This window comes from Musa acuminata, unplaced genomic scaffold (genome assembly GCF_036884655.1).
Source record: "Musa acuminata AAA Group cultivar baxijiao unplaced genomic scaffold, Cavendish_Baxijiao_AAA HiC_scaffold_1138, whole genome shotgun sequence".
Classification (NCBI taxonomy): domain Eukaryota; kingdom Viridiplantae; phylum Streptophyta; class Magnoliopsida; order Zingiberales; family Musaceae; genus Musa; species Musa acuminata.
The window spans coordinates 935506-1078938 of record NW_027021350.1 but is presented as its reverse complement, the minus strand read 5'-3'; the positions used below and the strand labels follow the sequence as shown (position 1 = coordinate 1078938).

The window sequence follows — 143433 nt, the reverse complement described above, 5'->3', positions numbered from 1 at the left end:
ATATATATATATATATATATATATATATATATATATATATATATATATATATATATGCATCGGCGCATCTTTATGTTTGGTGATTTATGTATGCATCGACGCATCTTTATGTTTGGTGATCATCTATCTCATCCTCATCAGTTTCGTCGACATCTTGGCACATCTCCATGCATCGCGATAATCCGTCTCAACCTTGTGAGTCACACTGCCACCTCCACGATCCTGTTGTGTCTCCTCGTATAATTACAACATAATCATAGACATGCAGGCTTGATAATAAATGAGAAGAAATGGAGGCTCCTACGTCCTAATAATAACAATAATCACATTACATACACACACATCACATTTCACGGTCCATGATAATCTGTCCACATCTTACATCATATATATGTTGAATCTCGGATTTTGATAATGAAATCAATTGTAATTTGTTTGATCTAATCTATATATTGAGAAAAGTGTGCAGGATTAACTACGATTGCAGTAAGACATAAAGTATGTGTTGTGCTGGAGTCAAAATCGAGATCATGTTGGGAGTTCGAGAGTTCGTCGGAAATCCGGACGTTCGTCGGAAGTTTTGCGGAAACCAACCGAGAAGTCCAGGAGCTCGTCGGAACTTGCCAAGAAGATTGTCGCAAAGTCTAGGGGCTTGCCAAGAGTCCGTCGGAGCATTCCCTAGAGTTCGTCGGATGTTCGCTGGAAGTACGCCAGAAGCTCGTCGGAAGAGCAATTGACGCACCAGAATAAAAAGTGCAGTAAACATGTCTTAATTATCATAGTTAGAGTGTAAATTAAGTTAGGATTTGGAGATAATCCCACTAACTTAATTAAGGGCCAACTGAGCCCTAAGATGGGCTAGTTTGGGCCGGATTCAAGGCCTAACTAGGACCCTAAATTTCTAGCCGGTGGTGGCACCGCTAGGGCCGGTGGTGGCACTACCTAGGAGACTCGGTCTCCTAGAAATTCTGGGCGGTGGTACCGCCCCTATTAGGCGGTAGTACCGCTCAGACTAAGCAATAGTACCGCCTAGTGTCAGGTGTCAGGTGGTAGTACCGCCTAGTAATGGTTGTAGTACCGCCAGGACCCCGAAAATCCAGAATTATACATTTTTTTGCTCTATTTTTGAAGCCATTGGGGCCTATAAAAATCCTACCCTTTCCTGCATGAAAGGAAATGAAACCTATTAGCAAATCTTGAGTTCTTGAGCCTTAAAGTGTTGTAAAAGTTAGAGTTCTTCTCATTTATCTCTTAGCCTTGTAATCATCTAAGAAAGAGGAGTGAAACTTGTAAGGGTTGTCTCCTAAACCCGGCAAAAGGAGAAAAGCTATAAAAGGTGATTAGCCTTCACCTATTGAAGGAATGCATCTAGTGGATGCCAATGACCTTGTCGGAGGAGGAAGCCGAAAGTGGATGAAGGTCACGTTGATCGAACCACTCTAAAACTCGGTTTGTATTTACTTTAAGCAACTTTCTTTTATAGCAAATTGCCTCTCCTTCTTACTTTGCTTTAACTACGTCTATATATGCTTTCACATAAATATCTTTCGAGATCGACTTTAATCATACGAAGACTTTACAAATCTGACACTTTTCATTTGTGTAATTTATATTGCTGCAAATCATCTTAGTCTTCTCTTATACTTTCATGAAAGATTTCAAGTTTAAATTCCTTCCGAAACGGATTGAATTGAAACCATTCTCGTTGGAATCGGTTTCAATCGAAATAAGTTTTTTGAAATAGAGAAAGTTTTTCGTTGCACTAATTCACCCACCCCCCCCTCTTAGTGTCGCTCTTGATCCTAACAATTGGTATCAGCATAAGGTTCACTCTTGTTTGGTTTAAAACCCAAGAGAGATGACGTTTGTCGACAACCAAGGAGGTCATTCAATTATACATCCACCCATTTTTAATGAAACATATTACACATATTGGAAGACTAGAATGAGGATCTTCCCAATTTCACTGAATTTTGAGCTTTGGAACATTGTTGAAAACAGTTTTCAAAAGTCTTCTCTTCCAATGAACAATTAGAATGAGTTGGAGAAGAAGACTTTCACTTTAAATGTTAAGGCTATGAATGTCTTGTTTTGTGCATTAGATAAAAACGAGTTTAATCGAGTGTCAATTTGTGAAATGACTTTTGATATTTGGCACAAACTCATGAAGGCACTAGTAGAGTAAATGAGTCAAAAATTAATCTTTTAGTTTATTCTTATGGGTTATTTCGAATAAAACTGAGTGAGACCATTGGAGACATGTACACTCGATTTACGGATGTCGTCAATGATCTAAAAGGACTTGGTAAAGGTTTCTCATATTTTAAACTCGTTAATAAAGTTTTAAGATCTCTTCCAAAGAGTTGAGACCCTAAAGTCACGGTCATTCAAGATGCCAAAGATTTAAATAATTTTCCTCTTGAAGAACTAATTGGGTCACTAATTATCTATAAAATGACATGCAAAACTCATGAAGAGCTTGAGGACACCCTTGCAAAGAACAGGAAGGATATAGCACTGAAAACACAAGAAGACTACTTGAAAGAAAACTCAAGTGATAAGGACCTTGATGATGACTTGACACTTTTAATAAGGAAATTCAAAAAAATTATTAAAAGGAATAAATTTAAAAATGATACTAAAATTAAATTTGAACCCAAGAAAAATCAAGTAATATGCTACGAATGCAAGAAGTCGAGATACTACAAAAGTGAATGTCCCCAAGCCAAGAAGAGGACACCAAAGAAGAAGGCTCTCAAAGCAATATAGGACGACTCAAGTGCATCCGAAGAAGAGGAGCCAACCAACATCGAGCAAGTTGCTCACTATGTACTAATGGCCATTGGAGATGATGTAACAAGTTCATTAGACGTAAATTTATCATTTGATGAACTATTAAATGCTTTTCATGATTTATTTGATAAATACAAAATAATTAGTAAAAAATATAAATTGTTAAAAAAGGAGCATGATTCTCTTATTAGTGATTTCGATAAGTTAAAAATTGAGCATAATGATAGTTTAGCTCCATGTACGAAATGTCATGATTTAGAAATGTTTCAAAAGGAAAATTTGCTACTTAAAGATATCTTAAAGAAATTTGAGATTGGTAGCAAATCCTTGAACATGATTCTTGCCAACAAGGGTCATATTCATAGAAAAGACGGAATCGGATTTGTGAGTAGCTCTCACCACAATCCAACCACCTTTGTTAAAGGCCCTACCTTGCATGTTTCATCCCAAAAGAAATGTAACTTTTGTTACAAACTTGGACATATAGCTTATCATTGTCTATTTAAAAAGTGTAGTCTACACAAATTGATCTAGGTTCCTAAAGGAACCGTAGAGAACTCAATGCAAAATGATAAATCAAGTCGATCGGTTTTTAAGGCACCCAAGGTCAAATGGGTACCTAAAAACGTATACCATCACAAGCTAGGAGCAAGAGATAGTATCTTGATAGTAGATGCTCAAGGTATATGACCAGAGATCCATCTCAATTCTCTAAGCTCACTAGCCTAGATGAAGGATATGTCACCTTCGGAGACAACAACAATGGTAAAATCATTGGCAAAGGAACTATAGGTAACACATCCAACTTTTTTATTAAAGATGTATTGTTAGTTGATGGCTTAAAGCATAACCTTTTGAGTATTAGTCAATTATGTGATAAAGGATATATTGTTAGATTTGAATCTAATACTTGTATTATTGAAAAACTATACAAAAACACATCTATGATTGCACTAAAATAAAATAATGTATACACTATTGACATCAATGATCTTTGCAATGAAATATGTTTTTCGGTTTTAAATGACGATGTTGGCCTTGGCATAGGAGATTAGGTCATGCTAGCATGAAACTAATCTCTCAAATTTAATCTAAAGAACTTGTAAGAGGAATTCCTTATATCGAGTTTGTCAAAGATAATATGTGTGATGCATGTCAACTAGGAAAATAAATAAAATGTAGCTTCAAACCTACGAACCAAATAAGCACCTCTAGACCTTTGTAATTAATCCATATGGACTTGTTCGAACCAATTTCTACATCAAGCCTAGGAGGTAGCAAATACGCATTTGTCATCATGGATGATTATAGTAGATACACATGAACTTATTTTTTAACACACAAAAATGAATGCTTTAGATATTTCTCCAAGTTTTGTAAACTTATTTAAAATTAAAAGGGTTTTATAATTTTGTCAATTCGAAGTGATCATGTTGGTGAATTTCAAAACCATGATTTTCAAGAATTTTGTGAATCTAATGGATACAACCATAACTTCTCTGCTCTAAGAAATCCTCAACAAAATGGAGTAGTAGAAAGAAAGAATAGAAATTTACAAGAAATGATAAGAATCATGTTGAATGAACATAGTCTACACAAATATTTTTGGGCCGAAGCTGTAAACATGGCATGTTATGTCATGAATAGAATTCTAGTAAGACCCTTTCTCACCAAAACTCCTTATGAGTTATGGAACAACAAAAAACCTAATATTTTATATTTTAAAATTTTTGGGTGTAAATGTTTTATCTTGAATGAAAAAGATGTTTTAGGAAAATTTAATGCTAAATCCGATGAAGGAATTTTTCTTGGCTATTCTTCTATTTCTAAAGCATTTCATATCTTTAATAAAAGAACTTTGATTATAGAAGAATCCATTCATATTATTTTTAATGAGATTTCTAAAATTAAAAAAAATAATTTTGATGATGATATTAATTTTGATGATTTGAATTTAAATTAAACCCTTTCTCCATCTGACAACTTGGATACATCTACTTCCGAAACATCCTTACCCAAGGATTGGAAGTATGTAAATACTCATTCTAAGGAGTTAATCATAGGAGACATATATAAAGGGGTTCAAACACATTCTTCTCTTAAAAATTTTTGTGCCAACTCCGCTTTTCTCTCTCAAATTAAAACTAAATATATTGACAAATCCATGAAAGATGATTCATGGATTATCGTAATGCAAGATGAGTTAAATCAATTTGAAAGAAATGATGTGTGGAAGCTTGTTCCTAGACCAAATAACCATTTAGTTATTGGCACTAAATGAGTCTTTAGAAATAAGTAAGATGAATCTGATATCATGGTTAGAAACAAGGCTAGATTAATAGCCAAAGGTTTCAACCAAGAAGAATGTATCGATTATGAAGAAACCTTTGCTTCTGTGGCTCGATTAGAAGCCACAAGGATGCTCCTTGCCTATGCTAGTAGTAATAATTTTAAGTTGTTTCAAATGGATGTTAAACGTACTTTTCTTAATGACTTTATTTCCGAAGAAGTTTATGTTGAACAACCTCCCATATTTGAGAATGATAGTCTCCCTAATCATGTGTTTAAATTAACTAAAGCTCTCTATGGTTTAAAACAAGCCTCAAGGGCTTGGTATGAGAGACTTAGTTCATTTCTTATTGAAAATAATTTCTCTAAAGGCAAGGTTGATACTACATTATTTATCAAAAAATTTGAAAATAATTTTCTTATTATTCAAATTTATGTTGATGATATCATTTTCGGTTCTACGAATGAATCTCTTTGCGAATCATTTGCTAAAAGTGTGAGTCTCAAATTTGAAATGAGTTTGATGGGGGAATTAACTTTCTTTTTGGGTTTACAAATCAAACAACTAAGTAATGGTATATTTCTTAGTCAAACAAAATATGCCTTAGATTTGCTAAAAAGGTTTAATATGGATAGCTCAAAGGCTATCAACACTCCTATGAGCACCTCCACTAAGTTAGAAATTGATGAAAGTGGAGACAGCTTTGATCAAAAAGCTTATTGGGGTATGATAGGAAGTTTACTTTATCTCACCACAACTAGACCGGATATCATGTTTAGTGTAGGACTTTGTGCTAGGTTTCAATCTAATCTTAAGATATCTCATCTTAAAGTAGTTAAGAGAATATTTAGATATCTTAAAGGAATCATAAATCTAGGATTATGATATCTAAAATTTGAAAACTTTAAGCTAATTGCTTATGTTGTTACGAATTTTACTGGATATAGATTAGATAGAAAAAACACTTCAGGAACATGTCAATTTTTAGGACACATACTTGTTTCTTGGACTTCTAAGAAACAAAATTCGGTTGCACTATCTACAACCGATGAGTACATTGTAGCTAGTGCATGTTGTACACAAGTTGTGTAAATGAAAAACACTTTAGAGGATTATAAGATTCATCTTAAAAATATCTCCATAAAATGTGATAACATAAGTGTAATATGTTTAACAAAGAATCTCATTCAACACTATAGAACAAAACATATTGACATTAAGCATCACTTTATATGAGATCATATCACTAATCATAATGTATTCCTATAGTTTATTGATAAAAAAAATCAATTAGTCGATATTTTTACAAAACCTTTAAACGAAGAATAATTTGATTTTATTAGAAGAGAGTTAGAAATGTTAATATGTCCGAATGTGTGAATTTGTTAAATTTTGAACTTTCTTAATTCTTTGATTACTCAATTAAATTATGTGCTGATAATATTACATAATGATAAGGTTGTGTGCTTCAATAACATGTTTACTTTGATGTTGGAAATTTTGGGCCTTGATGCTAAAAAGTTTTTGTGATGATGAGCATGTTATCATGATGCAAATAGTGATGAAAAGCTATGACAAAATATTTTATAAACGCATGAAGTATTTATATGTTTGATTCATGGAAGTCATTGACAAATGCATATCTCGGATTTATCTCTTGTGAGTTTTTATTGAGAAATGATTTTGATGTGATGCTCCTCTCATTATGAAGATTAATTCTCAAAAAAAAATTTATCCTTCATATGATGATTCTTTTTTAATGAAGGAAGAATTTTTATGATTCTTTTTATGAGATGAACACTTGGAGGATTTGATTTCACATGAATATTTTGATCATTGTGAAAATTGAAGCATGATTTAATGAAACTCTTTTATCATTTTTAACTTCATTCACAAATTTGGTTCTTAATGGACTTCCCCTTTACATGCAAAGTTTTTATGACAAAGAGGGAGAAATAATTTTTGATGGAATCTATCACTTTAAATGTTTATAATTCTAGATTGAGAACTTTTGAATGATACCATGTATTGAATGCTTGAAATATGATTGATACGAATTTTTTTTGTGACATAAATTTATACCACACTTGCATTGTTGAATTGTTCTCCTTTTTGTTGATGACAAAGGGGGAGAAATAATACCAAAATGTGGTAAATTGATGACAAATGTATGCAATGTATTTCATCATATATACTTGAAAGGTTTGCTTGATAAACTTTTCTTCATTATGATAAGATATCTAGAGTTTAACTTGTAATTTTACAAATTGATATCTTGCCATAGAACGATGAATTGCTATGTTTGTCATCTTTCATATTTGAAATATCATACTTAAAAATGGATATCATGCCTTGACATTATTTTGAGAATGTTAGATCATGATAGGAATCATGATGTGTGTTTTTATAAATTTAAATTAACTTAACTTATCAATTTATTTCTTGAATTCAAAGGCGTTGAATTCAAGAATGTCTTTTCTCAAGTATGGCATATAGATAGGGAGAGTTAAGGTTAACTTCGTCATCAATTGATTGTCATCATCAAAAAGGGGGAGATTGTTGAATCTCGAATTTTGATGATGAAGTCAATTGTAATTTGTTTGATCTAATCTATATATTGAGAAAAGTGTACAAGATTAACTATGATTGCTGTAAGACATAAAGCAGGTGTTGTGCCAGAGTCAAGATCGAGATCACGTTGGGAGTTCGAGAGTTCGTCGAAAGTCCGGACATTCGTCGAAAGGTCTACGAGAACCAATCGAGAAGTCCAGGAGCTTACCATAGAAGCTCATTGGAACTCGCTAAGAAGATCATCGTAAAGTCCAGGAGCTTGTCAGGAGTCCATCAGAGCATTACCGAGAGTTCGTTTAATGTTCGCCGGAAGTACACCGGAAGCTCGCTAGAAGAGCAATTGACGCACCGGAATAAGAAGTGCAATAAACATGTCTTAATTATTGTAGTTAGAGTGTAAATTCAGTTAGGATTAGGAGATAATCCCACTAACTTAATTATGGGCCAATTGGGCCCTAAGATGGGCTGGTTTGGGCCGGATTCAAGGCCCAACCAGGACCCTGAATTCCTAGCCAACGGTGGCACTACTGGGGTCGGCGATGGCACCGCTTGGGAGACTCGATCTTCCAGGAATTCTGGGTGGTGGTACCACCCTTGTCAGGCGGTGGTACCGCCAGAGCTCAGTCTCCGAGCTCTATCAGGCGGTGGTACAACCTAGATTGAGCGGTAGTACCGCCCAATGTCAAGTGTCAAGCGGTAGTGCTGCCCAATAATGGTGGTGGTACCGCCAGGACCCCGGAAATCCGGGATTATACACTTTTTGACTTTATTTTTAAAGTCATTGGGGCCTATAAAAACCCCACCCTTTCCTGCAGGAAAGGGAATGAAACCTATTGGCAAATCTTGAGTTCGAGCCTTAAAGTATTGTAAAAATTAGAGTTCTCCTCCTTCATCTCTTAGTCTTATAATCATATAAGAAAGAGGAGTGAAACTTGTAAGGGTTGTCTCCTAAACCCGACAAAAGAAGAAAATATGTAAAAGGTGGTTGGCCTTCACCTATTAAAGAAAGGCCTCTAGTGGATGCCAGTGACCTCGTCGGAGGAGGAAGCCAAAAGTGGATGTAGGTCACGTTGACCGAACCACTCTAAAACTCGGTTTGCATTTACTTTGAGCAACTTTCTTTTATAGCAAACTACCTCTCCTCCTTACTTTGCTTTAACTATGTCTACGTACGCTTTCACATAAACATCTTCCGAGATCGGCTTTAATCATACGAAGACTTTACGAAATTGACGCTTTTCATTTGTGTAATCTATATTGCTGCAAATCACCTTAGTCTTCTCTTGCACTTCGATGAAAGATTTCGAGTTTAAATTCCTTCCGAAATAGATTGAATTAAAACCATTCTTGTTGGAATCAGTTTCAATCGAAATAAATTTTTTAAAATAGAGAAAGTTTTCCATGCACTAACTCACCCCCCCCCCCACCCCGTGCCGCTCTTGATCCTAACAATATATACATCATCATATAGGGCTACTAGATAATAAGAATAATAATAATAATAATAATAATAATAATAAATTACTTTACAGAATTTTTGGGGTACCCACCCTAGGGTTCCCCATGCAACCAGAAACCTTGGCCTCTAGGGTTACCCCTGCGGTCAGGAATCCCTGTCTGCTTACTTGCCTCATGAGGCCAGGAATCCCTAGCCGTAGGGTCTCCTAAGTGATTAGGAAACCCTAGTCGCTAAGCTGCATGGGACTCCTCTATCATGGCTGCTCTCGGCTTGCTGTAGGTGGCCAGGCCGAAATTCTCTTCTAGGCCTCTCGATCAAGGTTGCAAGCAACCTTTGGCTGATCAATAAGGCAACAATAGTTGCTGCCCTTTCTCCCCTTTTGGCGTCGACATTTTTTACATAAAAAGGCCTTTCTAAAACACCTCTCGAACAATGAGAAAGGGTACTATTTAGATATAAAAACTATGATAAAAATCACAGCAATCGCGTATAAAATAATTTTATACGATTTGTCAACACACGTAGTTTAAAAATCAATCGTCACACAAAACAACCTGACTCTAATACCACTATTTGGAAATATAATCAGAGCAGCACATGCACAGTAGAAGAATAGAAAAACAAAATTATAAATTTTATAGAAAAAGTATTTCGTCGTCATGTGAAGATTAGTGCTCAAAAATCACAAAACCAAAAACCATATGTATCAATTGAGATTTGCAACCTAGGAAGATTGTATATTCCTAAAAAATCCTAGATCTATAGGAGTGGATGAAATAGGTCAACTGTCCTTCTCTCTAGTAGTGATCCACAAAGTAGATATGATGAAGACGCTCCTCAAATCACTATATGATCCTCCTCTCCACGCGCACCACATGATCAAGAAGGGGCCAGCCCTTCTTCCTATCCACATGCTCCAAATTGGGAATGTCTACTGAAGGGGAGAGGAGAGGGAGGAATATAGGAGGGGCAACCAAGAGGTGACTAGCCTATGCCACCTTTTGGCCCCTTCTATTTATAAACATTCCTACCACTTAACCCTAATAGATCCTACCCTATTGGATATTGGATCTCTATCTAATTACCCAAGCCTCTTAGATTAATGGATCTATATGTAATAATCTATATTTAGTCTTATTGGGTCTCACCCAAAATATCCAATAATTCATGGCCTTACTGGATATCCAATAAGATAGGGGCTCCATCGGATATTTTATATCCGAACCTTTACTCGTCGTAATACCTATCATATGTGTGTGACCCTCTAGGCTCAATATTGAGTTAGTTGTGAGTCATATCTATCATAGCTCTTTCTGACTCGGTGAATTATTATCTCCATAATAATTCACTCGACTCATCGACTACGGACGTACTATACTACTATGCCATAATCCCTAAACGATATAAGGGGATCTAATATATTAAACACGTTTGTCCTCGGTTACCATATATTTATAGTTTTTTATCTATCTAATATCTCGAAGACCATATATTGGTCATGATGCTATCAGACATATACGGTTTTTACTCGAGTCTTTCTCTAATCGGATTCTCCCTAAGAGAACTCTTTCTCTCTCAATCCAAATGACTCTAGCTAGGGATTTGTCTAAGCAAGAATACATAGGATATTTCTCTCATGATATCGAGAGTAGATGACTCTATCGATACTTAATTACTATCGTAAGGCTGGCTATCACTCCCGATGACTAGTTGTGTTAGATCTGAAACTTCCAGACCTATAAGTCTGGTATTAAATAGTGGAGTACTTATATATGACATCCTTGATATCTTAAGTCTAAAGACTAGACACACAATCGAGACTACATAATCGTTGTCTGACAATGAGGTATCATCAACTATCTAGCTTTCTATTAGCAGATCAATCAGTGAACTTATTTTCTAATAAGTACATATATTGTATCCCTAGTGTCCCTACATAAGCAACTATGAGACCAGCCACATTCGTCAAATAAATGGGTATATAATACATTAGTCTACTCGGTTATCTCGACGTCCCTCTCGAGTAACCTATAATTGAGATTATTTAGGGTCTGTGTTTAAAGGTGAATTGGTCTTATTATCATGATCTCATCACGATTCAATTCTCATTGCATAGATCCATAGACATCATACTATATGCAATATGTAATATAAAATAAGAAAATACTAATAATAATAATAAGCAAAAAGACTGTGCAATATATCACACGTGTAATCACTCACGTGATTAGCTTGCAGGGCACCTATGACTAGCAACAACTATACCTTTGCCTTCTTGTACAGAGCCTAGTATATTTAGCTTGACTCATTTTTAGCATCAACTGACTTCATCAACTCCAAATCTGACACCTCATTATTTTTACGACAACAAAAAGGAAGTATTACATATCTACTAGCGTACGCGGATGACATTATTATTATAGGTAATAATTCTATGGAGATCATGGAATTTCTAAAGCAGTTGGCAAACTAATTCACCATCAAGGATCTAGAAATCTTAAGCTAATTTTTTAGAGTGGAAGTAACATTCACATCTTTTTGGACTTTTCCTATCACAAAAAGAAGTTCGTTCAAGATCTATTATCAAAGACAAATACGTAGAATGCAAAAGAAGTTGTCACTCCACTCTCTACTACTAAATCACTCAAATTATATGATGATAGCCCTGCTACAGATCCCACACAGTACCGATAAGTACTTGGCTCCTTACAGTAATTATCTCTCACATATTTAGACATCTCATTTGCAATCAATAAATTATTACAATTCATACATCAGTCCTCCACTATTCATTGGTCTATAATAAAACAAGTCCTGCGATATCTAAAAGAGACTCTTAATCATGGATTTATTCTTTGTAAACATTCATCACTTCATCTCCATACTTTCGTTGATGCTTATTGGGTAAGCAACTTTGATGATAGAACATTTACGTCTGCCAATATTGTCTTCTTTGGCGCAAATCCAATTAGTTAGAGTTTTAAAAAATAGAAAACAATAGCAAGGTCTACCACTGAAGCTGAATACCGAGTCATCGCCATCACTACTGCAGAACTTAACCGGGTCACCAATCTACTATAAGAACTTGACATCAACTCTAAATTCACTCCTATAATATACTGTGATAATGTCGCTGCTACTTAACTGTGTGCCAATCTAGTGTTCCACTCACGCATAAAACATATTGTCATCGACTTCTACTTCATTCAAGATCAAGTTGTCAGACATCAACTATGTGTTTCTCATGTACATACTGTTGATTAACTAGCAAACTCCCTCGTAAAGCCTCTCACTCATAAAATATTTCAATTGTATCGGTCCAAGATTTACATCCTTGATAGAAACTCAATATTACGGAGACATGATAGAAGATATAGAAGATCATGATAGACGCAATCTTAGATTTGAATAACTAATTTGATTACTTATGATAGTGAAAATCTCTTCCTTGAAACATGTATAAATACTCGTCTCTTTAATTGATTTCAACGAATAAGATTCATCTCTTTAATTGATTTAACACAAATCACATCATTTTATTATGATGGATTAGAGATAATGGCAAGGTTGATAAAGATAATATAATTCTCTAAATCTAGGTTGGTAAAGCTAGGAAGGTGCTAGCTATTGAATTTCGGATTTTGATGATGAATTTAATTGATAAAGTTATGATCTAATATGCGTTTGAGTGATGTAAAACTAACCACCATCATGGAAAGGTAAATCGATTGAAGTAGAAATAATTAGACGATGGGCCAGAGTGGATCATGTCAAAAGATTGGATGTTAGGCCAAAGGACTAGTCGACATGCCAAAAGGACTTCTTACCATGAGTTCGGGCATCGAGCCGAAGGATCAGACATTACACCAAGGAGATCGAATGTTGCGGAAGGTCAACATGCTAATTGGGTAAGAGAGGATGATACGCTGAAGGATTGGACGAAGCGCTAGATGAACTAATGTTATACCGGACAACATAGTATTCTTGTGTTTGTAATTAGTCATGTCTTGATTAAAGTAGGTTAGGTCGTAATTGAGTTATTTTTTAGTGAAACCATCCAACTTGATTAGGGCCAATTATGCCTAAATCAGGGTTGAATTTGGCCTATTAAAAGCTCAATTCAAATTTCTAAAGCTGGCCCAAGTGATGGTACTGCCAGGTCAAGTGGTGAAACCGCTTGTTGTTGAGAAATTTATGGGTGACATCACATACGCAACAAAAGAACAGAAAACAAAAATCTCCAAATTTTCCAATGATATGCTTGCTGTCGTTCAAAGATTAGTGTGCGAAATCTACAAAACCAAAAACTATGTATATGAAAAATTATGTTTTACCTAAGGAGATCGTATATCCCTAAATCCCTGCAGATCTGTATTAGAGAATGAAGGAGGTCAAGCACTCTGATCCACACAATAGAGCTGCAATGACGCTCCTCCAATCGCTGCCCAAAACTCCACACCTACTATTTGAGAAGAAGAACGGGAGAGGAGAATAAGAGGTGGCAACCAAAAATCTCTAGCCTATGGGTGTTTGGTTCCCTCCTATTTATAGAGGTCCTCTGTCAACTTAACCCTAATGGATCATGATCCTTCCCTATTAGGTATTGGATCTCCATCCAACTACTCAAGCTACTTAGATTAGTGGATTTCTATCCAATAATCTCTCATTCGCTCTTATTGGATCTCATTCATAGGATCTAATAATTTATGGGCTTATTGAATATCCAATAAGATAAGGGCTCTGACGGATATCTCATATCTGAACCTTTGCTTGTTGCAATGCCTACCATATGTGTGTGACCCTCTAGGCCCAATATCAAGCTGGCCATGAGTCATACCTGTCAGAACTCCTTTTAACTTAATAAATTATTATCTTCATAATAATTCACTCAACTCATCGATTGTGGGCATACTAGGCCACTATGTCGTAGTCCTTAGACAATACAGGAGAATCTAATCCTTTGGACCTATCTATCCTCAATTACCATGTTTCTATAGTCCCTCATCCATCTAATATCCCAGAGACTATATACCGGGCATGGTATTGTCAAACGCATACGATTTCTACTCGAGTCTCGCTCTAATCGGATTTTCCCAAAGAACTCTTTCTCTCTCAATCCTAATGACCATAGCTAGGGATTTGTTTAAGTAAGAACACATAGGATATTTCTATCATAACACTAAGAATGGATGATCCTCTATCGACACTCAATAGTCCTCATAAGGTTAGCTGCTACTCCCGATGACCAGTTGTGCTAGATCTAGAACTTCTAGGCTTATAAGTCCTGTATCAAAGAGTGTAGTACTCATACAGGACATCCTTGGTGTCTCAAGTCTAAAGACCAAGTATACCATTAGGATAACAGAATCGTTATCTGATAATGAGGTATCATTAACCATCTAGCATTCTATAAGCGGATTAATCAGTGAACTCATTCTTCAATGAGCACTTGTACTATAGCCCTAATGTCCCTACACGAGTAGCTATGAGACCAGCTACCTCCATTATATGGATGGGAATACAGCATACCAATCTGTCCGAATATGTCGATGTCCCTCTCGGGTAATCTATAACTAGGATTATTTAGAGTCTATGTTTAAAGTTGAATCGGTCTCATTATCATGATCACATCACGATCCGATTCTCATTATATAGATCCATGGATATTATAATATATATGCATATATGCAACAAACAATATAAATTGATAAAATTTTAAAATATAATAAGCATGAAGAATGTGTATCATGTCACATGTATTATCACTCACGTGATTGGCTTGTAGGGCACCTATGACCAGGACCTATGAGATAGTGTATGTCTTTGGGAAACTTGGGGGGTAATATCACTAGTGTCAAGCAATGGTACCGCCCAAATACAGTCTCCCAAACTATGTGAGGCGATACCTGATAGTGGTACCACCCAGTATCAGTTTGACAAGTGATAGTACCACCAGTTGTCGATCTAGCGAATGGTGGTATAGCCCAATAATGATGGTGGTATTGCTAGGATCCAGGAAACCTAAGAAGAGACCTTTTATGGCTTTATTTTTTAAATTATTTGGGGCCTATAAATACCCTATACTTTCCTACTTGAAAAAACAAGAAAAAAGAACAAAAACTTATATTTTAGAGCATAAAAACTCTGTTAGAAAGCTGAGTCCTTCCTTCTTGAGCTTAGAGGTTATTCTATGGAAGGTTGAGAGGTTTTTTTTATAAAATAAGGTTGTAAAGATTCTCTCCTAAGCTTATCAAAAGGAGAAAAAGTTATAAGAGAGTAGTTGGTCTTCGCCTATTAAAAGAATATCGTTAATGAACGTCGGTAGCCTCGGCGATGAGAAATCAGAAGTAGACGTAAGTTGCATCGACTGAACGGCTATAAATTTGATTTGCATTTCTATTTACGCTTTTCATTCATATTGCTTACTGATTTATCTACTCACTACTTTTATGCACGTAGCAAGTTAAATATCTTTCCGATACAGGTTTGATCAAACGATATTTTTGAATCGACATAATTTTTACGAAAGTACTAATTCACCCCTCTTTTTAGTATCAATACGATCATAACACTAACTAACTTAGTTGGTACTTAACAGTATATTATAAGATCTTGAGCTTTTAAGATGAATCTTTAAGATATTCATATGGTAAAAATCTTTAGCTCATAAATAGTTTCAACTTTATAAATGAGTCCTTAAGATATTCAATAAAAATTTATAATTTTTAACCATCTAATTTTTATTTTTTATATTTATTTTATTTTTCTCTTTATTGAATAGATGTTGAAGTGTAATAATTTAGTACATATGTAAAATATCTATAAACTAATTAAATTTATTTTATTGATAAATTAACTAAATTGGTCCTCTAATATATATTTTCATTATGCAAGAACTTGCCCGTCTTCATATAATTAAAATAAGAATTAGTCTTGATGATAGAATGTGTTTACTATATCAACCCCTCTATACCAAATGTGATATAGGATTTGAAGATTTTTTTTTTCTTAGGTAGTAGAGGAATATAAAGAGGGGATAGAAAGATTGAAAAAATAAAGAATAGCTACTATACTCAAAATTACACTTCGATGAGAGTCGTACCACATGGATAATAAAATCATATTATCCAATATATATATATATATATATATATATATATATATATATATATATATATATATATATATATATATATATATCTTCACATCACTCGGACACAAGATGAAAGAATTCAATTTACTACATTTCTACTTTTGATTGATGCATTACAAAATTCAATCTCGTTTTTATAGGTTCAAGTACAAGAATACAAAAGAAATTATAGAATAAAGAAAATTATAATTCTATCAAATCAAATATATGATATATATTTTTTTAAGAAAAAGCAATAGTTCTAACTAGGATTGAAAAAATATATTCCTCTTGATGATATTTTTTTATTGATATACTTCCATCTTAGTTGTGATAATGTTTAAGATGTTTATGAGGATTTATAATCTTCACTAATTTTATTTCTTCTATTTTTTATCTATTTTATTTTCTCTTTGTTGACTTTATATGTGATAACTTATTAAATATTTAAACTATCTTTAAACTAATTCAATTTATTTTATTAATAATCAACTAAATTGGTCCTACATTATATTTTTTATCCGAGTTCATATAATTAAAATATGGATCGACATTGATGAAAAATATATAATTAAATCAATGGCTCTCGTATAATATAGAACAAGAAAAAATTTGATGAAAATAGGTTAATAAAAAAAATGAAAATGATATCAAATATAACTATCAATTTTTTTTTGCTCTGAAAGAATACTTTTAGGATGAAAGTCTCGTATCTCCCATGTAGTCGATAAAATTATGTCACTAAAAAAATAAATGTGATCTTACATCATTCACACACAAACAAGATGAAAAGAACTTAATTTTCTTATTTATTTCTAATTGATACATTATAATATTAACCCCTTTTTACCGGCTCAAGTATAAAAATAAAAAATTATAATCCTATCAAATCAAATATATGATATCTTTTTTTTTTTTTTTTTGTAGAAGGTAATAATTTTTACTTGACTTGGAAAAATAATCTTCCACTCGTTTGTTGATATTCTTGATTAACAAACTTTAATGAATCTTTAAGATTTTCAATCAAGATTTGTAATCTTCAATAATCTGATTTCTTCCATTTTTCGATATTATCTTTCTTTTTTTTCTCTTTATTAAATAGATATCGATGTGTATCAATTTATTACAGATGCAAAATATTCTTAAATTTATTTTATTAATAAATCAAATAGATTCGTCCGGCTTCATTGTATAAGACTTCATCTCGAGTTCTTATTATTAAAATATGGATCATGATAAAATATCTTGACTAAACTAATAGATAGGAAACAACATATTTTTTATATTAAAAAAATAAAAAGAGAGAACAAAATGATAATAGTCAAAAATATAATAGAAAAAATAAAGGATAATTAACATTGTACCTCTTTTTTAAAAAAAATAAATATATACATAATTGATATATTAATAAATATGGTCTCCCACCACTTATACATAACATATGAAAAACTTAATTTTCTGATTCATTTATAATTGATGTATTATAATATTCAAACACCTTTTTATAAGCTCAAGTATAAGAATAAAAATAATAAAAAAAATATAATCCTATCAAAGATATCATCTTTTAAGAAGTAAACTTTCTCTCTTAATCAATCTTTATTAGACTGTAACCTAACAAACTATTTATTATACTGTGCTGTGCCCTAAGAAACCAATTATCATACTGTGCTTCACCCACTTCTCTTGATCTTTCCCTATGGTGAGTCCCAAATCTTCAAATGTTTTTTCATTCAACCAAGAGCTGTAGTGTCAGACCAGTCTAGCTGAGTCCAAATGCATGCACCAAACCTCCATCCCCCCTTTATAAGCCCTCCCCAGCTCCCGGCTTCTCTTCCATCCCAAGTGCTAGAAATCAGCTGCTGCGTTGAGCAAACCAGGAACGCATATCACCATGTCTCCAATCCTTTCCACCTTCCACCATCCTTCTCTTGCTGCTGCTTCTCTCATCAGTGGTGGTCTCAGTTCCATCTTCTCCTCTCCTGCTACTGGTGTCTCCGTGGTGTCGAGATGCACAGTCTACCCCGACCGCAGGTCCGACCTCGGCGACCTCCCGCTCTCGGTGTCCGACCTCCCCATGCTGTCGTGCCACTACATCCAAAAGGGCCTCTTCTTCTCCTCTCCGCCAATACCCGTTGCCTCACTCCTCTCCCTCCTCACCTCCTCCCTCTCCCGCGCCCTCTCCATCTTCCCCGCCCTCGCTGGCCGCCTCTGCACCCTCCCTGACGGTCGCATCCTCGTCTCCTGCAACGACGCCGGCGCCGAGTTCTCCCATGCCACGGCCGCTTCCCTCTCCCTCCCTGACCTCCTCCCTCCCTCCGCAGATGTGCCGCCGGCAGTCAAGTCCCTCTTCCCCCTCGACGGATCCATCAGCTTCCACGGTCACACCCGCCCGCTGGCGGCTTTCCAGCTCACCGAGCTTGCCGATGGAGCTGTCTTCCTTGGCGCGGCCGTCAACCACGCCGTCGTCGATGGGACCTCCTTCTGGAACTTCCTCAACGCATGGGCGGAGCTCTGCCGCGGCGGTGACCCCGCAAAGCCCGACTTCCACCGCAACTACTTCGGCGGGTCCAAGGCGGTGCTGTGCTTCCCGGATGGCCGTGGCCCGGAGGTGACCTTTCCAGTGAATGCACCGCTTCGAGAACGGATCTTCCACTTCAGCCGGGACGCCGTTCTCGAGCTAAAATCGAGGGCCAACCGCCGCACCAAAAACGTCGTCGCTGGAGACTCCAAGGACGCCGAGGTTTACGGCAAGCAAACCCACGACCCGAAGACGGTGGAAGTGAACGACGAGGAGGAGATTTCGTCCTTCCAGTCACTGTGCGCCCACGTCTGGCGGTCGGTGACGCGGGCGCGAACGCGGCTGCCGGCTGAGGCCATAACCACGTTCCGTATTGCGGTGAATTGCCGGCACCGGGTGGTTCCCCCAGTGGCGGCGAACTACTTCGGGAACGCGATCCAGAGCATCCCGACGAAGGCGGCGGTGGGGGAGGTGGCGGGGCGGGACCTCCGCTGGGTGGCGGCGCTGCTGCACCGCAGCGTGGCGGGGCACGGGGACGAGGCGGTTCGGTGCGGGGTGGCGGAGTGGGAGGCAGCGCCACGGTGCTTCCCGCTGGGGAACCCGGACGGCGCGGGGTTGACCATGGGGAGCTCCCCCCGGTTCCCCATGTATGAAGGAAATGACTTCGGGTGGGGTCGGCCGGCGGCGGTGCGTAGTGGCCGGGCCAACAAGTTCGACGGGAAGATGTCGGCGTTCCCGGGGCATGAGGGTGGCGGGAGCGTGGAGCTGGAGGTGTGCCTGACGCCGGAGACCATGGCGGATCTCCTCCGCGACGAGGAGTTCATGAGCTACGTATCCATGTAGAGAAGTGATGGCGGCGACCAAGCCTTACACCAACTGCCTTGTGAACTCGTTCCAGTCGTCGGATATGTTGCTCTACAGTGCACTGTGTTCGTTTCCTCGTCTCCAATGCCCAGTTGTATGTTTCAAGTTTAATGTAGATGTTTCTTTCTTTGTTCCCCTTTGTTGGTTGTTGAGATTCCAATCCTTTGGTGACTATTAAATTGGCTCCTTCTCCGAACCCAAAAAAGATGCTGAATCGAACTTGTAGCCGAATAAACTTGATTTAGGCCTGCACCGATCCCGGCGCAAATCTTGGGCCATGTGGACATTCCCTCGTCCCAAGAGATGGGTGGAGAGACATGACTTTAAAGTGCAAGATAGTAATCAAATTATTTTTAATTTTGATGTGTGAAATTAATCTACATCAATAAATACTGAACTGCCAACTATAACCTACTCTCCTCAAAATTCATCTTTAATTCTCCGGGAGAATATTACCGTAAGGCCTTCCTTTGTGTTACCCAATGTTTCAAGTTCAAACAACGCCAGTACCTCTTTAAAGTCGGAATAGCATGATTAATAAGCATGACTACCAAATGAATTCCTACATCAAAATAAATGAACACGTAGGATCTGATCAAAATTGTGCTTGTGCTTATTCGAAAAGTTGGAATCAGACAAAAGTTTTCCAGGGTCTTAATGAGTTTAATTTCCCGTTCCACTGTACTAAAAAACTATGACGCGGGTGGGTTATTTTGAATTTAGGTCGTTGGACCCCTCCCTATCCACGTCAAGGTCGACGGTTCAGATAGAGGCATAGTTTACGCGAGGGCGTGCGATTGTAATCTTTGTAACCCTCGCATCAATTAATGTGTCGCCGATCAGTAACCATCGTAAATCCTGACTCGAGTTCACTCTGTCCTCGTTTGACATCATGAAGCTTGTAATTAGAGTACTCGATCTGTTAGACTCTCAATTCTTGGATCTTGGCAAGCGATCGCTTGCAACGCAATAATTCCATATGAATATGAAATCTCATGACAAAAATCAAGAAACCGCAGAAAGAGATTGGAAAGAAATGATTAGAACCCAAGCATGAAACCAACAAAGAACGAGAAAGACGGTGACGCGACCTCAAGAACGAGAGAAATCAGCCTTGCAGTAGTAGATCATGGATCACGGATCTTGTAACAAAAGAGTTCTTGATCTGTTACACTCTCGGTTCATGGATCTGGCAAGCGATCGCAAGGCAAAATTTCCATATGAATACCAAGTCTCACGAAAAAAATTAAAGAAAAGCAAGAAGAGACCGGAAAGAAAGGATCAGAACCCAAGCGATCGGACAACAGCAACAAGAAACCCTAACAACAATAAAGGAGAAGAAAGACAAGACGAAATCCGAAAGAAAGGATCAGAGTACGCGGTGACGAACCCTCGAGAACGAGAGAAATCAGCTAAATGTCAAAGAGAGTCGAAAATTTACCCACCAGTGAAGGAGGAGAAAGAAGACGGTCGGCCGATCCTCCACCGCCCTACTTTTTGCGCCGGGAGGATTCATTCAAAGATGAGAACGGAAACCGATCGATCATTCGGCGAAGAGGAATATATATCACCCAAAGTTGTCACGTGTACGTCACGTGGGTGCTTGGCCATCAAGAATACGAATGATCGTATCGACATTTAAGCGGTGAAAGTCGTGGCTCAAATCATTCCCCAAGTTGCGTCCCGAAGCATATATTTCCTTCTGACAAAGGCTCCACCATCAGACTGTCATGTACACGCTAAACCCGGCCGGTTTTCTTCCTCCACTTTGGAGACTTCATGCCCAACCCCAACAACGTTAGGCCTGAAAGCATGCATGTCGTACGAAACATGAAGACCACGCGAGAGACCCAATCGAGTAAAAAGACCGGAGCAAGCCGGTCGTCCACGGACCGACGTCCCATGGGAAGACCACGCGAGCTTTGAAGTCGGTGCAGCCGAAGCCTACCTCAAAAGAAATGACGCGAGAGAGCTCCCGGTGGTGAAATGTTCCAACTGTGAGGTAGTATTACGTCCCTTTCTTTCACTTGCTTCCGAGATGATAAAGATTCTTCCACCATCGACCAAAGCGTGACGCCAAGCACATACCGGCCCAGTTAGTGTTCCACGACGACTTCCACTTTTACTCCATTGCTCTGCTGAGGCGCCGCGCTGCGATAAATGTCTGCGCCGTGCCGTGGCAACACCATGTCGAAGAAGTGCAACAGGAGCGCCGGCTGCGGTTTCGACGACATGAATGAGATGCCTACCATCTGTTCCACGTCCAGCGTCAGTTCTAGAGACTGCGAGGAGATCAAACATGAAGGCGGTGGCTTCTCTGCTGAACTGGCCAAGAATGTGCGATCCACAGCGCTCAAGTTCGTCCGCCTTCTCCGGAACAGAGCTTCCAAGGCCCTGCACTCCGTCTCCGGGAGAAGAAGACTGCCGCCGACCACGGTGCCTTCGAGCGTGAGTCTGCCAGGAGCCGCTGCACCCCCGGACTCTCACCTGTCCGAGGCCGTCGAAGACTGCATCAAATTCCTCCACTCCTCGTCAAGGAGATCGTGTTAGAGACTCTGCATGCAAGCATTGCACCATAGAACATTAATCCCATCTCTCTCCTCGACAAACATTACTGCAACAATAGATTTCTAGGTTTTTTCATGTTTCACCGATCTAGTCTTCCATTGTCTTCCGAGTTATGATCTCCCATTAACAATGCAGAAAGGAACTCTTTACTCCCTCTTGATATTTCCCTGTGGAAATGGAAGCATTTCAACTGTTAGAGATGAACCAAAACGATAATCTTAAGATCAAAAAGATCGAAGCATTTCGACACTAAATGGTTCAGCTGTGGCCAAGAACATTTGGCAATGTTGTCATGCTCTCTCTTACAACCATTGAATTTGCTTTTAACCACTCACGAAATTTGGAAGTTCATGCACCAGAATTGAAAGTGTAAGTGTGCCTCCAACCTACCATAGCAAAGCAGCTAGATAATAACTAGCATGGCATAACATGATGATACGAAAAACAAATATCGAAATAAGTCCATAGATTGTACTAGTAAACGTTTTGTCTCAAAGAAATCTTTAGAATCCAACCTGAATTCCATTCGTATAAAAGTGGATAACTTAAGTTGCATAACAAAGTTATGGAAGGAGAAGAACGAAGTTGTCTAACTATTAAGAAGAACAAGATATCATAGCAAGATGGTTTTTACCACTTCTGCGGTTCGAACATTAGTGATGTCACCCTGCACTTGATTAACACCATCTATCAGATCCATGGAATGTAAACCAATTGCAACAGTAAGTGGAAGATCACCACACCTAGGAGAAAAAAGTCAATGCTTTAAGACGTCAGCTACGCCAACAATACCAAAATAAATAAATAAAAATCGGAATAACACAGCCATATACAACTTGTAGATTCTATTTCCTTTTTAAATTGGTCTTATAGAAAATAGTGGGTTTTTTCGTTAGAATCCCTTCAATCAAAAATTACCCTGCATGACTTCCGTCTCAATTCAAATTATTCTATTAGTAAGTAGATGCAGAATTATAAGCTTCAACATAATCATGAACTAGAAAATAAAATGTATGCAGTAAATTCATCTCATAAAGGAATTACATATCATACATGTGACTGCAAAAGAAATCTACTTTAAAAAGATATTTAGCTTCAAACCCATATATTTTAGCAACATACACTTGAATATGAAAAGATATTTAATGCATAAGGAGACCTCTCACCTAAAATCCAATGACAACTAGGCTGGGAGATACAGATTTTGACTCGAGATCTGCAGACATAAATCTATGATATTGACAATGATCAATGATTCTATGAGACTGTCCGCTCAACAAGCAAATCAAATCAGCTAATGATTTTCCCAATAGCAAATTGGTTTTAACGCTTTGAAGTAACTTTTATTCTTAACATTACTTAATATCCATCACACATCTACTATACAGAAAAATATTATCTACATGACACTAGAAGTGGAACAGTGAGACATCAACAAACAATAGAGAGAACTTAAACAGTGATCATAATTTTCGAAGAGCATTTTTGGGACCATATGGTTCACAGATCAAAAAGAACAAACTGGTTCACACTGGTGAACTTGGCAAAAGTTCTCTGCAGCACATGTATGCCAAATGGTAAGAGAATGAATTTTTTTAAATCACCGTAATAGAGGATGCCTTGCTATTAAAGCCCGAAATAATTTATATCCATAATCCACAGATTTCCTAACTGTGGAATAAATAAAATTGTAAACAGAAACCCTTTAATGTAATGTTAAAGTTCTCGATGAGCTCTCATTAGCACACAATCAATAGATCAAAATGAGCACAAAGGAAATTGTCCCTAAAACTTTTCAAACATTCTTTTCAGGAGAAAAATGTTTTATTGTTTACAAAACAAATTGCTACAGTTAAGAAGCACAGCAATTCATGGGAAGTTTAACATTATATCCACATAAAACATTTCTTTTCAGATTAAGTATCTGCAGTTCCAACAGAGATGCCTATCTCGTCGGTCTACATCCAGATTTATCAACTAGATGGTTTGGAGAAAAAAAACAAAGGTGACGCATCTTCGCAGACATTCCCCTGAGGTAAGTCCTTGCTTATTTGAAACATCAAGTACAAAAAGAACAAGCTAAAGTATTCAGAGAGAAGGCAATCATCAATTATCAAAATGTCAATTGACCATGGATTTCTCAACAAGTGAACATGTATTTGTGCATCTCAAAAGAACATAATGGAAGTCCCATCAAACTCCTAACCATCTGAGGTCGGGTTCATAAGCAGAGAGGGACATAAAAATCAGGATTGAGACCAGACCTCACACATTACATGAACCTAATGCATGGTGAACCAAATGAGCAATATCAGATTCCAAAGATATGCATGTAATTCTTTTAAGGAATTTTTCTTTAAAAAAAATACCATATGTGTGATAAACCAAGAGTGTTCAAATGTTATGCAACAGGAGTCAGAACGACAAAGACACACACCAGTAAGCAGCTGAATGTTAAGAATGATAGCTCGAACAGATGTCACACCAGTCGAGAAATACTGTAATGTATATATTATAGTGCACTTTGCCGAGATTATCAGATGCAATGCGGTAAAAATCAGTCTCGATACACACCAACTCCAGCTGCCAGGAGCTGCACAGCGAGCAACTACATGTTTTACTCTTGTGGATGTGTCATATAAGTCGCACATTAGATGTAAAAGTTAACACTACAATCACAGTCTTTCAAGATACCTAAACGACTATATGCAAGAACATAAATAAATATTATATACTACTGCAGCCTAAAATGATGCGAGGGGGAAAAAGAAAGGATGCTGAAAATTGATCATCAGCAGCCCTGTCAAACCTAAAAGAATGTTTCTTTCATCGTCATTCAGCATCGGACAGAGCTTATGCCAAGGGATCTAACTCTATCATTCGATTCCTTCAATGGGGCTACCCACAGACACCCTTCGTATCGAGAACGAAAGCGTTAAGCGAATCGAAACACGTTAGTCCAGGAAGAAATATTAGATAAGAGGATGATAGTCACCTTCCAAAATGTCGAATTCCTCGTCGATCTGACGGAGTTCGAGAGCACTCCGTTCAGAAAGGAAACCCTACCGAGCAACGAGCAAAGAAACATCCAAATCCGATGGGAAGCGTTTGTACCCCATTTGTCCTTGAAAGCTTTTTTCCCGTGCCCTCTGCTCAATATCCGGTGGGTGGAATCCTCTCCTGGCTTCGATATCCGGTGGGGGAAGAGGATAAGGAGGAGCGCGAAAGGCCGCGGCAAGTCGGCCGATGGACGGTGAGGACGTGTCCCAATCAACGAATCGAGAGGAGAATCTCTTCGGCCCAGAACGGGTCGGGTAGACCGATATAAAGTCCGACATGCGGGTAGATCCTTTCACATCGCCTCTACACTCAAATGATCTATGCATGGAGATGAACACGTCAAAAGACATCTTCTCTTCATTGTATTACTGCTAAAGTATCACTCTTATATTATTAGACAACTTGTAAGACAGCGTTAGGGGATTCATAGTTAATGAACCATCAATGCCTCGTCTTCTCTAGTAGAGTGCGTGGTCAACACGGATGCACCTCAACGATCTCCGGTGGATCCAATAAGGCTCCCATCCTCTTAATGTTGGATCTCTCGATGTTTAACGTCCGATAGCTTAGCTGGAATCTCACACAAAAGTAACGCGTCGGTGCAGAGTTCAGCTATAGTCTCACGTCGGACATGTCTAATCCTAATTAATTGATTCGGGCCATATGTCCGGTGGCTGGGGCTCTCATCGCCTCTTCTTTGTTTTCCGTCGTGCACGTACCACCCCACCAAACCAGAAATCCATGGCGGCAGCAGCCTTCGGCGGATTCCACGTTGCGGCCCAGTGAAGAGTCGATCACGGAGGTCAAAAGCCGACGCCATTCCCCTTGCAGTCATCTTTGTCTGGTAAAGGAGAAGAGACCGAAGGACGTGGCCGTCGATGGAGGACTTAGTTTACTGGAATCTGGTCGTGTGACAGTGGGAGGACACTGAGGACTTCTCTTTGCAGATAACTCGGCCACTCTCTGCATGTGATCTGCACTCCGAAAGGGACACAGATTCTGATCTCTCGTGTTTTCTTTCTTTTGCAGAAAGCCATCTCGTCTCCTTCCTTTTATTAGTAGCTCGCCGGGTAAGACGGATTCTCCTTCATCACCCACCCAACCCACAGGTTTCCTCTTCTGTTGTCCCATGACGAGATGACGACCGAGGGATCCTGCTTCAGCAGCTTCCTCTCCCTCTTTGTTCTCCTCCTCCTCCACCTCGGCTGCTTCTTCTTCTCCTGCAGTAGCTCCGACGACCCACCTCCGCCGATTAAGAGGAGAAAGATCTCACCTTTCTTCCCTACCCTTCCTGTGCCCTCCGACCCCCGCACGAAGAAGCCCCTCTCCATCCGATCATATCTCAGCCGCCTCCTCTCCTTCCGCAAACCCAACAGCGAGAACCAAGAGCAACACCGGCGCTCTCCCATAGAGCTGATCTCCCTATCACCCGATGGTAGAGCTGACGGGCAAGCACGACTCTACGTGGCCGATCACCACTCGCTCTCCTACAAAGACGAAATCTACCCTTGTCCGGCGTGCGGCGAGGTCCTGAGCAAACCCCAGCTCCTCGACCTCCACCACGCCGCGAAGCACTCCTTTTCCGAGCTCCGCGACGCTGACTCCGGCTACAACATCGTCCGGATCATCTTCCGGTCGGGGTGGATCGGGGAGTCGTCGCTGGTCGTCCGCCGGATCCTCAAGATCCACAACACGACCCGGACCCTCGCGCGGTACGAGGAGTACCGCGACGCGGTTCGGTCGAGAGCGGCGCGGTACGAGGCGAGCAACGGCGGCCGCGGCGACGGGCGCTGCATCGCGGACGGTAACGAGCGGCTGAGATTCTACTGCACCACGATCCTCTGCTCGCGGGAGGCGGAACGGAGAGGGGGCGCGGCGCCGGCGGGCGCTTGCGGGAGCCCCTACTGCTGCGCCTGCGCGATCGTGCGGCACGGCTTCACGGGGAAGCACGCGGACCTGGACGGGATCGCGACGTACGCCACCAGCTGGGGCGCGCACGCCTCGCTGCCGGAGGACCTGGAGCGCGAGTTCGCCTTCCTGGGAGCGCGCAGGGCGATGCTGGTGTGCCGCGTGGTGGCCGGGAGGGTGGCGCACGGACACGGCGAGGCAGCGGAGGAGGAGGAGAAGGGGGCAGGGTTCGACTCGGTGGTGCCCAACGGCGTCGGCGGCGGCGCTGTCGGCGAGGACGAGCTGTTGGTGTACAGCCCGAGGGCGGTACTGCCGTGCTTCGTCGTCATATACACCGCGTGAGTGAGGACGTCTCGATTGTTCGATGGGCTCGCACGTTCCGTCTCCGCTACTGCTAATGGTGTCTCCTCTTTCCCTTCGTGTGTGTGAATAATGACTGCTTGCTACTGTACGCATACAATACAAAATTAGCATCAGCATCACGACGCCCACCCAATGGTTGGTCGCTCACTTAGCGTTAGGCACGCAACTGATGCGTAAACAGAGACACCTATAAGTGACAGCTTCTGGCGAAGAGAAAAGCCATTAAATATTGCCAGCTTCTGGTGACAGTGACTCCAAAATTAGCAGGCGCTACAACGTCTCTGTTGAACTAGATCTGGATCACAAAGTTAATTAGGTTAAGGATGCTATAAAGTGGTTTGATGTGGGTACATAATTCACACAATTAAAATATGTAGGTTGCCATCAACCAAATTGGTACTGATAATGGATTGATCGAGGAGTATAGAACCAACCGTTCTTAAGTTCATCGGGTCTTCTCTATTTTATAAGTATCTTTTAGAGTTTACGAGTTCTGAAATGATAAAATCATACGGGTACGTTTATCGTTCAAAATAAATAATTTCTCATGAGCCTACAAGTCATATCAATAATCGATCGATCAAATGATCCCTTTATCAACATATTTGACATCTCATTTAATCATTTATCTTTTACGGGTTATATAGTATTAAAATGATTGATGTCAATTTGATTTTTAGATAATCTTACCTCTACTATTTATTACAAAGAACCAATCTAAAGAAAATTTATTCTTTCGGCTAATGATGCTTATTCTTTTGGCTAACATTATTTTCTACCGATGCATTCATGGAATCTTTGTTTCCTATGGATAGGGTTTGTGAGAGGGCTACATTAAAATGAGTGTTTTATTTTTTCTTGAAATTTTTTGACGAGCAAAACATTTTTGTTGGATAATGTTCCAAAAGTGACATAAAAATAAAAGTGTAATTTATCCAAAACTCTAATAATAAAATGCTTTGATATTTATTTTCCACTAAGGATAATTTTTATTTAAAATCTCGATAATATCCTTGAATAGAATAGTTTCAACTTTACTAATCTGTGAGTCAGTTCGATCTGATCAAGATGTCTTGATCCGGGTTAGATCAATTTCTCTTTGGTAAGTAATGATGTTACAACCAATAACAAATTCTAGAAGGTAAGCAAACATCATTTCCTTTTTTTGATGAGTTCTCTTTAATAATCAAAAAGTCCTCAACAATAGATCGAAACCCTTTTGGAGGTGTCTCCTGTAACCCTCGGTGAGACTATCTCGATAATCCTCCTCGACGATGATATATTGTTGGGCATAGATCACTTATGGGCTTTTAATATACTCTCTGCGGTGCTTTCTAATTAGTTAAGTTACTAAAATTTTAAGATTTAAAATAATCTAAATTCGAAATACTTATATGAGAGAAGGTTGTGAGATCAATCATGACAAGAGTCGTGGCCAAATTTGCAATTCGTGTGCTCTCTGTCTCTCTCTCTCTCTCTCTCTCTCTCTCTCTCTCTCTCTCTCTCTTCTTTCTGGTTCGGTCGCTCGACCTTTATTTTTAGACACCACCTAATAGAAATAGAACGCAGGGGGGCCAAAGCGAGCAGTAGTCTCGGCGATCCCCCTAACCTCATCGAGCCGCTCGCGCCCCATCTCCCATCTCTCCGTCTCAGGCGCAGATACCGGCAGCAATTGACCAAGGCATCGTTCCGCTGCTTGGATCCATCGGTTGTGGCGGTGGTGGTTTGATCAGCGCTGGGTTTCTTTCGTCCTAAATCGACATGACCTTGGTTCACGCCGGCGTTGGCCCGGAGCCGGCCAATTTCTTGCTTGTGCTATGTTTCGCATTCGGGTCATTCGTCGCCCGGCTCCTGCTCGACCGCTTCGTCTACAAGGTTTGGATCTTCCGTTCTCCTTTTCTTTTATCCTTCATTCCTTTTCTTTTCCTCGTTTGGAGCATTTCGTCGATGAGTTATCGTGCATCGTGTATAAAGTGGTTGCTGAGATCTCTGCTGCATCCCATCTTTTCTCTTTTGAATATAAAATAGAATGTCAAGATTCCTATGAAAGAGAATGAACGGAAAGCTAAGTGATTTTGTGGTGCTTAGAAAAGTTTGTTCTTGTTGAAGAATTAGATAATGTCGCGAGGCAGAAGAGTAACTCAAGCCCTAAAATTCAATGTGATTCAAGGTGTTGTCTATTTGAAAAATCATAGTGGCTTTCCCATTTGTGGCTAAAGGATTGACAAATCTTGCTGTTGATGGAATTTTTCTGTTACATAGACCAAGTTAAACTTTTCTAAACACATTAATGAATGTGCTGGCATACATCTTAATAGATCAACTTTTGCATTGGCAAATCTGTCATATACCCTTGATAGTTTCTTCTTTGCACTGCATATTTGGTTGTTACTTAATCTTATATGTCGAACAAGGCTTTCTAAAATGCTACACTCATATGATTTCGATGTTCTTTGTGGAACTTATGAACTCATTTAATCCTTTTCAGCCTTTGGCTATGAAATTGTTGAGTTATAAAGCTGTTCCTATGATGAATGACGAGGCTAAATGGTCAAAAATTACAAAGTGTTCCGAGTCAATGTGGAAGCTGACATATTATGCTGCTGTTCAAATATGGGTTCTTTCAATTATTAAGCAGGAGACTTGGTCATTGGATACAAAAGAATACTTCAAAGGGTGGCCAAACCAAGAATTGAAGTGAGTCCAGAAATGATGGACATTCCTCCTTTTTATTGTAGAAAGTTTGTCTTACATGCGACATTTGGGTGCTCATGTTGATTTTAATGAGACTATACAAAACTATTGTTGCTTATGAAATGAAACAGTATTTGGTGCAGGCTGACTTAGGTTTCTTTAGTGAAAATTCTTCTATTCGCATTAATGCTTAAAAGTTGGATTTTAGTTCCTTATCCAAAATAGTTCTTTTAGACATTATCACCAAGACAAACCACAGATTAATTCGACATCTTTTTTCCTAGCTAAAATATATCAACCACATAGGACACAGTTGCCTATGTATGTACAAGATTTTCTTTTAGCTGCCTTTAACCATTTGTTGGTATCATGTTATGGAAGTTTTTTTAATCAGGTACTGGCTCATTTTAACCGTCATAAGTTTTCCATGATTACTTTCTCTTGCTGTAGTTTCTTGCTGGGCCTTCCAGAAGCTGCAAATGGATTGAATGGCAGCAAGCATTGATTCTGTAGCTCGAATTCATGCAAGTGTCATCCTAAAGAAATTGAGCCATCTGACCTCTTTTCTTCCATGAATAGTCTAGTTACGGAGTGCAGAATGAAACATGATGTGATTCTGTTTTGAAACTGGCCTTCATGATTGGTATAATTATGGAATTTAGTTATGCCAATGGGTGTTCTTCATCGTGTTAACTTGAGATGTTCATATGTACCTGAGAGATATAAGTATATAAAAAAAGTTCAGTCATGATAATTTATAAACATGGCATTCTTCATCAATATAACAAAGCATAATGATACTCAACTGCTCTGCAGCTAAATCATGTGAATCCATTGAGCAAATTAAAATAATTGTTTTACCTGTTCCACTCTTCTTTATTAAGTAACTAATAGCCATTATGATTTAATGTCTATGACTTTTAGATGTCTTAAGCATGTAGCTCACTCTGAGGTTAACATAATATCAATAGTGTAGCTCTCATATTTTCCTCATATCTTTTGTTCATACTAACTTTTTCTTTTTCCTCTTTTCCATTTTTGTTAGGTCTTCTTTGATCCTATTCTACATGTGTCAATGTGGATTTTACGTTTACAGTATTGGTGCTCTTGTTGCATGGGAAACTCGCAGAAAAGATTTTTCAATAATGATGTCTCATCACATAGTGACCTCAGTTCTGATTGGATTTTCCTACATTACGAGGTAACGTTGAAAAGTTAGTCGACCTTGTTATTCCTCTGCATCTTCTAGACTCTTTTCTTGCTTTTATTTATAGTACTTCTGATGCCAAACTTAGTGGATAAGTTATGTTTAATTTTCTTATGTAAAAGAGACTAAAGGATCTGATATTCAAAAGATCTATTACCTTGACATGTAAACTTCACCACAAGATGATTGATAATAAGGGAAACAAGGTGAGGAAAAATCTCACTTAAAGACTTGAGGTATACCAACTGCCATTAAAAAACCCTGATCATGGACTTAAAGATGTTGCATGTCAAATCTGGCTGACCTTTTTGTTTTTCTTTCTAATTTTTTGTAAAATTTTAGCTGAGCTGACTTGGGCTTTGGATCTTTGGTTAAATCATTAACTAGGCAATATTACTGGAATGCTGGTGTTTATTTTCCTAAATTGGCTTACATGTATATGTACATGATGTAACTGACCTCATGATTGGTGCCCTTGTTGTAGTGGCTCGTGGTTTTGCTATTTTATCTTTTAGTAGGTGTCATTTTGAGGGGTTCCTTCCACCCACAAATATATAAGGAAACATTGGGAAGGAGCTAAGTTATAATATCTGGTAGAAGAACTCGCCCCTTGAGGACGTCAATTTTGTGGACAAGGGCTCTGTTGTTTTCTGATTGTCCTGGAACCGGCCGATATTTCACTACACCACATTACCTTTGCATTTTAGGAGATTATTGTCATATGGTGCGTGGATTGTATATGCCAAGGAATCGTACGGCGTATAACATGAAGATAGTGAATTAGCAACGAACACAGTTCTCTGTGTAGTGGTGTGTAAATGGCACTGGCATGAAATGATGCTTATGCCACATGCTGTTCCAGCAGGTCATTGACATGACTGCAATATTAAAAAAAAGAAAGTTAATTTGTCAATAGGATTATATAAGTGAAATGGTTAAGAACAGAGGCATATTCATCATATATCTCTGGAAGGGAAATCTGAGGAAATCTTACATAATGTGATCAGTCATCTTTCATGATTTATAAATAAGTATGATGTTTAAGCATGCTTGTAAGTGTACTAGAATGTTAAAATATACGAGGCCCTTTAATTTTGTTCTGACCTGTTCTGTGGGGTCTAATTTGCACAAGTAGCTGAGTGATTCCTTTGAGGGCCATCAGTAGTAAATGTCTATAAGAGAGAAAATAATAGTGTCTGGAAAGCAAGCTAATCAACCTGTTTTACATAATTTGGCATCTTTGCTTTCTTAAGTTTATGAAGTTGACATCCTCTTCTTTCTAACTATTACAGAAAGCAAGTTTCTGGTGATTAAACCCAAGACCATTGTAGCTTTTAAGGTTTTACAGGGTTGAGAATCTACTACATACAAAACTGGAAACCTTAAATCTCCATGTATTTTATAAATTTCACTTTGTCAACCATTGCAGATGATACTCGATCCTGATCTGCTTACTTTTGTAGCCCCTTTCGTCGGCAAACTTATGTTAAAGTAATGAAAAAGATTTATAATTTTTTTTTGCCACTTTTATGTTGATTTGCTAATCCAAGACACTTTTTTCTTGATTAGCACATAATTGTAGTACTAAACTGTATCATATTGTCATGATAATCACAGTTCTTGCATCATCACCAGTTGTTTCCTGGAAAATTTACGTAGTTGAGACTGACAGTTATCTCCGTATTTAACTTTCTTTGTATATTAAACTTAAATTTTAATTTCAAATACATAAACCTGTATTAGTTATTGACGCTTATGCTGGTGTTTTCCTGTGAGGTCTTTATCAAGTGTAGAAATAGGGAAATGATGAATTTTCTTATGCAGGTTTTTCCGTATTGGGACCATGATTCTTGCCCTTCATGATACAAGTGATGTATTTCTAGAATCAGCTAAATTGTTCAAATATTCAGAAAAGGAGATGGCAGCTAGCTTGTGCTTTGGACTTTTTGCTATATCATGGTTTCTACTGCGATTAGTTTACTTCCCCTTCTGGATAATTAAGGCCTCAAGGTTTTCTGCAGCCTCAAATGCTTTCTTTAAAAAAGCGAAAAACCTTCCTTTATATTTGTGCTGATTGATAAATGGTTCCATTTTCAGCTACGAGTGCGTCGAAGCCTTGTCGTGGATGGAAAATTTCCCGACCACTTTATATTATGTGTTCAACACAATGCTTCTTACACTGCTTGTCTTCCACGCCTACTGGTGGAAACTAATATTTGCAATGATAATGAAGCAAATGAGTAATAAAGGTCAAGTGGGAGAGGACATTCGATCAGGTAATTGTTTCCAAACAATCTTTACTTGTACACTTTTGCATGTTATAGAAGTTTTCTATCAAAAATTGAAATAGACTGATCAGTTGCATATATTAATATGACTTGTCTGCTAGGAATACCTAGTAAGAGATTTTACTAAGAGATTTTCCAGGACCAGATTTTGCTATATTGATTTTGTCGTAGCATGTCTCAAACAATCATGGCACCTCAATATGTGGAGCATGCCAAAATATAATAGATCTCTATGCAAATGTGAAGAACTTCACAGAAAATTTTCCTTGTGATACTTACTATGTAGGATCTCCTCGAGTAACTTTTCTTGAAAACCAGACATTTTCCTTTTGGAGGTTTCTTATCTTCTTTAATTCATGATATAACTGCTTCAAGGTAATGTCTACTACTAGCTGATGTTCATCTAATTCAAGGACAGATTCTGAAGATGGAGAATGAACACCGCTGCTGTCCAGATATTGCAATGGGTGCAGATTTCGTTGTCCATCCTTCCATCTTTAACGTCAGGATCAAGCGCCGACAGATTCTTTCACTTGTCTACATCTTGATTTCCTGTTGTTATGACTCAAAAAAGGTCATAGCCCCAACTTTGGATGTTGAAAATAGGAGGAGGCAGAGTACAGGTTGTAATGAAGGTTTTGTTGGTTATCTTCCTAAACTTCCCTTTTATCTTTACCTTTATCTTCCTAAACTTCCCCCTTTTATCTTTACCTTTTTCTTGGAACGGACATGAAATATCATCATGTAAGATTGTTTGCCATGATTGTGACAAAAGATGGATCAAGAGAATGTTATTAGGAGATCATTCATTTGGTAATTCAATTGCATATATATATATATATATATATATATAAGGACCGCCGAATCCTATTCGGCCAAGACTGCGACGGAAGGCCTACCCGCATCGCCGTCCGATTCAAATCCAAGGGTAAAAGACAACTAAACAAGGCCGTGACGTGTCCCTCGTTCTCTTTTAAGCTTGGTGTCTTTGGTGGTATGCCTCTTGCCCTCTGTGTCGGCCCCGCTCGTCGGTAGCCCCTTCTCCATTTGTTGCCCGAGTCGACGCACCAACCGCACTCGAGAAAACCTCCCCTTTCTTTCTCTTGTCTCTGAGCAAGGGAGGAGCTCTTTGGGACTCTTTCGTCCGGGCTCCTCCGTGGGGCGGCAGGGAGATGGATTTGGTGGCTCAGGGCGGGCGGCGGGCGCGGCGGAGGCTCCTGGTGGTGGCCGTTTTCTTGCTCTACCTGGTGACCTCCGCCCACTGCCTGGACGCCGAGAGGGCGGTGTCGGGAAGGAGGAAGAAGAAGGCGAAGCACGAGATCAAGGGGCCGATCAAGACCCTGGTTGTGCTGGTGATGGAGAACCGGTCGTTCGACCACATGCTGGGTTGGCTCCGGACCAAGGGCGGCCGCCCGGACATCGACGGTCTCACCGGCCACGAGTACAACCGCCTTAACGCCTCCGACCCTTCCTCCCCGGAGGTCTTCGTCTCCGATGGCGCCGCCTACGTCGACTCTGACCCCGGTCACTCCTTCCAGGCCATCCGCGAGCAGATCTTCGGTTCCGAGGACACCGCCGCCGTGCCCGCCCCCATGAGCGGCTTCGCCCAGCAGGCTGAGAGCATGGGCGAGGGGATGGCCAGTACCGTCATGCGGGGCTTCGCCCCCGATGCCGTCCCCGTCTACTCCGCCCTCGCGGAGGAGTTCGCGGTGTTCGATCGGTGGTTCGCCTCCGTCCCGGCCTCCACCCAGCCCAACCGCTTCTACGTTCACTCCGCCACCTCCCACGGCGCCACCAGCAACGTGCGCCGGGACCTCGTTCATGGCTTTCCCCAGAAGACCATCTTCGACTCCCTCGATGAGGATGGCCTCAGCTTCGGCGTCTACTACCAGAACATCCCCGCCGTGCTCTTCTTCAAGAGCCTGCGTAAGCTCAAGCACCTCGTCAAGTTCCACAGCTACAAACTGGCCTTCAAGCTGGACGCCAAGCTGGGCCGGCTGCCCAACTACGTCGTCATCGAGCAGCACTACTTCGATGTGAAGCTCTCCCCGGCCAACGATGATCACCCCTCCCACGACATCGCCAGGGGTCAGAGGCTTGTGAAGGAGGTTTACGAGACGCTCCGGGCGAGCCCACAGTGGAATGAGACGGCCCTGCTCATCACCTACGACGAGCATGGTGGATTCTACGACCACGTGCCTACTCCGGTCACAGGGGTGCCCAACCCTGATGGCATAATCGGCCCCGACCCTTTCTACTTCAAGTTTGATAGGCTGGGGGTTCGAGTTCCCACCATCCTGATCTCCCCTTGGATCGAGAAGCGCACCGGTGAGTGTCTCTTTTGGATTTCTCCATTCTTTTTGTGACTCTTCCTAGGGTGAAACTGATACTGGCTTTCGAAATGCAGACTGCTAATTAAGATTTGTATTTGCAGTTCAATTGTTGTGATGTCTTTGCAATTTATTACTGTATAATATATTCACCATTCTTGTCTTTGCAATTATTCTCTAGGGGAGGAGAACCTTTGGTAACCATTGCATGATTTCATTTCTTTATGGCAACTACTTGTTGTGCATGTAGACCTAGTTACAAGTATAAATTCTTGCTCATGAAACTTAGCTTTATATATGGTGTGATTCGTACACAGAATCATATTATTAAGCAAGATCCATAATAGTTATAAACTTTTGTTTCCTAAAACTCTTCTAACAGGTTAACCAATTATGATATGTATAAGTTCTGAGTTTCCAATTAAAGAATCTGTGATGTGCCAAGCTTTTCTTTAGAGCCTTTTTAATGCGTACATCAACTATCTACATGTAGCGACCATGAACTACAGCTTCCTTTTCTTGCAATAAAGTCTTGATACATCTTCTTACATTATAATTTCTCTACAGCTTCACTTTTTCTCACATAATGTTGGTCAATACAAGATGCACATTAAATAATCTGTCCGAATCCCTTGATGTCTGCCTCTGATTAGCTAGTCATTAGGCTCAAAGTGTTATTGGCTATTTTATTGAGCGTCCTTTGTGTAGTTCTGATGAAGGATTGGATAGTTGATCGAATGTCTTCTTTTACTGAAATTTCCATTCTCTAATGTTCTCCAATCTCAATTTTGTTCTTATAGTTCTGTGCATAATAAGTGGTTGATTCATTTTTGGATCTCATCCATACTTACTCTAGGGAGGTTCAGCCATTTAAGGGAGGTGACATAATTTTTACTGAACATATTTTGTTGGAAACAGGATGATATTGGCCAATTTTCAGACTTAACAAGAATTATGCGAAAATGTGTGTAAATGAAGCATCATAAGTGATTTAAATAATAAGTACTTATGATGTCCGCAAGAATATATGGCTGTGGCCATAAAGAAATGAAATCATTATAACTTTTCCCATGAAAATTGGTGGATTTGAGCATAACGAAGCAGAGCTTGGAAGACCAATGAATAGTTTTCTTTACAATCCCCATCAATTTAACATACCATATGGATTGCTTAATGTTTATGGAGGAAGGTGTGAGCTTTGAGATCAATATCTGTATAGTATTTGAAAGGTGGCAGAATCCTGTAGTTGTGGAAATTTTATCCTAATGTTTTGGGGATAAAATTCTTTCAGGGAAGTGTTGCCTTTAGACACATATATCTGATAAAATAGAATGTGTAACTTTTGAGGCAGTCTTACTGCCATTCAGTTTGAGGGATAATAGAAAGCGATGGGTCAGAGGCTACATGCGATGACGGAAGATCAATATAGTGCAGTTAGAGGTGCCATTCAATTTCTTTTCATCTCTAATATTACTAATCAAGAGATCAGTGTGAGGACATTGCCTGTGGAGCTAATTTGATATTTATTTGATGTTCACAAGCAAATGGTATTGGGATTTGAGATAGTTTACGAATGTGCTTTAAGCCTTTTCTTTTCTTAACATCATGCATACCATGCTCAGAAATTTACCGGCAGAAAAGGAAACCCATGTAAATCTATTCTTACAAAGAGAGAAAAGAACAGACAAGATAGAGATGGAAGAGATTCGGAGTAGAAACTTGAAATGTGTATTCAATGCTTGATCAATAGTTCATAATGTATCTGGACCTACTTCTACCTTTGTGGAGGCAGCGGCAATTAGGTTGACCTTTGTTGTGCAACAAAGAATAGAAAAAAAGAAATTTCTTCAAGAGAATTAGGAAAAGTTTAATTTTCTGTTTTGCTGGTTGCACTTCTGAATAAGGCAGAAGTTACTATCGTGTCTATTTTGGTGGCTTGGCAATGCTCATATCACCATGGATGCTTGCCGATATTTTGCTGGCTTGACACACGCATATTGGCATGGATCCAAGCTGATCGCCACATTGTTCCAGCTCATGTTCAGGGTTTTGCCAACAAATTCTGAAGGTTTTGCATTTCTGCCATGCGCAGTACATTGAAGTGATCCATGAGCTCAGCGACAAGAAATATATGGCTGTTTTATAAATTCTTATGTTGTCATGTGGGATCTGATGTAGTTTTTTTGCATTATTTCCTTTGATCGTGCAGTGATCCATGAACCTAAAGGGCCAACTCCACATTCACAGTTTGAGCACTCTTCCATTCCAGCAACGGTAAGGAAATTATTTAACCTGAATTCGAATTTTCTCACAAAGAGAGATGCTTGGGCTGGGACGTTCGAGAGCCACTTATCCATCCGGAAGACACCACGGACTGATTGCCCAGGTATCCACTTTTATGTCTACTACATTTACAAGCACAAGCACGCATATCCATGTACGTTCCATGGAATAAGCACATGCATTAGTTCACTAGTGTTTAAGATGAGATCAATATGTTTGTTGAAAACAACCAAAAGACTAGTAATTGGAATAGTAAATGAATATCTAGGTTCTTTATTCAAGTTTGGATATAACATTTAGATTGTTATGCCAAACCAGGTGTCTCTGATTGCAGATTGAATAGTTTTTCTTTCCCTCTCAGGGCTTTAATTTTGTGAATCTATACAATTCAGCAGCAATAGTAAGATGCTCAACACAAAAAGACAAACCTCATTCCTTTCGGAGACTGACTGAATCTAGTTTGTCGGACACACCGAGAAATAAGCTTTGATTTCAGATACCTGAGATATATATAGGACGAATGTCACCATACATGAGCTCTAGACATCTTAGTCAGGCTAGGCAAGCTTGAACTGAAACCTTTTCACCTCAGCCCTGAAAATGAAAAAGTCCTTGGGTCATATCTTGATGCTTCAGTCATACACATTGGTGAACTGATTTTGTTACCGATAGCTAACCATTGACTGCTTGATCGATCAGAGAAACTCCCAAAGGTGAAGTCATTGAGGCCATTTGGACCAAGGGAAGACAAGGTGCTGTCGGAGTTTCAGGTGGAACTGATCCAACTCGCTTCTCAGCTCAATGGAGACCATGTGCTTAACACCTATCCGTACATTGGCGAGGGCATGACTGTGGGTCAAGCAAACAGGTATGCCGAGGATGCGGTCGCAAGGTTCCTGGAAGCTGGCAGGGCTGCACTGAGGGCCGGAGCAAATGAGTCCGCCATTGTCACGATGAGACCTGCTCTAACTAGCCGGATTAGTGGATGGTCTTCCGATGCCTCCACCCAAAGCATTTAGTTCGAAACACATACCTCAATACTAGTAGGCGTTTTAGAGGTTTCAAGAGGAAAGAAACAATGGAATGCTTGAACTGGTAAGGTAAAAAGGACTTCCCATGTAACTACATGATTTCCCTGCAGATGTATGTATATGATGTCCTCCTATAAACCATGAACGATTGGTGGATTCTTGTCATAAGAAGTGTGTTTCTTGGTTCCTTCCCTCCTATTGCCAACATAGATTGCCTTTTTCTTATCTATGGTATCAGAATTATTTCACGCTGTTCAAACTAACGTCAATGTTCTTAGAATTTAAACTAATAAAACATATTCAAAAATTTATTATCTCAAATTTTAGACTTTTGATGACGACGATAAATAAAATTTTATATATAATAATAAGATCACTGTTGTAGATGAGTGAATATGATATCTTATACATTAAACTTTAGTGGATGAAATTTCAGTCCTCAAGCTTTAATTAGATAAATTTGATATCTCATCAGATAAATATTATATATATATATATATATATCAAATATAATAAGTATCAACGTAATTGTTATGCTATCAAATATAACCAAATCGGTTTAAGCCCGTGATTCGATCGCAGCATAGCAAATCATCAAAGCCGGTGTTGCATCAAGATTTGTGTCGTTGCCGGAAGGGGCGTCTACGACCATCGAGATTCTACAAGCGTTACACCACATTCCCACCAATCGTCTTCACATCAATCCTATACGTTAATTATTGTCGTTCCATCGTATCACACAAGAAAGGAGACCCCATCAAACACCTCCTCGGCTTCCAGGCTCCGCCGCCGCTGGCGCCGGGGAGAGCGCATCCGCGAGCGCCCTCATCGCCTTCACTTGCATCTCCAGCGCCGCCACGTAGTCGGCCGCTTCCTCCAGAAGGCTCCCAGCCGACAGCGTCCGGCACCCAGGCACCAGTCGCCGAAGCACCCGCAGCCGGCCCCTCACCCTCTCCACCGCTTCCGCGGCCCTCGCCCGCCTGCGGCCGCGGCGGATCTTGCTGCCGGTCCTGAGGAGGAGGCGCGCCCTGCGGCGGGGGCTGAGGAGGATGGCGCGGCTCCACCGGGACCGGCCGCGGGCGGTGAACGCGAGGGCGGAGTCCGCGGCCTCCTTGACGGCGCGCGGCCCGAGTTCGGCAGTGGCACGGAGAGCCTCGAGGAGGCGTCGGCCGTATACCCGCTCCTGCGCCGCGGTCCGCCACTTGGTCCCCGGTTGGGCTTTTGGGCCACGCTTCATCATCTTCTTCCGAGAACCCGAGGAAGATGAAGCTGAGGAAGGAATCATTGTGGCAGTGCCGAGCACAAAGCGCAAAGGAACAGAGATAGAGAGAGTAGCTGTGTGTCAAGGAGAGGAAGGGAAGAGAGAGAGAGAGAGAGAGTGAGAGGTACAGTGTAAGAGATAGAGAATCAATGTGTCAAGGAAAGGAAGAGGAGAGGTGTAGGAAGAGAGAGATGAATAGAAAGAGAGAGAAGAGGAGGCAGAGAGATCTATCTAAGAGAGAGAATGTGTCAAAGGACAGGTGAGGTGTAGGAAGAGAGAGAAGAGGAGGGGGAGGAAGAGAGCTCTCTAGAGAGAGAATGCGTCAAGGACAGGAAGAGTTGTGGAAAGAGATATGTCGAGAGAGAGAGAGAGAGAGAGAGAGGGGTTTAGTGGAGTTAGTTACAAATATGGTTGTGCCTTTTACTTCCAATTAAAAAAATATTTTAAAAAGACTAAATAAAATTAAAAAATCTATGTAATTTTTTTTTTCAAAAAAAAAGTATTACTTCATATATAAATTATATTATTTGTCTCAGCATATTATTATATGCACAATAGACAATCATAGTTATCAATAATATGGATAATAATTAAAATTAAAAAGGTGATGTAGTAGTCTTGAGATGCACTCTTCAAGTAGATGCCATTTTCCATGATTAATATAATATATAAAAATATAAAATATTATCCGAGGAAGAAAAAAACAAAAGGGTGATGCATTCTTCATATGCACTCTTGAATTAGATGCCCCATTTTTTTTTTCTTCCCCACTTGTGTTTCTAAAGGCCATCTTTAATCTTCTTTTCACTATCATCATTGGAATTATCTATACAAGTCTATTAAAGTATGCAAATAAAGTAGTATTTAAATACAGAAAAAGAAGAAGAAGAAGAAGAAGAAGAAGAAGATGAAGTGTATAGAACACAATGAAACATACACTTCATGCCACTCAACCAACTTGGAGTTCTTAATTAGGCTACAAGCAACAATGTGGGTTAAAATAAGGACATGCATCCGACAATGGGGATGTTAGTATATTCTCCTTTTCATAATTTCGATCGTAAAAGAGTAACCTTATCGTCGTACCAAAATTCATCTCCAACTAGAAATTAAGATGATTCTAAGATTTAATTGGTATACAAACATATTCATGACCAATGAATATATATATATATATATATATATATATATATATATATATATATATATATATATATATATATATATATATATAGAGTTCTAAATTCTATATAAACAATAGAGTAGTTTCTAGAATTTATTATATACACTATATATAATTTATTATTATTTTTAATCCTTGATAATAAATATAAAACTATTCATTTAGTTAATCTTCCTATAATTTTATTTATCTCACATATATAAATATTTTATTTATTTATTTTTTCATAGATTAAGGATTGGAGATTATGATATCATATTTATTACCTTCAAAGAGGGTTTGATGCGCCGAAGAAACGTAGGGTTTGTCGGATGTCCCTAATTTGGCCGGCTTTATTAGGTGCTGATGGCCATGACATGAACTCTGCCGGCCCACTTAGATTCCTCTACCTGTCGTCGATCAAAGACAAACAAACACACAATAATTTTTGTGGTTAGTCATATATCATAATAGATGACGACGATCGACGTGGCATAATCATATTAAATAGCTTTTGTACTGTTAGTCAACAATGTAAACACGATATCCATACCATACTCAATAATAATAATGTAACTCATGCTGACGTTTTTAGTGTTTGCTTTTGTTGTAGTTTGGGCCCGTGTCTTCCTTCCTTCCTTCCTGGAGCGCGTGTGAGCTGCGCGTAGGATTCGTACGTGGTCATTGAAATCTAATTGGCTTTGGTGACGGTTGAAAGATCACATCAGTGATTTGTCATTGATGATCTCCAATCTCTCTCTCTCTCTCTCACATCAGTGATTTGTCACTAATGATCTCCAATCTCTCTCTCTCTCTCTCTTACATCAGTGATTTGTCATTGATGTTCTCCAATCTCTCTCTCTCTCTCTCACATCAGTGATTCGTCATTGATGTTCTCCAATCTCTCTCTCTCTCTTATGTGTGGTTGACATTTCGGTACATGTTTTATTGGTGTGGGCTGCATAAGAATCAAGTTTGTTGGGGAGTATAATATCTCCACCTCATCAATTCCACAAAGAAAAATACTTCAAAATAATAAGAAAAAAATAATTTCATTATGATTAACTGTGCTCAAACCGAAAGAGGAAGAGAAGAAAAACTATGCTAAAAAAAGGAAGAAAAAGAAAAGATGAAGGCAGAAAAAAAAAAAAAAACAAAGGACGAGGAGGAAGTTGAGAAGATGGAGACCGTCGGTCCGCGAGAAACAGAGTCCTATGACACCAAATATTAGAACTGAACCCTAGACGTATTCATTGTGGATACATGTTTAACCATTAGGATATCTCATTGTAGACAGTAACAAAAATAACAGAGCAATTGCAAAGCCTCTTCCATCCTATTGTATTTAGTGATGCAATGTAATCTTCTATTTCTTTGAAGATTGTCCCTTTTAACTTACAGCAGACCCTATCATGTTCTAGTGGCATTACATTTGCAAAGATGGGAAGAAATGTTTACCCAGAGAATGTACCAAGAACATGTGTTCAGCAAAGCGAAATGATACCTGTCGTATCGATCCACACAAAAGAGAAGCCTGGTTTAAGTATAGGATACCTGATGTTGCCATCATATTTGGGAGAGGATGATCGACACTCAGCAGCGATGTCTATGAATTCTAAATGGCGGCTGCGGGAAGAAAAGGAAACTGGCTGCATATGACATGAGAACAAGTTAAATAGATTGCATCAAGTGAGGCACAAAATTACAGCTTTATTGCAGATAGGCAGGTTAGAAATTATTCACAGAAACAATTTTCTGAATGTTAAAGAGCTGAATTAGGTGATATAATTACCTCCATGTTATTTATACTCCAAAGAGCAGCAGGTTGAGCATGTCAATGAACATGTGCCGTAAGATCTGACCTGGAGCATATCCAAGTAATATTCGCTTAATTTCAATTTTGTTCTAGAAATTGCATGTTTAAGATATTAACAATTACTATAGCAAGCACTGATGAGTGTGTGTGGGCAAGGAGTTTGAGATCGCTTTTGAGTCCATATAACAACAGCAGCAGTAATTGAAACAAATTACCAACAACAAAAACAAAAAACAACAAAGCTGTAAGCTTCAATTATTTGAGATCGATTTCATGAATCTTTTGCCGCCATTGAAATCTGTAAAAAGTCATATGTCTAGCTATGTTTAGAATATTTAAAATTTTATTTTAACTTTTTATTAAAATATTTTTAGGTCTTCTTCTTCGTACCATTAATATTGATCATTTCATATTTTCTGATTATTTCATCTAGAGGTCTCTTAAGCATATGCCCATACCATCTTAAATAATTTTTTCTTATCTTATCCTCTAATGAAACAATACCTAATTATTCATGAATAAAAATATATATATTTTTATTCTTTCTAGTAATTCTACACATTCATCTTAACATTCTTATGTCGGCAACACAAACTTTTTTTATATATATTATTTTTTAACTGGCCAACATTGACCTTTTTGTATATATTGAAACACATTATCAACAGCGACATAAATAAAAAGTAAAAGAAAATAACAGTGACCTTGACTAACATTAATATGTTTTGACTTGTGTGGGTCTATCAGGGTCATGACCTCGATTAAACATTAATGTCATTGTTGACTGCCAGGAAGACAAAACCATAGTCTATGGATTTTACTCTCTACTGCCGATTTTATTCAAATACCTGTGTGAGTCCCTTAAAACTAAAAATCGATGAAAATACCCATCAATGGTAGACATAAGCAACTGACTGGTTCCCAGCAACTAAAAGTGTAACTGAGAAAAGATCCCCAAGAATCAAGCAATTCCACCAAATTTTGGACATGGTCCTAGTTTTCCATATCCAAAGGTTTCATACACCAAAATTCAACTTCCAAACAACATACAAATAGTGAACAGCAAACTTATCATACGTGATTGGATAAGAAATATAACCCTGTGAGATGTGACGTAGCAACATAAACAAATAGTTGGAAGAGGAAAATAACTTGGATCATATGGACTCTTGCCTCGATACAATGAGAAGATGTTTTCTGAACTATTCTCAGACTAAGTTTATTAGTTTAAAACCTTTCAGTATAATTCGATGGAAGGGCCAAGATTTCAGTTTCCTATTGCCAAGCAAGGTATGCAGTTTTGAATAATACTGTCCGTACTGGGCGATACGTACTGGTCCGTCAGCTGACTAGTACACAGACCGCCTGGTACCGAACGGTATATATATATATATATATATATATTAAAGGCGACGTCGCCTTTTATAAAAATATTATATATAAAAAAAATCTTTTATATATAAAAATGAGACGATGTCGCTTCAACAGCATCGCCGAATTATATATATATATATATATATACTGAGTGGTATACCGAATGGTATACTGTACCGTACCGTACCGAGTGAATGTCGAAACGTCAGTACGGTACGATATTTCAAACCTTGCTGTCAAGATTTATTGCATAAAGGCTCATGAAAAGATATGAAAGCCATTAGAAAGTCTCAATTACTCGTTATGGATTCATAGGTTGGATCAGAGATACAGGAATAACCAACAACTTCGTGTCAACTTAGTGTTTGTCTCTGTTTAACTTTTCTACTTCTCATCTTCCTCTCATGTCACTTTGTCATTTCACTTTTTGCTCTTCCACTTGTATTTGATGTCAAAAGAAGGAGACATTAATTAAAATTTAGATTTTCTAAAACCCCAACTAATGAAGTATTAATAACATGGACCATTTCAAAAACACCAATATGAAAAGGTGGTTTAGTCTAGTACTGAATATTTCGATGAATTATGAGAAAATTTATCAACAGATTGAAAAGGTTCAAGCAAGAACATTCTGATTCAAACAGATTCTCTTTGGCTTGAATAATAGCAACCAAAATAAAGAAATATGTGGAGAGGACTGTTGAAATAGAAACACTACAGCAACCAATCTCAAACCATCCACACGATAAGGCACCTAAAGTTGTAGACCTTCACCCCTTCCTTCTCTTTTCATCTATTTCATTTCTTCTCTTTTACCCTTTCTTTTACCAAGACCACGAGTTGAAAGACTCTATATAAAAGCCTGGGCCTGGGGCAATGCTCCCACCTTTTGCACATTGGTACCTATGGAATACATACAGGGCAGGGTTTAAGTTTTTCTAACCTAGGCAAGTCATCCTTCTTAACCCGATTAGCTGGGAAGGAGGATTTGATGAGGCAACCAGATGGTTCGTTGAGTCAGGAAAACTGTAATCCGATTTTGGTTGGCCTTTCACCCCTAGCCACAAGTCACCCCTGCCTGCCTTACCTAAACCATTGCTGATATAAGAGATCATATAAGCACCTTGGACATGGTCCTCTGCCTGTAGATGCCAACAAAATATAGGACTCTCCAGATAAAGTAGCTCCAGTATTGAAATGACCAGTTTCTATACATAAATACCTATCTTCAATTTCAATTACATAATTAGGCCTACCCTGGCTGGCAACGTTTAGCTGCTAATACCATCACAAACAAAACCTGTTTACTAGTTTCAGAATGCTGACAAAACCAAGTAGAAACCTTGATGATGGAATCAATATTTCTTAGTGACCTTACATTTTTCTGCTTCTCATTCAGTTAGTATCAATCAAGGAAGCCCGGACCGGTATGAAACACTATGTACTGGTCTGCGTGTGACCTGGAACATGGACCACTGCCAATTCAGATGGTCCAGTCCAGCCATATTTAAAAAAAATCGCATCTCCTCTCCTAATCATTTCTCCTCATGCTGTCACAGGACACATCGAGAGAGGCTCCGCTGCGCACCACCACACCGCAGAATGGTTATGTGCCTCTTTTCCTGCTCTTCCTCCTCTTTCTCCACAGCCTCCTCTCCTTCTTTCTCTTCCTCCTTCCTCCACTACCTCCTTTTCTTCCTTTCTCTTCCTCCATCCTCCACTTCCTACTCTGCCTCCTCTCCTTTCTTTTCCTTCTTCCTCCTCCACCACCTCCTCTTCTTCCTTCCTCCTCTACCTCCACCTTCATCTGTTCCTTCCTGTTCACCTTCTTCTTCTTCCTCTTTGAGTCACTGGCGTACCATGTATCAGTACCCTGGGACTGATCGGAACATACTAGTCCAGCAGGATGATATGATTCCGATACCCGGAATTGCATTCCTTGGTATTAACAAAAAAAAACAGTTTAACCACTTAATTTCTCTTACTTCCAACTGAAAATTCACAATCCCACTTCTTATAAGGTTAATTGACATGTACAAAGATATCATGTGAACAGGAACAATAATGAATGATCTATATCCAATTGAAGGCAAGTGAAACTGATAATTTCAGTGTCTAATCTCAATATTATTTCTTCATTATTGAATGCAAGTTAATCTCTGTATCAACAAACATGTTTATTTACCTGCATGGGCAAAAGTTCTTGCATACTTTGGAGACAACTATACTGGTGGCAGATCGAATTTCACTCCAAGCATCATTTACAGTTGATTTCTCATCTAGTAGAATCTGTAGATTGTAGTCTAAAGAAGAAAGAAGCATAATAAGTCTTCTGAACTAGAAATATATTTAAGCATAGATTTCAAAGCCGTTTGTCATTAATCAAGAATTTGTAGTTCCCATTGGAAGTTGGTATTATACTGATATGCAATTTAGCAACATGCAATCATCAATAGCTGCATCAGTCATTGATATCAGATGAGTTTCTTTGCCAATTAGTTCGTTAGTTAATTCTCGCTTTCTTGACTCCAGAGTCCCAAATTACAACTGTTAGGTGGGGCCAAGTCCTTCCATGGATCAACATACTGTGTGTACTCTACAGAGAGAGGGACATCTCACAAGCCAGGCATCAGAGATTAACCCTTTGTATTGAACCAGAGCCAATTTTAATCCACGCCATCATTTGATGAGGTTTCAGACAGCATTATATGGTGAATACTGAGTAGCAGAAGGCTCCACATTTTGAGCAAAGATTCTGAGTTGTTGAAATCCCAATGGCTTTGTCAAACCTCTATATTTATGCTATAATGGTCAACAGGGCTTTGATGTTTTTAGCTTCTCAAGGACCATTGGAAGTAAAACATGAGAACTTCCTCAAAAGCCACTACTGCACAAGATGCATACTTGAAGCCATGGGTTACCCACTCGAAGATCATTGGAAGTGCAATAGGAGATCTCATTGTGTGTGTGTGTGTGTGTGTATAATAAACATGCATATATATCCACACATGTTAATTCATTTATCTGAAGCATTCATGTAATTCTATGACAATGTCTTTTTTTTCTGGACATCTACTATACATGAATTCAATTATATGAAACACTCATGTAATTCTGAGTCAAAAATACTCTATTCTGGGGAAAAAAAAAGGTCCAAATTGTAGGCAGCAAAAAGTCATCCTTATCCAACCCAGAAGACCTTTTTGAAACATCAACGGATTATGTTCAACTGGACACACCTTGACAAAAAAAAAGGAATTGATAAGCTATGGTAATTGGAATTACCTTCTCCAAAAGTTGTCGCTGTTAAGAAGATATTTCCTTTGCCATTAACCACATGCATTAGAGCTCCACTTAGTTGAGACTATTAATAATAAAAAACATATTTCAGTCAAAATTGAGATGAAATCAAATCCTTATGGATAACTCATCCTAATTAACTTTGAAATAATTTGATTTACCTATGATGAACAAAAAATACTCCATGTTTGAAGAAAATTGTAACCTCATATATGTTAAACTGAATGCATGTGTCAAGTAACTATTCAGAGAGATGATGAGTCATGATACATGGAAGTGATCTCCAAATGGAAATGGCATTAGTCTCAATATTTTGTTCTAATTCAGAAATGATAGTTTGAGAATACTTGATGAAAAGATTACATGGCCACCAAGCACATAAAGGTAACGATTTTTTGCTTACACCTTCTTGCTAAGCAAGAAAACAATGACATGAAAGTAAGCAAGTAAAATGAAAATTTGCTAAAAAGTATGCATAATGGAATGATGGTTACAGAGACTCTGCTGTAAACAATCACCTCCTTTACTCCACGTAATGGTGAACCTTTCAGACCAAATATAACAAGAGGAGTCTTATTAAGAGAAGGTTCCTGCAGTTAAATTCAGAAAACTAATATCATGAAACAACAAATGTTCAACATCAGCGAAAAATAGGACAACAAACCGCAAATCTTTCTTTAAAGATGGAGGAAATATTAATTATTATGAAAAGAGTAGAGGGTACCCTATGTTTAAGAAAAACCAGTGGTCTCTTTTAGGCAAAGTATGTTCATTTGCTAGACTGGAGAAGCTGTAAATTTTCAAGAATGTAAACAGCTGATAGAGCCTGTTGGCTATGAATTGCAATTATTTTCTACCACAATTTCTGCCATTTTTTCAGATAATTTTTTAGTACCTACATCATGACCCTCTCCAATAGACCTATTAACCAAAGATATTGGATATAATGGGTTTACAACCCTGTGATGAAGACTGCTTAAGCCCAAGTTATTAGTAATAGATGCATCTAGTACTATATACCATCATAATCCTCTTCATATTTCCAAAATGGGAATAATTGAATGTCAATATCTTTCACCCAGCTTGATGTTCTCGTCAAGTCTGGAATGACTTGTTAGTATGTCGCATATGAGATCCATAGTGGAATGGTGGACCAACACTGTTATGCGTCTCTTGTACCACCCATGAGTGATCCTTTCTTACTTGGCTCCGTTCATTAGACATGCATAATCTAGATTTGCTTTAATACTGGTCATCATTAAAATTTCTGATAGGCCTAGCCTGGATTCATTCATTAGTAAGTGGCACATAAGATCCACAACGAAATAGTAGCCCAACAATATGATGTGCCTCTTATACCACCCATGGGTAGCCATATTTACTTGGTTGCGCTCATCAGATATGCATAGTCCAGGTTTGCTCTAATAGGGATTATCATTAGTTGGTCTAATAGGCCTACTGTAATATCCTTCATTTTTGAATTGTTTAAGATGTCCATGATTTTTTATTATTTTAATATGAGTATTATTTAATAATTTCTTGCAGTAAATGATTTTATATTGAAAGCTTCTTGCTAGGGACTAAATTGTGAATCCTATCCATTGAATGTGATTTACGAAAGATTCATATTAAATTAAGTCATATATGATGTTATGATATGATTGATGTCATGAAGAAATATCAATCTTGATTACCTTTCGGATTAGACATGAAGTTTATAAGACTAAACTTTTCATTTAGAGGGAAGGATGTAATGATTTTATCCTTCTGAGGACCTATTTATAAATATAAATATAACGAGGACTAAATTACAAAAGATACAAAAAAAAAGAGGTTTTCTTCCTACCGCCTCCCACTTACCCTTATCCCTCTGCCTTCTACCCAAGGAAAATAGAGGATTGCTACATCAGTGGAAGAGAAGGGAGAAGAAGGAAAGGGGAGAAGAAAAGAGAGAGAGGAAAGGATGAGAAGGCTACGGTAGTGACACAGGAATAAGGGAAGAATAGAGAAGAAGAAAAAGAGGAAGGTAAGGAGGAGGAATTGTAAGAAAAAGAAGAAGTTTTGCTTGGCTTGAGATTTTTGGATCAATTCCTAACCCTTGGGATCAAATTCTCCCATAACAAGTTTCTAACCCATCCTACAACAATCTTATCCTTGATTTTATCTTGATTATGAGTACTTTATAGAGTTTGCCCTTGTTATTGGTATCAACCTCACTTGAGCTATAAAGTTGTGAATTTGGAATTTTTTGATATTTCTGACTTAACTATCTTGTTTTAACTAGAACATTTCGTATAGAATTCTGATTTGAGCAAAATTTAATTCTTTGAAAACTAAACTCGTATATCTTTCTTTTAGTATCTTGAAAAATTTGTAACACAAATGCCTGCCTAAATATCTGTTTCAATTGACCCTTCAAGGACAATAATGTCTTACCATTTCATACCAAATTACTCATAACTTGCTGTTGGAAAACTCTAATTTTTACAAAACTTAATTCTTTAGAAACTAGACTCCTATATCCATCTTTCAATATCCTACTTCAAAAACTTAGAATAAATATACCAGCCTAAACATTTATTTCAATTGATCCTTCGGATTCTGCAAAACAAGGATAATATTTTCTAACCTTTCTATACTAAATTGCTTGTAACTCCCTGTTCGAAACTCTAATTTGTATAAAACTCGATTCATCTGAAAGTAGGTAGATATATCTTTCAAATGATATCCTTCTTGAGTTCTTACACATAATGTTTTTTTGTACTCATAATTCGTTTTTTAGTTGGCCTTGAGTTTCATGAATTATCGAGTGATGTAATGTATGATTATAAACTGTACAAGTTTTATGGATGTGAATGATGTTCGAAGGTTTTCCAGTGTCCTTAAATATTATTTTGGATCTTGGGTTTGGGTTATGAACGAACTATAATATTCTTGATTTACGATAGGTTCACACCTTTTGAATGCATTAATTTAAGAGGTGTGACAAACATCAAAGCATGATTTGGGAATTATTGAGATATTTGATATGTTAAATATGCTATATATATTAAGGTTTAGCAAATTATAGAGTGATTGATTAAAATTTCTCTTTTGATATCTTCTAGGAAACTAGGATAACGAGGTCTAAGAGCAGAAAAAATACTTCTTAGATTGTATCAAAGAGCAAAACAATTAGAGTTCTTAAATCTTATCTAAGAAAATTTGACAGTAGCAAAATATAAAGCTAAATTCACTGAGCTTTCTATATTTACTACTCATATAATTGATGATGAATCTAGAAAAACAAAGAGATTTGAAATGGGACTAAAGCCAATAATAATAAGTCGGATATCAGCATTAAAACTCTGAGCATACGCTGATGTGGTAGACAAAGCTATGATAATCGAAAGAGACATGAAGAAGACTCAAGTGATCAGGGGCAAGAATAACAAGGACAAGTTCACCAACAAGAATAATAGAGAAAATAAATTAGAAATTGATAATAAGAGAGTTAAGGCACTTAGATTTAGAAAACGTAAGCCACCACAAAAAACTCAATCATGTGCAAAATGTGAGTTAAATCATAAACCAAGTCAATGTTTTCGAGTGACTAAAGCTTGTTTTTCCTGTGGGAAATTGGATCATAAAGTAAAAGATTATATTTAAACAAGAAAAAAGAGTCAATGCCTCCTTAATCATCAACCAGAATGTATGTATCACTGAACATGATTCCAAAACTTCTAAGTCAATGGTCGAAGGTATTATTCATGTTTATAATATTAATATAGAAGTTTTGTTTAACTCTGGTTCCAATCTATCTTTTGTTTCATAATATTTTACGTATCACTTAGGTGTTTAATCTGGGCCATTGGGGATTCTTTGATAATAAACTTGATCTATCTATCTTGTTTGATTTCTATTGAAGAACATGAACTCCTTGTTGATTTGATTCTCCTAAAGATTCGAGGTTTTGATATTATACTTTGTATGGATTGGCTATCTTCATATCATACTAGTATAAATTATTATACAAAAGTGATCACTTCTTGCATACCAAATCAGCCCATATTTTATTTTGAGGGTATTAGGCATGATTCACCTCCTTGTCTTATATTGACACTTCAAGTATACAGAAGGATTGTTTTTGCCATCTTTTATATGTAAAGGAGTGTTCAGATCAAGAAACTAATCTAAATATAATTCCTATGGTCAGGAGAATTCCCTAAATATATTTTCATATGACTTTCCTGGATTACCTCCAGATAGAGAAGATGAATTTGCTATTGAGTTGGTCCCTAGGAGTGGAATTGAAGAAACAACTACAAAAACTATTCAATAAGAGTTTCGTTCGACCTAGTGTCTCACCTTAAGATACTCCGATGCTATTTGTTAAGAAGAACGATGGAACATTGAAGCTTTGTATTGATTATGGATAATTAAATTAGGTGACCATCAAAAACAAATATCCTCTACCTAAAATTGATGATTGTTTTAATCAATTAATTGGCCATTAAACTTTTCCATGATTGATCTGAGGTTTAATTACTATTAATTGAAGATTAAGGAGGATATCACAAAGACAACTTTTAGAACTCGATATGGTCACACTATAAATTCTCTTGATAGGCTTGTAGATTTATATATCAATGAAATAGTAAGACTTCATGGTATTCCAAAGGAGATCTGTGACAGAGACTCCAGATTTCTGTCTAAATTATGGAGATTATAGAAATCTATAGGCAAAAAACGATGGTCAATCAGAAAGAACCATTCAAACTCTTGAAGATTTGCTTAGAGCCTATATCATGGATTGAAAAAGTGATTGGGATAAAGATATATCTCTTATTGAGTTCACTTAAAATAATAGTTACCATTCGAGCATTTAGATGGCTCCTTATAAAGTTTTGTATGGGCGAAAGTATAGAATAACTATATGTTGGGAGGTAATTGGCGATAGGAAGTTGTAAGCACCAGACAGAGTACAAGAGGCTACTGAAAAGATTCAAGTTATAAGAAAAATATTAAAGATTACCCAGAGCCGCCAAAAGAGCTATGCTGATAACAGAAGACAAGATATTGAGTTCCAAGTAGGGGATTTAATATTCCTGAAGGTCTCCCCTTCCAAAGACGTCGTAAGATTTGGGAATAAAGGAAAGTTTAGCCTAAGATTTCTTGGACCTTTTGAGGTCTTTGAAAGGATTGGTTTTGTCGCTTACAAGATTGCCTTGCCACCAACGTTATGTCATATCCATGATATATTTCATGTTTCAATGCTAAAAAAGTATACACTTGATCCCTCTCATATCATTAAATATGAGCCAATTATGATCGATAAAGACTTGTCTTATGTGGAAGAGCCCACTCAGATTATTGATAAGAAGAAAAAAATCATAAGGAATCGGGTCATCCCTTTAGTTAAAGTGATCTGGAGGCATCATTCTAGGGAGGAAACAATCTGGGAGCTAGAGGAGGAAATGAAGAAAGCTTATCTTTATCTTTTCATCGATAGAGGTATGATAAATTTAAAGGACTAAAATTTTCTTAACATCCCTCGTTTCTAAATTTTCGTATAAGAATCTAATTGTAATGTAAGTACCCATTTTGAATTCTGTAGAAGAGCCTAAATATAAATCTAAGAACTTATTTATAAAATCTAAGGATTTGTTTGTAAAAATCTGAAGACCTATTTGTAAATTCTGAGGACCTAATTGTAAATATAAATAATACAAGGACTAAATTGAAAAATATATAAAATAACAAATTCCACCGCCTAAACCTCTCTATCTTCGTTCCTAAGGAACCTGAGAAGGCAGCTTACGTTGGAGAAGAGAGGAAGAGAGAAAGAAGAAGAAAAAAAGAAAAAGAGAAGTTTGGGGCTTAAGATTTTTTTGCTCAAATCATCTTATTTGGGATAAAAAATTATCAAAGGCAAGTGCTTTAACCCCTATCCTACAGTAATCTTGATCTCCGATTTCATATCAGTTTTATAAAATTCAAAATATGTTGGCTTTATACATGATATCTCTGTTGTTTAGGAATAAAACTATGAATCTAGAATTTTTCAAAATTCTAGCCTTATTGCTTTATTCTAGCAATAACTTTCTGCACCGAACTCTGATTTAGGCAAAACCAAATTCATCCGAAAATAGACTCACAGATCTTTCTTTTGATACCAAGATTGACAAATTTGAAGTATCCATACCTACCTAACTTTTATTTCAATTGACACTATGAAATCTGTAAAACAAAGATTGTAAGTTTCGATCCTTTGGTACTTTTTTACTTATAACTCTCTGTTAAAGAATCAAATTATGGTAAACCCTGCTTCATGAGAAACTAGACTTATAGATCTTTCTTTTCATACCTAATATGAAAGATTGAAAGTACAAATGCCTATTGAAACATCTGTTCTAATCAACTCTATGAATTATGCAAAACAAAGATGACATTCTCTGACCTTTAGTTACTAAATTGTTTATAACTCTTTGCTGAAAACTTTAATTCGTACAAAACTTAATTTACCTGAAACTAGATTGATATATCTTTCAAATGACACATACTTTGAGCAAATTGGAGCATAATTAATTATTCAAAGTATTCATGAAATGTGCCTCTCAAATTCTGCCAGAATTGAATTTTTGTCAATTTTGCCTATTCTTGTTTCATTCCCTTTGAAAATTGATTTCAGCTAAAATTTTTCCTTCAATTAAGCTTTATATTAATGCTTTGAATTCTTGTATACTTTTGTTCTTAAATTATTTGCATACTTGAATCTATTATGTAAAGTTTATGTTGTTTCGTATAGGCACATGTATGTTCCGATGTTTCGCATGTGCTTATGATATGTGCTAATCTTATTATTCACAATGTCCTTTTGTACTTTGGTGTTTGTGGAAAAATTTGAACCTTCGCCAGAAATAGTAAAAGGAGTAATGCTTAGAGCCCGCGATGCTCTGTCGTCCCCCTATGACTACACTTAGACGTGGGTGGATGAAGCTCCCAAACGTGGGAGACTTATGTTTGGTGATCATCCAGAAATTGATAGATCATATTATGTGTGATCTCACTTCACCCTCTATGTTTTTGATATGATATCCAAAGTATTGCTTATGTGTTTTGTAAAAGTTTAAAGGACCTCTCTTGTTTAGGATTTTGGAATGTTAAGTTTAATTTGTATAATGATATGCAATATGATAATTTAAGAGTTATGACCCTATCTTAATTCAATAATATAAAAATTCATTAATAATCAAATCTAGGATCCGAACTAACATTTGAGAACACTAAAAACATTCAAACATCAATCATATCCATAAAACTTGTGAAATTTATAATCATACACCACATCACTCGATGATTCATAAAATCCGAATTTAACTCAATAAAACAATAACCACATCATAGATCTATAAGTGTGGGAATTTACACAATCACAAAACTAACATTTACCATAAGTTCATATCATTATACAAATTAAACTTAACATTCCTGAATCCTAAACATGAGTAGTCCTTTAAACTTTTACAAAATATATAAGCAATGCTTTGGATATCATATAAAAAACATAGAGGGTGAAGTAGGATCATATATAATATGGTCCATCCATTTCTGGATGACCACCAAACATAAGTCTCCCACATTTGGAAGTTAAATCCACCTACGTCTGAGTGAAGTTATAAGGGGCCGATAGAGCATCGCAGGCTCTAAGCATGACTCCCTTTACCATTTCTGGTAAAGATTCACATTATAACATAAACACCAGAGTACAAAAGGACATTGTGAACAATAAGATTGGCACAAATCGGAAGCACATGCGAAACAACGGAACATACATATGTCTATACGAAATAATGCGAAGCAACATAAACTTTACATAATTGATTCAAGTATGCAAATAGTTTAAGGACAAGAGCATACAAGAATTCAAAGCATTAATATAAAGATCAATTGAAGAAAGAATTTTAGCTGAAATCAATTTCCAAAGGGAATGAAACAAGAATAGACAAAATCGACAAAAACTCAATTCTGGCAAAATTTGAGAGACGCATTTCATGAAAGATTTGAATAACTAATTATGCTCTAATTTGCTCAAAGTAAATATCATTTGAAAGATATATCAATCTAGTTTCAGATAAATTAAGTTTTGTATGAATTAAAATTTTCAACAATGAGTTATAAATAGTTTAGTAACCAAAAGTCAAAAAACATCATCTTTGTTTTACAGAATTTATAAAGTTGATTACAACAAATATTTCAATAGGCATTTGTACTTCAAATCTTTCATATCAAGTATAAAATGAAATATCTATGAGCCTAATTTCTCGTAAAACATGTTTTACTATAATTGGATTTTTTAACAGAGAGTTATAAGTAAAAAAATACCAAAAGATTATTTTTTTTACAGATTCTATAGGGTCAATTAAAATAAAAGTTTGGGAAAGTATTTAGATTGCAAATTTATCAATCTTGGTATTAAAAGAAAAATCTATGAGTCTATTTTAAGATGAATTTGGTTTTACCTAAATCAGAGTTTGGTGCAAAAAGTTATGACTAGAATAAAATAGTAAGGTTAGAATCTTGAAAAATTCCAGATTCATAATTTTATTCCTAAATAAGAGAGATATCATATATAAAGCCAACATCTTTCGAATTTTACAGAATTGAGATGAAATCAGAGATCGATATTACTATAGAATAGGGTTAGAACATTTGCCTTTGAGAATTTTTTATCCTAAATGAGAGGATTTGAGCAAAAAAACCCCAACCCCAAATTTTCTTCTCTTCTTCTTTTTATTCTTCTTTCTCTCTTCCTCTCTTCTCCAACATAAACTGTCTTCTCAGGTTCATTAGGAACAAAGGTAAAGAGGATTAGGCGATGAAATTTGTTATTTTATGTATTTTATAATTTAATCCTTGTATTATTTATATTTACAATTAGGTCATCAGATTTTTATAAATAGGCCCTCAGATTTTATAAATAGGTTCTCAGATTTATATTTAGGCTCTTCTATAGAATTAAAAATGGATACTTACATTACAATTAGATCCTTATACGAAAATTTAGAAACGAGGGATGTTACACCTACGCCTTGATATTAAGATCGTATGAATTACCATCTCTCGCCATGGACATATTAGTCACTTACTGAGCTTTGTAGCTCACCCTGTTGTTATATAAATTTTTCAGGTTATCACTGAAATGTTTGAATTAGGCTTAGGCAATGGAAAGCTAGAAGATCTTAGGCAAGTCTTTGTTGGTTGATATGTTGTTGTTGTATAAATACACTTTGCTTAAAATAAAAAGTTATTAACAAATCTGAATTAATGTATCTTGTAAAGATTAAAAATCCTCTCATGTTTGAAATTTTAGAATATTAAATTGTAGTTTTATAACAATATGAACTTGTGATAAATAGTTGGCTTTGTGATTATATAAATTATAATATTCTTGATTTAAGATAGATTCACACCTCTTGAATGCATTAATTTATGGGGTATGACACCTACTAACAAAATAACTTATATATAATGGTTCTGGAATCCATATTACTAAAATGCTTAATCCCAAGTTATTAATAGTGGCACATTTAACATTGTATAACACCATAACACCCTCCCACTTATGATGTGAGACTAATGAGGGTGTCACAAGCTAATTCTAAACAACACCACAACATTGGTTAGCATTTCCAACTATGCATAACAAGATGAACATGTCAAAGAATAAGGAACATAAGCAGTTTCAAGAGAAACCAGTTGTAGTAAAAAAAAAATTAATACCTTAAATCTATCATCATTTGCAACCATCAAAGCAAAGCTCTTGGCATGTTCTTTAAGGTTACCATATTCTGATGAGACCTCATTGTGAGGATTAGCAGATGCTGAAAGCTGTGAAATGATTGTTTGCAGTTCGGACTTATCAGTGCCTATAAGCACAATACATGATTTTGGAGAGCTTTCCCAAGGTTGTCCACTAATTGCTTCTACTCTTTTAAGACCACTCCATTGAAAAACAAAGCGGCTTTCTCTGCAAAAAAAACCAGTACACCACTCATGAGACAAAAGCAACAACAACAACAATCAGTAATGTCCCTATTATCTGGGACTGGCTACATGGATCTTCTTTAGCCATTAAGTTCACTCATGAGACAAAAAATTGTGAAAATATATAAAAACAATATAGTGTAATACATTGCATTACTAAAAAAAGAAATAATGGGAACAAAAGAATGGAACGAAACTAATTGTTGTGGGAATAAGAAGCTGGTAAACCAACACAGCCAATTTAGTACAAAAGATAATGGTGGTTGAAGCATGAACATTACAATAGTTAGTGATGGGTTGCTTTACCTATCCTCAGCAAACCATATGATGCCTTTAGCTCTAATAAGGCTGCTTGCACACCTCATGCTTTTTAGAACTTTTGACTGAAAAACCACCAAAGATAATGGAACTTCAGCTTCAAATGTAGCAGATGAAAATGATTCTCCATGAGGAAAGCCTGATAAAAAATAAATATATAAACAAAAAAGTGAAGATTGGCCCCAGAAAAGCAAAATCCCAAAGTTGTAGCAAAAGCATTCATGCCAATAATGTATAATTTAATAGCTACAGGACAACTAAACATCAGCCTGGTACTGATCAATCGACAAAATTTGCTTTACTATGGATTGCAGCATATATATTGTGCATGAAGTTGCACAAGCATTACATGACGAAGCAAGCCCACACTCCATTTTTATTATGTTTCAGAAAATTCTATATGAATAAGATGGTATGCAATTAAACCAACATTTTCCAGTGTTCAACAATTTAGTGTTATACACACACACACACACACACACACACACACACACATATATATATATATATAGGCCATATCCAATAGTGACATGCATCCCAACTCCCATAGTGAAGATCTTTTGCAGATCAATGGGTATGCTGTGAATGGCGAGTGTTCTGGTGTGGATGTTGTGATACCCCAAACAGCTCCACATTGGATATGGCCTATATATATATATATATATATATATAGGCCATATCCAATGTGGAGCTGTTTGGGGTATCACAACATCCACACCAGAACACTCGCCATTCACAGCATACCCATTGATCTGCAAAAGATCTTCACTATGGGAGTTGGGATGCATGTCACTATTTTGGCAACCCCTAACATGCTCATACATTGTCCCATAATAGTCTTCTCCTACTTGGACAAAGAATTCACACATCTCTGTTTATAAGTCTGTCCTAACACAATAACCATCATGACTCTATTGTAAAGGCACAGGCTATACTCCAAGATAGAGTACTTAAAAAGCGCTCTTTTTTGCTTGGGTAATGACTTGCCTATCACCACCACATGTCAAAGCCCACCTTTGGTGTCACTCTCTATGAACTAAAATGATGGCATTGCAAGACTTTAGCTTTCAACAAAAAATTATAAATTTGGTCAGTGACACATCACCATCATCCTCGTAAATTAAGAACTTCAATCCATTGTTAACTTTTAACATCAAGATCAAGGTATGAAACTTTGCCGTTGCTTATCCTATCAACTTCCGTCAACCATAACTACCCTCCCCTTAATTTAAAGGGAAAAAAAGAGAAGAGACAGAGAAAGAGAATAAAAAGGGACAAGATATTATGAAAGCTCAAATGTAGTGGATGAAGGCACTAAGAAAAAAAAAGGGGTAAGATTGAGTAAATTGAATATTTTCCATATTAATCTTATGAAAAGCCACTGTTGATCTTACACTTTCTTTCCTTTTTGGAAAATTGGTCAATAAATAAATACAAAAATATCCATTGGAAAGGAGACAATATTCTTTTCACTAGAGGGTGTCATGGTGCATGAGGCATTAGCTAATGTACGGTCTGAGAATTACTAATATGTGAAACCTTATTCTCACAAACAAAGAGACTATTGTGATCAAACCTAAGAAGCAACCTTAGAGGCTGCTAAGATACACCACTTGCAAAAAAGGACATTCTTGAAAGACTGTTTTGAGGAACACATCCTTAGAAGAAATTATATATGATATTCATAGACTTGATTGCATTGTCTAAGATGAGTTACTTTGTCATCTTAACAAGGATGATATCTATTAGAAGAATGTGATCCTCCAATAACCATATTTAGAAGGTTGTTTACATTATATATGATATTAATAGAAATTTATGGATAATTATCCCCCAATGTGTTTTCCTAGGCGAATTATCTTTTTAATGGATAATTAATATATTATTAAGTTTGGTGCACATGAAAAGGACAGATAAAAATATTTTTCTATTGATAAAAGTGAATATGAGACATCACTCATTCTATTGAAAAAAAATGAAGCTAGATTTTATCCATGTTTTTAACTGATATACAGAAGATGGATCTGATAAAGGACCATACTTCCCACATATATGCCTAGTTATTAGAATTTTTTGTTGACAATATTAAAGCATATGTTATTTCATTCTTTTTCCCTTCCAGTCTTGCCTCTTCCTCCTAAAGCTCACCAAAAGTTGTCTGACACAGATACGTAAGATGGTACACAATCTCAAAGCAAAAGTGATTGACACGGGTACTTCATCATTAATTATCAGACTACTTACAAGAAGGTAACAGAGAAAGAATGAAAGGATTTGCAATCTAAGAGAAACTTTAAACTTTTCTCTTTGGTCATCTTTTAAGTTTCATGAGACATGAAGATTTGCAAATTTATAAAAATAACTTCTGCAAATACATCAAAGATGGATAGTCCAAAAAATCAACCAATAAAAACAGCATGACAAGTAACCTACCGGGATGTAAATCATCAGTTGATGATCTATCACCACCAACTGAAGGCTGGTTGCTGGTGTGACCAGAAGAAGAAAATTGCAATGGACTATTATCATATATATACCGTTGGAATGCCATCTTAGGCAATGATTCATGAGAAAGAACTCCTGGCATGCTTTCATCATTCTTTTCAATGTTTAGTGCTTGAAGTTTACTACAGTCAATAATGAGATCCACAGGAACCTTACAAAACTGGGACCGGACAACCTTTGCACCAGCTGTCAATTCTTCTAAAATATCTTCTGCATTGGATATCTGACTTAGTGTAGCCAAATCACATCTGCAAGAGATAACTGCACATGAACTTAATTGCATCGGCACATTCAGCAGAAGTTAATACAGATTGTTAAGAACTCATTTAATTAGGGCCAAAATAAAACCAATGGGAACGTATTCTGACACATACACTTAAAGCTTACATAAAAACTAATTCCATTATCTAACTTCAATTAATCTGTCTGCTGCAAGTATTGCAAATCATTAAAAAGGTTTATTACTAATGGTGAATGCTAGAATTTAAAATCTCATTTTAAGAAGAAGAATGACAGAAAGTCAATATAATATATTATATTCAATTCAGATTGAGCTGAGCCTTTTTTTAGAACTGCAAACAGAACCAAACTGCAAACTGTTTAATTTTTTTTAATTTCTATGATGCAGCAATGAGTCTTTTTCCACCATTGAGCTAACATCCATAGTTAAATTACCAGTATTCCAATCTCTTTCTACTGTTCTCTGGATCAAACCGAAACGATGAATCTAATAAACTGAACCAAAATATATATTTTAGTTAGGTTTGCTTTCAATTAGACCTATTTTTTTGCACACCTCTACCCACCACTCAGTTGTACCAGTTACTCTTGACCTGCAGAAATTGTGATATTTATTGTAGTCAGACCCCAGTACCAGTATTAGCCCAGCTGCAACCAACCATCTATTCATGGATTTGTGACCTATCAAGCTATTATAAGTGTATTTAAATTTACAATTCAAGACCAAAGGATCAATTAAAACACAACACTCAACTGGGAGCAGTTAGACCATTCATATATCACCTCTTACGACCTACAACTACGTGATATTTAGCTCCGTGTGATCACAGGAACCAAGTCATAGCAAGATATCATTCATGAAGCATATCAAAATACTTCACCCAAACATTCACTTATACCAAGCTCATGTCATTCTTCAAATAATCTTTTGAGCTTAAAATGATTAAGTTTATCACCATCGTTCCAAACATCAAAATGTACATGAGGACCTGAAACCAATATTCCAATAGTACATTGCCATTTAGTGGCCAACATCTTTTTGTTGCAAACAATACTAGGTTCATGTAATTTAGACAGAACAGGACAATCATCTAAATGGAAAAATGGTCTTGATGGAGTTGAAGTTGTGTAACATGAAGCCAATCCCAATGGTGGGGGACTCAAGATTCAATTTTTATTGCTGTTGCCAAAACTTCAATATTTGTTGAAATAATAGTTACATCTCAATCAAATTTAAATGCACAAACATAACAACATGATAGGACTGAGCTCCTCCACACTCAATAATAGCATATGAAACACAAAGAAAAGCATATCCAGATTTTTTCTACTTGCGCTTAATTCCAGATGATGAAAAAGTAAAAGCCGGTGAGCATACTTGTTTAAAAGAACGATATCGACATGTTCCAACTGCTTCCTCACGATGTCAATTTTAATTATCTTATCAAGCGATTCTGCATCAACCACAGCGACAACAAGATCCAAATGAATGCCAACTTCCTTTAGTTCGGCCACAAATTTATCAGGTCTTGCCAACCCAGACGTCTACAGAATCAATTCAAACGGCATACCTCACCATTTTAACCTAACAAAACGATAAGCACAAGGAAGAATGAAAAAAAGATGGAAGCACAAGACCTCAATGAGAAGACAATCAAAGTTGTGCTTGCTATCCACAATCCGTTGAAGAGATTCCCTGAAGGGCCCACTGACTTCACAGCAAGCACAGCCTGAAACCATTACAATATCAGAATAGCCGCAGCAGAGGAAGAAGTCGATCAGTCGAGGGAGGACGGGAGAGAAAAGCGAACCATGCGTGAGGGAGACGGTGGATAGGTTGAATGCCCGGTTGAGGCGGGCAGAGTCAAGGAGGAGGGAGTCAACATCGGAGTCAGCGAACTCATTGACAAGAACAGCAAGGCGGAGATCGCCACGGTGGTCAAGGAGGTGCTTCAGGAGGGTAGTTTTACCACCGCCAAGGAAGCCAGTGATAAGGGTGCAACCCATGCGACCACCACCGAGGCCGGACCGCCGGTTGAATACCCGGTTCTCAAAAGCGACGGACATCTCGTTCCCTTCCATCCGATTCCTACCGCCTCACAACAAAGTTTGCTTGCAAGCCCCTTCCCTTTTCCTTGTTCAAAATACAATACCAATCGGAGATGCAAAGCTTGAGAATTTCAAGAGCAAGTGATACAATACCAATCTGTTCCAAAAAGATAGTGATAAAGAACTTTATAACATATCGCGTGATTCTCTAAACAGAGGATCCAAAAGGGCAATACTGAGAAGAAGGAAACATAGGGGGAACGCAAAAACAACAAGTCCAAAGAGTTGGAGAGGGCTCAAGAAATGGAAGGTGAAGGCGAGGCATCATCCAATTGCTTTAGGGTTTCATCGGCGATCAACTACGAACCCTAAAAATGCATTCTCCGCGCTCTCGAAGTCGATCAGACCAGCGGAGGTACCAAAGAGACCTACAGAGATGGCACCGGAAGAATCGGTTGGGAAGGGCAAGTCCGTTTTACGGCGAAGGACGAGCTCGGCTGCGGCAAGGCGAAGGCGGAGGCAGCGTCAAAGAGTGAGGGAAGAGGGAGGAGGATTCGTACCTCGAGTTCGTGCGTGGGGAGGTCGGCCGTCGCCGAAGTCGGGAACGGAGGAAGGAAGCCAAACCCAAATCCCCCAGCCTTATGACTGGCACGTGTCATGTGTGCGTGCACTCTCCGCGTGATCACGATTCGATTCGAATAGTGAATCGAACTGAGGCGTATGCCGTTCGAATCGGATTCGTAAAATTATTGTTTCTGGAACCGTATCTATCTTACTCAACCAGATCAGATCCATCTAATGTTGTATTGATTTAGATTTGACATGGACAAGCTAATTAAACTTTAATTTGGTTTGATTTAGTGAAGGAAAGAGATTATGGAGCTCGCCAGCTTCATATATGACGAGAGCCACTTCATTTGCTACGGTGCGATGGCAGTCAGCAGAGCAATTTGGGAATGCAAGTTTTGGTACGTAAGGGATTGGATAGCGACACCAAGTTGATGCACTGTGTTTTTTAAGGTTCAATGTGCTTTGGGATTAGTGTGTTGCTGATATCAAACAAATTTCAAGTAATATGTCTGTGTTAATGATATTAAATAGACTTTTAATCTTCAAGCTATGAATAGATAGAGATACCTTTGTAAGTACGAAAAATAATTCTTGAATTCTTTAAAAGTCTTAATGGGCCTCTTTAAATCTTTTAACTCCTTTGTTGTTTGGATACGTACTAACTTAAGTATTAGAAAAGTCAGGAACATGAGCCAACTCGTAGTTGAAAATTTCTATCAGGATCTTCCATGAAGAACCCGACTTAGGATTTGACTAAACAGATCTTGAACAAGATTTGGATGAATGGATTAGATTAGATTGAGTCAACTTCATAATGGATTGATGATCAAATTTGCCACGAAAAATAATAATGTTTTATCCCATTAGGGAATATTAACTTGCATATGAACATTGCATCGGATTGATATAATAGAGCAAATAAAGATTAAATGGGACACAAAGAGATCAAAGAAAAGTAAACAAGACTTGGTTAAAAACAAGAATGGAACCCTGTGATCTTGATGTTGAATCAAATTTATGATCACATTTTAATTTTCATCATTTGTTTTGCCAGTAAAAGTATACAAACAACATATCTATCATCTTATTGTACCATTGCCTTCTATGCATATCCTTATTCCTCCTGTCATTACATAGCTGGGACATGCACAAGGCAATAACTCAACAGAAGCAGATCAACCAAAGCTTACACTCTCACGCATCCCCTTTATCTTCTGAAAGAACTTGGGTAGTGCCAGGAACATCAGGACTTCCATTTTCACTTCTGTTATTGGATGAGAAGTGTGACCTCAATCCGATCCAACATTGGTAGTAGTTGGCATCCAGATACGGGCAGTCGAGAGCCCACGGGCAGACACGAGGTATAAGGTACGACTCAAACATGAAAGCCATGGTGCCCTTCAGTCGAACTGGCTCACTGTTCTCACCAACAGCAATTGTTGCCTAGAATAATAAGATGAAAACATAATATACTGTCATCGCGACAACTTTGAGCAACTTGAGGACTGATAGATACTTGCATGAAAGAAAGTACCTCGTAAGTCTTGGTATCGGGTCCATGTGGTGTCATGCAGCTGTGGAGGCTGGCACCCCCAGGAAGAAATCCATCAGCTTTAGCCTGTAATGATTATGATCAGTTATCTTCTTGTGATTCCATTATAGAAATGGTAATCATTAGAAATATCGTAACTCGATACCTCGTATATGCCGTAAATTAAACCCATGAATTCACTCATACAATTCCGGTGATAGTATGGGGGACGAAAAGTATGCTCAGCAACCAACCACCGTGGTGGGAATATTACAAAATCAAGTAATGCAACACCAGGCTTATCGGATGGGGCAGTTAATACTGCGATACACAGGAAAAGGAAAAGGTCACCTAAACAAATGTACACTGACTGGAAACCTTGATAATATACAGGAAATAGAATATAGCATAAGAACATAGACTTGAGACAAATACCTGTATTTATTGAAGGGTCACCATGATCAATCAAAACAGTATTGAATGGGCAGAACTTACTCAAATCATACTGAAAAAAAATAAAAAATAAAAAGCCGTATGTTACTGAAATTTTATCAGAAAAAACCTTTACTGCAGGTGTGTGTCATTGAGAAATGGAACTCAAGAAATCATTCTGTGCAAGAAATATCAAAAGAAGTGTTTAACTTTCTATTTGCAAGTGATGCCAGGTTTTCATGGGTTATGCAGGTTGCTTTATAAATTATTTTGGTCAATTTTATCAAATGACCTCCTCCATGTTTTCCTTGCCGTTTTCCTCTTTTCCCTAGGCTAGCAAGCTAGGTCCTTTCATGCCAAAGCAAGTTCCTTGATAAAGAACTCAAGTTGCAGATAAAATCCTCCCCACATTTGTCCTCCATCACTTTGCTCTATTGTACGAACTTAGTGTTTCTATGATCCATTGATGGTAATTACCGGGTCCAAGTTTTAAATCTTGATTATGACACTTTAGCTTATCAAGGAACATTATCACCAGAGCCAAAAAACAATAACCTAATCATTTCTGTTGTCAGTTATTGTTCAATACTTTGAAGTATTTCTCCTTTCATCATCGACACAAAGCAACCAACTGCCTTAACTTGAAATTGCCAGCCATATATTAAACTACTAAAAAGTACCTTAAATGGTACGTAATTTCCATGCCAAGCGACCACATTAAATGGAGAAAAATCTTGTTTTGCAGTGAACAGCCCTCCACCAAACTTTTGCACTATGGTATATCCTGGGTGGGAAGCTTCTTCAAACCAAGCAGTTGGAACAAGGAAATCCCTTGCTGCAGCTAGACCATTTGCACCTATGCAACATCCATTTATCAATTGTTGAGTAAAGGTAGAATTTGACTGGAATGTCCCATGTATGCCAAAATACTGAAGCCAATACCAATTGGGCCGAGATCAGGAAGTTGAAAATGTTCACCAAAAATTTCAGCAACATAGCCTCGTGATGGACCATCAGGCAAGTCTATGGAAAAGCGAAACCCTTGAGGTAGGACGACAATTTCACCTGGAGAAACTACCAATTTTCCACATTCGGTTGTGATTGACAACCCTGGATTTGACAAGACATACAAGGCTTTTAAGACGAATGAAACAAACAACAAATATACAAGCACTTATTGAACTAACAAAATAAGTAATTGTACATAACTTTGTTAGGCAACTGAAATAATAAATAGAAAACAGGTACCGCTGCAAGTGGATTCATATTCATGGTGAAAGGTGAAGAAAGAAAAATAAAGTTCAAAATAAACATACGAAGGAAAAATGCATAAAATATATCAGCTTCATTGACAGTGGAGCCATGGTTTGAAGAATCAGTGATATTATCTGGCATACTCTTGATGTGCCACAGTTGATCATAAGAGATGCACAGGCATTTCTGAACTAGTACTGATCAGTGCCATGCAAAACCACATTTTATGATACCAAATCAACACTTAAATCCCTAAATACTCCTGCAGGTGTAATTTATTGGCAAGAGTCTTTGTCTATGATAATTTCTAATCATTTCCAGTAAATGGAGTTAAATTTGGTATGCACATTATGAAGAATGCTAATAAGAAATAACTATGTCTAACAAAGAGGATATTTTTACATTCTGGATATAGATATAGTTCGATGATAGCTAACATAAATTTGAATTATTGGCCTCAAGCATTAGAAAATAAATTGAAATACTAACTCCAATGTTTCAATGTTTGATAGAAACATCAACAAATAATATTTATCCCTAATAAGGTCTTGAGTCTACAGAAAGAGGAGATGATTTGGTAAATTAGTTTACTTTATAAAATTTTGAGAACTACAAAAAGGTCCAACGGATAAAAGAGAAATCTTCTGATACCAGTAAACAAGATTAAGAAAAATATTCAATGTTGCCCAAGTTATAAAGAAACTAAAATAATGATACACGCTTATGAAACTTTTCAAGATGATGATTGAACAAAGATTAAGACATCAAACATCTATTATAGAAAATTATTTTGGTTTTCTTCCTACAATATCAACCATAGTAGTTATCTAATTTATTAAACAAAAAATAATTGAAAGCAGATGAAAAGCACAATCATTGTTTTCTTAGATCTCAAGGAGCCTATGATAAAGTTTCTAGAGATTTATTTCATTGCATTTTAAAAATAAAATCGCATCTATTTATATCATGTGATAGAAAATAAGTATACCAGAATCTCACTAGTGTTAGGACTATAAAAGTGTCTATCCAATTTCCTATAAAGATCGATTTAAATCCTTATCTTTTACTTTCGTATTGATGAACAACTAGCCATATTTAGGATATACTTCCATGATAAGTATTAATTATTGATGGCATTATTTGAAAAAAGTTCCTAAAAGTAATATATATGTGTGTGTATGTATTTATACATACATACATATATATATATATATATATATATATATATGTATATGTATATATTTATATGTATATGTATATATGTATATGTATATGTATGTATTTGTATATGTATATGTATATATATATATATATATATGTATATATGTATATGTATATATGTACATATATATATATATATACATATACATATATATATATATATGGTTTTCCGTGATCATCAAGTCCATTAAATTAAAAAAAAGGATAGTTATTAGGCTAGTCATATTTTATGGGTTGAAATGTTGAGCATTAGAGTGATTATTAAAAAAAATATAGAATTAGAAACGTTCCTATTCATGAACTTAGATGTAGGTCTGACATAAGATGAAGGAAATTAATTACATAGACCTGTTCACACATGGCCTATAGATGGCACAATTAAGTGAGGTGATTTGGTGAAGAAAGATAGAAGATGACTTTGCCAGGAATAATAGGAAGGGATTTAATTGCTCTTGGTTTTACAAGTGATATCATCCCGAGTGGGACATCATGAGTTGCCATTGTTATCACTGCTAGCATTCAACATGAGAAGTAGGTAAAGATTGTTGACTTTAATAAGTTACCTGGAAAAATGATTTTCCACCACTCTAAGAAACAAAGTTTCTTGTAATGCTTATTCTAAGAAAAGTTGGAAAGTAATTATATAATGATTAAATGCCAACATAATAGAATTATAGTTCAGACAAGATAGTATAAAATACTTTGCAACTGTCATTACAGGAAGAAGGATCACATGGTAGAAAATAATACATTATAGGAAGTTATGCATCTGAACAGAAAAAAGAGAGCTTAACATCACTGTTAACTGTTTCTATTATGTAACAGTAAGTTTTTTTTTAAACTAGTAGATTATATCAAATGAGATAGCACAACATTTGATACAAATGAGTCAACATGACTGTTAACTGTTTCTATTATGTCACAGTAAGTTCTTTCAACATAACTGCTTTATACTTGGTAATGATAGAGATATGTAACAGAAATTTCTATATTTTCTCAAACAGAATGATGCAACCATGTAAAAGTAATCTAGTTGTTCAGTGAATAGAGAATACTTACTTCCCTTCTGGGGAACTACCAAAAAATCACCGTCAGCATTGCAGAAGGCACAACCACTCATGGATTTGTTAGCAGCATACCTACATGCACATAATAGTGACATAAATATCAAAAAGAATAAACTACATGGCAAAAATAATATATACATGTTTCCTTTGGCCTTTAAAATACTGGTAACTATGCAATTACTGCTAGGACAGTTATAAACCAATATTAAGTGGAACAGAAGCTTTTTGAAGAAAAGGTAAGTACAACCTAACTATTATCTAGTATAACGAGAACATATTTCTTATTTTGCATGACATTTTAATTTTTCAACTACATTTCTAATGAAATGGTGAGATTTCCCTATATTATGACAAAAAATGCTAATCCCACAGTATTCAAAGACCATCCAGTGCTTGAGCAAATTAAATCTGACCAAAAGGCTCAGCCCAAGAACAAAAGGCAGCTCCTTGACTCCTTTCTCTCCTTTCAATGGAACCAATTTAAGAAAGGTGCTCAGTTCCATTGACACGGGAGTGTCTAATTTGCTACAATCTGTTCATATGGACCATGCTGATAATATGATATTTTTTCAGCCAATAATATTGCCACATAATCTTCAACTCAGTCTACTCAGATAAGACAGCTCATCAGTATATTCCCTGCACAAAGAAATACATTAATGGAGTTGGTTGGCAGCTGTAAAGCTGTATCATGGTGCTTTTCTTCATGGCTAAGGAATACATTAATGGAGTTGGTTGGCAGTTGTAAAGCACTTAATTTCAAAATTCCCTATGCATGAAGGGTTGTTTCATGCACTAGTATTTATTTTGGGGTTTAGGGCTTAGAAAGGACTTTAGAAACTAATGATATCTAGGCAGAAGCTCTCTTAGAGAAGCCCCTTAAACTCTGTATCTCTTGGATGCGTCCTTGAGTGGTGAGTCTTTTATTTTCTAGTTTTGTATCCTCGTTTAATTTCCGTTGGGTGGTGAATTTTCTGTATCCCATTGTGATTTTAAACTTGGTGGTGAGCTACTTTTCGTTTTTATTAAAGTTGCTTCGTTAGTGCTTCCGATATCAGTTCGTTCCTTGTCTTCTGTGACATTTTCTATCTGAACAACTGTTCTATCGGTGTTCTTTCGAAATCCATTCTGCATTTTTACTCTCCCCGATATCAGTTTGGTATCAGAGCTAAATACTAGAGATCATGGCAAGGCGGAATGGAAAAGATGTAGTTGGTGAAGGTAGCGACCATGAAGTTGACGCTAAGTCGTTGAGGCTGCAGCTACGAAAATTGCTACGTAGCCTACAAGAAAAAAATGAAATAATCGACGAACTTCAAAGTAGACAAAACCAGCAAGAAAATGACATTCGAGAGTTTACTTCTGATGATGATACACCTCATCTTCCAAGGGAGTCGAGAAGATGTCGGATAAGAAATGGAGTCCAAGGCGAGTGGCAGAATAAATATAACCCCAGATTAGATATTCCAGAATTTGAAGGTAAAATAAATGTTGATGACTTTATCGATTGGCTTAATACAGTAGAAAGAATTTTCGATTTTCATGAACCACCAGAACAAAAGAAGGTCAAACTTGTGGCACTTAAACTCAGGCGGAATGCATCTTTTTGGTGGGAAAATTTAAAGAAACAAAGAGAACGTGAGGGGAAGAGTAAGATCGTTACATGGGAGAAAATGAAAAGGGAGCTGAAGAGAAAATATTTACCTCATAATTATAGGCAAGAGATCTTTCTCAAAATACATGATTTCAAGCAAAAAGATCTTAGTGTGGAGGAGTACACTGCAGAATTCGATAATTTGATGTTAAAAGGAGAGCTTATGGAACCGAAAGAGCAAACAATTGCAAGATACTTAGGAGGTATGAAGTATGAGATTGCTAAAGTTGTTCAGCTACAGTCATATTGGTCTTTAAATGATGTGAGCAAATTGACATTAAAAGTTGAAAAGCAACAGAAGTTTGAAAAGAGTTTTCGGTACAGCTCAAAAGAAGGATATACAAAAGGAGGAAGTTCCAAGCCTACTGTCCAAAGCAAGGTGATATCGAAGGTGCAAGAAAAGGGTGAAGAATATGTTGGCAGCAAAAAAACACCTAATTCTTCTACCCCAAGTGGCCGAAAATGCTTCAAATGTCATGGTTTTGGGCATATTGCTTTAGATTGTCCAAATAGGAGGATTGTAACTTTGGTTGAAGATCATAGTGATGGAGTAGAAGATGAAGCTGGGGATGAACCAAAATACGATGATGATGAGGAAAAGATTACTTATACTGATCATGGTTTGTCTATTGTATTGCAACGTAGTTTACAAGTGTCATATGTGGCCGACGATGAAAGTTGGGTGAGAAAAAATGTGTTTCACACTAAATGCACTTCTCTTGGCAAAGTGTGCTTGGTGATCATCGAAGCGACAGCTTTGAGAATGTGGTATCTTTGGAGATGGTGCAGAAGCTAAAGTTGGATACCATCCCTCATCCACATCCATACCAGTTATGTTGGCTGCAAAAAGGAAATGACATCAATGTAACTAAAAGATGTTTAGTTTTATTTTCTATTGGCAAGTATTATAAAGATAAAGTATGGTGTGATGTTGCTCCTATGGATGCTTGTCATTTGCTGTTGGGAAGACCTTGGCATTATGATAGAAGGGTGTTGTATGACGGCTACAAACATACTTATTCTTTTAAGGTGAATGAAAAGAAAATTATTTTAGCTCCATTATAACCATCCGAAATTAGTGCACCAAAGAAGAAAGTTAGCGCTTTTATGTCCTATGGTGAATGCAAAGATGAATTAGACAAAGGAGGTAATGTTATGGCTCTAGTAGTAGTAGAGGAAAATGAACAACACAAGGAGACACCAGCAATCATGAAACAAATCCTGGAAGAGTTTGAAGATGTTATACCAGAAGAGATTCCACATGGCCTTCCACCCTTGAGAGATATCCAGCATCACATTGATCTTATTCCGGAGGCTGTTCTACCTAATAAGGCAGCTTATAGAATGAGTCCCAAGGAGCATGAAGAACTTCAAAGGCAAGTTGATGAATTAGTGAAAAAAGGGTTAATTCGGGAGAGCATGAATCCTTGTGCGGTTCCAGCCTTGTTGGTGCCAAAGAAGGATGGCTCTTGGAGAATGTGCGTGGACAGTCGCACCATCAACAAAATCACAGTGGACTATTGCTTTCCTATTCCAAGGTTAGATGATTTACTTGATCAATTGTGTGGTGTCTATATTTTCTCAAAAATTGATTTGAGGAGTGACTATCACCAAATAAGAATGAGGCCCAGAGATGAGTGGAAAACAACATTTAAAACTAGAGAAGGCATAAATGAATGGTTGGTTATGCCATTTGGGCTATCTAATGCTCCTAGCACCTTCATGAGATTTATAAATCACATACTTAAGCCATGCATTGGAATATTTGTTGTAGTTTATTTTGACGATATATTGGTGTACAACAAGAGCGAAGAGGAGCATATGAATCATCTGAAAGAGATCTTTCTTATTTTGAGACATCAAAAACTTTATGCTAATATAAAGAAGTGTGATTTCTTTACTTCTAGTGTGGTGTTTCTGGAGTATGTTGTTTCAAAAGATGGAATCATGATGGATCAAAATAAGGTAGAGGCTATTCTTAGTTGGCCAACACCTGCTTCATTGCATGATATGAGGAGTTTCCATGACTTAACTTCGTTTTACAGAAGATTTATCAAGGGTTTCAACTCTATTGTTGCTCCAATCACCGAATGTCTGAAATGTGATAAATTCAAATGGACTAGTGAAGCTAATGATGCTTTTAAGCTTTTGAAAAGAAAGGTGACCGAAGCTCCTATCTTAGTTCTACCAAATTTTGATAATGTGTTTCAAGTTGAATGTGATGCATCTAATGTGGGAATTGGTGCTGTTTTGAGCCAAGACGGAAAGCCTATTGCATTTTTTAGTGAAAAGCTGAATGATACGAGAAAGAAATACTCTACTTATGATAAGGAGTTTTATGTGATTTATCGAGCTTTGTCTCATTGGAGTCAATATCTTCTTGCCAAGCCATTTGTTCTATATTCTGATCATGAGACATTAAAGTTCATTAATCACCAGCACAAGCTAAATAAGAGGCATGCAGCTTGGGTGGAGTTTTTACAATCTTACTTTACAATCAAGCACAAATTTGGTGTTCAAAATGTAGTTGCTGACTCATTAAGCAGAAAGCATTCTTTATTATCAGCAATGGAAGTCAAAGTGGTTGGATTTGAAACATTCAAAGATCTATATGAGAATGATGTGGATTTCGGCTCGATATGGCAGAATTGTAAATCAGGTTCCTTTCAATAATTTTTTATCTTTGATGGTTTTCTTTTTCGAGCTAATGCTTTGTGTGTTCCATCTTGTTCTTTGAGACAAGTAATTCTAGCTAAAGTTCATAGTGGTGTTTTGGGAGGACATTTCGGTAGGGACAAGACTCTAACTCTTGTTCAATCAAATTTTTACTGGCCTAAAATGTTCAGAGATGTGGATAGACATGTGAAGCAATGCCGATTGTGTCATTTGGCAAAAACAAGAAGTCAAAATTCTGATTTGTACACTCTATTGTCAGTGCCAAATGCTCCATGAGAGGATGTGAGTCTTGATTTCGTTTTGGGACTGCCAAGAACTCAAAGGAACAAGGATTCTATCATAGTTGTTGTTGACAGATTTTCAAAAATGTCTCACTTTGTTCCATGCAATAAATCGAATAATGCATCTCATATTGCTGATTTATATTTTAAGGAGATTGTTAAATTGCATGGTATTCCAAGAACTATGGTGTCTGATCGAGATTCAAAATTTGTTAGTCATTTTTGGAGAACTCTTTGGAGGAAGCTGGGTACTTCTTTGAATTTCAGTAGCTCGTATCATCCACAAACCGATGGGCAAACTGAGGTAACAAATAGAAGCTTGGGAAATTTTCTTAGAAGCTATGTTTGCAAGAATATTAAGCAGTGGGATGTCATTCTTCCACAAATTGAGTTTGCCTATAATCGTTCTATGCATCATAGTATTGGTAAGAGTCCTTTTGAGGTAGTTTATGGTGCTAATCCTGCTGGTCCTTTGGACTTAATCCCTCATTCTACAACAAAGCAATTTAGTGGAGATGCTGATGAAAGAGCTAAGCAGATAAAGAAGTTGCATAAGGGTGTGAAAGCAACCATTGAGAAACAAAATGATAGGTACATGCAAGCTGCTAACAAACACAGAAAACATGTGGAGTTTAATGCAGGTGATTTGGTCTGGATTCATCTAAGGAAGGAGAGGTTTCCGCTGGGCAAATTTGGAAAACTGAAACCAAAGGCTGATGGTCCATTCAAGGTGCTTAAGAGAATTAGCAAAAATGCTTATGAGATTGAGCTACCTAAGGATTACGGAGTATCCCCAACATTTAATGTGACTGATTTAAGTCCTTTTTATAATCATGATGACGAAACAAACAAGGACTTGAGGACAAGTCTTTTTCAACCAGGGGAGATTGACATGAGAGTGTCTAATTTGCTACAATCTGTTCATATAGACCATGCTGATAATATGATATTTTTTTCAGCCAATAATATTGCCACATAATCTTCAACTCAGCCTACTCAGATAAGACAGCTCATCAGCATATTCCCTGCACAAAGAAATACATTAATGGAGTTGGTTGGCAGTTGTAAAGCACTTAATTTCGAAATTCCCTATGCATAAAGGGTTGTTTCATGCACTAGTATTTATTTTGGGGTTTAGGACTTAGAAAGGACTTTAGAAACTAATGATATCTGAGCAGAAGCTCTCTTAGAGAACCCCCTTAAACTCTGTATCTCTCTTGGATGCATCCTTGAGTGGTGAGTCTTTTATTTTCTAGTTCTGTATCCTCGTTTAATTTCCGTTGGGTGGTGAACTTTCTGTATCCCATTGTGATTTTAAACTTGGTGGTGAGCTACTTTTCGTTTTTATCAAAGTTGCTTCGTTAGTGCTTCCGGTATCAGTTCGTTCCTTGTCTTCTGTGACATTTTCTATCTGAACAACTGTTCTATCGGTGTTCTTTCGAAATCCATTCTGCATTTTTACTCTCCCCGATATCATCCATTCTCTTGACAAACCTACTTTGACTAGGATTCTTCTTTGAAAATGATCCTTGTATATTTTAAATCAAGTTTTGATTTTCATGAGCTAAAGTTCCTTCATTTACTGTTCTTGGTTGGATGGGCAACCGAAGACAATTAGTTTGACTTTGACAACCAACAGAAATGTAATTAAGTACTGATCATAGTTATCTATGTTTAGAAGTGCAGATTGAGCCACAGTATAAGCTTGAAGTCTCCATAATCATATATTTGCTTGACCATGTATATGTGCTTAAAGGCTTCTGAGAACCCTTAATTAAACATTCTGCTCTTGATTTTTCCCACAAAACTGCATATTAAAATTTCAAATTTGCTATTCAGATAATGAATTTCCTCCACTCAATATGGTTGGTTGGGTTGGGCTTCCCAAGACATCTTCAATATGGTACATGCAGCATAACAAAGTCATCCATCACATAACTGTTAACAAATTAAATATGTGAACCAAAATTAGACACATATACCCATAATAACAAAGCCAAAATTTTACTTCCATTATATCCAAGTTTCCCAGCACGTTCAAATGCAGGGGAAATAATCCAAATTGTTACTGCTCATACTGTTAACTTGGACTAGGCTGTTCAACATGACTTGTTAATCTTTTTTCCAATTTTCCAACTATGCATGTACAATGCATCCAGTTTTCCCAAATATGGAAACCTACATTTAGAAATAGGCCATGTTTGGTTGAATAGGCTACTGTCATCAGAATACCACTTGTGCAACTCAACAACATAGCTCAAATGCCAATGCACATATGCCATACCTAGTTAAATAAAAGGCCCACCCTGACTAATTGATAAGTTCAGTAAAAGTGCATTCTTAAATTGTTGAACAAGAAAAATAAATTACAGATATTATGATATAACAAAAGTTTGCCAATGCTAATTTTTCACATTCAACATAAACTGAAAATTGTTGAGATGGATGCGTGAAGTTACTAGGAAATATAGGAAAAAAATACTATTCTTTGTGAACAACTAGATATCGCTTCGATAGAGGATAAAATGAGAGAAAATCGTCCGAGATGATATAGACATATGCTTAGAAGACCTCTGGATACGATAGTCAAAAGAAGTGAAATTACTATTATTAATGATACAAGAAGAGGTAGAGAAAGACCTAAAAAGATTTTAATAGAAATTATAAATAAAGATTTAAGTACTCTAAGGTTAACTAAATATTTGACTTTTTATAAATGTCAAGAGTGGCAAAAGATCCATGTAGTTAATCCCAAGTAGTCGTGACTCACAGCTTTGTTGTTGTTATTGTTGTTATTGTAACCGAAACTGAAAATCGTCTTTCATGACAGCAGAGAAATTATGGCTTATTGCTGTTGTTACTTTGACTTAGATTCATTAAGCATCTGAAATCAATTGACACTCATTCTGTGAACCACAAACATAGATATACAATGCAGACTTGACAGGAAATGGATATGCACCCCATAAAAAAATTCTAGTAAAAGTGGGACTCATCACAGCATGGACATGGCAATATATATATATATATATATTTTATGGGCATCATATAAGAAACTCTTAAGAAGCAGAACAGTCATCCATACAAGTAGTAAACACTCACAAAAGTACTGCAAAGACAAAAAAAATTATATTTAACAATATTAGGCAAGTCAGAAGTCCAAACTACATACAATTTTCCAATAGCAGACATGCCATAACTGATCCAAGTGTCATGATACATTTACATAATATTTCAAACCATGTGCAATATGTTGGGAAGTCTACAGTAAGTGTTGATGTCTGACATAGACACAGCAGGCGTTGAAAGTCAGTTTTGATACCATTCACTGTAGTTACAACTTGCAACAAACAATCAAAACCTCTTTAAGCATAAATATTCAAGTTCCTTTGTGATGGTTCAATTAGTCCAACATCATGAGTGGATAGTCTGGTGGGTTGGTATATAGCATGGTATGCAATACCGAATGGTACTGTTCGGTATGGACGGTACGTACTGGTCCGACGACATACCGGTACGTGGATCGCCGCTCGGTACAGTACTACAGTGCCATACAGTGCTATACTGCTACAGTGCTATACAGTGCTATACTGCTACAGTGCTATGCAGTGCTACAGTATGCTCTGGTTTACCGTTCGGTATGCTTTGATTTACCGTTCTGTCACGACCTTAGCTGGAATTGCCTAAGGCGTGAGGCACCCTTGCGGCCAAAGACGCGAACTTAGCTTGCCTTGCCTAAGTCGCGGGTCGTCCTCGTTGCAAAGACGCGAACTTAGCTTGCGTTGCCTAAGTCGCGCTTTGCCCTTGCGATCTTGCTCCGCAAGGATCAGCCACTTTGTAACCTCTCGCAGGTCCCGAAGGACCTGTAAAAGAGAAAGAAAGTTAGATCGAAAGAACGAGCAACGGACAAGTCCCGAAGTCTCGCGAAAAGGGAAGCTTTACAAGCAAATCGTCGAACACCTTGTGTGCACAAGAGAAAAGAGGGAGAGGGAGAAAAACAAGGCTTTCAAGGATGAACGAACAGCTGCAAGCCCACAAACAGCCGCTCACCTGGTCCCGGACGCAACACCAAGTTCCCGTAAAGGTCACGTGCGAACTTGCGAAAGAGTGTTCAACGCCCGGTATATAACCGAAGCCCCATCCAGCCATGTGCCACCCGGGGGGTTCCTGGGGTCTGAGCTGGCTGACATTTTGGTGAGCGGAGGCAGCACTCCGCTCACCTCCCGCGGCACGCGAAAACGGAGCCGTTTTCGGCTGTTTTGGGGCTGTTTTGCTCGGTTTGGTGAACGGTCGCTTTGCAACGCTGCAGCTTGTTCGAACTTACATATTTACAAGCAAAATGACCCAAAACCATAAGAAAACATGCTGTCAAGCAGCTGTACATGCGGGTGTGAGCGACGAACGGTTCGTTGAACGGAGTTGTTGCGGGTGCGCGACTACCGTTCGTGACATTCTCCCCCACTTAAACTGTCGACGCCCTCGTCGACGCTTGTTGGTAGTTGTTGATGACTTCTTCTTCATGTCGCAGGGCGTCTTCAGGCTCCCAACTGGCTTCAGTTCGGGGAAGCTTTCGCCACTTCACCAGGTACTCTGTTTGCTCCGCTCCGTTGGGTAGCTTTATCTTGCGATCCGCCAGAATGGTTTCCACTCGCTTCTCGTAGGAGGCTGTGATGGGAGGTAGCCGAGTTGGAATACTTCGAGAAGCATCTTGCGGATCCGAATGGTAGGCCTTCAGGTTGCTGGCGTGAAGAACGTTGTGAATTTTGAACCACGCCGGCAGCTGCAACTTGTAAGAAACATTGCCTACTCTGCTGATAATTGGGAAGGGCCCTTCATACTTACGCACCAATCCTTTGTGGACTCTTTTCCTGAAGAATTGGAGTGATGCTGGTTGGAGCTTTACCAACACCAAATCGCCAACTTTGAACTCTTGTGGTCGCCTTCCCAAGTCTGCCCACTTCTTCATCCGTTTTGCCGCCTTCTCCAAGTAAGCCCGCGCAATATCGGCATTTCGATGCCACTCCTTTGCGAAATGGTAGGCTGATGGACTACTCCCAGTATAACCAATTGCCATAGTGTGTGGAGTCGACGGTTGTTGTCCTGTGATAATTTCGAAGGGGCTCTTGTTGGATGCAGAGCTCCGCTGCAAGTTGTAGGAGAATTGGGCGATGTCCAACAGCTTCACCCAATCTCGTTGATTGGCACTCACGAAGTGCCGGAGATACTGCTCTAAGAGCGAATTTATTCTTTCAGTTTGACCATCCGTCTGGGGGTGGAGGCTTGTAGAGAAGTATAACTTTGACCCCAACAATTTGAATAGCTCGGTCCAGAATCGTCCCAGGAACCGAGCGTCTCGATCACTAACAATATTGTGTGGGACTCCCCAATACTTCACTACACCCTTCATCATCAGTCTGGCCGCCTCTTCAGCTGAGCAGTGTAGGGGAGCAGCAATGAAAGTTGCATACTTTGAAAACCGATCGACCACCACAAGTATCGATCCAAGTCCCCCTACAGGCGGCAAGCTAGATATGAAGTCTAAGGAAATGCTCTCCCATGGCCTTTCTGGTACAGGCAACGGCTCCAAAAGTCCCACCGGCTTCCGTTGCTCCACCTTGTCTTGTTGGCAAGTAAGGCATGTTCGAGCATACTCCTCCACATCAATCCCCATCTTTGGCCAGTAGAAGGCCCTCTCCACGAGAGCCAATGTTCTGTGAATGCCGGGATGTCCAGCCCAAAGGGAATCGTGACACTCTTTCAAGAGTTCACGCCTCAAATTGTCCACTCGGGGAACATACACTCTATTCCCTTTTGTGTAAACAAGTCCCTCCTGGACCCAAAATCGTCGTGCCTTGCCTTCTTTGATGAGCTGCATCAGGATAACTGCCTGGGGATCACTATACAGTCCATCTCTGATTCGGGAAAGGAAGTTGGAATGTAACTGACTTGTTTGGCCTCTGCCCTCCAGTTGTGCAGCATTCACGCACTCCACCTTCCGACTCAGCGCATCGGCCACGACATTCGCCTTCCCGGGCTTGTATTCCATTGCCATATCAAATTCAGCCATGAAGTCCTGCCACCGTGCTTGCTTTGGGGAGAGCTTCTTCTGAGTTTGGAAATAACTCAGGGCGATGTTGTCTGTCCTCAGCACAAATCGCGACCCGAGGAGGTAGTGTCGCCAAACTCGTAGGCAATGGATCACCGCTGTCATCTCTTTCTCATGCACTGGATACCGCCTCTCGGTCTCGTTGAGTTTGCGGCTCTCGTAGGCCACCGGATGACCTTCTTGCATGAGTACTCCACCAATAGCAAGGTCCGAAGCATCGGTGTGGACTTCAAAGGGCTCTCCATAGTTTGGCAATTTGAGCACTGGTTCCTCCAGAACAGCAGCCTTCAGATCTTGGAATGCTATCTCACATTTGTCAGACCACTTCCAAGGCTGCTCCTTCTTCAGCAACTCCGTCAGTGGGGTTGCCCGCTTCGAATATCCTGAAATGAAGCGTCGATAGTAGTTGACGAATCCAAGGAAGGATCTCAACTCTGGCACCTTCTTTGGAGTTCGCCATTCCGCAACTGCTTGCACCTTCGACTTGTCCATCCGAATGGAGCCATCACCGATTCGATGCCCTAAAAATAGGATCTCAGTTTGAGCAAAGTAGCATTTCTCCCTTTTTACGAACAAAGTGTTCTCCCTGAGAACCTTGAAAATCGTCCGAAGGTGCTTGACGTGCTCCTCGAGCGTTTGGCTGTAGACGACGATATCGTCCAAGTAGACGACCACGAACTTATCCAAATACTCCTTGAATAGTTGGTTCATGAGAGTACAGAATGTGGCCGGAGCGTTGGTTAAGCCGAAAGGCATCACCAAGAACTCAAACGCTCCATACCTGGTCACACAGGTAGTCTTCGCTTCGTCGCCTTCAGCAATGCGCACCTGCCAATACCCCGACCGAAGGTCGAGTTTTGAGAAATACTTGGCCTTGCCCAGTTGGTCGAACAAGTCCGCGATGAGCGGGATGGGATACTTGTTCTTCACTGTTACTTTGTTGAGGGCTCGATAGTCGACGCATAATCGGAGGCTCCCATCTTGTTTCTTCTGGAAGAGAACTGGAGCTCCGAAAGGTGCTTTTGAGCTGCGGATGAGACCACCGCTTAGCAGTTCACCTAACTGCTTCCTGAGTTCGGCCAACTCTGGTGGAGGCATGCGGTAGGGTGGTCTTGCTGGAGGCTTCACTCCTGGCTCCAGCTCGATACTGTGATCCACGCCTCTGCGTGGAGGGAGAGTCTTCGGCAACTCGGGTGGCATAACATCTTTGAACTCTTTTAGGACATTCGCCACCACGGCAGGTTCTTGAATGGCCTCCTCGTTGAGTGGCTCTAGCTTCATAGCAGCCACGAATGTCAACTCGCCTTTTCGCACCCCTTTCTTCAATTGTAATGCCGAGATGTGTTGGGGCTCCTTGGTTCCTCTCCGAGAGACGGGAACCACGCAGGGATCATCGCCTCCCATCATACATAGGGAATTCAAGAATGGCATCGGCACCAACTTCGCCGCATGCATAAACTCCATTCCAAGAATCACTTGGAAGTCGTCTAGTGGCACGGCCATCATGTTGGTGTTTCCGCTCCAAGTCCCGATTCTGATGGGAACTCCCTTCGCCAACCCGGAGATTCGCCTGGCCTCCGAGTTCACTGCTTTCATTCGGCTTGGGCTCTTCTCCAAGGTCAACCCAAGTCGCTGTGCTTCACGATCGGCTATGAAGTTGTGGGTAGCGCCCGTGTCCACCATTGCACGGGTTGTTTGGCCATTCAGCTTAATGTCCACATACATTAGCTCGCTGCTTCCTGCTTTTTGTGCCTTCGTCTTCATGTTCTCCCCCACTTGACCCCGCATAGCGTTCAACAGACGCATTGCTCCCATTCGGGGTCCTTGCGACTCCTCATCGTCGCTGCTGGATTCTGAACTGCTCGAACTAAGAGCAACAGCTTTGCCCTTGTCCGATCGGGGAGGGTGGATGGAAGCTGTCAAAGCGTTGAGTGCCTGCTTCTGTGGGCACTCCCTTACCATGTGCGGTCCTCCGCACAAGAAGCATCCTCCAGGTTTTGAGGCCTTGCCTTTCGGATTCGGCCCTTTGTGGGAGCTCTTCTTCTTTTGTTCGCCCCCGAGCTCCTTCCCTCGAGAATGTTTTGGAGGGCGATTGCTTGAAGATTGTTTCCTTCTCGCTGGGTCTTCAGAGGAAACGAAGTCGGTGAGCCTTTCTGCAGCTGCAATTGCCCCGACCACGTCGGTAACATTCCTTCGATTCAGCTCCTGCTGAGCCCATGGTTTCAAACCATCAAGGAAGCTGAACAACTTGTCCTTCTCGGACATGTCCTGTATGTCCAGCATCAGTGCAGAAAACTGCTTTACATAGTCTCGGATGGTGGTACTTTGGCGGAGTTGTCTCAACTTCCTTCTTGCGACGAACTCTGTGTTCTCCGGTAGGAACTGAGTTCTCAACTCCCGCTTCAAGTCTTCCCATGTGTCGACTCGACACCGACCTTGTTGGATCTCCTCCCAACGAGTTCGCCACCAAAGTTTCGCATCTCCGTTCAGATACATTGTTGCTATTGAAACTTTGGTATCTTCAGAATCGGGCCTCGTAGCTCGGAAGTATTGCTCCATGTCGAACAGAAAGTTCTCGAGCTCCTTGGCATCTCTGGCCCCTCCGTATCCATGGGGCTCAGGTGCCCTCAAGTTTTGTGGCGGTGCAACGCGGGTGTTGCCTCCTCCCGCATTTAGCGTTCTTGTGAGCATAGCCACCTTCGCCGTGAGTTCCGCCACAACATCTTGTAAGTGCTGCACGGAGTCCTTGGTGTCATCGGACAGTCGGTCGACTAGGGCCTCGACCTTGTCGATCCTGGACTCCGCTTCCTCTTGCGAGCTCTCTACCCCAACAAGTCTTTGTTGGCCATGGTAGAGTTCCTCCATGCTCGCTTCCAGAACATCCAGGCGGGTTTCCGCCGTCGTGAGTCTCTCCTTATGACTCTTTTTCCCAGTTAGCGCACCAGATTGCGCTTCCTCCGCTCGCGGAGAGTTGCCAACTTCTCGCTCATCCTGTTCGCTGCCGCGATCCTCGTGAGCGGCTCCAACAGCATGAGAGCGAGTGTGCACATGCAGCCCACCTGCGGCTGCTTGGGGCAAGGTTCCGGCTTGCCCCGTCTTGCTTGATTCGCCACGATGCTTTGCCATGGCGAAGTCGCGAAGTTCGTTCGCTGTTCGATCGAAGAGCTTGCCCGCTCTGATACCACACTGTCACGACCTTAGCTGGAATTGCCTAAGGCGTGAGGCACCCTTGCGGCCAAAGACGCGAACTTAGCTTGCCTTGCCTAAGTCGCGGGTCGTCCTCGTTGCAAAGACGCGAACTTAGCTTGCGTTGCCTAAGTCGCGCTTTGCCCTTGCGATCTTGCTCCGCAAGGATCAGCCACTTTGTAACCTCTCGCAGGTCCCGAAGGACCTGTAAAAGAGAAAGAAAGTTAGATCGAAAGAACGAGCAACGGACAAGTCCCGAAGTCTCGCGAAAAGGGAAGCTTTACAAGCAAATCGTCGAACACCTTGTGTGCACAAGAGAAAAGAGGGAGAGGGAGAAAAACAAGGCTTTCAAGGATGAACGAACAGCTGCAAGCCCACAAACAGCCGCTCACCTGGTCCCGGACGCAACACCAAGTTCCCGTAAAGGTCACGTGCGAACTTGCGAAAGAGTGTTCAACGCCCGGTATATAACCGAAGCCCCATCCAGCCATGTGCCACCCGGGGGGTTCCTGGGGTCTGAGCTGGCTGACATTTTGGTGAGCGGAGGCAGCACTCCGCTCACCTCCCGCGGCACGCGAAAACGGAGCCGTTTTCGGCTGTTTTGGGGCTGTTTTGCTCGGTTTGGTGAACGGTCGCTTTGCAACGCTGCAGCTTGTTCGAACTTACATATTTACAAGCAAAATGACCCAAAACCATAAGAAAACATGCTGTCAAGCAGCTGTACATGCGGGTGTGAGCGACGAACGGTTCGTTGAACGGAGTTGTTGCGGGTGCGCGACTACCGTTCGTGACAGTTCGGTATACCCTGGTGTACCGCTCGATACACCGGTACCATACCGTACCGAGCCAACCTCGAAATACCAGTACGGTACGGTATTACATACCTTGGTATATAGGACTATACGATTCCTCTACTATTAAATTAGCTCTTAACATTTTGGACTACATTTGTATAGGGCCCAATAAAATGAAGTTATTAGGTAAACAGAGATATTAGGTTGGGTAGTAACAACTATTACCAATGTGATCCTAGCGTCACAAGATGAATGGATCTAGAACGAAATAAGTCCTCACAAGATTCAACTACAGTCTCAATAGTGGTATCAAGACATCAAATCAATTCAAAAAGAAGATCAAGGATAGGTATAATTACATGTGAATTGCATATCCATGCCGAATGAAAGAACTTCCCGCCCCACATATGGTATAGAGCCCATCGATGAAGTCTGTTGGAGATTCAGGGATGTCTACAGGCTTCCAGCGCAGCTGAGTTGGTGTCGCAGAGCTGGTTGACTCATTAAACTCACTGACAAGCCGTTCATGGCGAGGAACACGAGGGTGGAATGGCTTATGAGTGACGGAAGGCTTTATGCGATACAACCAGCTGAGGATCAACAAATTTAAGGAAAGCAATTAGCTCAAGTTCGGTAGCACCTTACTAAGAATCACAATAGAAGAGGACTAATTCAATGATAACAAGAAAAGACCAAGAGAATTCATTCTATATCTACACATCATACTAGAATAGAGAAAATGAAGCACCACCACGTCACTCAGAAAGAGTTCTTTAACACTACTTTGAGAAACGAGCACTTTCACCGATTCCAAATTCACCGGCTGTCCCCGGTAAAAGTTAAAGAACAAATTCGAACGCTAGAAAATAAAAAGAAACTCTTGCATGCGAGTTATTTGCCGATTTGCTTGAAAGAGAATCGCCGAACCAAAGAAACCAAAGGCCGAATCTTACGACGAACTCAAGATTAGATAAGCATTCCTAATGATGGTGATGATGAACATGGTGTAAGAAAGAGGAGGAGGAGGAGGAGGAGGAGGACCTGCGCTGGTTGAGCTTGCGGGGAGTTGTGAAGGAGGTGCCGGATATCTGCTCGGCGTAGAGGCCGCAGGGGCAGCCGAGGGGGCTGTTCTGATCGCGCGGCAGCGCCCCCTTGACTGCCTCAGACGAGAAGTGGTTGCCGAACCCCGACAGGTACTCCGGCTCCCCCGCTGGCTTCTGCATCCCAGTCTTTTCGATCGAAGGAAGAGAGAGAGGCGGTGGAATGCTTCGACTCGTTCGGTGGGTTGGCGACGACTCAGCGAGGTAGGAGGTTGCGGTAAAGGGTGGAATGTACCTGTTCGGTCACAAACAGGAACATCCTCGTTGCATCTATCAGAATCCTGATAATGATGTCAGAAACAATATCCTGACATCATCGTGCGGTGTATAGGCCCACACCAGGTGTGGGGCCCTAAATTGTTTGCAATTTAGTCCTTGAACTCTTGCTTATCTGCATATAAATTTCTCAATTGTTATTTTTTTAAATATTACTTTTTAAAATTGATTTTTTAAGTACATATATAAATTTGTACAATGATAATATTCTTTAAACAGCACAAATTATTGAAATTGAAGCTCCCATAAACCTTATTCTTCCAAGATTTGATTATTAGGCATCTCACCAATTCTACCACGATATGGATTCATTCAGGAGATAATTTATAATAAAGGGGAGAAATAAGGATTAGGGAAGAGAGCAGAGTGATATGCAATAATATAAAACTCAAGGGACCATCTTAGAAGAATTGCAGAAGAATTATCCATAAATAAGAAGGATAAGGACTAAAACGAAAGAATTCTTACCTTGCTGTGGAAAGAGTCGTTTGCGAGCTGCTAACGACGCGGACACGCAATTGAGACGTGCGCAGGATAAGCATGAGGTTGAAATTATAGCCATTAAAATAATTGCAGATGTTTTCTAAAGATAATCTCACCTTCAATACTTAGCATTAACATAGGATCAAGTAGATTTCGCCAAGATATCCTCTGCACCTTGTAATAATGTTCCTGTGATTAATTTATAATCCAACAACGATTAGATTCTAAAAATGATATACTCACAATCTTCAACTTTTTTATCAGTGAACACAGATTTCATCCATTTGACAAAATTCCACATGAAATCTTCAATCATAACCATCTCCAGTTTATCTGGTCAACAGATAAAGAGAGTTTGCATCCACAATGCTCCTACATGAGATGACAAATGGATAGCAAGAAGAATGATGTGCACTTAAACAACTGATATAGGAAGAGAGGAACTTATCACACCTCTTTGAATCAGCTACAGACAACAGGGAAAAGTTGAAATCTTATGAGAACACCCCATTATTTCTCATTTCTTCTATTTAACTCCACTCTTTTGCTTATCGAAAAGGGGGTGGATGTTGGACATGCCATTGGTCCAAGCATGAATCAAAGGGCTGGCATTTCTAGTGCCCGGAGAACATCTTTGAACTCAAATTCATGAGTCTCTTTGTTGAAGCGTTCAACAAGTTTGTACCGCACATCATTCAGATAGAATGACTGAGCAGTCTCCATAAGCCATTTTGCTTCTGAGTCACTGAGCTTGCTGGTGAACACGACGTCTCCACGAATGAGCACTACATCCTTGCTGTCTGCATATTCAGTGTAATGGGTGACTGTGAAGTAGGGGCTTGCTTGGGTTCCTCTGGCCTTGTAATCCTCAAGGCCTGTGAAGAGCATGTGTGGCATCTGCACTGTGACATCAAAACAAAAGCACATTGGAGCAGATAATCCAGGGCTTCATCAAAATGAAAAAAATACATATCTTCTGAGGTATCAGACTTACTGAAGTATTTCCAACAAACCTTCCTGAATGTCAAAACTTATATAAAAAAACACACCAAAACCTTTAATAGAAAATTTGGAAAAATTAATACTATAGCGACAAGGAGAAAAGAAAACGGCAGATACTCCAAGCATCACATTTGAAATGTATCTAATAGAAACCGTTTCAGGGTGCCACTACATTATGCATCTAATAACCACCCATTTGCAGAACAAGTTCATTTCAATAGATATATACCTGGCTTCTTTTTCTTGCTTAGGATGAAACCAATTGACTTCTATGGAAGATATTGTTCTCTTAGTATCTTGGACACTGGGAAGCAAGAATTACAATAAGCAAGACACGTATATCCATGATAAGGATGAGTCAATCCCAGAAATCTGATACTTTGGTCATAATAAATATCCTAGTAGATCAGATAACCCTAAGATTCTGAGGCAACACAATGTATTATCTGGGAAAACCAGATTGATTGAGATCAGTAAACCTGAGTGCTCTAATCATAGGCCCTTTGTCTCTCAAAGTCTATGCTTCAATGAGACCCCATGCCAGATTTGATTTGACACTAGAAATGACATTAAGAGAAGAAACGGAGAGAAATTTCTATTCCATTGATATTTTTTTCTCTTTTGTGTGTGTAAATACATACATATATTACATATAGTATTTTAAGAGTTAATTAAACTTAATTCCTAGGATGCAAAGATGGTTGTGCTCTTTGGTAGATTATTTTGAATTATAAAAGAGCTGACAACTAACAAGTAGACATTAAAGACCAGTGGTTCTTGCACCCTTCTTTTTTTATTTTGGAACAAATAAACTCAAGGTGGGTAACCAAGAAATCTGACAGCAGCTTATAATTAAGTATAAGCTAAAAACAGTGTCACTGTCACATGTGCATCAGACTGTGTGATCTTGTAGTGCAAACTGGACCATATGAGTTCATGCTAAAACTATGCAATATGTAAAACACATACCTGTGGACATCATAGGTAGGAAAAGTGACAAAATCCATGTATCAAATATCAATGTTAATCAAGGAAATATTTGACTTACTGATGCATACCATGTCATACTATGTCATCACCGTTAGTGAAACTAAAAGTAGGACAGAGATCATTGGTGAAAAAAATCCATGTATCCAACCCAGTTTGCTGTTGTTTTATTTCATCATGTAAATCATGCCATAAACTTTCACAGTTATGTAGGCTAATGGTATCGATAGTCAACTACTGCTTAAGACGGTCATTAGAACTCTTGCTCCTGACAGATAATTGTGAAATTAATTATACTGATAAGCTCTCCTGCCTGTATTCTATCTTGCATACTGGGAGGTAAATCCTAGGACTAACTATTCTAAATTTTTTCCCCCCAAACGAGCACTGGTTCTGAAACAAGAACAACAAGTTGACAAAATACCGAATGCATCAAAACAAACTGAAATAAGCATAATCATGAAAAATTTCTTTATTGTGGATTGGAAGACTCCTTACTTTATGATTTAAGATCCTGGTGGTTTTTATATAGGTTTTCCTGATAATTCTATTTGGAAGTTAGCACAACAAGTCATTATACTGTCAGATCAAGCATATCTAGGTTTATTAAAGGTACCCTTAATAAATGCCAAGGCTAAAAAATAAAGAACTTGCATAAGTAGGAGACAGAGAGGATCTTGAGTCCATTCTAACCATATAATTTTCTTTCATATAAATAGTAATAATAATAATAAATGTGGCCTTGAATGAATATATCAAAAGGAAACTGCATAAATAGGAAAAGGAGAAGATGTGACCTTGGATGAACATGCTGGTATAGCCACTCCCCCTCCACAATGGAATGACGAAATGCCGGCTATCCGAAGAACAGATAAGAAAGGAAGAGTGAGGGCGAAATATTTTTGTCAGTACACAAACAAAAAAGAGAAGACACATACCAGGTGATCGATCGTTGATCCAATAGATGATATAACTTTGCTTTCATGGACGTGCCTATATGACCTCTTCCAATATGATACTGGAGAAAAGGAATTATTTGGGAAAGGAAATTAATAGCTGATGAGTTAGAAGATGGATCGACCAAGATTCAAGCCTAAAACCCTAAACTGGTGAACATGACTTGGAAGCATTCTAACAAACGACTGGTGGGTGTGAGAACGAAACTTAACATCATCCCAGACGGAGACGAGCTCCTCCGGCGAGCAGTTCTTGGCCCTCTCCAGGTCGATGATGGATCCAAGTTGTTTTGGCTCTAGGGGGGTGAAGCCAGTGGCGAACTTGGAGCCCCTTCGGCATCCTACCGACATCCATTTGAGGTGGTCGCCGGGAAATGATTCCCGGATCGGGTGCTCGAGGGAGAAGAGACGATGAGGTGGAGGAGGATGGCAAAGAGGAGATCGAAGAATGGACGAAGGAGACGATCTCGAGAGACGTGAGAATCTTGAGAGCAAACTCCGCATCGTGCGAGGTTTCGATCATAAAAGCTACGAGGAAGAAGGCAGTCGATTCGTGCAGAGGTCTTCGAGGATGCAAGGTTGGTTGGGGCCTCACACGCTCTTTATACTCGTTGACGCAAGGCAGGCCGCAGGGGTGGGCTTACGGCCCGCTTGTTTCACCAAAACCCTGTAGCTCACAGCACGCAGCGTTCGGCAGCGCTACGCTTCGAGGAGAAGAGGGCGGGCGACGGCAGCCGATGCCGAGAGATGAGCGCCGTCGTGCAGCGCGTCCCATCCGCCGGCCTCGAGGTACGTGTACCCAGTGCATTCACCAACATGGAAATGAACCCGAGGGCTTCGGAGCGCTCTCACTCCGTCTCTTCTCTGCGCAGGTGGCGGGCCGCGTGGTGTCCGAGATCGGCCCGGGCCTCCTCGTCCTCAGCGGCATCAATGAATCGAACACCGACGCAGATGCCGATTACATGTATGCACGAATGCCCGTTGCCTCTCATCTTTGTTCATCCTTATTCCAAGAATTTGCATATAGATCAAACCTGCTGTCATAGTTTGAATCCAACACCGGCGCAGATGCCGATTACATGTATGCATGAATGCCCGTTTCCTCTCATCTTTAGTCATAAGGTGATTAATCTGCATTAGTCGAAGAATTTCCATATAGCTCGAACTGGTTGCTGTGGTTATCTAATTTATTGAGATAGAATTAAGATAGCCTATTAGCGAAGCCGAACTCCTAACTCCTAATGGGAGATATGAACCTTTTGCAACAATATTTCGATTATGCTTCGTATTTAATTCCATTCATAAATTCATTTTACATGAATTATGTTTATTCATGTATCAAGTATTTCAATTTGGGGCGTGACTAACCGCATAACTATTAGAGAAGGTTTTCTTTATGCAGTAAGCAGAAGGAACATTGTATAACAACTTCATTCGGTTAATGCCTAAATCATTAGTCAAAATATTTAGATTTAAATTAATAATTGTATACTCATTGTGAGTGTTTACTTACTTGAGTTAGTTTAAGTTTAATTGAGTTAGTTTCGAGTGTAATCAGATTAACTCAATTAGGGACCCATTGAGCCGGAGTTAGAGGCTTTTTTTGGATCAAAAGAAAGGTTCATTCAATGACCTTTAGTTGGCCCAAGCGATGGCACCGCCTAAGACTCGGCCTCTCAAGTTGTTTGGGCGATGATACTGTCCAGACTGATGATGGTACTGCCCAGATACAATATTCCAGACTATGTCAGGTGGTGGTATCGTCAGACTCGACGGTGGTACTACCTAGTGTCAATGCCAGACTAGGCGATGGTACCACTTAATGTCAGACTGACAAGCGATGATACGACCAGTTGTCAGTTTGGCAAATGGTGGTACTGCCCAATACCGGTGGTAGTACCACTAGTACCCAAAAACCTAGGGATTTAAATTTTGGTTTTAATTTTTGAAGTGATTTAGAGTCTATGAATATCCTACAAATTTCTACTTGAAAAACACATGAAAGTAAAAGAAAAACTCTATGATTCTAGGGTTGTAATATCTTAAAATGTAGAGTCCCTCATCCTAGTGATAGTCCTAAGGGAGGTGTGTGAGGAAAGACTTGTAAAAGAGGGGTGTAAAGGTTCTCTCTTGAGCTTCTGAAAAGGAGAAAGAGTTGTAAGGGTAGTTGATCTTCACCCGTTAGAAAGAAGATCGGTAGTGGAAGCCGGTGGCCTCGAGTGAAGAAGAATCAAGAGTGGTTGTTGGTCATAATGATCAAACCACTATAAATCCTGTGTGCTTTTTTTCCTTTACTGCTTACTTAGCTGCTCACTTGACTTTACATTTACTCTAAGTCAAACTCAAACACTTTCTGATACAAGCTTTATTGAAATGATTTTTTTACATTGAACAAGTTTTTAAATCGTCGTAATTTTTATATAAGACTAATTCACCCCACACCCCCCTTAGTGTTGATTTCGGTCCTAACAAATCTTACGAAAGTAATTGAGTGTCAATAAAGGATCATCCACTCTCGGTATCATAAGAGAAATATCTCGTATGTGCTCGCTCAGATAAAATCCCTAGCCAAGGTCATTCAGATTGAGAGAGAAGGAGTTCTCTAAGGTCATTCAGCTTGACATTACCATACCCAATATATGGTCTCTAGAATATTAGATGGATAACAAACTATAGATACATGATACCTGAGGACAAACAAGTCTGATGTATTAGATCCCTTGTACTATTTGGGGACTATAATATAGTGGCCAGTATATCTATAGTCAATAAGTCGAGTGAATTATTATAAAGATAATAATTTACTATATCAGAAGGAGTTATGATGAGATCGACTCACATCCAACTTTCTATCGATCATAGAGAGTCACACACATATGGTGAATGTTACGACTAGTAGAGGTATGTATATGAGATATCCGTGGAGCTCCTAATTTAAATCCTATGGATAAGATCTAATAAGATTAGGTAATTGGATAGAGATCCAATATCTAATAAGGATAGGATCCATTAAAGGTTAAGTTACATACACCTCTTATTTCCATTAAGGGTTAAGCTGCATGTACCTCTATAAATAGGAGAAATCTCACGGTTTATAGGCTAAAACTTTTGGTGGTTGCCCCTCCTATTTTCTTCAGCCTCCTCTCCTCCTCCTTGGCTCTGGTAGCCTTATAGTGCAAGTGGAGAAGGAGATCCCATAGCGATCTGAGAATCGTCATTGCATCAGCCATATCGATCACCATTAGAGAGGAGTATGCATCTTCTTCATCCTCTCCATTGGATTTAGAAATTTGAGGGATATATAATATCCCTAGGTACACTTCTCACATAATATGTGCAGTTTTTGATTTTACGATTTTCTCACACACGTTGCACAACGATCAAGTATTTGACTTTAAAAAATTTAATTTAATTTTTATTTTCTATTATGCATGAGGTGTCAATCCGATTTCTAAACACGAAATGTCATGCCAAATTTGTTGGAGCAGTCAAAGTGTCCGTGGAGCGGATGCCATAATATACTATATCAAATCCCTTACTTGGTTTAATGATATTTGTCATGTGTACAAATTACTTAGAGTTTGACCTTCTACAATTAAAATATTTGACGACGCAAAGTCCATGTTATCAAAGTCAGAACATTCAACCCTCCATTTTGTCAAAATTATCGAATGAGGTGATCTGTTTTATAATTTTTTATTTAAAAAAATATATCGAAATATCTGAATATTTTACCCAAAAAAACCTCAACTATTGATTTTTCACCGATGGCACCTCCACATATTATCATTCTTTTATTATTTGGATAAAAATATCCTTAGTCTTTTACTAAGATAACTTGGTCACATATGCTATTCGAAAAAATTGATAATTAATTATAAATATTTTAAAAAAATAATACTAATAACTTAGAATCATTAGGATATAATTATAAGATGATTAATATTTTTTATACTTTTTAAAATATCATGACAATTAATTATCAAAATTAGGAAATTTTTTAAATAACATCTATGAACAAGTTATTCAAGTAAAATTATGAGGGCATTTTAGTTAAGTGAAAACAAAAAACACCACAGGTGAAAATGAATATAGGGGAAGGGGGTCATCCGATAAAAAGCTTAGTAGTGATTTTTTTTCCCTTGGTATGATGCCCTTATGTTTTTTATGATCATATGATTGTTATTTAAGTTATGCGTGGTAATACAGATCATGTACATACGGACATTAAAATTAAGAGCAGCTTAACGTTGACCAGGAAATCGGACCCACCAACATCAAGTTGTGACTCACCAAAATTCTATACACTTTTCCTACCCATAGTTCGATGCCTATCTCATCAACCTGCGTTGCCATTTGGCAAGTCCAATCCTAAAGGCAGGTAGCTGACTCGGTACACGTCACGTCGAGTAGGTAAAAGCCCGGTAACGCCCGGGTCCCACCTTCGCGTTCAGTTACAGGTCGGGTACGTGAGCAGTTCAGCCACGTGTGAAGGCGGTTCGGAGAGCTGCCCATTGGGGAAGAGACATCACATCGTCTTTAAAACTCGTGCCGTTTAGCTCGACGACGTCGTCCGTCTTGGAGGAACAAAAAGCGCAGGTCATAGTGAGGAGAGGAGAGGAGAGCGGAGGTGGCGGCGGGGGACGGTGATGGCGGCGTACAGGGCGGACGAGGAGTACGACTACCTGTTCAAGGTGGTGTTGATCGGGGACTCCGGGGTGGGGAAGACGAACCTGCTCTCCCGCTTCGCCCGCGACGAGTTCAGCTTCGAGACCAAGTCCACCATCGGCGTCGAGTTCGCCACCCGCACCATCCACGTCGACGGCAAGCTCATCAAGGCCCAGATATGGGATGCCGCCGGCCAAGATAGGTACCCACAACGAACGCTCCTCCTCCCCCTGTGTCGACTCCTGTACCCCTTCGTTGACTTTTCACCCCGTTTGACCCCTTTGATAGATATCCAGCTCATTCATCCATGATCGCTTTTTTGATCTATCTCTTCGTATCGAAATTGTTCTTCTGCCTGTTTCTCCTGTTTTGTTTGTGATTCATGGTGTTCCAATCATATATATTTTTTAGACTGTATAACTTAAAAGAAATCATAGAGATCAACGATGAAAAATACACCAGAAAAAAAAAATCTCTGGTATATTTTTTACTAAAGAATTTATATATTTTTCATCACAAAACCTTAGAGGATAATTTTTTATAGAAACCATAGAGAAAGATCCTCTCTCCAAGTCCTAGAGGATAAACTAATAAGCAACCAAATATTCATTAGACCTTAGTATCCTCTCAACAAAATATAGATATATAAGATATTTTTGTTAGAATTAAACTTGTTCAAGTATCATAAAGGGATTCATTTTCTTAAAAAAAAAATTCGGGTTTCTTGAAAAAGAATGATTCATCTTCAATACAATTAATGTAATGTATCTTTAGGGACTATATAAACCCTATATGTTGGGTAATGAAATACATAGAGTTTCTGAAATTATAAAAAGTTTTTTTGAGAGAAATATAGAAGATTGAAGCTTGTCCTACGCTTCCGCTTCCTCTATTTGATAACTCTATCCCTTCTTCCTATCAAGATCAATAATTTTTAGAAAAATCATATCATAATTTTCATATTTTATTTTGTGTCACGAGGACTCCACCTAACTTGGAGATTAGGAAGCTCTCATACATCAAGATTTGATGTGTTGTATCTTCTTGGTCTTTTTGTTTACACAGATACCGAGCAATCACAAGCGCATACTATAGAGGATCTGTCGGAGCCCTCGTCGTCTACAACTTGAGTTGCCATATCACCTTCGAGAACACAGCCAGGTGGCTGCAGGAACTGCGAAGCCACACGGACCCAAACATCGTTGTCATGGTCGTGGGCAACAAGGCTGACCTGTGTCACATAAGGGCTGTGTTGGTAGAGGAGGCACAAGCCTTTGCTAGCAAGGAGAAGGCTTTCTTCATGGAGACTTCCGCCCTGGAGTCTATCAACGTGGAGAATGCCTTCACGAAGTGCTGACTTAAATCTACCATGTGGTCAACAGGAAGGTGCTTGCCATTGGTGATGATCCCTCGACTTTGCCTAAAGGACAGACCATTAATATAGACATGGAGGATGATCGCTAAGCTGCTAACAAAGCTGGGTGTTGCTGACTATTTCATCTTAGTGATCTTAAGGTGCGCAGAGTGTGATGTTCTACAGAAGAAATGCATACTCAGTGGATCCTCCCTTAGTTATATGTATGTATATAGTTAGGTTGAGTTCTCATGGATCATTGGTCTACATGTATGTGTAGTGTGTCAGGACTTTAGCTAGGAGAATTCTAATTAAATTTTATTGAAAGGGGTATTCATGTAAAACCTACCTAGTCGACCCCTATTAAAGAGGTGAAGAGGCCGGCTAGAATTAGGGTTAGTTGGGAGGTTGCTTCTTAAAATATAAGTCTTATTAGGAGTTAGTTAAAAATAGGAGTCTTGAGTAGGAATCCTATTAGGAGTTGGGGTTTATAAGCCCTATAAATAATTATGTATTCATCCTCTTTTGATAAGCAATAGATGAATCTTCTTAGTAACCTTTAAGCAGCAACTAGAGGAAGGAAACCCTATATAGTTCCAAGGAGGTCGATCCCTTAAAGAGATCAACCCCAAGCTTAGAATCTACTAGGGTTCTAACACTTGGTATCAGAGTAGCGTTTTTGGCATCTCGTTGTCCTTCTACAGCCATCCATCAGCCCTCCACAACCACCTAAAGTAATTCTCACAATTGTTTAAAAGATCATCGTCGAATTCCGTTGTCGATCTCCACCACCGTGGATCATCCTTTGATCTCCCCGTGAATTACAACGGGTTTTAGTTTCCTATCTTACTGCTATTGCAATTTAGTTATCATTATTCAAAAATTTAGCCATCCATCAGCCCTCCACGATAGCCTAAAGTAATTCTCACAATTGCTTAAAAGATCATCGTCGAATTCCCCCACCATCTCCACCATCGCAGATCATTCTTTGATCTCTCTATGAATTGCAATAGGTTCTGGTTTCCTACCTTACTGATACTGCAATTTAGTTATCCTTATTCAAAATTCTAAAAAAATCATTCCTATATTGCTGCAAAAACTTTTCATCGTAAAGTTTTTATCTCTACGACGAAAGATGCACTGTAGAATTTCAACCGTATAGCATAGTTTGTTTGATCTTGCTACTATATTTTTTCTATCCAAATCTCTACAAAATTTTTATGATAGCTTTGATACTTCCTAACAGCGGATTTCCTTTTAGTTTCATTAAAAAATTCCTAATATAAACTACTGATCTTTTACGTCCAAACTGCTAGATGCACTACAGAATTCCAATTGTATAGCATAGATTATTTGATCTTGCTATTGTGTTTTTTCTCTCCAAATCTCTATAAAATTTTTACAATAGCTTTGACACTTCCTAACAACGGATTTTCCTTTAGTTTTGTTAAAAAATTCTCAATATAAACCACTGACCTTTTACGTCCAAATTGCTACACTTTAGGCATAAAAATATGCTATAGTACCTTTTCGTGATCCTCAATTTTTCCGAACCTTCCACCACCCCATGCTATTAACCCATCAACAAAAAAAAGACGGAGATATATCTGATCTATAGACATATGCTATGGTTTCTCAAGATCCAATTGATGCCAAATTTGAAGCATAAGAATCTCGGATTGAATCGCGCTTGGAGGACAAATTGCGCGCTTTGTTTGCAGAATTCAGAATTGGACAACCGCCAAGTCCAACTAAATTTCAGCGAGGAGAGAGTTCAGAGAGACCTCCAGAGAAGGAGGGACAGCCCTCGAACATGCTTCAACCACGCATAAGGGTGGACTTCCCGCGATGGAAAGAAGGAGACCAGGCGGGGTGAATTTCACGCGTCGAATGTTACTATCACTACTACCAAACATCGGATGATGCTATGGTGGAAATTATTGTCATCCACCTTGAAGGAGATGCTATTAAATGGTATAATTTGCTGGAATATAATCTTGGGGCTCTGACGTGGAATTAATTTAAGAATGCACTGCTAAATCATTTCGGACCTACGGAGTATGAAAATATCAATGGCCAACTCGCAAAGATTCGACAAACTTCTACGATTCAAGAGTACAAAATCAGGTTTGAGAAGCTATCCTACCTTGCTCATGATTGAACTAATCGTCAATTGTTAGGACCATTCATCGAAGGACTCAAGCCAGAGATAAAAGGGGAGGTTAAGGTGCGGCAGCCCCGTACCGTGACAACTACGATTTCTTTCGCCCGAATACAAGAAGAACGTCTCAACCAAGATGCTTGGAGGATGAGAACCTCTCCTAGGCCCGTAGCATATAGACCTCCTTCTGCTCCCAGCCATCCTTCACTGTCAAAAAAATTGACAAGAGAAGAACTACATGACCGATCGACAAAGGGTCTTTGTTGGCATTGCGACGAGCTGTGGAACCGCGATCATCGTTGCAAAAGGGGCCACCTCTCACTAATTGAACCTCTTGAAGATATGGAGGAGGTCCAGGAGCATAAGGAAGAGGTTACGAATGAAGAATAGTTGCCGATCGATATTACGATGCATGCCCTTGCTGGTTATGCGAACCTGCAAACGATAAAAGTGGGAGGACTTTTGAAGCAACAACCTATCACCATTCTTATTGACATCGGCAGCACTAATAATTATCTTTTGACGATATTTTCTAAATGATATTTTCTGAATGATATTTTCTGAAATTATCTTCGTAAGTTTATACTAGTTTTCTTTGACGATATTCTTATTTATAGCCATTCTCTTGAAAGTCATTTTCAGCACTTACGACTTGTTTTGACGATTTTGCGAGAATATGTTTTTTTTGTCAAAAAATCAAAGTGCATCTTTTTTCAACAGAAGGTGGAATATCTTGAGCATATCATATCAGAGGAAGGTGTGACGGTAGACCTCTCCAAAATTAAAGTAATGCAGATCTGACCGATCCCGAGGAACATAAAATCGCTACGCGGCTTTCTAGGTTTAACAGGCTAGTACCACAAGTTCGTGAAAAACTATAGAAAGATCAGTGCACCCCTTATTTCCTTATTGAAAAGATGCTTTCCAATGGTCAGACAAAGCCACCACCGCCTTCGACGAACTTAAAACCCCAATGATGACAACACCCGTACTAATGCTACCCGACTTCGGCAAGACCTTTGTTATTGAAGCCTATGCCTCCGAAGTCGGAATTAATGCTATACTAATGCAAGATGGCTGCCCTCTTGTTTATACTAGTAAGACATTATCTCCTTCCCATCTCAAGATGATTATTTATGACAAGGAGATGCTCGCAATTGTGCATGCGGTGGCCAAATGGAGAATGTACTTGATCGAGCGATGCTTTCAAATCAAGACCAACCATAAAAGTCTAAAATATTTCTTGGAGCAGAAGATATCTTCCCTCAAGTAACAAAAATGGGTAACAAAGCTTCTTGGATATGATTATGAAATAACTTACAAAAAGGGGAAAGAGAATATTGTAAAATTGCATGGGATGTCAAGATCTATTGTAAGTGATTGTGATAGGGTCTTCATAAGCAGATTTTAGACAGAGTTATTCCAGATGCAGAATACTAAATTGAAAATGAGTACGACATATCACCCACAAATCGACGGCTAGACTAAAGTGGTGAACAGGTGCTTGGAGACATACCTCATATGCTTCACCAATGACTGGCCAAAAGAGTGGACAAAGTGGCTTCCCTAGGCTGAGTGGTGGTATAATACAACTTATCATTCATCCACAAAATGTACTCCCTATGAGGTTATGTATGGTCGACCTCCCTTGTGATCCTAAAATATGTATTGGGCACCTCTAAAGTAGAATAAGTGGATAAGGAACTAGAGACAAAATGCTAAAGTTACTAAAAGATAATATCACTACAGCCTAAGCAAGGATGAAACAACAATATGATCAACACAAAAGGAAAAGAGGATTTTCAGTAGGAGATTGGGTCTTCCTACGACTCCAGCCATATAAGCAAACATCAATTCAGACCAGAGCATCTATGAAGCTTTCACCTCGGTTCTATGGACCCTACCAAATTTTAGAGCATATCGGAGCAGTAGTATATAGATTAGACTTACCTGCTAGCTCTCGAATCCATCCAATCTTCCATGCATCGTGTTTAAAGCTCAAGCTGGGATAAAACGAGATAGCCCAAAGCTATTTACCAAATATGACTATCCAAGGAGAACTCCAGACCCATCCGAGTGTCATTATTAATCGACGAATCGTGACTTGACGACGATGACCCACTACTAAAGTACAAATACAGTGGGCAAACCTACCAATGCCACTTGGGAGAATTATGATGACTTGAAGATCAAATTCCTAGAATTTATGGATTGTTAACATCGATGACAAAACTGATTTGAAGAGGACGGGTCTATTAGGACTCTAGCTAGGAGAGTCCTAATTGAATTTTATTGAAAAGAGTATTCATGTAAAACCTACCTAGCCGACTCCTATTAAAGAGGTGAAGAGGCCAATTAGGGTTAGGATTAGTTGAGAGGTTGCTTCTTTGAGTAGGAGTCTTATTAGGAGTTGGTTAAAAATAGGAGTCTTGAGTATGAATCATATTAGGAGTTGGGGTTTAGAAGCCCTGTAAATAATCATGTATTCATCCTTTTTTGATAAGTAATAGATGAATCTTCTTAACAATCTTTGAGTAGCAACTTAGAGGAAGAAATCCTATTCAACCTCTAAAGAGAGTTATAAGGAGATCCATCCTCAAAAGAGACCGATCAACCAACAGTGCCTCCGATAGAAGGTGCAGGAAGTCCTCTTCAATGCTGGAGATATTTGGCAAATCTGCTCCATTAGCTCCTTTTTTTTTTTTTTTTTGTGATGGGGTTCGTCACAAGACAAGGCAAGTCAAAGCTCAACTTTCAAGATGTGTTGAAGTCAACAACTCCATCATAAAAGAATACATTAGTAACAAGAAATCACAAAACAGTCGGACCAAGTAGTCTGCTGCTGCTATATACATGCATTCACGTTGTCTTTGTCCATATCTCTTGCTGGATAACAATGTCTAAGTTGGACAACAAATTTAAGCTCTTCGAATGCCATAACAACATGCAACAGCTGCACAAGAAGGAATGGTTGAGAGTATGGAGGGAAAATATATTATGATCTTGAATTGGACTCATTTAAAAGAAAAACAAGCCGAACAAAGACAATTCAGGAGTAGCTTCACTATTGCCAGCACGAAATTGTTCAGCATACATTCTAGGAAGATAAAAGCTACAAATTGTTGATTCATGAAGAGTAAATCAATCCAATCAGATACGCAAACAGTTTAATTATAGGGAACTTGAATCCTTTCTGGACCTGCAATCATATCCTCCCAGAGCAGATCAGAGAGAGCGAGCGTCACTTCCCCAACTTTTCCTGACATAAACATGAAAACATAACTACATAAGAGAGTCGCAACTAAGAATTTAGTATTATCTGCAACGAAAGAATAATTACTACCATCTCCAATTAGTTGATCATCCCACTGCACTATAGGCATTACGGGCAGCCCACTCCCAACAAACATCATTTCATCTGAATCTTTAGCTTGATCTATTGTCATATGAGCAGTCCTGATGGCTTTTAGGAGACCTTTCTCGATTAACTTGGGTGCTAGCGCCACAAGCCTCTTAACGGTGCAGCCACTAAGTATCTTATCGAATGGTGGAAGCAGCAATTCCTTGCCCTTGCTTATAAATGCAACATTAACATTAGGGCCCTCTGCAATATAACCCTGGTCGTCAACCCAGATCGAGGCAAAGGCATCCTTCTCTTCTGCTTCCATTACCGAAAGAACATTTTGGATATAGTTCACATTCTTCATAGTAGCAAATAGAGGAGGCTTCATTGGTATGGTGGATGTAATAACTTTGACACCTTCCTTACATTGAGAATAGTCAACATCAATAACTACCGCATAGAAGGCGGCCTCTGGACAGCCTGCTGGTGATAACAAGAAATTCCCGGGACCTGCACTCAGCCAGTATCTAATTGAGCCCCTTTTGCACTTGGATGCTGCAGTCATTTGGATAAGTATACTACGCAAAATTTCGCGAGGGAAGGGGGAAGTGATCTTTGCTTTCAACGCAGACCTCAAGAATCGGTCCAAGTGGGCATCCAGCTCATACAGATACCTGTATAGGTACACTCAGAGTCACATAAGCAATTACATTTTGGACGAGGAAAAAATCATGTTCAAACCAGCCAACTCTATTTTACATCTTTTTTTGTGCTGTGCATTTTATTCAAATGAGAAGTAAACTAAACAATGTTTCGGTCAACCATTTTTTGCAATTTGCAGACCCTTAACTCTGAATTCGATTTACCACTACCTCTGTTTTCTTTATAAAAGCAAATGCTTCTCATTTCCTTATACCTGATTAGATATCTTCTTTGCAACAATAATGGTTTAAGACCCACCTATGTCAGATAGCTGTAAGTCATTTACCTCCGCAAGTCAAATCCTTCTATTGCAACTCCATGAAAAAGGTAAATTCACATGCATATCCAGAATAATCAGAGCTAACAATGAGTGGTTAACTCAAGTAATTATAACAGAAAGGAAAAACGATGGGTAGTAAACAATGTAGAAATTTGGTTCTTGGATAGCATGTGTGAGATCCGGATGCTATGTAGAAACAAATAGTGAATCAAACTTATATAACAGTGACTAACAAGTATCCTAGGAAATCCAAAACCATGGTCTTTCAATCAGATTTCAACAAGGAAACTAACCACCGAATGCAAAATATAAACCAGCTGAAACAACTCATTCTAGACTACAAGCTGAACTTTGTATGAAACCATTTGCAAAGAGAGCAACATAAGTAAAATTTGAGCCCACCCATCCATAAGCATGGCGGTATCGAACACGCCATGCCCTCTATGAACCATGTGATCGTCGATGGGGATCACCATCACGGTCGGATCAAGAATTATCCCCCCGAAGACGCTGGAATACATCGCCGGGTACGGTTGCTTCTTCACGCTGCTCCATTTCTCCTTCAGCTTCTCCACAACCTAACAATCAGTTCGATCAACAACTCACTCGAATAAAAGAGGGAACTTTCTGCGATTAGGTTTCCGTAGGCTTTCAATTCAGACAGAAACGATGCCGATGGAAGCTGAAACTCGAAGGAAAGAGGTTTCAGTTCGTCTACCTCGGTGGCCGACGAGTAAACTGGAACGCGGTGATGACCTGAAACGTCGTCCTCCATGGCGAGGGAATCGAAGGGCGGAGCACAGGTGGGCGGGCGTTCACCGAGGAGAGGAGGGGTTAAGTAGAGACGCGAAGAGATGCTTTCGCTTGTCCAGTAGCGACGGACGAGACCAAATGATGGAGATTAAACGTTACTTTGTTGCCGGCCGCTCTCTAAGGACAGCTATTGCTATTATAATCTCCGCAGGTTAATACTCGTATCTTCCATCATAATTACGGGCGTTAGATGTGGCATTATCTTCGATCGAGATGGTCAGTAAATTGGGTTGGTCAACGTGATTAATGGATCACAATTGGATTGGGCCAGAGCTCGCTGGGCCCGCTTGCGCCGGACTGCACGAGTCAGGCTGGCGCCGCTGGGCTAGCCGGATCAGCTCAGAGCCGAGTCTGATGATCCGAGCCGGCTCTAGTCGTTTATTTTTTTTACTGATATTATCCCTTTTAATAAGAAATATTAGTGGGGTTCATCTCACCTTTCAACCATGCCTCCTCCCTCTATTATCGGGTTTAGTTCGGATCGGATCGGATCATCCTATAATATAAATTCAAATAATATTATTGGAATCAGATATAAGATCTAAATAAAAAGGAGATTACCATAGCTTTATTTTTCGTTATTTTCTTTGTATTATTCAGATATCTCATTTATTTGCTGATAGTGCTCGGAGGCGGATTCTCTCTCTACCCGAGGGAAGCGAGTGGCGTGAAGCGACCAAGCGGGTCAGGTTCGGATCTAACGAATCCGGATCCGAAATCGCAACACGATATCAGTTTAATCGGAGAGGGAAGGACGGGTTCCCCCCTCTTCATCGCGTACGAACTCCGTCGCCGCCCGCAGCGATTCCTCCTCCTCCCTCTGTTGGTAAGATCTCGGTGAACTTCTTCTTCCTTGATCCTCTCTTTAAGCCCTAACATCGATGTTTCTACCCCCAAAGGATCACCACCCCCGTTTCATCATCGATCGATCTGCTCATCTGGGACTCGATGATGATCGCTGTTTGGATCCGTACCTAATTTGATTTGATTCCGTATAAAGACTCCGGAAAATAGTGATTTTTCCCCTTAAAAAGACTGGATTTCGAACTGATCCAAAGTTGAATTTGTTGTCCGATTAGGATTGATTTCTGTTCCATGTGACCTCTCAGATCGTTGCTGGTGGAATCGAGGATGCAGATCGAAGTACCCAATATAAAGAAATGGAATGTGATATACCCGGTGTACATCAACTCAAAGAAGACGGTCACCGAGGGCCGCAGGGTCGGTGCGACGAAGGCATGCGAGAATCCCACTTGCATTGAGATCGGTGACTGCTGCAGTTATCTCAAGATTCCATTTGCCATCGAGGTGCGTCAACCCACGGCACTTTTCTCCTTCCTCGGTTCATAATTTGTTGACTCGTAGATGTATGCCTTTAAACCTCTGCAGTTAGACAAGGCATATTCTCGGGACTTCATGCAGAGAGGGAGGGTCAGAGTCCTGCTGAAAAGAGAAGATGGGTCTCTCTGTAACACCGACATTGGTTCAAGTAAGGGATCTCGATATCTGGATTTTTCTCCATGTCGTATAACTATGTTTTCTATTACTAGGTAAACAGGAACATTAGTATATAAAGTTATTTCAGAGCCAAAAGTGCCAACCATGTGGTACAGTTGATGGCCAATGTTAAGCTGATGTACCAAAGAACATTATGATGCTTTTGACTTCAGATACTTGTCAGTTTTCTTCTTTATGACTTTGGAAATAATAATAAGGTATTTCTAAGGACCTATTCTTATTGGTACAACAAAAGAAGGAAAGTTTTGTAGAATACATTGTGAATATAGGTTTTGCTGAATATTTATGCTGGTAATTTGCCAGTGAAGAAATTCATCATTCATTTTGTAAGTAAGAAGGAAAACTAAGATTATTTTTTGTGTGCCAAAGTGCTAGAGTTTCACGCTAAGGTTTTAAGTAGATGAGGACTTGATTATTTAAGTGGTATTCCTCTTCTTTCAGTTTCTTTCTAGAGCAAGCCAGGAAAACTAAGTATTGTTATCATTATTACTAGTGAATTCGAACCTCATTGATTCTCATGTAATATTGTAAATTCAGAAGTTTATGCAGCATGGCTGCATAATTGATTTCTTCCGGTATGTGATGTATTCTTGCCACAACCATTATGAGCCACAAAACTAATTCTCATGTGCTGTGGTCTTTTAATTTATAGTATTAGGTTCAAGGATCTTATGTGATTCAGTTCACTCTTCTAGTTGAATTTTGCTCCATTCTAAAAACTGGAGAGGATGGTTGTGTTGGAGTTCACTCGTATCTTCTTGCACTTTTTTCCTAGTAAAAAGTGGCAATGATGGTCTTCACAGTGGCCAGACAATGCAGTGTTCTGCGTCTACAATTACAACAGTGCACAATGTATAGAGTGTTTTTTATGCTTAAATTTGTGGTGTCCAGCATGGTAGCCTTTAACAAGATTAAAATTCAATAGAAGTTCTGAATATATTTCAGCTTTCCTAGTTCTCCCTGAAACCTCTGTTTGCTCCAAATGGATCTGTAGTATATTTTAGTCTGATGTTCTCAACTCATTTGATCTTTTTTTTAACATGTTTATTTCATCATTTTGTTTTCTACTGGGACTATACCTGGTTGCTTACAAATAAAAACATCTTTTTCTTACTTTCTCACAAGCATTACATGATATTTTCATCTTGGTCACACTAACATTTTTGTTACATGATTTTTCATGAGTGTTTGACACTCTGGTCTATGAGGCATGACTTATATTAATTTGAGGGCCATGCCACAATCAAACAGAAATTGTGATGTTCTCTTCGTTTTAACTGCTCCAATTTTAGTCTGTGGATAATGTCTTCATCATTCCTTTCTTCATTATTAATCTTTACTGCTACTTATTAATCTTAAATTTATCTCACTACTACTCATAATTTATGCTGCAACCATTCAAATTTAACTTAGAAATTCTGAGATTACCTGCCAGCCATCAAAAAGAAGAGTTGCGCTCCTGTGGCCAGTTAATGAACACTTTTTTATTTTTCAGGGTCCTCTAGAATGAGATTATTCAATTTTCAGTCTATCCAACAAATATTATTTTACATATGAGAACTTTGCATTCTGTTCCCTCGCCACCGCTTAGTGGATTTTCATTAAGGACCATCCAACCTATCTTTTTTCCTATTTTCTTCTTGTTTCTTGTCAATGCACTTACCAGTTGTTGATGAACTACAGAAAAGCAACTGATGCTGAGGGTGGCGGAGTTAATTCCGAAGCACCATGGAAGGACTAAAAAGCAGGAGCCTGCGAACACTTCTACTGCAACAGTAGGACCTTCAAAATCCGGAAAGGGAGGAAAGAAGAAAAGATGATCGAATGCCAATTACAGACTACATCGCCTCTAGAAAGTTTGTCATAATGTCGGAAGAATATAAAATTACCTTTGAAGCTAACCTTGGAGTGACAGAAATCTTCGGTAACATGACTTTGTCCACATATTCATCCCGTTGCACTTTTGACTTTCATCTTTTATCTTTTTCCTGTCATATTATATTTTACTCAGAATATTTAGTGTAGTTGTTGTCGGCCCTTTTGATTGCTTAAACTTGTACCAATTTATGAACAATATCTCATCACGTGTAGTCGAGTCTTTTTCATTGCTTGTGAATCTTTTTGAATTAGATAGATCGTAAACCGCATCAGATATGAATCTTTTTGAAGTTTCAGGATGAATCAGATACATATCGTAAGCTAGGTAATGAATAATGAATCTTTTTGAAGATTTATTTTATTGCAATTCCAAGATAGATTTAAAATGCTAGTAAAATTTTGGCTAGTCAAATTGTATAGTGGTAGCTAGGGATCTAAAAAGTTGACATTCATGAAACAATGTTCCATATCCATCAAATTTTGAGACACTCTTAATATCATATATATAAATCGAGGATTAATTATAGATTACATCATATAGTTAGATCTCTTTAGCGTTTCGATCTCTAGATAAAAAAATTTATATTAAAATCTTAACAGTTATGAAAGTGAATGACGGGAAAGGAGGAAGAGGAGGATTAAACAATATATTTAGGATAAAAAATTTAGGATTAAACAATATCTTTTTAGCGTTCAATATTCGAATCGACATTGACAAGATATACCATTGTGTCGTTATCACCAACCACTACCACAATAATCACCTACGATACCATTATCCGCCATTATCATTAAAATTATTTTTTAACTATCATTTTCGTGTCATTCATGTATATATTATCATATGCTATATCCTTCGTCAATAAGACTGATGACATTAGGATAAATGTGATTAAATATTTCACTTTCATAATTATATAAAATTTAATATAAATTTTTTAAACATAAGAACCGGAATACTAAAGATGTCCGGCGACAAAGGATAATATATAATTAGCCCATAAACTAAAGGTTAAAATAAGATGAACTAAGATTCTTTTAACATATGAGACAAGATAAAAAAAGGAAAGCCATGGCACTCTCCATGGACAAATAATATATCATCCAACACTGCAAGCGAATGGTATATTACACATGTAAAAGGAACTGATGCCAGCTTAAGGTTTCACAAGATACTGAAATATCAAATCCACCTCCAATTCTTCAGAAAATAATTATAGAAATACCCATTGCAAAGCATCCAAAGGCTACCCAGGGGCTTAGGCGTTCACCTGATTAAAATTGAGATGGTTGTCAGATGAATACACAAACTTCAGCAAGTTCCTACAGTGTCTGGAAAAAAAAAAGAGAAAAAGATGATTGACAAAGGAAAAGTTGCCTACACAACCAGTAATAATGATGCATGGACATGGTAGCTTAGGGTAGGATGATCTCTGTTCCCCATCGACACCCTTTGTCCAGCCGTTCCCTTTAAAAACCAAGGGCGCCCTTCTTTGGGCGCCGATGCTAGACTCCAGATTTCTTAAAAGGCGAAGAACGCCGACGCTAGACTCCAAACTTTGCACGGCTCCCCGGGACTCAGTGCGACAGCTAGTGACCTAAAAATGCCATAACTATTAAAAGTTGAAGCTTTCCAGCCTGTGGGCAGCATCTTGTGTTAGTGTGAGGGCATAACAAATGTTCGTCCAGATACCATTAAAAATGTTCGGCCTATCTTTGTAGGTATTTTTACGAACAGATACCATTTCTTCGGCCAGTAGGAAATGGTATCTGTTCGTAAAAATTGAGAGTCTAAGTTTCTTACTAGTCTGTTTATAACTCTGTTCGTATCCCCTTTAACAGGAGTCTGTAAGAAACATAGGGGAAGACCCCCTAAAACACTGGGAAAAGAACAAAATTATATGCAAACTAGAGATTAAAAACCCAGACTTCGTAGTAGAAGACAAGCCCCTTAAGCATCTTACACCACGAGCAAAGGAGGCTTTCTCTAAACACATAGACGCCCTTCTAAAGATTGGAGTAATAAGGCCAAGCAAGAGCAGACATCGCACAACTGCCATAATAGTCAACTCCGGAACAACAATAGACCCAGACACCGGAGTGGAGAAAAAGGGCAAGGAAAGGATGGTATTCAATTACAAAAGGCTGAATGACATCACAGAAAAGGACCAGTATAGCCTACCAGGGATAAACACCATCCTACGAAAGGTCAGTAATAGCAAAATCTACTCAAAATTTGACCTCAAATCAGGATTTCACCAGGTAGCCATGCATCCTGACTCAATTGAGTGGACCGCCTTTTGGGTTCCCGACGGACTATATGAATGTCTAGCAATGCCATTCGGATTAAAAAACGCATCCGCAGTATTTCAGAGAAAAATGGACGAATGTTTCAAAGGTACGGGAGAATTTATCGCAATATACATTGACGATATTCTAGTATTCTCGAAAAACGAGAAAGACCACGCCAGGCACCTGGCCCAAATGTTGGAAATCTGTCATAAACATGGCCTGGTACTAAGCCCATCAAAGATGAAGGTGGCGGTCAAAGAGAGAATTCCTTGGGGCAATCTTAGGAAACTCAAAAATTAAGCTACAGCCCCACATCATCAAAAGAATCACAGAGTACCAAGAGGAAAATCTCACCACAAAGAAAGGTCTAAGATCGTGGCTAGGCATACTAAATTACGCCCGTAATTATATCCCTAATCTGGGAAAACTCCTGGGACCACTCTATGCCAAAACAAGCCCGACTGGTGAGAAGAGGCTTAACGAGCAAGACTGGGAGCTGATCCGAAAGATCAAAAATTTGGTTAAAAATCTTCCAGACTTGGAAGTACCACCAGAAGAATGTTTTATCATTCTAGAAACGGATGGCTGCACGGAAGGATGGGGGGGATCTGCAAGTGGAAGAAAATGAAGAACGACCCCCGGAATACTAAGAAAATCTGTGCCTACGCAAGTGGAAAATTCAACCCCATCAAGTCCACTATTGATGCAGAAATGCATGCAGTAATGAAGACTTTGGAAAGCCTTTGGAAAGCCTGAAGATCTACTTTCTGGATAAGGAGGAAGTCATAATCAGGACAGACTGTCAAGCCATCATAAGCTTCTTCAACAAGTCTGCCCAGAACAAACCTTCTAGGGTCCGGTGGATGGCCTTCGTCGACTATATAACCGGATGCGGCGTTGAAGTGAAATTCGAGCACATCGAAGGAACCAGTAACATTCTCGCCGATTCCCTATCTAGACTAATAAATATTCTAGTCGCAGGATGGCCGGACGAGCAAGCAATCCTAATGCTGGAGGCTACCAAGGAGGTCCAAGCGAGACCAAGCCCAAGAGCTGCAGCCTACCTCAACCAATTCCTGACGACCTGGCAGAACAATACCTACAAGGGATCGCCAAGCTCAGGGCAGGATTCCGAACAGGAATCCCCCTTCGAGATCTCGAAACAGTTGAAAAAGAGCTCAAAATTATTCAAAGAGAGGCCGCCCGACAAGCCTGCGTCACACTACGGTGCCTCCTCAGCATCCACTTAGCAAAGACGGAAGAATACCAAAGGAGGAGTGGAGGAAAAGACAACTGGTACAAAGACTGGCTACCAGCTGTCCTTCAGCAGCAGCAGCAATTAGAGAGGGCCCTCACACTAACACAAGATGCTGCCCACAGGCTGGAAAGCTTCAACTTTTAATAGTTATGGCATTTTTAGGTCACTAGCTGTCGCACTGAGCCCCGGGGAGCCGTGCAAAGTTTGGAGTCTAGCGTCGGCGTTCTTCGCCTTTTAAGAAATCTGGAGTCTAGCGTCGGCACCCACAGAAGGGCGCCCTTGGTTTTTAAAGGGAACGGATGGACAAAGGGTGTCGATGGGGACCAGAGATCACCCGACCTTATGCCTTCAGTTCTCTATATAAACAACTGCATCTCTCATTGCAGAACACACAGAAAAAATCTGAAGTTCTACTTTGAGAAGTCTTTCCAAGGTTTTAATCCAGAGTCTGTAAGTTTCTTACTAGTTCTTAATACATATCTCTACTTTTAAATCTTGAAGCACGCTTTCCTCTTAATGGTATCAGAGCTTTATTTTATCCATCTTGTGTGTTTAAGTCTTTCTTATTGCTAGATCCTACCCACAACTTAGAATCAATTGAGAAAGCCTAAATAGCTGTCAAAATATCTTTGCTTATAACCGGACTACGATTGTCAACAGACGTAAGGTGTAATTGGGCAAGAAGTCCCTAATACATATCTCTTACTAGTTCTTAATACATATCTACTATTTAATCTAGAGTCTGTAAGTTTCTTACTAGTTCTTAATACATATTTCTGCTTTTAAATCTTGAAGCACGCTTTCCTCTTAATGGTATCAGAGCTTTATTTTATCCATCTTGTGTGTTTAAGTCTATCTTGTTGCTAGATCCTACCCACAACTTAGAATCAATTGAGAAAGCCTAAATAGCTGTCAAAATATCTTTGCTTATAACCGGACTACGATTGTCAACAGACGTAAGGTGTAATTGGGCAAGAAGTCCCTAAAGAAACACTGAAAAGGTGAGACAATCTAAGAAAGAAATAAGCAAGGGGAAATCTGATGGTTAGAAAGGCCAAAGGTTGATGTCTGAAAAATGGAAAGAGTCTATACAACAATGGTATATTAACTCTCACACCTCTAAGTTAGATTACCTTGACCTTGCCGAAAGCAAGAACCCAACTCGGAAAGAACTAGCCCAGAACCTTGCTGTCATTTATGACCGAACCTACCTATCAAGTAGAGTTCATCTGAAAAACTTCAAAATTCTGATAGAAAAGAACCAGTCTCTCGAAAAAGAAATCAAAGCACTAAAATCCTCAGTCGAGACACTTTCAGCCTTGCTCTCCGAAAACAACCCAATATCAAGACATGAGATAAAAGGCCTGATAATAGAACTATCAAAGGAATTTCAAGAAAGAGGACTCAACCAGAAACTCTCAAAAATAGAAACTCTCCTAACAAAAATAGAGAGGCAAATCTGCAGATGAGCCACTTATTCACTAGGAGTACCGAGTCCTACAGAGAAGCACTCAAAGCCACAGAATCTATTGATTCTCCATCCCTTGGATTCCTGAAATCTAACGATTACCCAGGAACCCAAAGCCATCAGGCAGCCATAATCAAACAGCATAATACCCAAATACAACTACTAGTACAAATCGCTGAAGATATAAAGGGGATACGAATAGAGTTACAAACAATACGAGAAATCCAGCAGCAAAAGACTAGACCTACTCAGAGTCTTCCAGAAGACTTGATCACCAAATTATCAAATCTAAGCCTAGGATCTTCAGAAAGACCTAAAGAAGCTCAAGGAAGAATCCTTGTGTTCAAGGATCCTATTCAAATCCTCAAGCAAGTTCAACAATGACGACCCGAACCTCTAGGCAAGAAACGTCAACATCTGCCCCTCTCGTCGAGGATCAGATCCGCGATTATAGGAGGAGCCATAGAAGGCTATTCAACGCGCAACAAGCGACAAGGCGAATCGGGCAAAGACTGCTGGGAGGACCAACCATTTCCCAGCAAGTACTTGAGCAACAGATAAACCCCCAAGTACAACTGAGGCTCTCCATGAGGGAAAGGGCAACAATAGCACCTGCAGAGGTGTTATACCACTCCAGACGTGATGATGCCCACCATCGCGTGTACACACACCGATCGGAAGAAGCCATGCTGGTTACTAACAACCAGGAAGATAGAGCTTTCATTATGGAAGAAAGCTACGATCAATTGCAGAGAAGCCATATGCAATACATCCACTTGGGAATACTACAAGTCAGGGTGCAAACCCTTCACAGACAAGAGGAAGGGACACTAGCACTACTGGTGTTCAGGGACAACAGATGGACAGATGACAGATCCATCATAGCCACCATGGAAGTAGACTTAACTCGAGGCAGCCAACTGGTCTACGTGATCCCAGATATAATGATGACAATTAGGGATTTTTTTTCACAATATCCAACTATCAATCCTCGCCAGAGGCTACGACACATGGCGGGATGGTGAAGCAAATCTGCTAATCACACGAGGCATGGTGGGGCGACTTTCAAATACCTCGAATGTCGCCTTCGCGCACGAAATATCAGGGGTGGTGGACTACCTAACAAGCCACGGTGTCCGGGCACTCCCCGGAAGAAGGTACTCCACAACTGAGCTACGTGGCAGAGACTGGGTTATTCGACCAACCCAGATTATGGTACCAATGCAGCCTGCAGAAATAAGGAGTCGCAACCTTATTGATGGAAGGATATCCATAAGCTTCGACACCTACAAAGCTGCATCAACATCCAGCCGAATCAACTATAATAACGCAGACGACGAGGCACTCAATGATGAAGAAGAGATTCGGAACCACACCATAGCCGTCAGCATTCAACTATCTGACGACAGCGACGATGAAGCTAATGAATTACGTCAATATCTAAATTCTTATCAGGAAGTTGACGTTTCTGAAGATGGAAGGGAATTACCATACCCTCAAAAATACCAAAAGGAAGTGGTTGCAGTCGGATTGGAAGAAGATCTAGAGATGGAATACCCACACCTGGCTAGATTATCTCAACGGGTATATGCATCGTCGGCAGTATCAAATTACAAACCACCCACCGACTCAACAATGGGACCAGCCAACTACCCCCCAGCAGTAAACATAGAATCAACAAGCCAGAAGCCTGCGTACGAAGGCTACTCCAGGCAGCCAAGGTTTAAATCAAAAGACCTGTCTGAAGCATGGAATCTCCCGTCAGCATTTCAACAGCAAGGGGCGATGTTCATAATCCCATCCCAACTTGGGATGTTTGAGGAAGTATTTATGAGATGGGAGTCAATAACAAAGAATTTGGTCTCCCTACAAGGATTCACCGATCCCCAAGCCAAAATGGAGTTTATCGAAAATCTGCTTGGTGAAGCAGAAAAACTAGCATGGATCCAATGGCGGATGGCGTACCCTGAAGAATACCAGTTATTAATGGCCAACGCGGATGGCTCAGGAGGAACACAAAACATCTTCTCACAACTGAGGACAATTTTTATTTTAGAAGACCCCTTCCAAGGATCCACCACAGCACAAGAAGAGGCCTACCGGGACCTTGAAAGGTTATCATGCACAAACCTCAAACATATTATCCAATTCCTGAATGACTATATGAGGCTTGCATAAAAAACAGGAAGGCTATTCACAAGCCCAGAACTCTCAGAGAAATTATGGTCTAAAATGCCTGGAGAACTAGGCAAAAGGATCAAGGAGGCATTCGAAACGAAATACAGGGGAAACACAATAGGGGTAATCCCAAGAGTATTATTTTCCTACAAATACCTAGAGGCAGAATGCAAGGACGCGGCTTTCAGAAGGGCCCTTAAAGATCTATCCTTTTGCAGCGAAATTCCCATTCCAGGATACTACAATAAACCAGAAAGAAGGTATGGCGTAAGGAGATCAATAACCTACAAAGGAAAACCACACTCCTCCCATGCTAGAATTGAGAAAAGGAAGCACTTGATTAGAAATAAGAAGTGCAAATGCTACCTATGCGGGGAAAAAGGGCACTTTGCAAGGGAATGCCCCAATGATCGCAAAAATATTAAAAGGGTAACCATGTTCGAACAGCTTGACCTCCCAGATGATTATGAAATCCTATCAGTACAAGAAGGAGAGAATCAAAGTGATGCAATTTACTCCATCTCTGAGTGAGAAGACGTCGAAAGTCTACAGCATGGTATCCATTCCTTTACTCATAGAATATTTGCCCTCATTGAAGATAGCAGAACCTGGTGGATCGGGACTGACACGGGATATAGGGCCCGGGTGCAAGTCTCCCAAACACAAGCCGAATGCAATCATATATGGGAAATTAACACGGATCTACCAGCCAGCATGGAAATATGTAATTGCTGCAAAAGGACATCCCAAATGAGGCATAGGAGGCACTGCCCTCTATGTGAAATTACTTCATGCGGAATGTGCAGCATCTATTATTTCAACAAAAGAACCCCAGTAATGACCGAGGAACCACCAAGGTATGAGCCCAAGAATTTGCTTCAACAACAGCAAGATTATATTAACCATTGTGAAGCAGAAATCAGAAGACTGAAGATGGCTGTAGAATCTGAACAACAGAAGGCAAAGGAATTAGAAGAAATACAAATACAAGCCATAACAACTGCCCAAGAAAACCTCCGGTTACAGCATGAGATATGCGAATGGAAGAAAAAGTATGATCAGCTGGAAGGAGAGGCAATGGAAATTGATCGACTAAGGTTAGAGAAAGCTGATTTACTAAAAGAAATGCAAAAGCTTAGGACAAAAGAAGCAGAGGAAAATGAAGAAATGTTCGTCCTACTGGCCGAAGAAACACAGAAGGCTTTATCTATAGAAACAAATGAAACAGGAGGATCCAGAAAAGCCAAAAACATGTTCTTCAACCTAGAGGTACGAATTGAAATCCCAAGTATCCCCTCCTTTAAGATAAATGCCATATTAGACACAGGAGCCACGACCTGCTGCATAGATGAAAATTCCATACCAAAAGCAGCAATGGAGGAAAATCCCTACATTGTACATTTCAGCGGGATAACATCCAAGACAACGGCCAACAAAAAACTAAAAGGTGGCAAGATGACTATAGGGGATAACACATTCAGGATCCCCTATACATATGCTTTCACAATGAAGCTGGAAGACGATATCCAAATGATAATAGGGTGCAACTTCATACGGGCCATGCAAGGAGGAGTAAGGATAGAAGGTAACACCGTTACTTTCTACAAAAATCTTACTACAGTCAATACGCTACCCTATGTCCCAGTATCAGCAGCAATAGAAGAACTGGATCTTGAAGAGGATGAATATATCCAGATCCAGGAGTCTGTCCTCTTCTCCGCAGCTCAGCAAGGCAGTAACCTGATCAAAGAAAGGTTCGGAGGCCTACTGAATCAGTTGAAGGCCCAGGGATACATAGGGGAAGACCCCCTAAAACACTAGGAAAAGAATAAAATTATATGCAAACTAGAGATTAAAAACCCAGACTTCGTAGTAGAAGACAAGCCCCTTAAGCATCTTACACCACGAGCAAAGGAGGCTTTCTCTAAACACATAGACGCCCTTCTAAAGATTGGAGTAATAAGGCCAAGCAAGAGCAGACATCGCACAACTGCCATAATAGTCAACTCCGGAACAACAATAGACCCAGACACCGGAGTGGAGAAAAAGGGCAAGGAAAGGATGGTATTCAATTACAAAAGGCTGAATGACATCACGGAAAAGGACCAGTATAGCCTACCAGGGATAAACACCATCCTACGAAAGGTCAGTAATAGCAAAATCTACTCAAAATTTGACCTCAAATCAGGATTTCACCAGGTAGCCATGCATCCTGACTCAATTGAGTGGACCGCCTTTTGGGTTCCCGACGGACTATATGAATGTCTAGCAATGCCATTCGGATTAAAAAATGCACCCGCAGTATTTCAGAGAAAAATGGACGAATGTTTCAAAGGTACGGGAGAATTTATCGCAATATACATTGACGATATTCTAGTATTCTCGAAAAACGAGAAAGACCACGCCAGGCACCTGGCCCAAATGTTGGAAATCTGTCAGAAACATGGCCTGGTACTAAGCCCATCAAAGATGAAGGTGGCAGTCAAAGAGATAGAATTCCTTGGGGCAATCTTGGGAAACTAAAAAATTAAGCTACAGCCCCACATCATCAAAAGGATCACATAGTACCAAGAGGAAAATCTCACCACAAAGAAAGGTCTAAGATCGTGGCTAGGCATACTAAATTACGCCCGTAATTATATCCCTAATCTGGGAAAACTCCTGGGACGACTCTATGCCAAAACAAGCCCGACTGGTGAGAAGAGGCTTAACGAGCAAGACTGGGAGCTGATCCGAAAGATCAAAAGTTTGGTTAAAAATCTTCCAGACCTAGAAGTATCACCAGAAGAATGTTTTATCATTCTAGAAACGGATGGCTGCATGGAAGGATGGGGGGGGATCTGCAAGTGGAAGAAAATGAAGAACGACCCCCTGAATATTGAGAAAATCTGTGCCTACGCAAGTGGAAAATTCAACCCCATCAAGTCCACTATTGATGCAGAAATGCATGCAGTAATGAAGACTTTGGAAAGCCTGAAGATCTACTTTCTGGATAAGGAGGAAGTCATAATCAGGACAGACTGTCAAGCCATCATAAGCTTCTTCAACAAGTCTGCCCAGAACAAACCATCTAGGGTCCGGTGGATGGCCTTCGTCGACTATATAACCGGATGCGGCGTTGAAGTGAAATTCGAGCACATCGAAGGAACCAGTAACATTCTCGCCGATTCCCTATCTAGACTAATAAATATTCTAGTCGCAGGATGGCCGGACGAGCAAGCAATCCTAATGCTGGAGGCTACCAAGGAGGTCCAAGCGAGACCAAGCCCAAGAGCTACAGCCTACCTCAACCAATTCCTAACGACCTGGCAGAACAATACCTACAAGGGATCGCCAAGCTCAGGGCAGGATTCCGAACAGGAATCCCCCTTCGAGATCTCGAAACAGTTGAAAAAGAGCTCAAAATTATTCAAAGAGAGGCCGCCCGACAAGCCTGCGTCACACTACGGTGCCTCCTCAGCATCCACTCAGCAAAGACGGAAGAATACCAAAGGAGGAGTGGAGGAAAAGACAACTGGTACAAAGACTGGCTACCAGCTGTCCTTCAACAGCAGCAGCAATTGGAGAGGGCCTTCACACTAACACAAGATGCTGCCCACAGGCTGGAAAGCTTCAACTTTTAATAGTTATGGCATTTTTAGGTCACTAGCTGTCGCACTGAGCCCCGGGGAGCCGTGCAAAGTTTGGAGTCTAGCGTCGGCGTTCTTCGCCTTTTAAAAAATCTGGAGTCTAGCGTCGGCGCCCACAGAAGGGCGCCCTTGGTTTTTAAAGGGAACGGCTGGACAAAGGGTGTCGATGGGGACCAGAGATCACCCGACCCTATGCCTTCAATTCTCTATATAAACAACTGCATCTCTCATTGCAGAACACACAGAAAAAATCTGAAGTTTTACTTTGAGAAGTCTTTCCAAGGTTTTAATCCAGAGTCTGTAAGTTTCTTACTAGTTCTTAATACATATCTCTGCTTTTAAATCTTGAAGCACGCTTTCCTCTTAATGCAAGCCTCATATAGTCATTCAGGAATTGGATAATATGTTTGAGGTTTGTGCATGATAACCTTTCAAGGTCCCGGTAGGCCTCTTCTTGTGCTGTGGTGGATCCTTGGAAGGGGTCTTCTAAAATAAAAATTGTCCTCAGTTGTGAGAGGATGTTATGTGTTCCTCTTGAACCATCCGCGTTGGCCATTAATAACTGGTATTCTTCAGGGTACGCCATCCGCCATTGGATCCATGCTAGAATTGAGAAATGGAAACACTTGATTAGAAACAAGAAGTGCAAATGCTACCTATGCGGGGAAGAAGGGCACTTTGCAAGGGAATGCCCCAATGATCGCAAAAATATTAAAAGGGTAGCCATGTTCGAACAGCTTGACCTCCCAGATGATTATGAAATCCTATCAGTACAAGAAGGAGAGAATCAAAGTGATGCAATTTACTCCATCTCTGAGGGAGAAGACGTCGAAAGTCTACAGCATGGTATCCATTCCTTTACTCATAGAATATTTGCCCTCATTGAAGATAGCAGAACTTGGTGGATCGGGCCTGACACGGGATATAGGGCCCGGGTGCAAGTCTCCCAAACACAAGCCGAATGCAAGCATATATGGGAAATTAACACGGAACTACCAGCCAGCATGGAAATATGTAATTGCTGCAAAAGGACATCCCAAAGGAGGCATAGGAGGCACTGCCCTCTATGTGAAATTACTTCATGCGGAATGTGCAGCATCTATTATTTCAACAAAAGAACCCCAGTAATGACCGAGGAACCACCAAGGTATGAGCCCAAGAATTTGCTTCAACAACAGCAAGATTACATTAACCATTGTGAAGCAGAAATCAGAAGACTGAAGATGGCTGTAGAATCTGAACAACAGAAGGCAAAGGAATTAGAAGAAATACAAATACAAGTCATAACAACTGCCCAAGAAAACCTCCGGTTACAGCATGAGATATGCGAATGGAAGAAAAAGTATGATCAGCTGGAAGGAGAGGCAATGGAAATTGATCGACTAAGGTTAGAGAAAGCTGATTTACTAAAAGAAATGCAAAAGCTTAGGACAAAAGAAGCAGAGGAAAATGAAGAAATGTTCGTCCTACTGGCCGAAGAAACACAGAAGGCTTTATCTATAGAAACAAAGGAAATAGGAGGATCCAGAAAAGCCAAAAACATGCTCTTCAACCTAGAGGTACGAATTGAAATCCCAAGTATCCCCTCCTTTAAGATAAATGTCATATTAGACACAGGAGCCACGACCTGCTGCATAGATGAAAATTCCATACCAAAAGCAGCAATGGAGGAAAATCCCTACATTGTACATTTCAGCGGGATAACATCCAAGACAACGGCCAACAAAAAACTAAAAGGTGGCAAGATGACTATAGGGGATAACACATTCAGGATCCCCTATACATATGCTTTCACAATGAAGTTGGGAGACGATATCCAAATGATAATAGGGTGCAACTTCATACGGGCCATGCAAGGAGGAGTAAGGATAGAAGGTAACATCGTTACTTTCTACAAAAATCTTACTACAGTCAATACGCTACCCTATGTCCCAGTATCAGCAGCAATAGAAGAACTGGATCTTGAAGAGGATGAATATATCCAGATCCAGGAGTCTGTCCTCTTCTCCGCAGCTCAGCAAGGCAGTAACCTGATCAAAGAAAGGTTCGGAGGCCTACTGAATCAGTTGAAGGCTTAGGGATACATAGGGGAAGACCCCCTAAAACACTGGGAAAAGAACAAAATTATATGCAAACTAGAGATTAAAAACCCAGACTTCGTAGTAGAAGACAAGCCCCTTAAGCATCTTACACCACGAGCAAAGGAGGCTTTCTCTAAACACATAGACGCCCTTCTAAAGATTGGAGTAATAAGGCCAAGCAAGAGCAGACATCGCACAACTGCCATAATAGTCAACTCCGGAACAACAATAGACCCCAGACACCGGAGTGGAGAAAAAGGGCAAGGAAAGGATGGTATTCAATTACAAAAGGCTGAATGACATCACGGAAAAGGACCAGTATAGCCTACCAGGGATAAACACCATCCTACGAAAGGTCAGTAATAGCAAAATCTACTCAAAATTTGACCTCAAATCAGGATTTCACCAGGTAGCCATGCATCCTGACTCAATTGAGTGGACCGCCTTTTGGGTTCCCGACGGACTATATGAATGGCTAGCAATGCCATTCGGATTAAAAAACGCACCCACAGTATTTCAGAGAAAAATGGACGAATGTTTCAAAGGTACGGGAGAATTTATCGCAATATACATTGACGATATTCTAGTATTCTCGAAAAACGAGAAAGACCACGCCAGGCACCTGGCCCAAATGTTGGAAATCTGTCAGAAACATGGCCTGGTACTAAGCCCATCAAAGATGAAGGTGGCGGTCAAAGAGATAAAATTCCTTGGGGCAATCTTGGGAAACTCAAAAATTAAGCTACAGCCCCACATCATCAAAAGAATCACAGAGTACCAAGAGGAAAATCTCACCACAAAGAAAGGTCTAAGATCGTGGCTAGGCATACTAAATTACGCCCGTAATTATATCCCTAATCTGGAAAAACTCCTGGGACCACTCTATGCCAAAACAAGCCCGACTGGTGAGAAGAGGCTTAATGAGCAAGACTGTGAGCTGATCCGAAAGATCAAAAGTTTGGTTAAAAATCTTCCAAACCTGGAAGTACCACCAGAAGAATGTTTTATCATTCTAGAAACGGATGGCTGCATGGAAGGATGGGGGGGGATCTGCAAGTGGAAGAAAATGAAGAACGACCCCTGGAATACTGAGAAAATCTGTGCCTACGCAAGTGGAAAATTCAACCCCATCAAGTCCACTATTGATGCAGAAATGCATGCAGTAATGAAGACTTCGGAAAGCCTGAAGATCTACTTTCTGGATAAGGAGGAAGTCATAATCAGGACAGACTGTCAAGCCATCATAAGCTTCTTCAACAAGTCTGCCCAGAACAAACCTTCTAGGGTCCGGTGGATGGCCTTCGTCGACTATATAACCGGATGCGGCGTTGAAGTGAAATTCGAGCACATCGAAGGAACCAGTAACATTCTCACCGATTCCCTATCTAGACTAATAAATATTCTAGTCGCAGGATGGCCGGACGAGCAAGCAATCCTAATGCTGGAGGCTACCAAGGAGGTCCAAGCGAGACCAAGCCCAAGAGCTGCAGCCTACCTCAACCAATTCCTGACGACCTGGCAGAACAATACCTACAAGGGATCGCCAAGCTCAGGGCAGGATTCCGAACAGGAATCCCCCTTCGAGATCTCGAAACAGTTGAAAAAGAGCTCAAAATTATTCAAAGAGAGGCCGCCCGACAAGCCTGCGTCACACTACGGTGCCTCCTCAGCATCCACTCAGCAAAGACGGAAGAATACCAAAGGAGGAGTGGAGGAAAAGACAACTGGTACAAAGATTGGCTACCAGCTGTCCTTCAGCAGCAGCAGCAATTAGAGAGGGCCCTCACACTAACACAAGATGCTGCCCACAGGCTGGAAAGCTTCAACTTTTAATAGTTATAGCATTTTTAGGTCACTAGCTGTCGCACTGAGCCCCGGGGAGCCGTGCAAAGTTTGGAGTCTAGCGTCGGCGTTCTTCGCCTTTTAAGAAATCTAGAGTCTAGCGTCGGCGCCCACAGAAGGGCGCCCTTGGTTTTTAAAGGGAACGGCTGGACAAAGGGTGTCGATGGGGACCAGAGATCACCCGACCCTATGCCTTCAGTTCTCTATATAAACAACTGCATCTCTCATTGCAGAACACACAGAAAAAATCTGAAGTTCTACTTTGAGAAGTCTTTCCAAGGTTTTAATCCAGAGTCTGTAAGTTTCTTACTAGTTCTTAATACATATCTCTGCTTTTAAATCTTGAAGCACGCTTTCCTCTTAATGGTATCAAAAACAGAGATATGTATTAAGAACTAGTAAGAAACTTACAGTCATTTGTATTCCTGAAATGTTCAAAATTATATGCAAACTATAAGAGGAAAGCACGCTTCAAGATATAGTCATTCAGGAATTGGAAAGACTTCTCAAATAAAAATTGAGAGGAAAGCTCAAGATTATATGCAAACTAGAGATTAAAAACCCAGACTGTTTGTAACTCTGTTCGTAAAAATTGAGAGGAGTCTAAGTTTCTCTGAGAGTTCTGGGCTTGTGAATAGCCTTCCTGTTTTTTATGCAAGCCTCATATAGTCATTCAGGAATTGGATAATATGTTTGAGGTTTGTGCATGATAACCTTTCAAGGTCCCGGTAGGCCTCTTCTTGTGCTGTGGTGGATCCTTGGAAGGGGTCTTCTAAAATAAAAATTGTCCTCAGTTGTGAGAGGATGTTTTGTGTTCCTCCTGAACCATCCGCGTTGGCCATTAATAACTGATATTCTTCAGGGTACGCCATCCGCCATTGGATCCATGCTAGTTTTTCTGCTTCACCAAGCAGATTTTCGATAAACTCCATTTTGGCTTGGGGATCGGTGAATCCTTGTAGGGAGACCAAATTCTTTGTTATTGACTCCCATCTCATAAATACTTCCTCAAACATCCCAAGTTGAGATGGGATTATGAACATCGCCCCTTGCTGTTGAAATGCTGACGGGAGATTCCATGCTTCAGACAGGTCTTTTGATTTAAACCTTGGCTGCCTGGAGTAGCCTTCGTACGCAGGCTTCTGGCTTGTTGATTCTATGTTTACTGCTGGGGGGTAGTTGGCTGGTCCCATTGTTGAGTCGGTGGGTGGTTTGTAATTTGATACTACCGACGATGCATATACCCGTTGAGATAATCTAGCCAGGTGTGGGTATTCCATCTCTAGATCTTCTTCCAATCCGACTGCAACCACTTCCTTTTGGTATTTTTGAGGGTATGGTAATTCCCTTCCATCTTCAGAAACGTCAACTTCCTGATAAGAATTTAGATATTGACGTAATTCATTAGCTTCATCTTCGCTGTCGTCAGATAGTTGAATGCTGACGGCTATGGTGTGGTTCCGAATCTCTTCTTCATCACTGAGTGCCTCGTCGTCTGCGTTATTATAGTTGATTCGGCTGGATGTTGATGCAGCTTTGTAGGTGTCGAAGCTTATGGATATCCTTCCATCAATAAGGTTGCGACTCCTTATTTCTGCAGGCTGCATTGGTACCATAATCTGGGTTGGTCGAATAACCCAATCTTTGCCACGTAGCTCAGTTGTGGAGTACCTTCTTCCGGGGAGTGCCCGGACACCGTGGCTTATTAGGTAGTCCACCACCCCTGATATTTCGTGCGCGAAGGCGACATTCGGGGTATTTGAAAGTCGCCCCACCATGCCTCGTGTGATTAGCAGATTTGCTTCACCATCCCGCCATGTGTTGTAGCCTCTGGCGAGGATTGATAGTTGGATATTGTGAAAAAAATCCCTAATTGTCATCATTATATCTGGGATCACGTAGACCAGTTGGCTGCCTCGAGTTAAGTCTACTTCCATGGTGGCTATGATGGATCTGTCATCTGTCCATCTGTTGTCCCTGAACACCAGTAGTGCTAGTGTCCCTTCCTCTTGTCTGTGAAGGGTTTGCACCCTGACTTGTAGTATTCCCAAGTGGATGTATTGCATATGGCTTCTCTGCAATTGATCGTAGCTTTCTTCCATAATGAAAGCTCTATCTTCCTGGTTGTTAGTAACCAGCATGGCTTCTTCCGATCGGTGTGTGTACACGCGATGGTGGGCATCATCACGTCTGGAGTGGTATAACACCTCTGCAGGTGCTATTGTTGCCCTTTCCCTCATGGAGAGCCTCAGTTGTACTTGGGGGTTTATCTGTTGCTCAAGTACTTGCTGGGAAATGGTTGGTCCTCCCAGCAGTCTTTGCCCGATTCGCCTTGTCGCTTGTTGCGCGTTGAATAGCCTTCTATGGCTCCTCCTGTAATCGCGGATCTGATCCTCGACGAGAGGGGCAGATGTTGACATTTCTTGCTTAGAGGTTCGGGTCGTCATTGTTGAACTTGCTTGAGGATTTGAATAGGATCCTTGAACACAAGGATTCTTCCTTGAGCTTCTTTAGGTCTTTCTGAAGATCCTAGGCTTAGATTTGATAATTTGGTGATCAAGTCTTCTGGAAGACTCTGAGTAGGTCCAGTCTTTTGCTGCTGGATTTCTCGTATTGTTTGTAACTCTGTTCGTATCCCCTTTATATCTTCAGCGATTTGTACTAGTAGCTGTATTTGGGTATTATGCTGTTTGATTATGGCTGCCTGATGGCTTTGGGTTCCTGGGTAATCGTTAGATTTCAGGAATCCAAGGGATGGAGAATCAATAGATTATGTGGCTTTGAGTGCTTCTCTGTAGGACTCGGTACTCCTAGTGAATAAGTGGCTCATCCGCAGATTTGACTCTCTATTTTTGTTAGGAGAGTTTCTATTTTTGAGAGTTTCTGGTTGAGTCCTCTTTCTTGAAATTCCTTTGATAGTTCTATTATCAGGCCTTTTATCTCATGTCTTGATATTGGGTTGTTTTCGGATAGCAAGGCTGAAAGTGTCTCGACTGAGGATTTTAGTGCTTTGATTTCTTTTTCGAGAGACTGGTTCTTTTCTATCAGAATTTTGAAGTTTTTCAGATGAACTCTACTTGATAGGCAGGTTCGGTCATAAATGACAGTAAGGTTCTGGGCTAGTTCTTTCCGAGTTGGGTTCTTGCTTTCAGCAAGGTCAAGGTAATCTAACTTAGAGGTGTGAGAGTTAATATACCATTGTTGTATAGACTCTTCCCATTTTTCAGACATCAACCTTTGGCCTTTCTAACCATCAGATTTCCCCTTGCTTATTTCTTTCTTAGATTGTCTCACCTTTTCAGTGTTTCTTTAGGGACTTCTTGCCCAATTACACCTTACGTCTGTTGACAATCGTAGTCCGGTTATAAGCAAAGATATTTTGACAGCTATTTAGGCTTTCTCAATTGATTCTAAGTTGTGGGTAGGATCTAGCAAAAAGATAGACTTAAACACACAAGATGGATAAAATAAAGCTCTGATACCATTAAGAGGAAAGCGTGCTTCAAGATTTAAAAGCAGAGATATGTATTAAGAACTAGTAAGAAACTTACAGACTCTGGATTAAAACCTTGGAAAGACTTCTCAAAGTAGAACTTCAGATTTTTTCTGTGTGTTCTGCAATGAGAGATGCAGTTGTTTATATAGAGAACTGAAGGCATAGGGTCGGGTGATCTCTGGTCCCCATCGACACCCTTTGTCCAGCCGTTCCCTTTAAAAACCAAGGGCGCCCTTCTGTGGGCGCCGACGCTAGACTCCAGATTTCTTAAAAGGCGAAGAACGCCGACGCTAGACTCCAAACTTTGCACGGCTCCCCGGGGCTCAGTGCGACAGCTAGTGACCTAAAAATGCCATAACTATTAAAAGTTGAAGCTTTCCAGCCTGTGGGCAGCATCTTGTGTTAGTGTGAGGGCCCTCTCTAATTGCTGCTGCTGCTGAAGGACAGCTGGTAGCCAATCTTTGTACCAGTTGTCTTTTCCTCCACTCCTCCTTTGGTATTCTTCCGTCTTTGCTAAGTGGATGCTGAGGAGGCACCGTAGTGTGACGCAGGCTTGTCGGGCGGCCTCTCTTTGAATAATTTTGAGCTCTTTTTCAACTGTTTCGAGATCTCGAAGGGGGATTCCTGTTCGGAATCCTGCCCTGAGCTTGGCGATCCCTTGTAGGTATTGTTCTGCCAGGTCGTCAGGAATTGGTTGAGGTAGGCTGCAGCTCTTGGGCTTGGTCTCGCTTGGACCTCCTTGGTAGCCTCCACATTAGGATTGCTTGCTCGTCCGGCCATCCTGCGACTAGAATATTTATTAGTCTAGATAGGGAATCGGCGAGAATGTTACTGGTTCCTTCGATGTGCTCGAATTTCACTTCAACGCCGCATCCGGTTATATAGTCGACGAAGGCCATCCACCGGACCCTAGAAGGTTTGTTCTGGGCAGACTTGTTGAAGAAGCTTATGATGGCTTGACAGTCTGTCCTGATTATGACTTCCTCCTTATCCAGAAAGTAGATCTTCAGGCTTTCCAAAGTCTTCATTACTGCATGCATTTCTGCATCAATAGTGGACTTGATGGGGTTGAATTTTCCACTTGCGTAGGCACAGATTTTCTCAGTATTCCAGGGGTCGTTCTTCATTTTCTTCCACTTGCAGATCCCCCCCATCCTTCCATGCAGCCATCCGTTTCTAGAATGATAAAACATTCTTCTGGTGGTACTTCCAGGTTTGGAAGATTTTTAACCAAACTTTTGATCTTTCGGATCAGCTCCCAGTCTTGCTCGTTAAGCCTCTTCTCACCAGTCGGGCTTGTTTTGGCATAGAGTGGTCCCAGGAGTTTTCCCAGATTAGGGATATAATTACGGGCGTAATTTAGTATGCCTAGCCACGATCTTAGACCTTTCTTTGTGGTGAGATTTTCCTCTTGGTACTCTGTGATTCTTTTGATGATGTGGGGCTGTAGCTTAATTTTTGAGTTTCCCAAGATTGCCCCAAGGAATTTTATCTCTTTGACCGCCACCTTCATCTTTGATGGGCTTAGTACCAGGCCATGTTTCTGACAGATTTCCAACATTTGGGCCAGGTGCCTGGCGTGGTCTTTCTCGTTTTTCGAGAATACTAGAATATCGTCAATGTATATTGCGATAAATTCTCCCGTACCTTTGAAACATTCGTCCATTTTTCTCTGAAATACTGCGGGTGCGTTTTTTAATCCGAATGGCATTGCTAGCCATTCATATAGTCCGTCGGGAACCCAAAAGGCGGTCCACTCAATTGAGTCAGGATGCATGGCTACCTGGTGAAATCCTGATTTGAGGTCAAATTTTGAGTAGATTTTGCTATTACTGACCTTTCGTAGGATGATGTTTATCCCTGGTAGGCTATACTGGTCCTTTTCCGTGATGTCATTCAGCCTTTTGTAATTGAATACCATCCTTTCCTTGCCCTTTTTCTCCACTCCGGTGTCTGGGTCTATTGTTGTTCCGGAGTTGACTATTATGGCAGTTGTGCGATGTCTGCTCTTGCTTGGCCTTATTACTCCAATCTTTAGAAGGGCGTCTATGTGTTTAGAGAAAGCCTCCTTTGCTCGTGGTGTAAGATGCTTAAGGGGCTTGTCTTCTACTACGAAGTTTGGGTTTTTAATCTCTAGTTTGCATATAATTTTGTTCTTTTCCCAGTGTTTTAGGGGGTCTTCCCCTATGTATCCCTAAGCCTTCAACTGATTCAGTAGGCCTCCGAACCTTTCTTTGATCAGGTTACTGCCTTGCTGAGCTGCGGAGAAGAGGACAAACTCCTGGATCTGGATATATTCATCCTCTTCAAGATCCAGTTCTTCTATTGCTGCTGATACTGGGACATAGGGTAGCGTATTGACTGTAGTAAGATTTTTGTAGAAAGTAACGATGTTACCTTCTATCCTTACTCCTCCTTGCATGGCCCGTATGAAGTTGCACCCTATTATCATTTGGATATCGTCTCCCAACTTCATTGTGAAAGCATATGTATAGGGGATCCTGAATGTGTTATCCCCTATAGTCATCTTGCCACCTTTTAGTTTTTTGTTGGCCGTTGTCTTGGATGTTATCCCGCTGAAATGTACAATGTAGGGATTTTCCTCCATTGCTGCTTTTGGTATGGAATTTTCATCTATGCAGCAGGTCGTGGCTCCTGTGTCTAATATGGCATTTATCTTAAAGGAGGGGATACTTGGGATTTCAATTCGTACCTCTAGGTTGAAGAGCATGTTTTTGGCTTTTCTGGATCCTCCTGTTTCCTTTGTTTCTATAGATAAAGCCTTCTGTGTTTCTTCGGCCAGTAGGACGAACATTTCTTCATTTTCCTCTACTTCTTTTGTCCTAAGCTTTTGCATTTCTTTTAGTAAATCAGCTTTCTCTAACCTTAGTCGATCAATTTCCATTGCCTCTCCTTCCAGCTGATCATACTTTTTCTTCCATTCGCATATCTCATGCTGTAACCGGAGGTTTTCTTGGGCAGTTGTTATGGCTTGTATTTGTATTTCTTCTAATTCCTTTGCCTTCTGTTGTTCAGATTCTACAGCCATCTTCAGTCTTCTGATTTCTACTTCACAATGGTTAATGTAATCTTGCTGTTGTTGAAGCAAATTCTTGGGCTCATACCTTGGTGGTTCCTCGGTCATTACTGGGGTTCTTTTGTTGAAATAATAGATGCTGCACATTCCGCATGAAGTAATTTCACATAGAGGGCAGTGCCTCCTATGCCTCCTTTGGGATGTCCTTTTGCAGCAATTACATATTTCCATGCTGGCTGGTAGTTCCGTGTTAATTTCCCATATATGTTTGCATTCGGCTTGTGTTTGGGAGACTTGCACCCGGGCCCTATATCCCGTGTCAGGCCCGATCCACCAGGTTCTGCTATCTTCAATGAGGGCAAATATTCTATGAGTAAAGGAATGGATACCATGCTGTAGACTTTCCACATCTTCTCCCTCAGAGATGGAGTAAATTGCATCACTTTGATTCTCTCCTTCTTGTATTGATAGGATTTCATAATCATCTGGGAGGTCAAGCTGTTCGAACATGGCTACCCTTTTAATATTTTTGCGATCATTGGGGCATTCCCTTGCAAAGTGCCCTTCTTCCCCGCATAGGTAGCATTTGCACTTCTTGTTTCTAATCAAGTGCTTCCTTTTCTCAATTCTAGCATGGGAGGAGTGTGGTTTTCCTTTGTAGGTTATTGATCTCCTTACGCCATACCTTCTTTCTGGTTTATTATAGTATCCTGGAATGGGAATTTCGTTGCAAAAGGATAGATCTTTAAGGGCCCTTCTGAAAGCCGCGTCCTTGCATTCTGCCTCTATGTATTTGTAGGAAAATAATACTCTTGGGATTACCCCTATTGTGTTTCCCCTGTATTTCGTTTTGAATGCCTCCTTGATCCTTTTGCCTAGTTCTCCAAATTGTGGGAAGACGGATAAAGGGAGGCATAAACAAGACTTTACTATGACAGAAGGAAAGATTTGAATGCTATTTAAGTTAATGAGAGACTTCAACTGGTAAATAGAACCATGTAGTCAATTCCAATTAGTTGGGTCATTATGGCTTATTGTTGCATGGATATAGTAGCTTGGAGAGGCTCAAATGGGTTTTTGGAAGATGCATCTGGTTCAATAACTCAAGACACCAAGAAAGAATTGTAGGCATCTACAAGGTCTACAAAATTGCCTATGCACCTAGTAATTCACATGGCAGCTAGCAGATCGTAGGTAGACTTTGCTAGATAGAAAAATAGATTTAAATGCTCTTTTATCTAACCAGAGATTTTGCCTCGTCAAATGTTCTAGATCCATGTAGCTGACCCCAAATAGTTGGGTCTTTATGATTTATTGTTGCATATATATAATAGCTTGAAGATGCTCAAGTTTTTATAGCATGGCTACGCTTCAAAAGCTCAAGAGACTAAGAAAGAATTCTAGGCAACCAAAATATCTAAAAGCAAATGAGAACCATTTAATCATTTACTCCAAGTATGACAAAATTCATGATGTTCATAAATCAGTGATGACCTTGATTAAGAAAAAACTTCATATATCAGCTAATTTAGAAAATCACAATGCTGTGTTTTCTAACTAAGATTGCTTGTCTACTCTTTTTATATTAAGTTCTTTGCTAGTTCAAATAATTTCCTATACTTTCACATGTGAAACATTCTTCAATGTTGTTGGTTACAGTGAAGGGCATGCATTTGTTTGCAATGACCTCAGTCCTATGAGAAAATTTAGTTCTATCCTTTTAGATTAATCTCAACTATACTGAAAATACCAAAATATCTTAAATATCTCAAGTTGTCAGCAAACAGCATATGTAGGACTGTCATTCTAGTTAAGACAGCTGAAGCTTAGGATTAAATTCTGCTTCGAGTAAATACTTTAACCTCTTAATGACTCTGTTCAAATCCCAGTAGAAATTATAAACCAAACATTCAGAATTCATTCTAAGTTACTATCATGTGGAATATGCAAAATGCAGCATTATGACAATCAACTCCATCACAAACAATCACATTCCATAGTAAAGTTTGTTATTTTTATTTAAAAATCTTTATTTCATGAATTTTTGGTTTGAGTCTCTAAATATAGTATAGTTTACTGCTGATATATGCAGTGTTCATATTCTACAACCTATATTATCAGTAAGAAATTTACAATACAATAAAAGAAGTATCAAAAACTAATGGCAAAGTTTCCAATCATCCACTTCTAGCGAGTTAAACATTTAAATAATGTACCTATTCTAGCTGCCTTCCAGAAGAAGCCACGAAACCTGCCAAAATTGAAGTTCTAATATGAAACACTACTCAATTATATAATGAGATAGATAATTTTTCATATCATCACCAAATAATTTATAAGAGTTACAAATTTGTATCTTGAACATTACCTATGTGTGTTTCAAATTCTTCATCCATTAAAACAATACAAGAGTATGTTTGGAAGAAGAGCTACATTGTTTAATAGCAGACAATGAAACCGATGTAAACATAAGCACTTGTGGGAAACAGCACTCTTAACAGTTAAGCAAACTGATAGGTGATTTACTATCCATACAAAGCACCTATATTGCTGTACGAAACTTGAAAATGCTCTCAAACAACACCTAAAATTAAATTGTTAGCTGGTCATCTTCCACAAAATCAACAGAAAGCAGGCTGTCGACTTTCTGCCAGTCAAGTTTCTAAATTTGTCTTAATCCGACTTTTGTCAAGACTATTTTGTTCTTCAACAGAAATTTCATAACCATCACCATGGTTACCATTTGACAAAAACAATTTGCTCTTCAAATTTTTCATGAAGATCCTTTCTTTGAAAAGCGAAGAAGGCCAGAAGCCATATAACTCAATGTCATGCAGCTTGCTCATTTGCCATTAAGATAGCTGGGAGGCATATAATTAAAGTTCTCAGATACTTAGAAGCCTATTATTCAAGTTCTTTCATATGCTTTTTGTTCCTTGTATGCGTAAGTGTGTCTTAAAAATAATACAGTTTTATTAATGTATTTAAGAGTCCTCACGTTCCTCCATTTTGTTCTATTTTATCAGACAACATTCTAATATGTCCAGAAACCAGTCAGTAACAATCACTCCATCCATGCTACAGGAGGAAGAAAAGAGGCCTTTTTTCACCGTCCTTTTGCATTGTCCCAATAAATCCCCTTTGCGTTTCCCTTCTCCTCACCACTAACCTGCTTAGATTTTCCATTCCCACAACCTCTCCATCATTCTACCCGATTAAAGCTGCTTAATTGCTTCTAGTGCTAACAAAAAGACCCTCTTTCGCATTTTCCATCGCTTGTTACCCGCAAATCATTAAGTTGTTACAACGCACAGGTTCCCATGAGAAACCCTAGAATCGAGAAAGAAGAATAAGTAGATCCATATTTACCCGGTCTTCCTCTCGAGGATGGCAGGGAACTGCATCTTGATGTAGGTGCAGGTGCAGATCACCAGCAGCACCACCGTCAGGAACGAGTGGAAATTGAACAGCGCCGACTGCGGGAGAGGGTAAGCACGGCATCGGCGTCAAAGATCCGCCACAAAACCCCCAAATTTAACCAAGATTGAGCGAAGAAAAGAGAAGAAAAATGAATCCAAAGGACGATGCGGTTGCCGATCATTACCATGGGAGGCGATTCAGGGCCTGATCGAGGTTTTCATCACCATGGGCGGAGGCCGAGCTCGTCATATTCTTTCTTAATGAGCACGAAGCAGAGGGGAATACACGATGCAATTTTTATTTTAGCCCCTCACACAGTCATATTCTTTATTAATTACCCCAAGAGTCGATATATATATATATATATATATATATATATATATATATAGCTCACTTTTGATAAACTTAGGTAAACTATTAGTAACCAAAATTGTCAATAAATTAATTTTTTTTTAAATTTTAAAATATATAATGATTTCACTTATCATTTTTATTGATATTTTAACTCCGTTTTTGTAATTAAATTTAGATAATATTAAAATTACAAATATATGAGGATATACCTATAATATTTTGAAGGGTATAAATGGTAAACTAAAATTTTAGATTTTGTTTAAAATTTACTACATCTCTTTTTTACTATTTATAATGTAACACCCTACTCTTAACTCTGCATGATTAAAGTAGTATGTCATTTTTCAATTTAATTACTACTATTAGTATGAGTATAGTAAAAAATAGATAATCTTAAAAATAAAATATATTAATTTATAAAACAAAATGATAGGAGTAATTGAATATATGAAGAGGAGGTAGAGGTATGGGAGAGTGGAGGGTGGGGTTGAGGGGGAGAAGGACGAGGAAGTGATGGAGAAGATAAATGGGTGTAACATCCTACTTCTAATTCCACTTATACCTTACAGAGAAAAAATAAATTATCTTAAAAGTAAAATATGCTAATTTACTAGATAAAATGATAGAGTTTTAACACATGTATATAATTAATACATTTAAGTAATAAAAAAAAAATTTATACACGTAAAAATGTTCATAGGTCATCGATCATATCTAAGTTGATATGGTCCGCATATTCTCACTTTTCCTACCTAACCACTATTAGGATCGTAATAACATTAAGAGTGGGTGAATTAGTGTTAAAGTAATTTTTTATCCGATTTTAAAGTTCAATCGATAAATATTTATTAGAAATATAATTAACCAAAAATGCGAGTAAGGGTTACTATTGAATCTCATATTTTAATAATGAAATCAATTGGTGAATTATTTGATCTAATCTATATGTTGAGAAAAGTATGCAGGATTAATTATGATAGCAGTAAGGCATAAAGCAGATGTTGGGCCGGAGTTAAGATTGAGACTTCGTTGGGAGTTCGAGAGTTCGTCGGAAGTCCAAACGTTTGTCGGAAGTTCTGTCGGAACTGAACGAGAAGTCCAGAAGCTTGCCAAAGAAGCTTGACGGAACTCGCCAAGAAGATTGTCGTAAAGTCCAAGAGCTTACCAGGAGTCTGCCGGAACATTACTGAGAGATCGTCGGAAGTTCGCCAGAAGATCGTCCGAAGCTCACCGAAAGAACAATTGATGTACTGGAACAAGAATGCTTTGTTAAATGTCTTAATTATTGTAGTTATACCTTAAGTTGAGTTATGATTAGGAGGTAATCCTACTAACTCAATTAAGAGTCAACTAAGCCCTTAATATGATTGAATTAGGCTGGTTGAAACAGCCCATTCAACACTTGAAGTCACGGTTGGCAGTGGCACCACCGCCTAGTGACCCAATCTCCCAAGTGGTCTGGGTGGTGGTACCGCCCAAACTGGGCGGTGGTACCGTCAAAGCTCAGTCTCCAAGCTCTATCAGGTGATGGTACCACCTAATGTCAAAGTGTCAAGTGGTGGTACCGTCAGTACCTCAAAAATTCAGAATGAGACACTTTTTGGCTCCAATTTTGAAGCCATTATGGCCGATAAATAGCCCACTTTTTTTTAAATAAAAGGGTACAAAAGTGTAAAAAGCATTGAGTTCTTGGGGTGTTAAAAGTATTATAAAAGTGAAAAGAGTCCTCTTCCTCCCTTTCTAAGTGTCGAGATCGTTCAAGAGAGGTGTGAGACTTGTAAAGGTTATCTCCTAAACCCGTGAAAAGGAAAAACAGCTGTAAAGGGGTGGTTGGTCTTTGCCTATTGAAGGAAGACCATTAGTGGATGTCGGTGACCTCGACGGAAGAGGAATCAGAAGTGGATGTAGGTCACAACGACTAAACCACTATAAATTTCGGTGTGCTCATTTCCATTCTACTTTTCATTACTGTTATTACTTTCTTAGATAATTGCTAGTTCTTTTATTCTAAAGTCAAGCACTTTCGGAAATCGATTTTCGACAAACGAAATATTTTACAAACCGATGATTTTCTCTACTGCACTAATTAAACCCCCCCTCTCTTAGTGTTGCTCTTGATCCTAACAATTGGTATCAGAGCAAGGTCACTCTCGTTTGGTTTGAAACCCAAGAGAGATGCCATTTGTTAGCAACCAAGAGGATCATTCAATTACACGTCCACTCATGTTCAATGAGACGGATCACACATATTAGAAGACTAGAATGAGGATCTTTCTAATTTCAATGGATTTTGAGTTATGGAACCTTGTGGAAAATGGCTTTCAAAAGTCTTCTCTTTCAATAAACGATTAGAATGAGTTGGAGAAGAAAACTTTCACTTTAAATACCAAGGCTATGAATGCCTTGTTTTGTGCTTTAGATAAAAACGAGTTCAATCGAGTGTCTATTTGTGAAACGACTTTTAATATTTGACACACACTTGAAATCACTCACGAAGGTACTAGTAGAGTAAATGAGTCAAAGATAAACCTTTTAGTTCATACTTAAATTGTTTCGAATGAAGCCAAGCGAAACTATTATCGGCATGTACACCCGTTTTATGGATATCGTCAATAGTTTAAACGCTCTTGGCAAATATTTTTCGAACTTTAAACTTGTTAATAAAATCTTGAGATCCCTTCCAAAGAGTTGAGACCCTAAAGTAATGGTCATTCAAGAGGCCAAGGATTTAAATAACTTTTCTCTCGAAGAACTTATCGGGTCACTAATGACCTATGAGATGACTTGCAATGCTCATGATGAACTTGAGAACAACCTTCCAAATTTGGCACTAAGAGGGGAGGTGAATTAGTGCAGCGGTAAATTACGTCGGTTTCAAAAAACTCTATCGTACGTTAAAAACCGAACTTAAAAAGATAGCTTGAAATCTCGTTCGTATATGAAGTGAATGCAGTAGGCAAGTAAAGATTTAGTTTGCAGTATGTAAATGGCAGGAAGTAAATGCAAACTAGAGAACACACCAATTTTATAGTGGTTTGATCGTCGTGACCTACATCCACTCCACCGATTCCTCTTCCGTCGAGGCCACTGGCATCCACTATCGGTTTTCCTTCAATAGAGGAAGACCAACCACCTTTTACAGCTCGATTCTCCTTTTACCGGGTTTAGGAGATAACCCTTACACCCCCACTTACTCCTATCTTAAACTATTCTAACACTTAGAACTTTTGAGAGGAGTTCGTATAAGATTGCAGCAACGTTTCTTTCTATTTTTACTTCAAGTCTTGTGTGTCTTAACCAGGGATGAGAGGGGTATTTATAGGCTTCAAGTTGATTCAAACTTGGAGCCTAAAAATATCTCATCTCGGGTTTCCCGGGTATGGGCGGTACTACCACCCAAACCACCTGGCACTAGGTGGCACCACCACCTACAGTCTCTTAGAGGTTGTGTTTGGGCGGTACCACTGCCCAGACTAGTAGTACCACCACTTGACATAGTCTCGGAGACTGTGCCACGATGGTGCCAACTCTTGAGTCATTATTTGGGCCTCTCATTGGGCCCAACACAATCCTTACATGGGCCCAACTGGCCCATAATTGGGTTGGCCCAATTCCAAACCCAATTATGTTCTGACTATAAAATCTAAGACATACTTAAGCTAAACAAGTCCGTAAGTCTTGGTTTCTTCCGGCGATCTTCCAGTGAACTTCCGACGATCTCTCGGCAATGTTCCAGCGAACTCCCGGCAAGCTCATGGAATTCATGACGATCTTCTTGGCGAGTTCCGACGAACTTCTGTGGCAAGCTTTGAGACTTCTCGGCTGGTTCCGACAGAACTTCCGATGAACGTCCGGACTTCCGACGAACTCTCGAACTCCCAACGAAATCACGTCCTTGACTCCGGGACTTCATTTTGCTTTATGCGTTGCTATCGTAGTTAATCCTGCACATGTAAAAATATACTTCGATCTAGACAATTAGTAATAAGCGTTAATCATATTGTCCGGCATGTCATTGGTCCATCGACGCTTCGTCCAGTTCTTCGGTGCATCGTCCTCTCTTGCGACCTATTGCCCAATCGGCTAGTTGACTCTGCAACTCAGATATCCTTGGTGCAATATCCGCTCTTCTTGGCCCGATGCCCGAAGCCTTCTATCGATACGTCGACCGATTATCCGGCCCGACATCCAATCTTCTGACATGTTCCATCGGCCCAACATGATTCTTCCTGCTTTAATTGTCTCATCCTGATCGAAGCATCCTACGTCACTCAAAATATAGATTAAATTATAAAACAATTATCAATTGGTTTCATCATCAAAATACAAGATTCAACAATCTTCCCCTTTTTGATGATGATAACCAATTGATGACGGAGTTAAAACAAACTATTGGAGTTTAAACAAACTCTCGGAGTTTAAACATACTCCCTCTATCAATTTGTTATATTGATAGAACCTTGAATTCAATCTGAATTTAAATCATTACAAATTTTATCATGAATATTTGTAACACGTTATCATATATAACATGATTATACTTCTCCCCCTTTGTCATCAACAAAAAGAAGAAGTGTAACTTTCAAGTGTTTGGAAATAATGTCAACTCATTGCATAATAAACATTATCTTCATTTTTATCATCATGCAAGCAAGTAAAAATTTAGCAAGTGCTACATCATTTTAAAACATGCAAGCTATCATGTTTTAGATATGCAAGTTTTACAATATACAAGTTAGCAAATTTAAAGATGTGCAAGTTGGCATATTTGCTTTTCTTTATGATGTTCAAACTAGCAAGTTTTAAAAATGTACAATATAGCATCATTTTAGCATTTTCTTGAAATGTGTAACATAGTAAAATTCACAAGATAGCATCATTCTTTCTTCTCTTTTGAGAAGTTCAAGTTAGCAATTTTCCTCTTTAGAGATATGCATACTAGCAATTCTTTCTCCCTTTGTTATTGTACAAAAAGAGGGGAAGAATATAATTTTGTAATCATTTTGCCTTTACATCAATTTTCACATCATGAGAACAATAAATTTGCATTATAAACATAATCTCATGTTTTATCATTCAAGCTAGCATATCTATTTTTTTTGTTCTCTTTTGCAATGTGCAAGCTTAATAATTTCCTTTTTCTTTTATAACAATGATTCAATCATATCATGCGATAAATAAATCATAATTACAAAGGAGTATTGAATCATAAGAGAAAAAATCAATTTATGCATAAAATGTTCTAAATATCAAAGTACATTTTCTCAAAATGTGGGTATCGAAAATTCAAGAGAAAACAACTTATGATTCATTTTGAAAAATATTCTCTTTGATAAAATGAGAGAATCATGATGAACAATCTTGATTTACATAAAGTTTCAAAAATATAATTATCAAGATCATGAATACTAAAAGTCCATGAACCATTTCGATGAATCTCCTTTTAAATAGAAAACAATCTTGATTCATTCAATATAAAATTCAAATTATAATTGCGAGAAATCAATATCATAACTCTAATAAAGCTTGTTATAAGTCTTGATTCATTCAATGTATAGCAAGTTGAATCATAGGAGAATAATGGAAAATCTTGATTCATATAAAGAGAATCTCAAGTTATAAGTCTCGAAAAATCAAGATAAAGCTCATTCAAATTCAAATCGCCAAATCAAAATCATTTTCAAGAGATTCACAAAACTCATAACGTAAATAGATTTACTATTTTAATTCCAATGATAATATATTTTTCTTTTTATATATTTCATGTTAAGTGATTGATTTCATATAAGCATGCTAAAGTTTTTTTTGTATAAAAACATGCATCATAGTTTAAAAAACGAAAGTGCAAATATCATCATGGAAATCATCAAGATCAAATCATCATTTCTTCAAATCATCATGCTTAATTAAATATAAAATCATCAAGCATGATACTTACATTATTTCATATAAGCATGCCTTTTTATGTTAAATCAAAACATGCATCATTTTTAAAGTCGAAAAAGATACTTTCATTATGGTAAAAATCGATAATCCATAAATCGCAAGAATCATCATGCATAATTTTTAAAAATAAATTTATTAGGCATGATATCATAAAAAATAATTTCATAAGGCATTTTTAATCAAAATTATTTTGTTTATCATAAACATACAATTTTCATGATTATTTTTAAAGTTACTAGAATGATAAACATGATTCCTAATTTTTTATATTTTCATTATTAAACATGTAATTTTTAAGAAAATTTATTCTAAACTAAATTAAAAATAACTCATGAAAAGCATTATGTAATTTTAAAATAAATTAAGGGCATTTTGATTACCTTATCGTCGAAAGCCGTTAAGGCGTAGTTTGCCATCTCGCATTTGTTGATTTTCTCCTCATCTTCGGAGGAGCTCGATTCATCCAAAGTCACATTCTTTTTCTTGCGTTCATAGCAAGTAGTTGTATTCTTTTTGTTCTTTAATTTTTATTTCATGAACTTTTTAAATTTCTTAGCAAGGAGTTCAAGTTTACCATCATTTGAGCTTATGCTCGAGTGGTCTTCAATTATTCTAAGTCCGAAATCCTTCCTGTTCTTTAGAAGGTAGTTCTCATGTTCGTTAAGTGCAATATTAGTCATTTCGTAGGTCATTAAAGACTCAAAGAGTTCTTCGATCAAAAAAGCATTCAAAATTTTTGATTCTTGAATAGTCGTTACTTTCGAATTTTAAGAAAGTGATCGTAAAACTTTACTAACAAGTTCAAAATTTGAAAAAGTTTTACCAAGAGTTTTTAAACCATTGACGACATCCATAAAACGGGTGTACATGTCTCCAATAGTCTCGCTTGGTTTTATTTGAAATAGCTCAAAATCATGCATTAAAAAGTTGATTTTCGAATCTTTAACTTTGCTAGTGTCTTCATGTGTGATTTCAAGAGTATGTCAAATTTTGAAAGCCGTTTTGCACATAGAAATTCGATTAAACTCGTTTTTGTCTAAGGCGCAAAATAAGACATTCATAGCATTTGCATTTAGAAAAAAAGTCTTCTTCTCCAAATCATTCCAATGGTTCATTGGAAGAGAAGACCTTTGAAAACCAAATTCGACTATGTGCCATAAATCGAGATTCAATAAAAGCAAGAAAACTCTCATTCGAGTTTTTCAATAAGTGTAGTCCGTCCCATTGAAAAAGGGAGGACGAATGAGAGAGTGACCCTCTTGAAAGCCGAAAAGAGCCATTTCTCTTGGGTGTTAAACCAAATGAGAAATACGAGGCTCTGATACCAACTGTTAGGAATGAATTCGGCACTAAGAGGGGAGGTGAATTAGTGTAGCGGTAAATTACGTCGGTTTCAAAAACCTCTTTCGTACGTTAAAAACTGAACTCGGAAAGATAGCTTGAAATCTCGTTCGTATATGAAGTGAATGCAGTAGGCAAGTAAAGATTCAGTTTGCAGTATGTAAATGGCAGGAAGTAAATGCAAACCAGAGGACACGCTAATTTTATAGTGGTTCGATCGTCGTGACCTACATCCACTTCGTCGATTCCTCTTCCGTCGAGGCCACTAGCATCCACTATCGGTCTTCCTTCAATAGGTGAAGACCAACCACCTTTTACAACTCGATTCTCTTTTTACCGGGTTTAGGAGATAACCCTTATATCCCCACTTACTCCTCTCTCATACTATTCTAATACTTAGAACTTTTAAGAGGAGTTCACATAAGATTGCAGTAGCATTTCTTTCTATTTTTACTCTCAAGTCTTGTGTGTCTTAACTAGGGATGAGAGGGGTATTTATAAGCTTCAAGTAGATTCAAACTTGGAGCCTAAAAATATCTCATCCCGGGTTTCCCGGGTATGGGCGGTACCACCGCCCATGCTGATTGACACTAGGTGGTACCACCGCCCATACTAGGCAGTACCACCCCCTGTAGCCTCTTCGAGACTATGTCTGGGCGGTACCACCGTCGAGATCGACATTACCACTGCCTGACACAATCTCGAAGACTGTGCCACGACGGTGCTAACTCTTAGGTCACTATTTGGGCCTCTTATTGGGCCCAACACGGTCCTTACATGGGCCCAACTATCCCATAATTGAGTTAGCCCAATTCCAAACCCAATTACGTGCTACCTACGAAATCTAAGACATACTTAAGCTAAACGAGTCTGTAAGTCTTGGTTTCTTCCGGCGATCTTCCGACGAACTTCTGACGATCTCTCGGTAATGTTCCAGCGGACTCCCGACAAGCTCCTAGACTTCAGGATGATCTTCTTAGTGAGTTCTGATGAGCTTCTCTAGCAAGCTCCGAGACTTCTCAGCTGGTTCCGATAGAACTTTCGACGAACGTTCGGACTTCTAACGAACTCTCGAACTCCCAACGAAATCGCATCCTTAACTCCGGGACTTCATTTTGCTTTTATGTCTTGCTATCGTAGTTAATCCTGCACATGTAAAAACACACTTCGATCTAGACAATGAATACTAAGCATTAATCATGTTGTCCGGCATGTCATTGGTCCATCACCGCTTCGTCAAATTCTTCGGTGCATCATCCTCTCTTGTGGCCTATTGCCCAATCGGCAAGTTGACTCCGCAACTCGGATATCCTTGGCGCAATATCCGCTCTTCTTGGCCCAATGCCCGATCCATAGCCCGAAGCCTTCTGTCGATACGTCAACCGATCCTCCGGCCCGACGTCCAATCTTCTGACATGTTCCACCGGCCCAACATGATTCTTCCTGCTTTAATTGTCTCATCATGATCGAAGCATCCTGCGTCACTCAAAACATATATTAAATCATAAAACAATTATCAATTAGTTTCATCATCAAAATACGGGATTCAACATACCTCATCACAACTAGATGAGATAAGTATCATGATGTGCATTTTGATAAGTTTAAATGAATACAACTTATCGGTTTGATGCTTAAATTTAAAGGTATTGAATTCAAGAATATCTTTTCTCAAGTATCACATATAGATAGGGGGAGTTAAGGTTAACTCTGTTATTAATTGATTGTTATCATAAAAAAGAGGGAGATTATTGAATCTCATATTTTGATGATGAAATCAATTAATAAATTATTTAATTTAATCTATATGTTGAGAAAAGTGTGCAGGATTAACTACGATAGTAGTAAGGTATAAAGCAGATATTAGGCCGGAGTCAAGATTGAGACTTCGTTGGGAGTTCGAGAGTTTGTTGGAAGTTCGGACGTTCACCGGTAGTTCTATCGGAACTGACCGAGAAGTCCAGGAGCTTGCCAAAAAAGCTTGTCGGAACTCGCCAAGAAGATCATCGTAAAGTTCAGGAGCTTACCGGGAGTCCGTTGGAACATGGTCGAGAGATCGTCGGAAGTTCGCTGAAAGATCGTAGGAAACTCGTCGGAAGAACAATTGACGTACCAGAACAAGAATGCTTTGTTAACTGTATTAATTATTGTAGTTAGACCTTAAGTTGAGTTAGGATTAGGAGGTAATCCTACTCACTCAATTAGGGGTCAATTGGGCCGTTAACAGTGCTGAATTGGGTTGGTTGAAATAGCCCATTCAGCACCTGAAGTCACGATCGACGGTGGCACCACCTGGTGACTCAGTCTTCCAAGTGGTCTGGGTGGTGGTGCCGCCGGTAGTTAATGCTGCTAGCGGTGGTACCACCCTTGTCAAGCGGTGGTACCACCCTTGTCAGGCGGTGGTACCACCCCTGTCAGGCGGTGGTACCACTAGAGCCCGGTCTCCGAGCTCTATCAAGCGGTGGTACCGCCCAGACTGGGTAGTGGTACCACTCAGTGTCAGAGTGTTAGGCGGTGGTACCGCCTGTACCCCGAAAATTCAGGATGAGATACCTTTTGGCTCTAATTTTGAAGCTATTGGGGCCTATAAATACCCCACCATTTTCTGCATAAAAGGGCACGAAAGTGTGAAAAAAAAAAATCTTGAGTTCTTAGGGTGTTAAAAGTGTTATAAAAGTGAAAAAGAGTCCTCCTCCTCCCTTTCTAAGTATTGAGATCATTCAAGAGAGGTGTGAGGCTTGTAAGGGTTATCTTCTAAACCCATGAAAAGGAAAAACCATTGTAAAGAGGTGGTTGGTCTTCGCCTATTAAAGGAAGACCATTAGTGGACACCGGTGACCTTGACGGAGGAGGAATCGGAAGTGGATGTAGGTCACAACGACCGAACCGCTATAAATTCTGGTGTGCTCATTTTCATTCTATTTTTCATTACTGTTATTACTTTCTTAGATAATTGCTAGTTCTTTCATTCTAAAGTCAAGCACTTTCCGAAATCGATTTTCAACGAATGAAATATTTTATAAAACAATGATTTTCTCCACTGCACTAATTCACCCCCCCACCCCCCCCCCCCCCCCTCCTCTTTTAGTGCTGCTCTTGATCCTAATAGTTACAAGTAAAGTAAATGAGTAAGCAATAATAAATCTAAGGTAAGTGAGGAAATGTAAACTGATTTATAGTGGTTTGGTCTCCCTAACCTATGTCCACTCTCGATTCCTCTTCCCTTGAAGCTATTGGCTTTCACTACTAATCTTCTTTCCGATGGGTAAAAATCAACTACCCTTATTACCACTTTTCTACTTTTAACAGGCTTAGGAGAGAACCTCCACACTTCCTTGTTTACAAGATCTCTCACCTCCTATAACTTAGAATCACCTGTAAACTCAATGAGAAAAATACTCAAATAACATTTAAAGAGAGAGCTACAACCCCTCGCAAACTCAGAATTTGATTCTTTATCAACCAAACCTCAATGGGGTATTTATAGGCCCCAAAAGGCTTCAAAATATAGTCAAAAATTTTAAATCCCTAAAAATTTTGGGGTATGAGTGTTACTACCATTGACAACTAGCGGTACTATCGTCACAACTTTTGACGCTACAATTTCAGACTTTGGGCAATATCATCATTGAAGTTTTTGAATTCTGGGTAGTACCATCGCCACCCTATGTGGTACCATGGGCGATAATGTTGATAAGCACTATTTGTGCTTGTCGATTGACTCAAGCAGTACCACTGCCTAGGCCTGGCGATACCATTGCCTAGGCCGACTCAAGGCCACTGTTTTGGCCTTCTATCAGGCCTAATTCGGCCCGAGTTTAAGCCTACTGGCTTTCACGATAGGTTGACATGGTTTCGACCTAATACCAACTCAATTTGACCTAGAAAGATCTCAATCAAAACTTTAACAATCCAACTACATATCTGGCACAATTATGAAGCTTTTCAGTATGTTTTATGTCATTCCAATATGTTGTCCGATCTTTTGGCAATTCGTTTAAATCTTCGATATATCATCATTTCCTTCAGCATATCGCCTGATCTATCGGTATGTCGACTTTCCCACGACATCCGATCTTTTGGTACAATACTCGATCCTTCCGGCATGATACCCAAACTTATAGTACGAAGTTCAATCTTCGACATATCGATCAATCTTCTAGCTTAACATCCAATTTTCGACATGATACTTTTCCCGACATAATGACTGATTCTCCTACTTTGACAATTTATCCTTTGATGGTTCAAGTCCTTGATCGATGTATTTCCTATATCATTTATCTTAAAAACATATTAGTCCATAAACTCATCAAATGATTTCATCATCAAAATTTAAGTTTCAACAATATCCACCTTTTTGATAATGACAACAATCGATAACGAAGTTTTAACCAAGCTCTCCCTACTTATATGCCATTTTAAAATATAAGGAATTCGAATTCAAAAAATAATAATATTTCAATGTTAGTCTTTGAATTCAATTCAAAACAATTTTAATCGTAAATCTTAGTGACTTTCAATAGTAATCAATGCGAAAATCATATTCATACCTTTAGTTAAAACATCAATTTTTTTGTTTAATATCAATAATGATGATTACACAAATCATATGCATAATTTCAATTAAGATATCAAAAACAGTCATTACACAAAACATATGCATAATATCAATATTATAGTTACTATGTCATCAAAAAATAATTTTACTTAAAATATTAAAGAATAATATCATCATCATAGTTATCACATCATCAAAAGTAAAGACAACTTCTTCCTTTTGTCATTAATAAAAAGGAAAAATATACAAGTAAAATATCTAAAGAAAATATAAAAATATATATATATAATATCAAGATGTTGATGAATTTACTGTATTTTAGTCAAAATTTAGTCTTGACGATCCAACTAGACTACTTGATGAATTTACTGCATCTTAGTCAAGCTCGATACGATCCAACTAGACTACTATGGAATTAAAAGATAAAGAGAGTATTGGATCCACTAGAGGTCTTATCTTAAAGGGACTAGCAGGACGAAAAGGACTACCCCTCTATATAGGTATTTCTAGTTCAGGCTCAATTGGAGGAGAATCAGTTCTTGTAAGTAATTTAGTCCAAATTTCATTCATTACTATACACCTCAATCTTTTTAATAGGTTTCTATTAATTATATTAATTTATCTAGTTTCATGATTTCTTTATCTAGTGGGATAGCTATGTCATGTGCATGTAGAAGTCTAGTAATCATGTCACTACACAGACCTTAAATATTCCCTATTATAGGTTACTTGAGGGGGATATCAAGATAACTGAACATACTAATGTACTATATATCCGTCCATATGATAGAGGTAGTTAGTCTCATATCTACTTATGTGGGGATACT

The 143433-nt window shown here is 39.1% G+C and overlaps 12 protein-coding genes and 1 long non-coding RNA gene across 19 annotated transcripts; 7 read left to right on the top strand and 6 right to left on the bottom strand.

Moving 5' to 3' along the window:
- Window positions 1–18098: 18098 nt before the first annotated feature.
- Window positions 18099–19765, top strand: LOC135671270 (BAHD acyltransferase DCR-like). Its single transcript, XM_065179299.1, has one exon. The coding sequence runs from the start codon at window positions 18140–18142 to the stop codon at window positions 19607–19609; it is 1470 nt and encodes a 489-aa protein (XP_065035371.1). The 5' UTR covers window positions 18099–18139; the 3' UTR covers window positions 19610–19765.
- Window positions 19766–25744: 5979 nt separating this feature from the next.
- On the top strand, window positions 25745–27648 carry LOC135671271 (uncharacterized). Its single transcript, XM_065179300.1, has one exon. It carries the CDS (start codon window positions 26396–26398, stop codon window positions 27506–27508), a length of 1113 nt encoding a protein of 370 aa, XP_065035372.1. The 5' UTR covers window positions 25745–26395; the 3' UTR covers window positions 27509–27648.
- Window positions 27649–28963: 1315 nt separating this feature from the next.
- On the top strand, window positions 28964–34535 carry LOC103999602 (ASC1-like protein 3). The gene is made up of 6 exons (XM_009421393.3): window positions 28964–29404; window positions 30018–30226; window positions 31269–31424; window positions 33255–33440; window positions 33528–33706; window positions 34137–34535. The coding sequence occupies exons 1-6, from the start codon at window positions 29291–29293 to the stop codon at window positions 34154–34156; spliced, it is 864 nt and encodes a 287-aa protein (XP_009419668.1). The 5' UTR covers window positions 28964–29290; the 3' UTR covers window positions 34157–34535.
- Window positions 34536–34716: 181 nt separating this feature from the next.
- On the top strand, window positions 34717–39553 carry LOC103999601 (non-specific phospholipase C1). The gene is made up of 3 exons (XM_009421392.3): window positions 34717–36046; window positions 38258–38434; window positions 39031–39553. Exons 1-3 carry the CDS (start codon window positions 34891–34893, stop codon window positions 39348–39350), a joined length of 1653 nt encoding a protein of 550 aa, XP_009419667.2. The 5' UTR covers window positions 34717–34890; the 3' UTR covers window positions 39351–39553.
- A 393-nt stretch (window positions 39554–39946) lies between these two features.
- On the bottom strand, window positions 39947–41774 carry LOC103999600 (transcription factor bHLH147). The gene has a single exon (XM_009421391.3). It carries the CDS (start codon window positions 40645–40647, stop codon window positions 40120–40122), a length of 528 nt encoding a protein of 175 aa, XP_009419666.2. The 5' UTR covers window positions 40648–41774; the 3' UTR covers window positions 39947–40119.
- Window positions 41775–42039: 265 nt separating this feature from the next.
- LOC103999599 (uncharacterized) lies at window positions 42040–64124 on the bottom strand. Of its 6 annotated transcripts, none has more exons than XR_010512686.1 (12): window positions 63176–63967; window positions 63003–63094; window positions 62743–62909; window positions 61053–61372; window positions 58608–58758; window positions 58038–58284; window positions 48794–48865; window positions 48261–48339; window positions 47161–47278; window positions 43578–43647; window positions 43340–43434; window positions 42040–42195 (listed from the first exon to the last, which is right to left on the bottom strand). XR_010512686.1 is itself a non-coding variant. In XM_009421385.3 (12 exons), exons 2-11 carry the CDS (start codon window positions 63444–63446, stop codon window positions 43620–43622), a joined length of 1545 nt encoding a protein of 514 aa, XP_009419660.2. In that variant the 5' UTR covers window positions 63447–63570; window positions 63974–64124; the 3' UTR covers window positions 43103–43434; window positions 43578–43619. The 6 variants fall into 6 exon arrangements, 5 of the variants coding, with proteins under 5 accessions (XP_009419660.2, XP_009419664.2, XP_009419662.2 ...); XM_009421385.3 differs by lacking the exon at window positions 42040–42195 and adding an exon at window positions 63974–64124 and having other exon boundaries at window positions 43103–43434; window positions 63176–63570; XM_009421389.3 differs by lacking the exon at window positions 42040–42195 and adding an exon at window positions 63974–64118 and having other exon boundaries at window positions 43103–43434; window positions 63176–63492.
- An 829-nt stretch (window positions 64125–64953) lies between these two features.
- LOC135671279 (homogentisate 1,2-dioxygenase-like) lies at window positions 64954–85668 on the bottom strand. Its single transcript, XM_065179320.1, has 9 exons — window positions 85227–85668; window positions 84545–84775; window positions 69481–69560; window positions 66889–67056; window positions 66627–66802; window positions 65950–66019; window positions 65681–65835; window positions 65518–65601; window positions 64954–65426 (listed from the first exon to the last, which is right to left on the bottom strand). The coding sequence occupies exons 1-9, from the start codon at window positions 85406–85408 to the stop codon at window positions 65178–65180; spliced, it is 1395 nt and encodes a 464-aa protein (XP_065035392.1). The 5' UTR covers window positions 85409–85668; the 3' UTR covers window positions 64954–65177.
- Window positions 85669–86327: 659 nt separating this feature from the next.
- On the bottom strand, window positions 86328–89643 carry LOC135671280 (uncharacterized). 2 transcript variants are annotated; one of them, XR_010512691.1, is made up of 5 exons: window positions 89203–89643; window positions 88972–89051; window positions 88831–88889; window positions 86498–86946; window positions 86328–86416 (listed from the first exon to the last, which is right to left on the bottom strand). XR_010512691.1 is itself a non-coding variant. In XM_065179321.1 (4 exons), exons 1-4 carry the CDS (start codon window positions 89491–89493, stop codon window positions 86642–86644), a joined length of 735 nt encoding a protein of 244 aa, XP_065035393.1. In that variant the 5' UTR covers window positions 89494–89643; the 3' UTR covers window positions 86328–86641. The 2 variants fall into 2 exon arrangements, 1 of the variants encoding a protein (XP_065035393.1); XM_065179321.1 differs by having other exon boundaries at window positions 86328–86946.
- On the top strand, window positions 89643–90097 carry LOC135671281 (uncharacterized). Its single transcript, XR_010512692.1, has 2 exons — window positions 89643–89778; window positions 89862–90097. It is a non-coding gene; the product is annotated as an uncharacterized LOC135671281 (long non-coding RNA).
- Window positions 90098–93576: 3479 nt separating this feature from the next.
- LOC135671206 (ras-related protein RABA1f-like) lies at window positions 93577–95140 on the top strand. The gene is made up of 2 exons (XM_065179191.1): window positions 93577–93859; window positions 94723–95140. Exons 1-2 carry the CDS (start codon window positions 93639–93641, stop codon window positions 95012–95014), a joined length of 513 nt encoding a protein of 170 aa, XP_065035263.1. The 5' UTR covers window positions 93577–93638; the 3' UTR covers window positions 95015–95140.
- Window positions 95141–100213: 5073 nt separating this feature from the next.
- On the bottom strand, window positions 100214–102408 carry LOC135671105 (D-amino-acid transaminase, chloroplastic-like). The gene is made up of 4 exons (XM_065179049.1): window positions 102216–102408; window positions 101900–102075; window positions 100516–101189; window positions 100214–100431 (listed from the first exon to the last, which is right to left on the bottom strand). The coding sequence occupies exons 1-4, from the start codon at window positions 102270–102272 to the stop codon at window positions 100340–100342; spliced, it is 999 nt and encodes a 332-aa protein (XP_065035121.1). The 5' UTR covers window positions 102273–102408; the 3' UTR covers window positions 100214–100339.
- Window positions 102409–102989: 581 nt separating this feature from the next.
- Window positions 102990–105933, top strand: LOC103999594 (signal recognition particle 19 kDa protein). The gene is made up of 4 exons (XM_009421378.3): window positions 102990–103136; window positions 103420–103618; window positions 103700–103799; window positions 105512–105933. The coding sequence occupies exons 2-4, from the start codon at window positions 103442–103444 to the stop codon at window positions 105646–105648; spliced, it is 414 nt and encodes a 137-aa protein (XP_009419653.1). The 5' UTR covers window positions 102990–103136; window positions 103420–103441; the 3' UTR covers window positions 105649–105933.
- A 759-nt stretch (window positions 105934–106692) lies between these two features.
- LOC135671221 (uncharacterized) lies at window positions 106693–130730 on the bottom strand. Its single transcript, XM_065179211.1, has 4 exons — window positions 130592–130730; window positions 130357–130463; window positions 129204–129238; window positions 106693–106977 (listed from the first exon to the last, which is right to left on the bottom strand). The coding sequence occupies exons 1-4, from the start codon at window positions 130592–130594 to the stop codon at window positions 106910–106912; spliced, it is 213 nt and encodes a 70-aa protein (XP_065035283.1). The 5' UTR covers window positions 130595–130730; the 3' UTR covers window positions 106693–106909.
- Window positions 130731–143433: the final 12703 nt, after the last annotated feature.

Excerpts from the sequence above, each read along its gene's own strand:
- LOC135671270 (XM_065179299.1), top strand. The coding sequence starts at position 18,140 with ATGTCTCCAATCCTTTCCACCTTCCACCATCCTTCTCTTGCTGCTGCT.
- LOC135671271 (XM_065179300.1), top strand. The coding sequence starts at position 26,396 with ATGACGACCGAGGGATCCTGCTTCAGCAGCTTCCTCTCCCTCTTTGTT.
- LOC103999602 (XM_009421393.3), top strand. The coding sequence starts at position 29,291 with ATGACCTTGGTTCACGCCGGCGTTGGCCCGGAGCCGGCCAATTTCTTG. Across the intron at positions 29,405-30,017 it reads TCGACCGCTTCGTCTACAAG|CCTTTGGCTATGAAATTGTT; the intron begins GTTTGGATCTTC and ends AATCCTTTTCAG. Across the intron at positions 33,707-34,136 it reads GGGAGAGGACATTCGATCAG|ATTCTGAAGATGGAGAATGA; the intron begins GTAATTGTTTCC and ends ATTCAAGGACAG.
- LOC103999601 (XM_009421392.3), top strand. The coding sequence starts at position 34,891 with ATGGATTTGGTGGCTCAGGGCGGGCGGCGGGCGCGGCGGAGGCTCCTG. Across the intron at positions 36,047-38,257 it reads TTGGATCGAGAAGCGCACCG|TGATCCATGAACCTAAAGGG; the intron begins GTGAGTGTCTCT and ends TTGATCGTGCAG. Across the intron at positions 38,435-39,030 it reads ACCACGGACTGATTGCCCAG|AGAAACTCCCAAAGGTGAAG; the intron begins GTATCCACTTTT and ends TTGATCGATCAG.
- LOC103999600 (XM_009421391.3), bottom strand. The coding sequence starts at position 40,647 with ATGATTCCTTCCTCAGCTTCATCTTCCTCGGGTTCTCGGAAGAAGATG.
- LOC103999599 (XM_009421385.3), bottom strand. The coding sequence starts at position 63,446 with ATGGAAGGGAACGAGATGTCCGTCGCTTTTGAGAACCGGGTATTCAAC. Across the intron at positions 58,285-58,607 it reads ATATGGTTTGCTGAGGATAG|AGAAAGCCGCTTTGTTTTTC; the intron begins GTAAAGCAACCC and ends TTTTTTTTGCAG. Across the intron at positions 43,648-47,160 it reads AAGAACTTTTGCCCATGCAG|GTCAGATCTTACGGCACATG; the intron begins GTAAATAAACAT and ends GATATGCTCCAG.
- LOC135671279 (XM_065179320.1), bottom strand. The coding sequence starts at position 85,408 with ATGCAGAAGCCAGCGGGGGAGCCGGAGTACCTGTCGGGGTTCGGCAAC. Across the intron at positions 84,776-85,226 it reads CGCAAGCTCAACCAGCGCAG|CTGGTTGTATCGCATAAAGC; the intron begins GTCCTCCTCCTC and ends GTTGATCCTCAG. Across the intron at positions 69,561-84,544 it reads CATGGATATGCAATTCACAT|GTATGCTGCTAACAAATCCA; the intron begins GTAATTATACCT and ends ATGTGCATGTAG.
- LOC135671280 (XM_065179321.1), bottom strand. The coding sequence starts at position 89,493 with ATGCGGAGTTTGCTCTCAAGATTCTCACGTCTCTCGAGATCGTCTCCT. Across the intron at positions 88,890-88,971 it reads GATCAACGATCGATCACCTG|CCGGCATTTCGTCATTCCAT; the intron begins GTATGTGTCTTC and ends TTCTTCGGATAG. Across the intron at positions 86,947-88,830 it reads TACCAGCATGTTCATCCAAG|TGCAGATGCCACACATGCTC; the intron begins GTCACATCTTCT and ends TTGATGTCACAG.
- LOC135671206 (XM_065179191.1), top strand. The coding sequence starts at position 93,639 with ATGGCGGCGTACAGGGCGGACGAGGAGTACGACTACCTGTTCAAGGTG. Across the intron at positions 93,860-94,722 it reads GATGCCGCCGGCCAAGATAG|ATACCGAGCAATCACAAGCG; the intron begins GTACCCACAACG and ends TTGTTTACACAG.
- LOC135671105 (XM_065179049.1), bottom strand. The coding sequence starts at position 102,272 with ATGGAGGACGACGTTTCAGGTCATCACCGCGTTCCAGTTTACTCGTCG. Across the intron at positions 101,190-101,899 it reads ACCGCCATGCTTATGGATGG|GTATCTGTATGAGCTGGATG; the intron begins GTGGGCTCAAAT and ends GTACCTATACAG. Across the intron at positions 100,432-100,515 it reads TGATCAACTAATTGGAGATG|GAAAAGTTGGGGAAGTGACG; the intron begins GTAGTAATTATT and ends TGTTTATGTCAG.
- LOC103999594 (XM_009421378.3), top strand. The coding sequence starts at position 103,442 with ATGCAGATCGAAGTACCCAATATAAAGAAATGGAATGTGATATACCCG. Across the intron at positions 103,619-103,699 it reads AGATTCCATTTGCCATCGAG|TTAGACAAGGCATATTCTCG; the intron begins GTGCGTCAACCC and ends AAACCTCTGCAG. Across the intron at positions 103,800-105,511 it reads TAACACCGACATTGGTTCAA|AAAAGCAACTGATGCTGAGG; the intron begins GTAAGGGATCTC and ends GATGAACTACAG.
- LOC135671221 (XM_065179211.1), bottom strand. Across the intron at positions 129,239-130,356 it reads ATCCTCGAGAGGAAGACCGG|GTTTCGTGGCTTCTTCTGGA; the intron begins GTAAATATGGAT and ends CAATTTTGGCAG. Across the intron at positions 106,978-129,203 it reads CTGGAAGGCAGCTAGAATAG|GTGAACGCCTAAGCCCCTGG; the intron begins GTACATTATTTA and ends AATTTTAATCAG.